Source organism: Mesoplodon bidens (assembly GCF_964165515.1).
Source record: "Mesoplodon bidens genome assembly, chromosome: 7".
Classification (NCBI taxonomy): Eukaryota; Metazoa; Chordata; class Mammalia; order Artiodactyla; family Ziphiidae; genus Mesoplodon; species Mesoplodon bidens.
Window position 1 is genome coordinate 30,546,894 of NC_138164.1, and position 144,179 is coordinate 30,691,072.

Sequence of the window (144,179 nt, forward strand, 5' to 3'; positions counted from 1 at the left end):
CCTCCAGAATTTACAAGCAACACATGCAGCTCTATATCAAAAACACAAACAACCCAATCCAGAAAGGGGCAGAAGATCTAAATAGACATTTCTCCAAAGAAGATATACAGACTGCCAACAAACACATGAAAGGATGCTCAACATCATTATTCATTAGAGTAATACAAATCAACACTACAATGTGGTATCACCTCACACCTATCAGAATGGCTACCATCAAAAAATCTACAAACAATAAGTTGTGGAGAAGGTGTGGAGAAAAGGGAACCCCCTTGCACTGTTGGTGGGAATGTAAATTGATACAGCCACTATGGAGAACAATATGGAGGTTCCTTATGTAAGTAAAAATAGAAATACTATATGACCCAACAATCCCACTACCGGGCATATACCCTGTGAAAGCCATAATTCAAAAAGAGTCATGTACCACTATGTTCATTGCAGGTCTGTTTATGATAGCCAGGACAGGGAAGCAACCTAAGTGTCCATTGACAGATGAATGGATAAAGATGTGGTACATATATACAATGGAATATTACTCAGCCATAAAATGAAATGAAATTGAGTTTTTTGTAGTGAGGTGGATGGACCTAGAGTCTGTCATACAGAGTGACATGAGTCAGAAAGAGAAAAACAAATACCATATGCTAACACATATATAATGGAATCTAAAAAAAAAAAAGGTTGTGATGAACCTAGGAGCCAGGACAGGAATAAAGACACAGATATAGAGAATGGACTTGAGGGCACAGGGAGGGGGAAGGGTAGGTTGGGACAAAGTTAGAGAGTAATATTGACACATATACACTGCCACATGTAAAATAGATAGCTAGTGGGAAGTAGCTGCATAGCACAGGGAGATCAGCTCTGTGCTTTGTGACCGAGTTTGTAAACTTATCCCACCTAGAGGGGTGGGATAGGGAAGGTGGGAGGGAGATGCTAGTGGGGGGAGATATGGGGATATATATATACATATAGCTGATTCACTTTGTTATACAGCAGAAACTAACACAACATTGTAAAGCAATTATACTCCCATATAGATGTTAAAAAAAGTGCATATGGATTATATGTATAAAAACAAATATTACAGTAATAAGTTCAGAGGAGGGTGAGAGTATCATAGCTGGATTGGTCACAGGAGACTTCATGGGAGAACTAACATTAAGTTGGAGGTTTGATGGTTGTACCTGAAGAGCAGAGCAAAAATATAGTGTAGATAGGAATTGGGCATGAACATAAGTGAAGTATGAGAAAAGCATGAAGGCAGAACAGAGTATTGCAAACTGCTTCCAGCTAAACACTCTAAATGTGTTTGGCTGGAATGGAAGATTGACACTGTAAGAGGAGAGGCAGGTGGGACTACAGATTGTTAGAATAATTCTTATTTTTTAGAAGGAAAAGTTATACTTTGCATGTAAATTTCATGTAAGTACTTTCTGGAATGTTACTTTTTTTTGAGACAATTTAAACTTATTAAGATAATCATTATGGTGGCAATAATAGTAATAATTCAGCTTAACATGTATTTAGCATATATTGTCTTACAGGCTCTGTTTTAAGTGTTTTACATGGGTGATTATCTCACATAATCCTCACAGGTGTTCCATGGGGATAGATACTATAATTATTAAGTTGATTATGAGTGTTCAGTGAAGGGATACAGGAAAGAGTGGGTTGAATACTTTTCTTCTGAAAATCTCAGAACTGCACTTGCTCTAAGAAATAGCAGCAGATTGCCTGTGCTATGAAAGATACTGAGAAGGCTTCCTGCTCAAAATTATTCCTCTCACTCAAGTGTTCAAGTGCCTGAAATCTCACTATAAGAAATTCATTATTGTTCTTTCCAGATAATGGTTTTAAATGATTGAAATGGTTTCAGATCTTTTAAAATGATTTTTTGAAATGTTAAAGTGTCTTTTAAAATTCATGCTAAACACCTTAACAAGAATGAATACATCAGTTTACTTCTATGCCTGAGATAAACCGAAATCAACACCATCAATCACTCGTGTGGGGGAGCAAACCCCAAAGGGCAATAGAAGGGGTAAATACACAAACAGCAACAACAACAAAACCACGCATGTGTGGGGTGGGGAGTAGTGGATTAATATATAAACTTCACCCAAGTTGTGAATTTTCAAGAGATAGTTACAATTTCTGGGAATTAAGCATCAATTCTCAAATCGTGTTTTTTCTTTTAGCTTATTTACTTATTTATTTATTTTTATTTTTGGCTGCATTGGGTCTTCGCTGCTGTGTGCGGGCTTTCTCTAGTTGTGGTGAGCGGGGGGCTACTCTTTATTGTGGTGTGCAGTCTTCTCATTGAGGTGGCTTCTCTTGTTGCGAAGCATGGGCTCTAAGTGTACGGGCTTCAGTAGTTGTGGCAGGCGAGCTCAGCAGTTGTGGCTAACGGGCTCTAGAGCACAGGCTCAGTAGTTGTGTTGCACGGGCTGAGTTGCTTCGCGGCATGTGGGATCTTCTCGGAACAGGGCTCATATCCGTGTCCCCTGCATTGGCAGGCGGATTCTTAACCACTGCGCCACCAGGGAAGCCCAATTCTCAAATCTTAAACCAAGGACATTTGGGTTTTCAGTATTGGGGCACCTGATAATATGTAATTAGTGTTGCTAGGCTGAGCTATTCAGTTTCTGAATTAACTACATAATACTTGTACATTGTAAAGTTGTTATATAAGACAGTATAATTTAAAAACAAAATTCTTGTTAAGTTCATGTGGGTATGAAAACATTGGAACTGAAATGTAAAATAAAAAACATTGATAAAAAGCTTACCTGCAACATCTCCAAAATAAAAAATACTCCTCAATAGATATTTTTGCCATTGTTTGAAGGGATGGAAATCTTTTTTAGAAAAATCTCTATTGACTAGAAATAGGCTATACCACAGTTGTCCTGGTAAATACAATACAGTTTTAATGGTCTCTTGTGTCATACATACAGAAAGTGTAAGAATATGGTTATATATTGCCTTTCTAGAACTTGCATATTAAATAATTTTATGGATATAAAATACGATGGAGATCCAGGAACAAATTTTGAGATCTTTTAAAAGACCAAAGTATATCTAAAGCCCATGCACTTTATTCCCAGGGGAGGCACTAAGTACCTATTTATTTGCTTTAACGTAACTCTAAAAGCTTGCTTATCTGTTTTCTGGACTCTAAATAACAAGCAGTTAAATAGAAGACATGAAGGCAATATATAGGTAAGAGTAAGTCCAGGTGATTAAAAGAAAACAAACAGGCTATAAAAACATAAACTTTGAAACTCTGCATTCACCATAAATATTAACCTGAATCTAATAATGAGAAAACAATCAGACAAATTCAGATTACAGGATATTCAACAAGATAACTGGTCTGGATTCTTTGAAAGTGTCAATGTGCATGAAAGATTGAAAAAGAGCAAAGACACTTTTCTAGGTTAAAAGACATGACAACTAACTGCAATGTATAATCCTGGGTTTGATTCTGGATCAGAGAAATAAAATCGCCACAGAAGACTTTTTTTATAGACAACTGAAGAACTCTGAATATGGAATGGGTATCAGATAATATCATATCTGATATTAAATTTCTTGGGTGTGATGATAGTATTGTGGTTATGTAGGGGAATATCTGTTCTTAGGACAAGATGTATGCTGAAGTATTTAGAGGGGAAGTATCATCATTTCTGTTATTTAGTTTTAAGCAGTTCATTAAAATGTATGTTTGTGTGTGTGTAAGTATGTCTTATCCTATCCTATTCTATGTATTTTATTCTACTCTTTCATCCATCCATCCATCCCTCTATCAGATAAATCAAGTGTGGCAAAATGTCAACAACTGGTGAATCTAAGTAAAGAGTAAAGTAACATAAAATAAAAATAGCAGACAAAAGGGCAAACAAGAATAAAATGTTCAAATCCCTGTGCAGAATATGGCAAATGAAACAGTATTGATGGAGGAGGGGTATGAAGTAATTCTGATGCCAGCTACTTAAACAGGGAGTTAATAATTCTGTGAATTTATACCATTTTCCCTGAAAAAAAAGAAGATTCCTGACCTATGTTAGTGATGTTAAAATATGGAAGAGTAACATGTTGGAGATAAAGAGACTAAGAAAGCTAAATGGTTACCACCTGTCAAAAAGAATGAAAAAGATATGAGATAAAAATGATTTCAATCCTACCAGACCCTAATCCACACCATTAACTTTTCAGTTAGTAGATACTCTAGCAACATGACACAGTGCACCAATGTGCACAAGACAGTAATTTGCTGAGTAGGTAACTTTTCCTGTTGAGTAGTAAATACAATTCATGCTCAGTCATTTGCATTTAGTAAACTGTTTTCAAATTAAGTTGAAGTGTATAGAAGAGTGATCTCAGTCACTGTAGGTATTATCTCACTTAAGTGAAGTAAGAATCATAAATATCATAAATGACAAAAAACTGTCACAATCAAAAATCAGACCCAGAAAAATTAACACTGCAAAAATTACTTAAATTGCTGAATTGGTGGAGATGAAAAATTGAGCAAAAAACACAACTAGGATGTAAAAAGTAACCATGAAAAAATACATCAGGAATCGAAGTGACCTTTGCCAAAAGTTCCATCTAAAAATCATAGCATTAAAAATGCCACACCGAAAAGGTCACTTCTAAGAAACATGTGCTCAGAGGTAAATAATAAACTGCATGAGAGCAGGGACAGCTTCTTTCTTCCTTACTATTATTCACTACTATACCCAGAGCATAGCAGAAATATGAAACATAAGTAAGACATGTATAACTTTATTTATGTAAAACCAAATAACAAGAAATGAAGTGTATTTGCATAAACTTACTTTCTCCTGTCAAGATTTCATAACTGAGGGCACATGATGAAAACCAATTGAACAAGCATCCAATTAATTCTCTAAAATAACATTTCTTTGTTGAACATTTAAATTGAGGATTGTGAGAGTACAGATAATATCTTAATTTGAGGGTGCCCTTTCCATAGACCTGAATGTCTCCTGATCACATCTGGCCAGATATGATTTTTTCCTTTTGTGATTTCCTAAGATTGTGCATCACATAGTCTTATCTTACCTTACATTACAGCTATTTGTTTATACTATGCCTTTTTGTCTTTATCCCTGTTGGACTGAAAATTCCTGAATGCAATGACTGTTTTTCATTTATATGTGTATCTCTGCAAGAATCCAGAGTCAAGGCAAAACTTAAAAAAAAAAAAATTCAAACTAGTAATGTCCAGTTTTGAAATCTGAAGACATGGAACGGATATGAGCAAGGGTACGCTCATTATCAACGTAAACTCCTTAACAATCTTCTAATTAGGCTACATATCTAAAATTATTTGAAGAGTAGTGCACTGATGCTTGTTTCTGTTCCCACGACTGATGAAATACTCTCAATGTAGAAATCTTTATATTATGATTTTTAAATGAGAGGCTATTTTGCTTGATTCTAATAAAACATCTTATAATTGAAAGTTGATTGGGGAGAAAAACTCCCTAAAAGTCAATCTCAAGAAAAATTAATATCAATACAGGATTCTTACATATAAACTCATGAAATTTCCTAAAACAAGAAAAAAAAAAGCTCTGAAAATACTTACCAAAAGTGGTATTATTTGTAAAGTACTTTTTTTTAAAATAAATTTATTTATTTTTGGCTTCATTGGGTCTTCATTACTGTGTGCTGGCTTCTACTCTTTGTTGCAGTGCGCGGGCTTCTCATTGCGGTGGCTTCTCTTGTGGAGCATGGGCTCTAAGCACACAGGTTTCAGTAGTTGTGACACGTGGGCTCAGTAGTTGTGGCTCACAGGCTCTAGAGTGCAGGCTCAGTAGTTTTGGCGCATGGGCCTAGTTGCTCCGTGGCATGTGGGATCTTCCCGGACCAGGGCTCGAACCCAGGTCCCCTGCATTGGCAGGTGGATTCTTAACCACTGCACCACCAGGGAAGCCCTGTAAAGTACTTTTTTTCTTTTTTTGGTGGTACGCGGGCCTCTCACTGTTGTGGCCTCTCCCGTTGCCGAGCACAGGCTCTGGATGCGCAGGCTCAGCGGCCATGGCTCACGGGACTAGCTGCTCCATGGCATGTGGGATCTTCCCGGACCAGGGCACGAACCCGTGTCCCCTGCATCGGTAGGCGGACTCTCAACCACTGAGCCACCAGGGAAGCCCTAAAGTACTTTTTTGATGGATGGATTTTTGCAAATGGTTTCTTGTACATCTGAAATAATTATGCCATTATATACAAATAATTTAGTTATGTATATTGAAAGAGAAGAATGACTAAAGAATCAAACATTAAATTCTGATATGTCAAAATATTCAAAATCGAGTAAGAGACTTTTTTTCCTATTGTCCCCAGAAACAGTCTTTATACTTATATTAGGTGAGGAGATAGAGTTAATTTGATTAAAAACAATTACATAAAATTTAGTTGCTAAAAAGGCATTCCTAGTACTTTGACTATGCTAAACCGATCTTTGTTCAAATGCTAGGTTATTTTTTCTTTAAATTTTTTCTTTCTTCTTTTTAAACCAAAAGTGAATTTCATTCTTGGAGCATCTCAGGAAAAGGAAGAGATGTTTATTTAGTTACTGAGGCACGAAAAAGTTTAGTAATTTGATCAGCTCTTGCCTTTTTGGGTTTTGGCTTTTGTCCATATAATAGCAAGGGTCTGGGCAAAAGAAAAAAAATTCAGGCAGAATCTTTTACATGAAGCATTTAAGATATGTGGAAACATCTAATGGAAAAAAGAACCCTCCAAAAAAACTGACTTGAGGTTTTTACTCTTCTTTTTTTTGTTGTTGCGGTATGCGGGCTTCTCACTGTTGTGGCCTCTCCCGTTGCAGAGCACAGGCTCCGGATGCGCAGGCTCAGCGGCTATGGCTCACGGGCCCATCCGCTCCGCGGCATGTGGGATCTTCCTGGACCGGGGCACGAACCCGTGTCCCCTGCATCGGCAGGCGGACTCTCAACCACTGCGCCACCAGGGAAGCCCGAGGTTTTTACTCTTTATCTTCATAATTTTACATCTCAAACTTATAGCTTTAGTTCTGTATTGCTTTGTGTTTTAGCACCCTGCCTTTTATTAATATATTATTTAAACATTTTAATTTTGAAATTAACAGTGTATATAAAACATATATGCATATTTTAATTAGAAATAATAAAGCTAATGTCTTGTGTAACCACCTAGGCTAAGACATTGGAACATTATCACCACTTCGGAGTCATCCTGGAGCTCCCTACCTCAACACTGCCCTGTGGATTGTACTCCCTTTCCTTCTCCACAGAGGTAACGCTCTAAACTGACTTTGTGTCTTTATAGGTTTAATACATATGTGTATATTCCCCAAACAACATTGTTTAGTTTTGCATGTTTCTGATTTTCCATAAATTGTATTGTACTGTCTTTATTCTCCTGTGATTTGTCTTATTTTGCTCAAAATTATATGTTATTTGGATTCATCCATGATGTTGTGTGTAGCTGTAGTTTATTCATTTTCCTTGCTGATTAGTATTCCAGCACATGAATATACTGCATTTACATATTTTTAATTTTTGGATTTTGTAACAATGATGATCTCTATATACTTATACATGTCTCCTGATACACATGTGCAGGGTTTTCTCTAGGTATGCATCTAGAAGTAAAATTGCTGGATTGTAGGGTATGTTCATGTTCAACTTATTAGGTGGTGGCAAAAAATTTCCTAAAAGATGGCCTCAGTTTACATTCCCACCAGCATTATAAGAGAGCTCTAATAGCTGTACGTCTTTGCCAACCCTTAGCATTGCCAGGTTTTTAAAGTCATGTCTTGGGACTTCTTCCCTAGCAGTCCAGTGGTTAAGACTCCATGCTTCCACTGCAGGAGACACGGGTTCAATCCCTGGTTGGAGAACTAAGATCCCACATACCACGTGGTGACCAAAAAAAAAAAAAGTCATGTATTTCTGATGTGTATATAACTATATCACATTGTTTTATTTTGCATTACTAATAATGTTGAATATCTATCAATGTTTATTGTCATTTTCATGTCCTTTTTTGTGAACTTCCTGTTCAAGTCTTCCCCCGCCCACCCACCCACATTTTTCTACTAAGTTGCCTTTTCCCTTATTGATTTGTAAGAGTTATTTTTTTAAAACATCTTTATTGGAGTATAATTGCTTTACAATGGTGTGTTAGTTTCTGCTTTATAACAAAGTGAATCAGTTATACATATACATATGTTCCCATATCTCCTCCCTCTTGCGTCTCCCTCCCACCCTCCCTATTCCACCCCTCTAGGTGGTCAAAAAGCACGGAGCTGATCTCCCTGTGCTATGCGGCTGCTTCCCACTAGCTATCTATTTTACATTTGGTAGTGTATATATGTCCATGCTACTCTCTCACTTTGTCACAGCTTACCCTTCCCCTCCTCATATCCTCAAGTCCATTCTCTAGTAGGTCTGTGTCTTTATTCCCGTCTTACCCCTAGGTTCTTCATGATCTTTTTTTTTTTTTCTTAGCTTCCATATATATGTGCTAGCACATGGTATTTGTTTTTCCTTCTGACTTACTTCACTCTGTATGACAGACTCTAGGTCCATCCACCTCACTACAAATAACTGCATTTCGTTTCTCTTTATGGCTGAGTAATATTCCATTGTATATATGTGCCACATCTTCTTTATCTATTCATGGGATGATGGACACTTAGGTTGATTCCATGTCCTGGCTATTGTAAATACAGCTGCAATGAACATTTTGGTACATGACTCTTTTTGAATTATGGCTTTCTAAGGGTATATGCCCAGTAGTGGGTTTGTTGGGTCATATGGTAGTTCTATTTGTAGATTTTAAGGAACCTCCATACTGTTCTCCATAGTGGCTGTATCAATTTACATTCCCACCAGCAGTGTAAGAGTGCTACCTTTTCTCCACACCCTCTCCAGCATTTATTGTTTCTAGATTTTTTGATGATGGCCATTCTGACTGGTGTGAGGTGACACCTTGGTGTAGTTTTGATTTGCATTTCTCTAATGATTAATGATGTTGAGCATTCTTTCATGTGTTTGTTGGCAATCTGCATATCTTCTTTGGAGAAATGTCTATTTAGGTCTTCTGCCCATTTTTGGATTGGGTTGTTTGTTTTTTTGTTATTGAGCTGCATGAGCTGCTTGTAAATTTTGGAGATTAATCCTTTGTCCGTTGCTTCATTTACAAATATTTTCTCACATTCTGAGGGTTGTCTTTTGGTCTTGTTTATGGTTTCCTTTGCTGTGAAAAAGCTTTTAAGTTTCATTAGGTTCCATTTATTCTTATTTCAATTTTTCTAGGAGATGGGTCAAAAAGGATCTTGCTGTGTTTTATGTCATAGTGTGTTCTGCCTATGTTTTCCTCTAAGAGTTTGATAGTTTCTGGCCTTACATTTACATCTTTAATCTATTTTGAGCTTATTTTTGTGTATGGTGTTCAGGAGTGTTCTAATCTCATACTTTTACATGTACCTGTCCAGTTTTCCCAGAACCACTTATTGAAGAGGCTGTCTTTTCTCCACTGTATATTTTTGCCTCCTTTATCAAAGATAAGGTGACCATATGTGTGTGGGTTTATCTCTGGGCTTTCTATCCTGTTTCATTGATCTATATTTCTGTTTTTGTGCCAGTACCATACTGCCTTGATTACTGTAGCTTTGTAGTATAGTCTGAAGTCAGGGAGCCTGATCCCTCAAGCTCCTTTTTTTTTTTTTTTTTGTAGTACACAGGCCTCTCACTGCTGTGGCCTCTCCTGTTACAGTGCACAGGCTCCAGACGCTCAGGCTCAGCGGCCATGGCTCAAGGGCCCAGCCACTGCACAGCATGTGGTATCTTCCCGGACCGGGGCATGAACCCTTGTCCCCTGCATTGGCAGGCGGACTCTCAACCACTGTGCCACCAGGGAAGCCCTCTCCCACTCCATTTTTTGTTCTCAAGATTGCTTTGGCTATTCAGGGTCTTTTGTGTTTCCATACAAATTGTGAAATTTTTGGTTCTAGTTCTATGAAAAATGCCAGTGGCAGTTTGATAGGGATTGCATTGAATCTGTAGATTGCTTTGGGTAGTAGAGTCATTTTCACAATGGTGATTCTTCCAATCCAAGAACATGGTATATCTCTCCATCTATTTGTAACATCTTTAATTTCTTTCATAAGTGTCTTATAATTTTCTGCATACAGGTCTTTTGTCTCCTTAGGTAGGTTTATTCTTAGATATTTTATTCTTTTTGTTGCAATGGTAAATGGGAGTGTTTTCTTAATCTCATTTTCAGATTTTTCATCATTAGTGTATAGGAATGCCAGAGATTTCTGTGCATTAATTTCCAAATTCATTGATTACTGTACCAAATTCATTGATTAGCTCTAGTAGTTTTCTGGTGGCATCCTTAGGATTCTCTATGTATAGTATCATGTCATCTGCAAAGAATGACAGCTTTACTTCTCCTTTTCCCATTTGGGTTCCTTTTATTTCTTCTTCTTCTCTGACTGCTGTGGCTAAAACTTCCAAAACTATATTTAATAAGAGTGGTGAGAGTGGGCAACCTTGTCTTGTTCCTGATCATAGTGGAAACGGTTTCAGTTTTTCACCATTGAGGATGATGTTGGTTGTGGGTGTGTCATATAAGGCCTTTATTATGTTGAGGAAAGTTCCCTCTATGCCTACTTTCTGCAGGGTTTTTATCATAAATGGGCGTTGAATTTTGTCACAAGCTTTCTCTGCATCTATTGAGAGGAGCATATGGTTTTTCTCCTTCAATTTGTTAATATAGTGTATCACATTGATTGATTTGCGTATATGGAAGAATCCTTGCATTCCTGGAATAAACTCCACTTGATCATGGTGTATGATCCTTTTAATGTGCTGTTGGATTCTGTGTGCTAGTGTTTGTTGAGGATTTTTGCATCTATGTTCATCAGTGATATTGGCCTGTAGTTTTCTTTCTTTGTGACATTGTTGTCTGGTTTTGGTATCAAGGTGATGGTGGCCTCGTAGAATGAGTTTAGGAGTGTTCCTCCCTCTGCTATATTTTGGAAGAGTTTGAGAAGGATAAGTGTTAGCTCTTCTCTAAATGTTTGATAGAATTTGCCTGTGAAGCCATCTGGTCCTGGGCTTTTGTTTTTTGGAAGATTTTTAATCACAGTCTTAATTTCGGTGCTTGTGATTGGTCTGTTCATATTTTCTATTTCTTCCTGGTTCAGTCTTGGCATGCTGTGCATTTCTAAGAATTTGTTCATTTCTTCCAGGTTATCCATTTTATTGGCATAGAGTTGCTTGTAGTAATCTCTCATGATCTTTTGTATTTCTGCAGTGTCAGTTGTTACTTCTCCTTTTTCATTTCTAACTCTATTGATTTGAGTCTTCTCCCTTTTTTTCTTGATGAGTCTGGCTAACGGTTTATCAATTTTGTTTATCTTCTTAAGGAACCAGCTTTTAGTTTTATTGATCTTTGCTATCGTTTCCTTCATTTCTTTTTCATTTATTTCTGATCTGATCTTTATGATTTCTTTCCTTCTGCTAACTTTGGCGTTTTTTTGTTCTTCTTTCTCTAATTGTTTTAGGTGCAAGGTTAGGTTGTTTATTTGAGATGTTTCCTGTTTCTTAAGGTAGGATTGTATTGCTATAAACTTCCCTCTTAGAACTGCTTTTGCAGCATCCCATAGCTTTTGGGTCGTCGTGTCTCCATTGTCATTTGTTTCTAGATTTTTTTTTCTTTTTTTTTTTTTTTTTTTTGTGGTACGAGGGCCTCTCAACTGTTGTGGCCTCTCCCATTGCAGAGCACAGGCTCCGGACTCGCAGGCTCAGTGGCCATGGCTCACAGGCCCAGCTGCTCTGCGGCATGTGGGATCTTCCCAGACCAGGGCATGAACGCGTGTCCCCTGCATTGGCATGCAGACTCTCAACCACTGCGCCACCAGGGAAGCCCTGTTTCTATGTATTTTTTGATTTCCTCTTTGATTTCTTCAGTGATCACTTGGTTATTAAGTAGTGTATTGTTTAGTTTCCATGTGTTTGTATTTTTTACAGATCTTTTCCTGTAGTTGATATCTAGTCTTATAGCGTTGTGGTCAGAAAAGATACTTGATACAATTTCAATTTTCTTAAATTTACCAAGGCTTGATTTGTGACCCAAGATATGATCTATCCTGGAGAATGTTCCATGAACACTTGAGAAAAATGTGTATTCTGTTGTTTTTGGATGGAATGTTCTATAAATATCAATTAAATCCATCTTGTTTAATGTATCATTTAAAGCTTGTGTTTCCTTATTTATTTCCATTTTGGATGATCTGTCCATTGGTGAAAGTGGGGTGTTAAAGTCCCCTATTATGAATGTGTTACTGTCGATTTCCCCTTTTATGGCTGTTAGTATTTGCCTTATGTATTGAGGTGCTCCTATGTTGGGTGCATAAAATATTTACAATTGTTATATCTTTTTCTTGGATCAATCCCTTGATCATTATGTAGTGTCCTTCTTTGTCTCTTGTAATAGTCTTTATTTTAAAGTGTATTTTGTCTCATATGAGAATTGCTACTCCAGCTTTCTTTTGATTTCCATTTGCATGGAATATCTTTTTCCATCCCCTTACTTTCTGTCTGTATGTGTCCCTAGGTCTGAAGTGGGTCTCTTGTAGACAGCATATATATGGGTGTTGTTTCTGTATCCATTCAGCCAGTCTGTGTGTTTTGGTGGGAGCATTTAATCCATTTACATTTAAGGTAATTATCAATATGTATGTTCCTATTCCCATTTTCTTAATTGTTTTTGGTTCGTTATTGTTGGTCTTTTCCTTCTGTTGTGTTTCTTGCCTAGAGAAGTTCCTTTAGCATTTGTTGTAAAGCTGGTTTGGTGGTGCTGAACCCTCTCAGCTTTTGCTTGTCTGTAAATGTTTTAATTTCTCCTTCAAATCTGAATGAGATCCTTGCTGGGTAGAGTAATCTTGATTGTAGGTTTTTCTGCTTTATCACTTTAAATATGTCCTGCCAGTCCCTTCTGGCTTGCAGAGTTTCTGCTGAAAGATCAGCTGTTAACCTTATGGGGATTCCATTGTGTGTTATTTGTTGTTTTTCCCTTGCTGCTTTAAATATGTTTTCTTTGTATTTAATTTTTGACAGTTTGATTAATATGTTTCTTGGCATGTTTCTCCTTGGGTTTATCCTGTATGGGAGTCTCTGTGCTTCCTGAACTTCATTAACTATTTCCTTTCCCATATTAGGGAAATTTTCAATTATAATCTCTTCAAATATTTTCTCAGTCTGTTTCTTTTTCTCTTCTTCTTCTGGGACCCCTATAATTCGAATGTTGGTGTATTTAATGTTGTCCCAGAGGTCTCTGAGACTCTCCTCAGTTCTTTTCATTCTTTTTTCTTTATTCTGCTCTTCAGTAGTTATTTCCACTGTTTTATCTTCCAGGTCACTTATCCTTTCTTCTCCTTCAGTTATTCTGCTTTTGATTTCTTCTAGAGTATTTTTAATTTCATTTATTCTGTTGTTCATCATTGCTTGTTTCCTCTTTAGTTCTTCTAGTTCCTTATTAAATGTTTCTTGCATTTTCTCTATTCTATTTCCAAGATTTTGGATCATCTTTACTATCATTATTCTGAATTCTTTTTCAGGCAGACTGCCTATTTCCTCTTCATTTGTTAGGTCTGGTGGTTTTTTTATCTTGGTCCTTCATCTACTCTGTGTTTTTCTATCTTCTCATTTTGCTTATCTTCCTGTGTTTGGGGTCTCCTTTTTGCAGGCGGCAGGTTAGTAGTTCCGGTTGTTTTTGGTGTCTGTCCCCAGTTGCTAAAGTTGGTCAGTGGGTTGTGTAGGCTTCCTGGTGGAGGGGAGTAGTGCCTGTTTTCTGGTGTATGAGGCTGGATCTTGTCTTTTTGGTGGGTAGGTCCACATCTGGTGGTGTGTTTTTGGGTGTCTGTGGCCTTATTATGATTTTAGGCAGCCTCTCTGCTAATGGGTGGGGTTGTGTTCCTGTCCTGCTAGTTGTTTGGCATAGGGTGTCCAGCACTGTAGCTTGCTGGTTGTTGAGTGAAGCTGGGTGCTGGTGTTGAGATGGAGATCTCTGGGAGATTTTCACCATGTGATATTACATGGAACTGGGAGGTCTCTTGTGGACCAGTGTCCTGAAGTTGGCTCTCCCACCTCAGAGGCACAGCAGTGACTGGAGCACCAATAGCCTTTCATCCACATGGCTCAGAATAAAAGGGAGAAAAAGTAGAAATAAAGAAAGAAGGAGGATAAAATAAAATAAAGTAAGCTAAAATAAAATAGTTATTAAAATAAAAAATAAGAAATTTTTTTTTTAAAAGTAAAAAACAATACAAACAAAAAAAATGGGCTTCCCTGTTGGCGTAGTGCTTTAGAGTCTGCCTGCCGATGCAGGGGCCACGGGTTCATGCCCCGGTCCGGGAAGATCCCACATGCCACAGAGTGGCTGGGCCCGTGAGCCATGGCCGCTGAGCCTGGGTGTCTGGAGCCTGTGCTCCGCAACGGGAGAGGCCTCAACAGTGAGAGGCCCATGTACCACCACCACCACCACAACAAAATAAAACAAACAAACAAAACAAACAAACAAACAAAACCCAGACGGACAGAACCCTAGGACAAATGGTGAAAGCCAAGCTATACAGAAGCATACACATATACACTCACAAAATGAGGAAAAGGGTAAAAAATAATATATCTTGCACTCAAAGTCCACCTCCTCAATTTGGGATGATTCGTTGTCTATTCAGTTGTTCAACCGATGCAGGTTACATCAAGTTGATTGTGGAGATTTAATCCACTGCCCCTGAGGCTGCTGGGAGAAATTTCCCTTTCTCTTCTTTGTTCGCACAGCTTCCGGGGTTCAGCTTTGGATGTGGCCGCGCCTCTGCGTGTAGGTCGCCTGAGGGCGTCTGTTCTTCTCTCGGACAGGACAGGGTTAAAGGAGCAGCTGAATCAGGGGCTCTGGCTCACTCAGGCCGGGGGCCGGGAGGGGTAGTGATGCAGGGCAAGCCTGCAGCGGCAGAGGCCGGCGTGACATTGCACTAGCCTGAAGTGCATCGTGCGTTCTCCTGGGGAAGTTGTCCCTGGATCACGGGACCCTGGCAGTGGTGGTCTGCACAGGCTCCTGGGCGGGGAGGTGTGGATAGTGACCTGTGCTCGCACACAGGCATCTTGGTGGCTGTAGCAGCAGCCTTAGCGTCTCACGCCTGTCTCTGGGGTCCGTGCTGTTAGCCATCGCTCGCGCCCGTCTCTGGAGCTCCTTTAAGCAGTGCTCTTAATCCCCTCTCCTCGCGCACCAGGAAACAAAGAGGGAAGAAAAAGTCTCTTGCCTCTTCGGCAGCTCCAGAGTTTTTCCCGGAGTCCCTCCCGGCTAGCTGTGGTGCACCGACCCTTTCAGGCTGTGTTCACGCAGCCAACCCCAGTCCTCTCCCTGTGATCCAACTGAAGCCCGAGCCTCATCAGCTCCCAGACCCTTCCCACCCCAGTGGGTGAGCAGACAAGCCTCTCGGGCTGGTGAGTGCCGTTCGGCACAGATCCTCTGTGCGGGAATCTCTCCGCTTTGCCCTCTGCACCCCTGTTACTGCGCTCTCCTCCGCGGCTCCGAAGCTTCCCCCCTCCGCCACCCTTAGTCTCCGCCCGCGAAGGGGCTTCCTAGTGTGTGGAAACCTTTCCTCCTTCACGGCTCCCTCCCACTGGAGCAGATCCCATCCCTATTCTTTTGTCTCTGTTTATTCTTTTTTCTTTTGCCCTACCCAGGTACGTGGGGAGTTTCTTGCCTTTTGGGGGGTCTGAGGTCTTCTGTCAGCGTTCAGTAGGTGTTCTGTAGGAGCTGTTCCACGTGTAGATGTATTTCTGATGTATCTGTGGGGAGGAAGATGATCTCTGTGTCTTACTCTTCCGCCATCTTCTCCCTTTCCCCCTGTAGGAGTTCTTTATATATTTTGGACAAGAGTCTTTTTCCTATGTATTATAAATATATTCTCTTATTTTGTGGCCTGTTTTCTCATTATTTTAATGATGTTTTGATATGAAGAAAAGTTTGTAATTTTAATATAGTGAAATTTATTATTTTTCTCCTCTATGGATTTTGATCCTTGTACTCTACTTAAGAAATCCTTCCTTACCCTGAGGCTAGAAAATACTTTCTTATAGTATCTCCTAAAAGCTTTATATATTTTCTTTCACATTTAATCTTTAATCACCTTGTAACTGACTTTTATGTATGTTATTTGGTAGGGGTTCAATTTAATTTCTTTCTATTTGGTATCCAACTGTTACAATATGAAGTCTCAAAATGACCCCAGAAGTTCTTCATAGTTACCTGGGACCCACGAACATGTTCTCACCTCATGTGAGAGAGGCTTTACCTAAACCCAATCAGTAGCTCCTTCTCCCAGCAAAAAAGGCTGCAATTTCTCACTTTGGAATCCCAATCACATATTTGTGAGACTGATTTATATTGTCCCACAGCTCTTAGATCCTCTGTTCTTGTATTTTCTCTCAACCTTTTTTTTTTTTCTCTTGGTGTTTCAGTTTGGAAAATTTCTCTCACCTATCCTCAAATTCATTGATTCTTTCCTCATCTCTGTTGAATCTGACAAGCCCATAGAATACATTATTCATTTCTGTTACAGTGTTCTTATTTCTCACATTTCTATTTGAGTCTTTTGTATGGTGAACTTCTGTATCTGTCCATGTTTGTAGACTCTTTCCCATGTTGTCCACGTTTTCCATAGTTATTTAAAATTACCTATCTGATAGTTCCAACATCTGGGTCATCTCCCTGTCTCAATCTGTTAATTGCTTTGTCCCTTGACAGAGTTTTTTTCCTTGCTTCTTTGTGTCTTGTAAGTTTTGATTGAATGTTGGACTTCTTGTTTAGAATAGTGGATACTGAGGTAAATAGTGTTTGTGCCTGGAAATGGGCATGTCTTTTCTGTTAGGCAACTGATGTGTGTATGTATGTGTATGTATGTGTGTGTGTATATATGTGTCTCTGTGTGTGTCTGTGTGTAGTTAATCAACTTAGGAATTGAGCTAGGTTTGGGTTTTATTGTTGCTGTGGTTACCTTCAGTATACCAATGGTTTCAAAATCCTCTAATGTTATTTTGTGCTCTGCAGGAGTCATGGAGGTTTTTTTCCTTCAATTTTCCTGTTTTACTTTCAGCTTTTGGCCTTCCTGTGTGTCTGCACAATACCACTAGATTCTCTCTATGCCCTTGCCTTTCTCCAGCTGATTTCTATTGCTTGTGTTTTGGTACTTGCTGGCCTTGTGGTCGGGGAGTTGGGGGATTTTTCTCTTGTCCTGGTCGAGGCTGTCTTAGGCATGTCCTCTCTGCCTTCTTAGTCATCCTGCTTCTCCTTCACATGGCAGTCAACTTTGCCTTGTATCTTTGGCAGGTTTTGCGCAAGACAATTTTGCATCCCTCCTCCTATAGCAGGATACCTCTAATAATCTGGGCCCATGCCTCTTTCTTGCCCCTTCTTCAGAAGTAGAAGCTTACTTCTTTTACCTTTCCCCTACCCGGAGTAAGTCTTCATTTGTGCCCTGGGGGCAATCAACGAAATTTGCTGCCTCTGTCCCAGTACTTTATGACCTTTATTCTGTAGGAGAGAAGGTTCTGAATGGGGCTTCATATCATTCCTAGAGTGGTGGCTGCTCCCCTTTTCCAAGCCTGCACCACTGAGAGAGGATTTCTCTGGTTTCCTGTTCTGCCCTCTCTTTTTCTCATGAACACACAGTGTAGGTTCATAAAGAAGAATCTGTGAGTGGTGTGAACAAGAAGAGTGTCTAGGCTCCTGGGGGTTTTATGTTCTCACAATAGTTCACATTTATCCTTGAGCAATTTTCTAAAAATGTATGCATAATTCCTAATATCAGCTGTATGGAACCTGGCATTTTTTTCTCCCATATTCAGCCACAGTTGAGCCAATTGTCATGTCATGTCTCTCCTTGGAAGTTCCTGTCTTTCCTTGGGTGTCAGCCTACTTGGTTGTGCTGGAACCTCAGCTCTCTAATGGGTTTAAGAAAACCTATACTTTTGTTGTTTCTCTGCTTTTTCTTATTCTTAGTGTGTGATTGCTATATTCCAATTTTCTACATTTTAGGCAGAAGTGAATATATACACATATACAGTAAATACACATTTATTTATATATATGCATTATATATTAATACTGTATATATGAAAATACACATATATTTTTACATTTACTATATACATTTGTATACACCATCTTATAGTATAGTATTTATATTTGTCCTTTTGTCCTATCTCTTCTATGATTATTTTTATCTCCCTTCTTGTGTTAATTTGGTTTGATTTGATTTTTTTCTTTTGCATGTCACTTTATTTCTCTAGGAGTCTGGCATTTGTATACTCTATTTCTGACTCTTTAGTTGTGATATTAGTAATTACCATAGACATGCTTCATTTATCAACATCTATATCTTTACTCAATTCCTTAATAATACAAGAATCCTAGCACACTTTAACACCACTTATGTTTTCCAACTTACGTATTATTTTTGATAGGTATTTAAATTCTGTTTTCTCTTTGAACCACATACTACTTTTAAATTACATTTATTGTTTTATACAATGTTCAAAGTTACCCTCTCAGACTGTCCATCTGAGATTACTTTTGGTTTGCTGAAATACATTCTTTAGAATTTTCTTTAGTAAGAGACTGCTGTTGACAAAACCTCTTAAAGAGTTACATCCTACAGAGACATACATGCAGAGAGGTGAAAAAAGCTTGCATGTCTTCTCCCCTCATCTGCTTAATACTGAAACTTAAGTTATGTAAGCTTCTTTTTTCTTTTTACCCCTCTCTCTGTTTCTCTGGCAGTGTAAGTCTGTATAAGACGTAGCTCTTGGGCTTCCCTGGTGGCGCAGTGGTTGAGAGTCCACCTGCCGATGCAGGGGACACGGGTTCGTGCCCCGGTCTGGGAAGATCCCACATGCCGCGGAGCAGCTGGGCCCGTGAGCCATGGCCACTGAGCCTGCGCGTCCGGAGCCTGTGCTCCGCAACGGGAGAGGCCACAACAGTGAGAGGCCCACATACCACAAAAAAAAAAAAAAAAAAAAAAGACGTAGCTCTTTGGGAGGCCCAACTTTAGGGTGGGAAAATCTTCTACGAGACTACTCATCTTAAGTAGGCCATGGATTTTGTCTTCTGTTCCCATTTTTCTGTGAGGCCTTGAAAAGCAAAGCTCAATTTCACCTATGGGTTAAATGTTCTCAAGAGAAAAGCTAGCAGCAGCACTCTCCTTATCATTCTAAGTTCTTATTTATATTTACTTCCTGGTCTTAAGAATTTCTTATATTCTTACTAGCTTATTGCTATATTTAAGATTTTTAAAGTACTTAATCCTGAATTTATGGTTGTTTTTGATGGATGGTCAGTACAGATAGCCTGTCACACTTCTGAAATGAAGTCTATTCATACATTCCCCAAAGACTGTTAAGCTTGCCAGTGAAATTGGCATCAGCATAAATGAAATGAGTACAGTATACTTGAAATAGTATGGTATATTCAAATAAATTTTTGTTATATACTTGATTCAAGTAGGTGATAATCTGGATACATTTTGTACTTTTATTTTCAATTTTTAAATTAAATTTTAAATTAAAGTTGTCTAAGTATAAAATTCAACATTTCTTACAAAAGGTGTTCTTCCATACTTACAGTGTAACCTTGCATTGAGATGATTAAGGGACTGTAGGATCTTTTGTTCTTCAGCTGATAGTGAACAGATGTTAAATTGCTGGGTTTTATTTAAAGTCAGATTTGATTTCTGTAGCTGCTTGCTATTCATGAGAGTTAGAATTTCATCCTCAGGCACTGAAGCTTTCACTAGATTTTCAGCCATCAAAAATTCAGAAGTACTGCCTGAAACTATAGAAACTTTACATTAACTATTCTTTGATCCCTTTTTGTCTTGGGATTAGCCCTTATACATACTTAACTGACATATATCTGTATGTATTCATTTCACAAACAGAAACCTAGTAAATCTTTTGTTACTTTGCATTTTATTCACCAGGATTTCTATAGCTACAATTTTCCCATCTCTAATTAAAAAAAAAGTACTCAAAATGATGGCAGTGAGTAATAATTTCTAGAGTGTTACCTGAACTAAGGAAAAAATACATTATGTATATGTAGATTATTTCTGTTTTGCTTTTGTTCATTCATTGGTAGCTCAAGGAGAAGGTGAAGTAGATTGTCTTTATAATAGTGATTATGATGAGTTATAAATAAGAGTAAGAGAAAAGGAACCTATGGAAATTTTAGAAAATTAGATGATCAACTGTACAGAATTGAAAGTCTAGAAACTGACCAAATTCAATAAAAGAACATATGATCAAAAAAGTATCAAAGACTTGAGAGAAGGGAAAGATGACTCAATAAATTAGTTTGTTGTTTATAAAATGATCAATTTGGAGTATCATTTCACATGATCTATTTAAACAAATTCCAAAGACATTAAATTTAATGAATCAAACCATTAAAATAATCTAGAGGAAAAGAAACATTTCTAATTTTCTGCATTGGGAAATTTCTTTGAGTAATGGACAAATCACTAAGAAAAGACTAAAACCATGTTTATTTAAGGTCAGACTTCCCTAATAGATTTTAAATTCTGAAGGCCAAGACTTTTGTATGTTTTGTTAATTATTGTATATCCAAAATATTTAGTTGCAGGCAGGAAATTGGCTCTCAATAATTATTTATTGAATGAAAAAGTGTAAAGTAAGTCTTCTATATGTAAAAATAAAACATAAGTGGAACAAAATGCACATACTAAGGTGGTAAAAACATTTGTAAATAACATAAGGATCAGAATCCTTGATATTTAGAGTTTGCAGAAATGATTAAGAAAATACTAAAACTCCAATATTTACAGGGAAAAAGAATATGAAGAAATAATTCATCAAAATAAATATACAGAGCTTCCCTGGTGGTGTAGTGGTTGAGAGTCCACCTGCCAATGCAGGGGACACGGGTTCGTGCCCCGGTCCGGGAAGATCCCACATGCCTCAGAGTGGCAAGGCCCATGAGACATGACCCTGAGCCTGCGCGTCTGGAGCCTGTGCTCTGCAACGGGAGAGGCCACAACAGTGAGAGGCCCACGTACCACAAAAAAAAAAAAAAAGAAAGAAAAAAATATAAACAATTAAGCCTATTATTAATAAAAGATATAATAATAAAAACTAATAATATATCATTTCTTTGTCTGTCTTATAAGTAAATAAAAGAAGTGACTCTACCTCAAGTTGGCATATACCCCAGAAGAATTTTGAATAATACTTTTTGGGAAAATACTATAGGAATATGTATAAAAACCTCTAACAATGTTTATTTCCTTTGATCCAGTACTCATTTAATACAGAGTTTCATTCAACAAATATTAATTGGGTGCCAATTAACACCAAGTACTATAATTTTAATTCTGGGAATCTAAATATGGAAATAATTGAAAAGTCTGAAAAAACAATGTAGATAGATGTTCAGTACATTATTATTTAGAATAAATAAAAAACTGGCAACAATCTAAATGTGCAGGGTGAGGAGAACTCAGGTCCCCAAATGGTCATTTAACAGTCATGTGATATGTAAGTACTTGGGAAAATATGTATAAGAACAACAAAAAGAAATCATTGGGAACAAAGCTAAGAGGAAAATATTTAAACTAAAACATACATTCTTCAATATTCGAAGTAGCCCTTGTGGTTTGTTTTGGCTCACTTGAACTTAGCTGGACACTTTGTCCAAAATTCTATAAAAATAGAATATTGAATCCGAATATAATTCCATATTTAAAATTAATGATATATTGACTTAACAGACTTTTACTTGCTGTTTATATTTTCAGCTACCTCTGTTCATATAATATATATTTTCTTTTTTTTGGAGCAGAAATCAAGAATTACAGGAATAAGACCTTTCTATGATGCCTAAAGATTAGAAAAACGTTTTATGTAGATTTTGGTAAATTTTCAGATTGCAATATTGTCTTGGACATTTGAAAGAAGGAAGTAAGTTGGGTGGCAATCATAAGTGCTAACTAAAGGAAAGGTAAAAAATTACCTTAAGGCTGGTTTATCCTTGTGAGGGTAAGTCACAATTATCGATAGTAGCCAAAAGCCTCTGATTATGGCTAATGCCAAGGACAAGTAAGTGTCTTAGGTGACAAAACTTAAAACAGAAATAGCTGCCTCGATGTTGCACAGTACTGGGAAATGAAAAATATCAGAGCACGGGCAATTAGCACTCCCATTCAATACTATGAGTGATACCAACTCTCCTTCCTTGGATATGGTCTACTTTGATTCTTTACCCCCATTCTGTTCCACTCTTAAGAACTGACTGTTTCTCTTAGATAAAATTACCTGGCTATGACTATACCTAGCTTTTGTTCAGTCTAATTTGAGGAGTAACCGATGCAGGTTTCTTCAAGAGCCCTGCTTCGATAGCTCTCATAGCCTTGCCTAAACTCCATTATAGACTTGAGACAACCTGGCCTGAGACCCTGGCACAAAGTGGCAATTGTGATTTATCTGTCTTTCACTGACCTCTTTTAGATTCTCTCCACGTAGAAGTAGTGGCTGGGAAAAAATCCATTTTGATAAAATATATTTCCTAATACAAAGTGACAGGGCCAGTGCTATAGTAACTGAATGCTTGTTTAAGCTCTTGAGTAAAAACAAAATCAAACCCAACCCAAAACCAAATATCAAAACAAAACAAGGATGAAAAAAAAATAAACTTCAAAGCTTTGTTTTGATTCAGGAACACTGACCTATTTTAAAGCTAACAAGACTTCGGTAGATGTATAAGTGGTGTGTGAGTGGAAGATGTGTATTATGTGAAAGTGGAAGTGAAGCTTCTGGAAAGAATAGAAATGGACTCTAAAGACAGCAAGATAGAATGCAAAGGAGCAAGACACAGAAGAACAGAATAAGACACAGAAAAATAAAGATGAATTTAGAAAGGGTACTAATAATGGCATTTAAAATTTAATTTGTTCAATTTTTGTTATAACAACTACACATTACTTTTAAATTTAATATACATTAATAAAAATAAAGAAAAAATAAAGATAAAATTTGTTCACTTTGTAGATTTTGAGATGTTTGATGTGGACAACATGGAAATTAAAAAGGAAGGACTTAGGCATTATTCTATTTGTAATCAGGAAGTTATGTTTGTAATTAAGTTTGTTATTAAACAGTAAAAATATATTGGTAATGAGACAACTATATTTACATAAATAAAAAACTAAATGACTTGTTTTGCTGATAAAATTAAATCACTGTTGATAATTCTTCATATCAATAATCATCTATATAAAAATCAGTAGTTTTTACAGTATACAAATAATAGGACCCTCAACCTTTGATGTGGAGTATAAATTCTTCATAAAACACTCCATTTCAAGTTCTATTAGAAAACAGAAGTGGTATTTAAGGTAGAAAGTTCAAGTGAAATGCTATTCACTTATCCATCTAGATTTTTTAATATTTGTAAATTTTATTGATTGATTGATTGATTTATGGCTGCATTGGGTCTTCATTGCTGCATGCAGGCTTTCTTTAATTGCATCGAGCTGGGGCTTCTCTTCATTGCGGTGAGTGGGCTTCCCATTGCAGTGGCTTCTCTTGTTGCACAGCATGGGATCTAGGTGTGTGGGCTTCAGTAGTTGCAGCACTCAGCCTCAGCAGTTGTGGCTCACAGGCTCTAGAGCGCAGGCTCAGTAGTTGTGGCACACGGGCTGAGTTGCTCTGCAGCATGTGGGATCTTCCCAGACCAGGGCTCGAACGCATGTCTGCTGCATTGGTAGGCAGATTCTGAACCACTGCACCAACAGGGAAGTCCCCAATTTTTTAATATTTTAAATTTAACCCTTGGATCTGCTAGACCTCCAGAAAATGTCATATTTAGGTCAAATTTACTTAGCTCTCACAGAATTACATCCACTAATTTTTAAATCAGCATTATTATGCTTTTGACCTTTATTGAAGATCTCTATTTGAAACAGCACATGAAATTCCTTATTTATTTGTTGTTGACTGTTAATAGGGATATATCTATTATGAACTTCAAGGTCCCCAATAGAGGATTCTCAATGGAAAATGTCTTTTAATACAGTATACCTCATATGAAATCATTTTTGATATCCCCTGACAACTATGCAACACCTTATTTTCCTTCTTGCCATGTCTTCCAGGAAGCTTAGATACCAACAAGATATTTAAACACATGGAACTATATTAGTCTTCATGGTAAGCATAATTGCTTCCTGTTTCCATAGTTCTAATTTACTTTTCTTTTTTTTTTCATTTTTAACGTATATTTAAATAACTGTTGTGAATAACCAGTTTATTCCCAGAGCTGAGTATAAATAATAACAAGTAAAATAATGTGATTTCCTAAAGTTAGTTTAAAATATGCATTAGTAACTGATCACTTAGGCTAACTAGAATATAGCATATTAGTACAGTGCAGTAAGCCCCTAGCATAGAGTCTGGGCTGTTTCACAATGGCTTTGAGAAGAAAAAGAAATAAAAGGAATCCAAATTGGAAAAGAAGAAGTAAAGCTGTCACTGTTTGCAGATGACATGATACTATATAGAGAGAATCCTAAAGATGCTACCAGAAAACTACTAGAGTTAATCAATGAATTTGGTAAAGTAACAGGATACAAAATTAATGCACAGAAATCTCTGGCATTCCTATACACTAATGATGAAAAATCTGAAAGTGAAACTAAGAAGACACTACCATTTATCATTGCAACAAAAAGAATAAAATAGCTAGGAATAAACCTACCTAAGGAGACAAAAGACCTGTATGCAGAAAATTATAAGACACTGATGAAAGAAATTAAAGATGATACAAATAGATGGAGAGATATACCATGATCTTGGATTGGAAGAATCAACATTGTGAAAATGACTCTACTACCCAAAACAATCTACAGATTCAATGCAATCCCTATCAAACTACCACTGGCATTTTTCACGGAATTAGAACAAAAAATTTTATAATTTGTATGGAAACACAAAAGACCCCGAATAGCCAAAGCAATCTTGAGAACGAAAAATGGAGCTGGAGGAATCAGGCTCCCTGACTTCAGACTATACTACAAAGCTACAGTAATCAAGATAGTGTGGTACTGGCACAAAACCAGAAAGATAGATCAATGGAACAGGATAGAAAGCCCAGAGATAAACCCATGCACATATGTTCACCTTATCTTTGATAAAGGAAGCAAGAATATACAGTGGAGAAAAGACAGCCTCTTCAATAAGTGGTGCTGGGAAAACTGGACAGGGACATGTAAAAGTATGAGATTAGAACACTCCTTAACACCATACACAAAAATAAACTCAAAATGGATTCGAGACCTAATGTAAGGCCAGACACTATCAAACTCTTAGAGGAAAACATAGGCAGAACACTCTATGACATAAATCATAGCAAGATCCTTTTTGACCCACTTCCTAGAGAAATGGAAATAAAAACAAAAATAAACAAATGGGACTTAATGAAACTTAAAAGCTTTTTCACAGCAAAGGAAACCATAAACAAGACCAAAAGCCAACCCTCAGAATGGGAGAAAATATTTGTAAATGAAGCAATGGACAAAGTATTAATCTCCAAAATTTACAAGCAGCTCATGTAGCTCAATATCAAAAAAACAAACAACCCTATCCAAAAATGGGCAGAAGACCTAAATAGACATTTCTCCAAAGAAGGTATACAGATTGCCAACAAACACATGAAAGAATGCTCAACATCATTAATCATTAGAGAAATGCAAATCAAAACTGCAATGAGATATCATCTCACGCTGGTCAGAATGGCCATCATCAAAAAATCTACAAATGGGCTCCCCTGGTGGTGCAGTGTTTTAGAGTCCGCCTGCCGATGCAGGGGACATGGGTTTGTGCCCCAGTCTGGGAAGATCCCACATGCTGTGGAGTGGCTAGGCCCGTGAGTCATGGCCACTGAGCCTGCGTGTCCGGAGCCTGTGCTCTGCAACGGGAGAGGCCCCAACAATGAGAGGCCCACGTACTGCAAAAACAAAAACAAAAACAAAAAAAAACCAAAAAAAATCTACAAGCAATAAATGCTGGAGCGGGTGTGGAGAAAAGGGAACCCTCTTGCATTGTTGGTGGGAATGTAAATTGATACAGCCACTATGGAGAACAGTATGGAGGTTCCTTAGAAAACTAAAAATAGAACTACCATACGACCCAGCAATCCCACTACTAGGCATATACCCTGAGAAAACCATAATTCAAAAAGAGTCATGTACCAAAATGTTCATTGCAGCTCTATTTACAACAGCCAGGACATGGAAGCAACCTAAGTGTCCATCAACAGATGAATGGATAAAGAAGATGTGGCACATATATAGAATGGAATATTACTCAGCCGTAAAAAGAAACGAAATGGAGTTATTTGTAGTGAGGTGGATGGACCTAGAGTCTGTCATACAGAGTGAAGTAAGTCAGCAAGAGAAAAACAAATACTGTATGCTAACACATATATATGGAATCTAAGGAAAAAAAAAAAGGTCATGAAGAACCTAGGGGCAAGACGGGAATAAAGACACAGACCTACTAGAGAATGGACTTGAGGATATGGGGAGGGGGAAGGGTAAGCTGTGACAAAGTGAGAGAGTGGCATGGACATATATACACTACCAAATGTAAAATAGGTAGCTAGTGGGAAGCAGCTGCATAGCACAGGGAGATCAGCTCCGTGCTTTGTGACCACCTAGAGGGGTGGGATAGGGAGGGTGAGAAAGAGGGAGATGCAAGAAGAGATATGGGAACATATGTATAGGTATAACTGATTCACTTTGTTATAAAGCAGAAACTAACAGACCATTGTAAAGCAATTATACTCCAGTAAAGTTTTTTTTTTTTTTTTGCGGTACGTGGGCCTCTCAGTTTTGTGGCCTCTCCTGTTGCAGAGCACAGGCTCCAGACGCACAGGCTCAGCGGCCATGGCTCATGGGCCCAGCCGCTACACGGCATATGGGATCTTCTCGGACCGGGGCATGAACCTGTGTCCCCTGCATCGGCAGGCGGACTCTCAACGACTGCACCACCAGGGAAGCCCCAATAAAGATGTTTAAAAAAAAAAAAAAAAGAACGGCTTCACAGCGGTTATGTTTAAGCTTAGTCTTAAGGGAGAAATAGGTCCCAAATAAAAGGATCTTTGAGTTGAAAGGAACACTTTGTTCTAAAGCACAAAGTAACAGTGACACAGAGTTTAAGATTCTTGGGGCTGAAAGATGGAAAATTCAATTAGTCTGGGACATATAATATGAATATACATGTAAGCACGCAAATGTCATGGGAATTACATGGGAGTGTGTATATGTGCTTTTGTGATATGAGTTCAGGTAGGAAAAAATAATACAAATATTTTTAGCCCTGAAATTAAGTACTGAAAGAACATGAGTGCTGTATCTAATTTTTGTTACCATAGCTAATATACATGTATATTTTCTCTACATAACTATACATATATAGCTATACACATACACTATAAGTAAATATTTATATCTATATAACAACAAAGACACAAAAGCTTTCAACTTTCAAGAAAGTTGGCTAGTAATTGAACACCTGAGCTTTTAGAGTAAGAAATAATAACATAATTCTGGCTAATGTGTTGAGCACTTGTAATTGCCCAGGCATTGTTCTAAACTATAGACACTATTATCATCACTATATTTACAGATAAAGAAATTAAGGCACAGGAGACGGTTAGTAACTTGCCCAAGGGCAAAGAGCCAGTAAAGAGCAAAGCTGGGATTTAGCTCCAAACAGTGTTTAAAATCTAGAATTCTAGCTCTTACCCTCTGTGTTAGTAACTTTCATTCTGACTTGACTGTGTCTCATAGAAAGATATTTTGCATTGTGAATTAGGATGTACACATAGTTTTGTGAAACATACTTACTCTTATATAATGCCCTCTGGTAGTTTCTATTCTAACATTCTACAATTATATTTCATTAAAAAATCCTGGTCACTACTAATTAAATCAATTTTGTAATCCACTAATGAATCATGACCAGTAGTTTAAAAAGTACTGTATTATGTTTATTCTCACCTATATGGGAATGCTAAACATGTTAAATGATATATATGCTAAATGTTATAGTTTATAGTGAGATCATTTGGGCAGTATAAAATTTTTATACTGTTTTGTATGTATTTATATGTTTTGTATGCTTGGAATTGTCTTCCCCTAAACCTTACAAAGTCTCTATCTTTCTATTTTTGAACAGCTTTAAAAATATCTTAAAAAGTGAAAATTAACTTGGCCACATGACTGCTGTATCAATAATTTTTCCCTTCCTTTAGCCCTGTTCATAAATCTTCTGGAGGCAAGATCTACCAATACTTTTGTACTTCCTTTATTTGTAGCATAATTATTTTTGATTGTTCTTTGTGTAGATGTTCAGTTTTGTGGATTATAGACTGATCCCAGGAACAGATACAAGTTTATGCTTAAAACTGTTCCATTCACATACATGCACTTAAATACTATTTACTAATTTATATAATAGCTGACAACCTTGGTATTTTTGCAAAAATAATATAGCTTGTAATGGCATCTCTGGCCAAATTTCTAGTCTCAATGAAAATTCTAAGTATGATAGTTTTACTACCAAATCTCAAAATAATGCTACTAATCTTTAGTAAAGTATTACTTTATTTTTTTTTTTGGGGGGGTACGCGGGCCTCTCACTGTTGTGGCCTCTCCCGTTGTGGAGCACAGGCTCCGGACGCACAGGCTCAGCGGCCATGGCTCATGGGCCCAGCTGCTCCGCGGCATGTGGGATCTTCCCGGACCAGGGCACGAACCCGCGATCCCTGCATCGGCAGGCGAACTCTCAACCACTGCGCCACCAGGGAAGCCCAAGTATTATATATTTTAAAATTTGCAATCTTCTTAATTATAAACTAGGGAAAATTCTGGAGACATTCACGGAATTATAGCTTTGGAAGAGATCTTAGACATTAACTAGTTCAACCTCTTACTCATAGATCTAAATCACTCAGAGGTGAACTTGAATGCTTAGTGATGGGGAGCCACTACCCCATGTGGTGCCCTCCTCAGTTGTTGTTGGTTTTAGCTCAAACACTTACTTATGTTGAGCTGAAAACATCCTTGCACTTTTTACCACTTCATTTATTTCTGTTTTCTCCTTCTTTTACATAATAAACCTTCAAACATTTGTACAGAGCTATCATGTCTCTTAGGCTTGAGCTCCTTTAATTGGTCATCAGACTGAACCCCTCCTTCCAGAGTCGTGGCTCACCCCAATTTTTTATATGCAGGCCTTAAAATATATAGCCTAAAATAATGTAGAGTATAACAGTACTTCCAAAGATCTGGTTATTATAGCCTAAAATTATATTAAGTTTTTAACAGCTACAGTAAACTTTTTTTTTTGTTTAGTTTTGTTTGAATTTTTTCTTTTCTTTAAAGAACAGTCGTCAAGATGGATATCTTTCTTCTTCTGTAAAATTAAAAGAAAAAAACCCCCAACTAAATAGATACAAGCAAAATGCAAAACAAACAAAAAACAAACAAACAAAAAAAGAACCACATTAAAATGTGTGAGTTTTGGGCTTCCCTGATGGTGCAGTGGTTGAGAGTCCGCTGCTGATGCAGGGGACACGGGTTCATGTCCCGGTCCGGGAAGATCCCACATGCCACGGAGGGGCTGGGCCCGTGATCCATGGCCGTTGAGCCTGCACGTCCAGAGCCTGTGGACTGCAATGGGAGAGGCCACAGCAGTGAGAGGCCCGCAAAAAAAAAAAAAAAAAGTGTGAGTTTTATTCACTAAGAAGAGACAAACTACAAATCACAAATTGGCAGAAAATATATGCAACACATATAAATGATGCAGAATCCTAGAGTATACAAAGAACTTTTATCAATAAGGGAAACACCTTCCCGCCCCAGAATCCAAGAGCAGACATTCCACAAAAGAGGCAATGCAAATAGTGCATAAACATATGAAAAATGCTCAGTTCATTAGTAACCAGGGCAATGCAAATTGTTATAATTAGACACCATTTCTCACCCATATGATTGAAAACATTAAAAAGTCTGATTATCGGAGTTTTGGTGAGCATGTAGTAAAGGGGACTTTCATATATTGCTCTGGAAAATAAGTTGGCATTACCTATTGAAATACACTTAACCTACTTAAAAATACACATACTCTATGACCCAGCAACATGTTTATCAGTAGATGTGCAAAACTGTTCCCAGAAGCATTATTCATAAAAGCAAGAAACTGAAAGCAGCCCAATGCCCAGTAATAGGAGAATGAAAACTTTTTGTAGAATACAGCAATTTAAATGAAATGTAATACAAAATGAATACAAATGAAGTACAGCTAAACTAATGAATAATGTATCCAAAAAATAAAAATCTATTGAAAAAAGCATCATAGATGTATATAGATGAAATGGCTCCATTTATATGAGTTACAAAACTAGGCAAAACTAAACAATATACTGTTTGAGATACATTTTACACATGGTAAAATTATAAAGAAAAGCATAGAATAATTAACACAATTCTACATAGTGTCACTTTGTAAGATAGGAAGGGGATGCAATTAAGGAGAGGCATATGAGATTTCAACAATACTAGTGATTTTCTATTTCTGAAACTGGGCATTGGGCACAGGGTTCTTTTATTATTAGTCTTTAACTTGTTCTTGTACATTATGTACATTATTTGTATGTAAGATATATTTCTCAATTGAGAAACTTTAAAAAGTATATTGAGTGCAAATACATGACTATATTATCTCTGGTAAACCAAACTTTATTAGTTTTGGTTTATCATTTCAGTTAGTAAAGATGATTTTAAATCTTCATGCCATTCTTCATTTTATTAATGACTTCCTTTGTTACCCTGTACTTTCCACAAACTGTATAGATGAACGTACTATTTTTTAAAATGTATATCACTGAAAAATCTAGTTATTCAGCGTTTTAAAAATTAAATTAATTTATATTCTCCAGCTTTATTGAAATATTGACAATATAGCAGTTTGTTTACAAGTTATACAATGTGATTAGTAGATATACATATATATTTCAAAATAATCACCACAATAAGGTTATCTCCATCTCCTCACAGAGAGAGTTTTTTTTTTTTTTTAAAACAAGCATAATAGCTAAGTAATTAAGAGAACAGATGCTAGAGAAAGAATGCCTGCATTTTAATCCTGGCTCTGCCATTTATACTAGTTATGTGATTTACACAAGTTATTAGCCCTCTCACTGCTTCAGTTTCCTCATTTATAAAATGGGGGTAATATTATTTACTCACAGAGTTATTGAGAGAATTAAATTTGTTTCCATATGTAAAGTGCTCAGAATAGTGACTGGCACACAGTAGATGCTATCTAATTTTTACCTAAAATAATTTGCTTCAGTGTCCCTGATTACATTTCTGATTCCATGAAAACTAGATTTATTCTAAGGTAAGAACACTGGAGCTGCAATACAAAATCCTGGCTTTGTTTTGAACTACCTGTCATCTTGAGCTATATAATCTCACTGTTGTGTGTGTCAATTTCCTCATCCATAAAATATGGGAGTTAAGCTCAGTTGCACCTTTGATCTTTTCTAGCAATCAAATTTTTGATTCCTTGAAGGTACTTTTAATACTTCCTAGAAAAGAAAAAAAATACATTCTTTCTGAAACCAGGTTTCAAAGTATTTGATATGCCAACATCATTTGGCTTTTTAAAAAGGTGAAGTATAACCACCTATACAAACATGCGCAAATTATAAGTATACAGGTTATGTAGACACACCCAGATTGCACAGACACCCACTGAAAAAGCTTTCCTTATAACCTATTTCCATATACCCCTAGCCATAGTTGTACCTATTCTTCAACCTGATAGAAATGGAATATAATATGCATTTTAGTGACTGGCTTCTTTTGCACAATATCATGGTGATTCATCCATGTTATTGTTTCTTAGCAGTGGCCGATTCATTTTTTATTACGGTATTTCTCTGAATGAATAAATTTCACTTTATATATTGTAGTGTTGAAGAACATTTGTGATAATTCTAGATTATGGCTATAAAGCTGCTAAAGTTTTAGAACTTTAGAAAGTTCTTGTACATGTCTTCTGTTTTACATATGAATGAATTTCTGACAAACACACACACACACACACACACACACACACACATCTCTTGGTCTGAATTCCCAGGTCAAAGGATATGCATATATTCAAATTTAGTAGACGTTGAGTTTCCAGGTGTTACACATCTTTGTTAATACTTAGTATTGTATTTTAAAAATTTTAGCTGTTCTGATAACGTGTGTGTAGTTGTATCTAATTGTTTTAATGTGAATTTTTTTGAGGACTGAAGCTGAGATCTTTCTATGTTTATTGACCATTTGGCTATCCTCCTTTATGAGAAGCTAATTCAAATATTTTGCCTTTAAAATAAATCGGTGTGATGGTCTTTTTGATGTGTCACCTGTCTACAGTCCCCAGTTATTCAATCAAACACTAATGTGTTGCTGTGAAGGTATTTTGTAGATGTTATTAAAGTCTATAATCAGTTTGCTTTAAATAAAGGGGATTATCCTAGATAATCTTTGTGTACCTGAGTCAATCAATACAAAGGCCTCAAAAGCAAGCTTTCTTGAGAGAATACAAAATTCTGCCTGTGAATGGCAGCTTTCATCTATTCCTATGAGTTCCTGCCTTTCCTCCTGGCCTGCCCTAAAAATTTCAGACTTGCCTAGATACCCCCCTCCCCCCACTCCACACACATTTATGTAAGGCAACCTATTGCACTAAATCTTAATATATCTTACTGGTTCTGTTTCTCTGGTTCAAACCTGACTGATATAATTAGGTTGTCTTTTTCTTACTGATTGTAGGAGTTCTTTATAGATTCTGGATATGAGCTCTTTGTTGGTATTATGCAGTATAACTATCTTCTTTCACTCTATAGTTTGCTTTTGTAATATCTTAATGGTGTTTTGGATGAAAAAGGTTCAATCTTCTCCTTAATGGTTAGTGCTTTTTACGTCTGTGTAAAAAATCCCTGCCCGTCCCAAAGTCATAAGCATATTCCCTATGTTATCTTCTAGAAACATTTCTTTTTCACTTTCCATATTCATATATACAGTTCACTTGGAATTGATTTTTGTGTATGGTGTGAGGTAAGGGTCATTTTACTAATTCCATATAATCATTCAATTGCCTCAGCACCATTTAATAAAAAGACAAATATTGGGCTTCCCTGGTGGCGCAGTGGTTGAGAGTCTGCCTGCCGATGCAGGGGATGTGTGTTCGTGCCCCAATCCGGGAAGATCCCACATGCTGCAGAGCGGCTGGGCCCATGAGCCATGGCCACTGAGCCTGCGTGTCCGGAGTCTGTGCTCTGCAATGGGAGAGGCCACAACAGTGAGAGGCCTGCGTACCGCAAAAAAAAAAAAAAAAAAAAAAAAAAAAGACAAATATTTTCTATCTGCTATGGAGTACCACCTTTGCCACAAATCAAGCATTCAAATATGTGGGTCTATTTCTAGACTCCATTCTATTCCATTGGTGTAAATATCCTGGTGCAGAAAGCATATTGTAGTCAGAGAGAAGGATGTAAATTAAATTACTGATATTAGAAATAAGTTATTGATGTTGACCTGGTCCAGAGTATGACAAAGGGAACGGGTACTTGAGGCAGAATGGTAGAAAATTCATTAGAGGTGAGAAAGGATTGAGAGAGATCAGGGTGTTGGATTGTTCATTCACATCAATGCTGAATCACCAGTATATTGGCAAAGACTTTTTCAATAAAGAAAGACTGTGAACCAGATGCCAAAGTCCTCTTTCAGGGGAAAAATTACTTGAGAGATCAGGAGTTGGCATAGTTGAATGATTTGGGTCTCATGGGAATAGAGTTTTACTGAGAGTTTTGCTGGAGAGTTCTGGTTATGCTAATGGAGAGCAAGATGCCCTCCACAATTGTCAACTGTGGGTACACTGAGTGTGAGAATAAAAGTGACTTGGCAAATAGGAGAGTAGAAAAAAAATGAATAAATGCTCACTGAACTATAATCCAGTATTAGCAAAGGGTTCATTTGAAATGTTTAATATTTGAATAGTTTTGAAAAAAAAGCTTGAATGACTGAACATACAAAGATGTTCAGTAATGTAATACTGAACAGATGTAATCCTGTTAGTATTAGATTTTCCAAGTATAATTACAGTATTAAGAAGTATAAACATACAAAACAGAGTGGTACTGGCACAAAAACAGACACATAGAACAATGGAACAGAATAGAGAGCCCAGAAATAAACCCATGCACTTATGGTCTATTAACCTACTTCAAAGGAGGCAAGAATGTACAATGGAGAAAAGACAGTCTCTTCCATAAGTGGCGCTGGGAAAACTGGACTGCTACATGTGAAAGAATGAAATTAGAACATTCTCTAACACTGTATACAAAAATAAAATCAAAATGGATTAAAGACCTAAATGTAAGACTGGAAACTCTTAGAAGAAAACATAGGCATAACACCCTTGACAGAAATCATTGCAATATTTTTTTGGCTTTGTCTCCTAAAGCAAAGGAAATAAGAGCAAAAATAAACAAATGGAATCTAATTAAACTTAAAAGCTTTTGCACAGCAAAGGAAACCATCAACAAAATGAAAAGACAACCTCATGAATGGGAGAAAATACTTGTAAATGATATGACCAATAAGGGGTTAATATCTAAAATATATAAGTAGCTCATACAACTCAACAGCAAAAAAACAAAAAACCCAATAAAAAAAAATAAAAAGTAAAAACAAGCAGAAGACCTGCACAAATATTTTTCCAAAGAAGACATATGGATAGCCAACAGGCATATGAAAAAATGCTCAACGTCACTTTAGAATTAGTAGAGAAATGCACATCAAAACCACAATGAGGGCTTCCCTGGTGGCGCAGTGGTTGAGAGTCCGCCTGCCGATTCAGAGGACAGGGGTTTGTGCCCCGGTCTGGGAAGATCCCACATGCCGTGGAGTGGCTGGGCCTGTGAGCCATGGCCGCTGAGCCTGCACGTCCGGAGCCTGTGCTCCGCAACGAGAGAGGCCACAACAATGAGAGGCCCGTGTACCGCAAAAACAAAACAAAACAAAAACAAACAAACAAACAAAAAACCACAATGAAGTATCACCTCACACCTGTCAGAATGCCTATCACCGAAAAGTCTACAAATAACAAATGTTGGAGAGGATGTGGAGAAAAGGGAACCCTCATACACTGTTGGTGGGAATGTAAATTGGTGCAGTCACTATGGAAAACAGCATGAAGGTTCTTCAAAAAACTAAAAATAGAACTACTTTCACTCCTCGATATATATCTGATGAAAGTGAAGACACTAATTTGAAAAGCTACTTGCACCCCAATGTTCATAGCTGCATTATTTACAATATCCAGGATATGGAAGCAATGCACAATGGAATATTACTCAGCCACAAAAAAGAATGAGATTCTGCCATTTGTAATAACATGGATGGACCTAGAGAGTATTATAATTAGTGAAATAAGCCAGAGGGAGAAAGTCAAATACTCTATGTTATCATTTATATGCAGAATCTAAAAAATAAAACAAATGAATCTATATAACAAAACAGACTCACAGATGTAGAGACAAACTAGTGGTTTGAGGGAAGAGGGAATGGGGGAGAGGTAAGACAGGGGTATGGAATTAAGAGATACAAACTACTATGTATAAAATAGATAAGCAACAAGGATATATTGTACAGCACAGGAAAATATAGCCATCATTTTCAATAACTTTAAATAAAGCATAATCTATAAAAATATTGAATCACTATGATGTACACCTGAAACTAATATATTGTAAATCAACTGTACTTCAATAAAAGCAAAACAATGAACAAAAAAATAAGTATAGACATATATAACAATTTCAATATTTCTATCTCTTTAAAAACATGGCAAAAAATGTTAAAATTCATTACATTTTCCAGTGTTCCTCATACAAAGACTCCTAAGAACTACTACCTACTTTGGTTAAATGTTAGAAAAATATTGGTGTTTTAGATTATATATATATATATATATATATATATATATTTTTTTTTTCTTTTATCAGAGAAGGAGATCATAATTTTCATATGTTGCCCTTTTATGCTTGAGCTATTGGGAAACTATATTTCCTAATATTTTCCTCATACAAAGACTCCTAAGAACTACTACCTACTTTGGTTAAATGTTAGAAAAATATTGGTGTTTTAGATTATATATATATATATATAGATATATATTTTTTTCTTTTATCAGAGAAGGAGATCATAATTTTCATATGTTGCCCTTTTATGCTTGAGCTATTGGGAAACTATATTTCCTAATATTTTTCCTGATCAGCTCAGACTCCGATATATGTTTACTTAATAATTATATTTATTACATAGTTTTAGTAGAAAAACTATGGGACTTGGAGCCATAGATATTTGAATGAAAGTACCATTTTTGCTATTTCCTAGCTCTTGACCTTGGGCAATTCTATTTCCTTCTTTGCAAAATGGGGTTTTAAAAAATACTTATTTGTCAGGGTTGCCGTGAGGTTTAAATGAGACAATAATTGTAAAGCACTTAGCACTATAACTGGCACAGAGTAGGAATTCAAAAAAGGCAACCATCATAATTTATTTACCATAATTTCCTTTAAAATATCAAATTTACATGATGCTTTCATTTTCTGAAAGGAGTGTGAAAACTGAAGTTACATTGTGAGTGGCTGGATAAAAAGAAAATGAAACCTTTAGTGAGAGAAATAATAGTTAAAAATCTAGGTTTAGATTAAGGTCTTTGCATTTAGCTTCCCATCTGCTAATCTGGCTTGTGTCCATTCAATTCAAGAAAAGACTGGGTGCCTACTAAGTGCCAGGCACTGTTAAAACCTGGGGATAAGGTGAAGAATTACAAAAATAGTCCCTTGTCCTTAAAATCTCATGGTCTAATTGAAGAAGGCTTTAAATAGTTTAAAATTAAACTAACTCCCTCATTATATCCTCTTTATATTTATTCATACCTTTGGGAGAAGAAAAGAGTTGCTTTTCTGATGTTTCCCAAGTCTTATCTATTTCTGAATAGGCAATTGATTTCTACTGGTAGGAAAATTTATGGGCCTATACTCCATTCCCTTAGAGGAAAGTAGCTTCATGAGGCGTCAACCAGCTACTAAGGGCAAAGGTATAATATAGAGAATTTATTTTAAAAAATGTTTAAAGGAATGCTATCATTTTTTCTCCATATGAAGCCCTACATACATAACAGATAAAAGTAAAGTTGCCACTCTTTTGGAAAGAGAATGAGAGGGGTAGGCACACCTATTATTAGTTTATAACAATTAAATTTAACAAACATTTTAAAGAAGAATAAAGAAAAGTATTATAATCACATTTATTCACCGATTTAGAATAATTTAAACAACATTTTTTCACTGTGCTTACTTTGACAGAAATTTTGACTGTAATATTGGGGTAATAACAGAATGATATGGGACAAGAATAAAACCACATTCTTTGTCTTCCCTCTTAAACTAACAAGAAAAGTCATGGAAAAAATGGAGGTTGGCAAAAGTTTCTAGTTTTAGTTGAGCAAAGGTTGGGTCATTCGCTTAAAAGCAATAGCTACTAGATAGACAAGGGTACAATATTAAGGGTGATAAGTTATTTCTATAAAGCTGTTATTATTTAATATTAATATCTTATAAGGTGCACATTGCCATATCTCAATGAGAAAGTTCACATGAATTTAAAAAGTTGTACTTTTTACCTATAAAAATATATAAATTTATTCTTACCAGCAGCCTTTTCATTTTGACCCAGAATACTATGCTGTATTTTCCACAAGGGAACAAATTCTTCTTTAGTAGTTTTAAGAGTCACAGAGGAATGACTTTCTTCATATGTTGGACATCTTTGGGTGTAATATAATATCCCATCTTGCTGGGCAACCATTTGATTGCCATTTGAATGATTTATTTTTGCTAAAGTTTGGCACTCAGAAGAACAATATGGTAGAGATGGCATCACAGTGACTAAGTCAGGACAAACATGAGAGTGGAAGACTACTTTCTTGATTCCACTGATTTAACTTGTGTTCTGTTGGAAGCACGTTTTGAATGAACAGTCACTTGTACTGATGTTTTGAGAATTTTCAGGCATTACAGATTAATACTGAGATACTTGTATATTTTTACCAATTCTAATATTTAATTGAGATTTAGGAGGAGGATGAGGTACAATTAATTTACCCTGAGCTTGTAAAAATGTGTTGGCTTTGCTCACAGACTGTGGTCGAATAACAGCGCCTTTTCTGTTCGTATATATAAAGTCTGATTGGACTTTAGCAGATCTTGTTCTTCTAATTACTTTTGCTCCACCCTTTTGTGGATTAGTTTTCTGAGTTTTAGAACCACCACTATTTACAGGGGATTTACTTTCCTCTTCTTTTGAGTCTGGCCAGGCTTGTTTAGCAATGTTATAACCTGAAGGTATAAAACAGTTCAAAGGCACATGGTCTATTCCAGATCCTCCTAAAGCAGTGACATTTTCAGAGATAAAATCATCCTTGGGCTTTTTCTTATCAGCAGAATTCACAGAAGAAGCAGGAATAATACTAGTTATGTTGCTGGCAGCAACACTTTTAGTTTGAATGTGGAATGGTTGAGACCACTGTTGAGTTATTCCTATTCTATTTTTCAGTGAATGATTATCTTCAACATTTTTTTCTGTATCCTCAGTTTCATCAAACCATTTCAGTTTTTTAATAGTCTTTGGAATTTCTGCACTTTTCCCTTTTTCTTTTGTTAATTCAATACTGTCTCTGATATCTGTTGCTTTTTGATTTCCTAACTTAAAGCCTTGGTTTGTAACTAGTGCCTTAAAATAATCATGTTTGTATTTAGATTCTTTCTTTAAAATACTTTTAAGAAACCTCACACCATTTCTCTCATGAATATCGCATTTCATTTTCTTGTGGTGACCAACTAAGTCACAATTAGAAATTATACTATATAATGATGTTGTTGCTTCAGCTATAAAAGCTTTTGAGTCAGAGTTGTAAGGTATACAGCCAGCTTGAAAATTATCTGAAAATAAAGACAACTCTTCCTCATTACAGTTAAAATAGCTTATCTTTTCATCTTTAATGTCTTTTATTTCCCCTAACTTATCAGAACACTGCACTGGGTCGATTTCTTTTATATGTATACTGTTTTTTGGTAAAGGCCTAGCTGATTGTGTATTCGATGGCAAAACTAAAGATGTTGCCACAGGTACAAATGAAGTGGGAACTGAAGTAGTTCTATTTTCTTGAGTCAATTCAGAATATTTCTCTTGGTCTGAAATTGTTGCCATTTCCTGGGTTGGAGAATCTGGAGTGGCCTGGGCTTTGCTGAACTTAAATGTTGGGCTCTCAGTAACTAATGGTCTCTCCCTTTTGAATGCTCCAGAAGTGGTGTCAGTTGTCCTCATAGAACTAGTTTCAGAGGTCTCTTTGCTTTTTTTATCTTTTACAAATATGGGTGGGCTATATACAAAGGCTACTAAATTGTTAGCAGTATTTGTGGCTCTTTCCACAGTTCTACTCAGAGCAGATGAATTTTGTTCTTCACCATTAAGACATTTAAGTGAAGGTAGAACATTAGATTTACTTAAAATATCTGAGAAATGTGTGACAGTCTGAGTGTTCGGATCATCTAAATTTATAAGCCAATTATTTATATATTGAGTTTTAGAGAATGACAGCTTATCTTCATCAAAGCAACTTAGATTAGTTGATTGTAGATTTGCAGATTTGAGGGAAATAGAATTCTGCTGCTGGATTGATGTGGAAGGCTCCTTATTAAGTGTTAAATATATTTCTTCACATTCCCCAGCCTCAAGACTGTCTATACTTGAGAGGGTTTCAGAATTTGTTATCTGATTAACTTCATCACAAAATTTCTGAAAGAAAAAAAAGAACATTGTTCTATAGCTTAGAAACTTTTAAGTGCCAAAATTAATGATTCAACACACCATTGTTACTGAGCCCAATTCTATTTGGCATATAAAATAGAGTAGTATGAATATAAACCGTATAGGTATATAAATAATCTATATCCCTGGAGCAGTCCTCAGAGTGAAAAAGAGGGAGCCAACAAAGACTTACAATAAAGTGTGTTTGCCTTAATTTCTTCACCTTAAAGTATTGATAATTACTTAATTATCCTAGCCATAGTTATAGCTTTAAAAATAATTTTGCTGTTGCTATTCCATTCAGAGAATAGAGTTTCTTGAAGATTTCATAACGGCATGTGAAATTCTGAAAAATACTTATTTACAAATGGTATTTTTTTCCTGAAACCTTCACTGGACTTGAACGAGGCTCCTAAAAGCTCTATGACTCTAATATGAGCTTCCTATTGTTAAGGCTACATATTTTTATAAAAGTTAATCTCATGGTGTGTATAATAAGAGTTCTCAACTCTGGCTGCATATTAGAACCACATAAGAAGCTTTGTAAAAACATGCCGGGTCCTGCTGATTGAATACTTGGATGGGGTCCAGGTACTGGTTGTATTATTATTATTTTTAAATTCCCCAGGTAACTCTAATGTGGATTTAGGATTGATTTTAATGACTCGTTTTTGGAGATTTAGCACAGTAATAATTTCTATGAATTCCTTACATGTTCTCATCACTACTTCAATGAAATTTCATGGAAATTATCCGTTTTTAATAAAATTTCATGATCACTTCAAAGTATAGTCAATGTTTAAAACTATTTCTAATTTCTCACATTTATAACATATGTTTAGAATGCATTAATCTGTATCACATATGTAGAAATAAATTCAAGAAGATTTTAAATTGTTAATCTAGTCAAGAAGTTAAACGGACTAAAAGAAAATTAGTTCCTTTAAAATTTTACACAAATTTTAGAAAATTTAAATATTTTGGTATTAAACAAAAATTTATTATTTTTCTAGCCTCCCAAATAAACTGAGAAACCAATGAAATCAGTTACAGATAAAGTATTTTAGTTTGTATAGTTCATGCTTATTGATATACTATTGTGAAATGTTTTGAAAATGATTCATAAGAGTTTGTTATTACTAGCATTTACTTCCTGCCTGTCACATCATTCAGTACTGTGATATCTTTTTAAAGAGATGGTCACTCAACCTAACTAGAACAAATCAAAGCACAGCTTCTTCAGTGCCTGTTTTTGGAATTGAGTTATATTAATTGATAATGAGGTTCCTAAAAGCTCTATGACTCTAATATGAATTTCTTTGAGATTGCAGCTAATGAGATATAGAAATCTGGGTTAGAAGGTCCTTCTAGCTGTAAGTGTGAGGTTCACGGCTTTAAGATTTCTCTTTGTCTAGGTCTGTGATGGCTTCATTTCCCAAAGCACCTCAGAAGAAGTTCAGCAACTACTGATTTCACTAAATTATACTATTTTTTCCCTCAGAATTTTTCATACACTAAACAGTGAAACATGATCAGCTTCAAGTTTAGCTTGTGTTACTGATATAAACTGTACTAGACTTAACATGCCTTGTGTTTTAGTTTTCAAATCAACTTTATTGAGATATACTTATCTACAATAAAATGCACTCATTTAAAATGTATAGTTCGATAGGTTTTGACAAATTATTTACCCATAACCATCATACTGAAATATTTTAGAACCTTCCCATCTGTTGAAATTTCTCTCATGCTTCTTTGTAGTCAATACTTACCCATTAACAACCACTAATCTGTTTTTTGTCACTATAGATCTGAGTTTTCATCTGTTATCATTTTCATTCTGCCTGAAAAATTTCTGGGAGTATTTCTTATAGTGCAGATACTGGTGTAATATAGTGGTGTGCAGCTGATGTTTGTTTGAAAATGCCTATTTTTGCCTTCATTTTAGAAGGACATTTTAGTTAGATATAGATTATAAGTTGGTCGTATTTTTTCTTTCTCAGAACTTTAAAACTATTGTTTCACTGTCTTCTGGCTTGAAATTAGTATGGTCCATCTTATCTTTGTTCACCTGCACGTAATACATCTTTTCCCCCCTCTAACTTAATCTAATTTTCATGTGCTTTTGTGAGAGGTGTGTGTGCACATGTACATGGGTGCACACTTATCCTTCTTGAAGTTTGTTGAGCTTCTTTGATTTGTGGATTTATAGTTTCATCAAGTTTGAAACATTTTCAGCCACTGTTTTCTTTAAAGATTCCCTCTCCCCTTTGTGAGATTTAAATTAAATGTATGTTAGATTTAGATATTGTCCCTCAGGTCACTAACATTTTGTTATATATTTTTTCCGTCTTTTTTCTCCCAATGCTTGAGTTTGGATGATTTCGATCCACTGATCTTTTTGTCTATAATGCCTGCTCTGTTAAGTCCATCCAGTGTAATTTTAATCTCAGATAATATGTTTTCAGATCTAGAAGTTCTATTTGGTTCTTCCAAAAATTTCATTTTCATTATGTTCATTTTTCTTTAATTCCTTGAAAATATTTAAAAAGTTATTTTAAATTCTTGCCTGATAATTCTGTTATCTCTGTCATTTATGTGTCTGATTATATTGGCTAATATTTCTCCTGGTTATAGGCCATAAAGGTTTCTGCTTTTTCACATGTCTAGTAAACTCTGATTGAGTGTTGGACGTTGTGAACATTATGCTATATGTTTAGATTTCAATCTTCTTTAAGAAAGGGTTGGGTATTTTTTTTTTTTGAAAGGTAGTTGGAATACCAGTGGAATTTTTTTAGACTTGTCCAGAGGACATGTACAGGTAAAAAGCTCATGTGATGATAGGGCTTACCTCATTTGTTTCCCTTTCTTTTCGTGATCATATCTTATACTACCTGTTCTATACTGTCTAAAAATAATTGTTTCATATTAGTTATTCAGAATTATAGTTGTTTATGGCAGGAAAGCACTTCATCATAGCCAGAAGAAGTCTTCTGCTTCGCTTTTCTAGTCTTGCCACAATTGCTTAGTTATTGGATAAATTAGGCCAAGGTTATGAATTTAATCTTGATATCAGCCTACTAAGAATCTCATAACTGTGTAATTACTCATAAAAAATAAAGTGCATGAACATTTCAGGAAATTTAGTATGAACTCCATACTCATTTGTGAGAAAAACCAAAGTAAATACCATATTAGAGTCAGAATAGAGACACCATTTCTAGCTAATTGTGCCATATTTTCATTAAGAACCTAATGTCCATATGTATTATAACTTTCAAGTTGCTTTTTATAATCCAGTCTTTAATAATGTTACTTATATTACATTATACTTTCAAATAGCTTTCATGTTTTTCAGAAAATAGCATCCATAAAGCATATTTTTCTAAATATGAGAGATGGAAAAATAAGAATAAAAGCAGAGAGAAAATGGAGTAAAAGGTTAAACAAATATTAAAAACTTATTTCACTAGTATCTGTGATGAATTTGTGCTGATTCATCCAAACATACCCTTGGCTAGTGGTCTACATTTCTTTAGTGGAGAACACTGCAAAAATGGGAGAGAATTATTGCTAGATATTAAAATATTAATAATGTATTTAGAGTTTCATACTTGCAAACTGCTTAGATGCTGATCTTCTAGGAGTTTCTGAGTTTCCTCCAGTTTAAGCTGGAATGCATCTTTGTTAGTAGTCAAGTTTGCCTTGCTGTTTTCCTTCATTTCTTTATCACAATTGATTTTGGATAGGAGATGTTTCTGATGCTTGTGATCATTTTTCGACAATGATGAAGGCAAGGAATTATCTATAACTCTGTGAACCATACATAAAAAATGTTTAGTACATTTAAATAAAGTTATCATACATATAACATATTCATATGTATGTGTGTGTGTGTGTGTGTGTGTGTGTGTCCAGATAATCACATATAAGGATATTGGAGAAATATATAGACATATTAGAATGGGAATTTCAAGGAGTCAACAGTAGAATAAAAATGTATGTGAGATTACAGTGCCAATAAAGCACTCCATCTTCATGTAAGAATATCCAATTATTCATGGCTTTGATTATTAAATCCTATTCCTCTATCTATTGCTTGGGATAGATATAGAAGTAATTCCTGTAGATGTATGGAGTTAGTCCTCAGTTCTTTAAGAGAATTCCTATCTGGATAATGATATGCTGCATACCCTTCAAGTTCTGAGTTGATGTCATGGATGGTAGGTATCCCTATAACCCTAATAGAGTTGGTTGAGATTCAAGCAGATAGAAAATAAAATTTCTTGTTAGGGTAGACAGGAATTTCCATCTAACTTTACTAGGTTTGGAAGCTTGGATTTTATTGTAAGGAGGAGGAGAGTGTACATATTTGTTTCCAGTTGTACTACAAATATAAGCATGGTTTTCATGCCACAGAGGGGGGTACCTTTATTTTTAGTGTGTTAAAGTGCCATCTGCAAATTATTAGTAGATGACATCATCTTTTAGAATTTTGCATCTTCTGGAAACTTATAGCATGTAACATTTCAATATATGTACAAAGTGAAAAGAAAAGAACAAAGGAAGAATCTTTTTTTGGGGGGTGAAGTATATCAAATAGCTGACTGCTGTTGCATTAGGGCCAGTAGTGTGAATCCCAAGGGTATTTATTCCCAATTCATTGGAATTATTCCCAGTTCAATAAGGATTCAAATGTTTTGGAAGGTGACACATGGCCACATGTGACATATAACTATCTCCAATACCTATATATATCTTTCTTTGGACAGATTGGAATAGTAAAAGTCAATGATTACTAGATTCCTGACTATCATTTTGTGACCACAGAGGGTCAAAAAAGAGCAAAAAGAGCACAAGAGCAAAAAGGTACCTAACACAAGTTCCTGAACACTAAGAATATGTTTCTCTCTCTCACTTTTAGGTTTCCTACTCTTACATATTCCTTCCCCTTCAGTCACCCCTCCCAAATGAAATATTGCTAAATCTACAAAGTATCTAATAAACTAAATTTATTTACCTTTAAAGTTGTTGTCTGTCAACTTTTTCTTCTCTATTTTTTTCTTCTCTACTCCACTTCTCCTCTCTTCTCTATTTTCAATTCGTGAGGAGGATTGAAGGAATGGATAGGAATAAAAGGAGATGGGGAGGTAGAAAGAGAGGAAGAGTGAAGCATGGGGGGAAAGGAAGAAGAAATCATAAAGGAAGAAGAAACAGGAGGAATTGGAGATGGGAAATCTAAATTTGCTGGAGACAAATACAGAAAGGGAGATGAATGCAAAGGAGAGGAAAAAAGAGGGATAAATGAAAGAGGTAAGAATGGAGAGGTAGAAGAGGAAGGTGAAGGAGAGGAAAAAACAGATGAAGAGGAAGAAAACTGTATAGAGGATGAAGAAGAGGATATGGAAGTAGAAGGAGATGAAGACAAAGAAGAGGATGGAGAATGACAGGGAGGTGGATGGGAGAAAACTGATGTAGGTGGATGATCTACAAAGGCCTGGGGCAGATTTGACAATGTTATGGTTTGTGGGACAGATTGCTGGACTGACTGAAAATGAACTAAGCTAGCAGGATGTTCAGGCAATGGAGTGATAGAAGAAAGAGTGGGGATTGGTTGATGAGGGGGATGACTGGACAAACAGGAAGGCTTCAAAACAGGGAAACCTTCCAAAGGGTTTGGGGAAACAATCAGTTGAGCTGGAAGGGAACGATGAACGAGGGCCGGCATTAGAGTGGTTGGGGTAGAACGTTATGCTGGAAGGAAATGTTTGGGTCTGAAAGTTTTGTAAAATAACTTACTCTGTGAGTCAGAATCAGGAATGACTGGTGAACCTCAGGGCAGGTGGGGTAAATAGTCAGGTGGGCCAGAAGGAATTGGGTCTGGTAGCCGAGGGAAACTGCAAGAAAAGCTGGAAGTAACTGGGGCTGGAGGGCGAGGAAGATATTTGATTGGGTAGGACAGTAATGGGGCTGGTAAGAAGTTCTTTGGAAGAGTAGAGGGGACAAATGGACAGATAGGCAGGGTATGGGGCTGGTGGGTGGGAGAAACAGTTGGATAGCTAGGACGAATTTGGGAATGGTGGGACAGCAATGGGGCTCTTAAAGAAGACAGCTGATCAGGTAAGTGGGGATCAGGTATGGAGACAGCTGGACAGGCAGGAATGGATCTGCACAGGTGGAAAAGCATTTGAACAGGAAGTAGAGAGAGCCTTATTAAGATGGTTTTTTGATTTATTGGGCTGTCTCGAGGCTTTCAATTCATATTATCTTTTGTTCTGAGGGTCCATGCATGATGTTCTTCTGATCACCCACTGTCCTCTCATGAGCTGAGAAATGTACATAGCTTACTTATTCAGGTTCCCCTTTCACATTCCTTGCTCTTAGAGTATTTTCACTTCTCAGAAGTCTGATAGTCATACAGATAATGAATATGGGCTAGAAAATCTGGTTTAAAGTACTGGTACAAAGGGCAAAGAGAGGTCAAATAGATTACTGCTCAGCTCTGGTCAGATTTCTCAGGGTAGCCTGTGGTTCAGGATCAACTGTCTCACCACAAATACATGGGTATTGGAGATAGATATCTAATAACATCATTTTAAAGTATAAAAATATGGGGAAAATATAGCTTATTTTACCCTACATCTACCAGAAGAACGGTCAAGTACATTATCTTTGTGATAAGGATTTGGTTGTGATGGAAGGCTTTTATTTTTATTAGTCATTTATTAATATTCTTATATCTCATTATTTCCTAAGTAGCTTTTATTTTCATATGGATATGTCTCTGATTTTTCTTGAGTCTTAAGCATTGAATGCCCTCCATTTATTTCATAAAATTTTTTTCTCCTTTAGATTACCACATTACAACATCTTAAATTATTTTAATCTACCACTAATATTTTCTACATTAGAACAATCATTTGTGAGTACTGATATACCTCCCCTTCTTTGGAAGCTCCCTGTTTCTTGACATTACTTTATTCTCTAACACATTTTAGGCTTATATTGTACAGAAAATGTATTTTTAATGTGACAATAGCTTATAAGTATTTGTAGTTTAATTATATTTTCAATAACAGTACATATAAATATTTCTATTAACCTAATACTTGATCTTTAATATTCCAAGCTGTCATATTTATATATAGCATTTTATAGTTTACAAAGTATTTTCACATACATGATTTAATACTGTTAGTTATCTGTGGAGAGGAGTTCAACTTTTAAATAAGTAAACAATAGTGTTCTCTCTATAAATTGTATACATTTGTTTCCAAAGACATAAAATTTATGTGGGTGTATGTATAGGTAGATATAAATATCATGAAGTCATAGTCATAATAGTGTATTACAATAATAACTGAAAACTATGTATTCTAATTTAGAATGGAGATAATTTCTCATAAAACAAAGTTGATATAATGGTCCTAGCAAGATTTGGTATAATGATAATTATGTTTGTTTGCTACAGGGAAATCAAAATTGTCTGACGCGTTATCTCTTCTAAGACTTTAAGGAAGTCTTAGAAGAGACATTGTTGAACAAAAAAGTCTATCCTTTCATTCATAATGCAAAAGAGCTTTTTTAATTGAAAATATCTGATAACAAAAAGGGTAATAATACACAGAAAAAGAAATCTAATAGTGAAGAAAACCTGTATACAAAAATGCACATTACTTCTATACTAAATGATTTGGAATTTTTTATCGCTCTAAATTCCCCTTGACCCTAACCCCCCACCCCTACTAATTGTCTGTCATCTTCCTTTTCAGAAAAAACTTTCCACACAGTACTCTAAAATTATACTGTGGTCACTGCCGCAACTTCCATTTGTTCCTTAACTTACTGCTATCTGGCTTCTACCTCTACTGCTCCAATGTACTGCTTTTGCTAGCGGCTAACTAATTGACCTAATTGCAGACCTAGACACTTCTTGACCACTATCTTTCCTGACTTTAATTCCCTTTATTTCCATATCATCATACGTTTCTGGTTATTTTCTGACTTCTCTGGTTGTTTCTTCTCAGGGTCTTTTTTGAGCTCCTCTTTCTTTGCTTGGATATGCTGGAATTTTTGAGAGTTATGTCATCTTCTTCTTTGCTTATCTATCCATACTCTGTGTGTAATATTATTTATACTGTCTGTGTGATCTTATCTGTATCTGTATGTGAGCGAAGGGTTAATAAAATCCATCCTCTGTGGACCAATTCAACTTTGGGTTAATTTTCTAACTCTGTCCCCTGGATTACTAGCAGGACTTGAACTGTGTTTCAGGCACATTGACTATGTAAAAAATAACCCTTTATTGGTAAACTGTATCTGTACCGGGACAACTGTGAATAAATCATAGATACCTGATAGGAAGCTATAGCTTTAGGTTTCCCTGAGTGTGGTAATCCTTATAACTGGACATATCTCTTGCATGGACGCTAGTCATATAGAGCCATTACAAGAAATATGGGCTTCTGTTTGGAACATGGGATTTCTAACCCAGGGTGGCTGTCTGTGCATTGTGATGTCATCATTTGTGGGAATAGGGGCACAGCAAAGATCAGCCCCTTGACTGTTTCATGGCATGCCATGAGAAGTCCTCCTGTTGAAGAATGTTGCCTATCGACATGCAATGTTTTTTGTCTTCTAATTGAGGCCAAACCTGGTCTATTGTAATCATGGGAGTTTGATTGTTTAGCTGAACCAAGACTCCCACTGGTGGGTATTGAACCATGGCTTTAACTTCATCCATTCATTGACAGCTATCATACCTATATTCATGGCCCAGACATCTTACAAATGAGAAATTGACTCCAGAATAGCCCATAAGTGTCTCAAACTCACAGTTTATCATCCTTCCAGTTACTTTCTCCCTTAAACCTCTTTGTACTGAATGGTCCTTATTTTGATAAATGGTTTCACTATCCATTAACTGACCAAACTCCATCTCCAGAGTCATCCTTAATTCCTCCCATTCACCTTTCAGTTCTTAAAAAGTTACCAAATCACACTGATTCTACCTCCTAAACAGGTCTTAAGAAGCCATTGTTTTCATTAAATAAAGTACCATTTTATCTGATTTTCCCACTTTTAGTCTTACCTTACTCTTTCTCATTCTGGCAATAGTCCTAAAATGTAAATGTTATATTCTTTCTTCAAATTTTTCAGCAATTGTTTTTAGGACAAACTCCTTAACAAGGCTTTTCATGATTTAACTCATGGTTTCCTTTCTAAACAACCTAACTGCCTACAATTTCTCACTGTACACACTAGTCAAAATGAATTACCTATGAACTTATGGTTACCAGAGGGAAGGGTGGGGTGGAGGGATAGACTTAGGATTGACAAGTATGCACTACTTTATTTAAAATAGATAACCAACAAGGACCTGCTGTATAGAACAGGGAACACTGATCAATATTCTGTAATAAGCTAAATGGGAAAATAAATTGCAAAAGAATAGATACATGTATATGTATGACTGAATCACTTTGCTGTACACCTGAAACTAACACAACAATGTTAATCAACTATGCTCCAATATAAAATAAAATAAAATAAAAACAAAAAAACCCACAAAATGAACTACCTACTTTCAGCTCCCTTAATACAACATGTCCTTTCATACTTTCATTCCTTTTCACTACTTGTTCCCTCTTTCTGGAGTTCCTTCTCAATGTCTCTGATGAATATCTTTCGCATCTATTAAACTTCAGGTCAAGTTTATATCCTCTGAGAAGTTTACATTATGCCAGTGGTGTATCTGTATTCAAACTATTTATTGACTACCTCCAACATGCATAGCACTGAGCTAAGCACCATAGGGAATATATGCATGTGTAAGATTTAGCCATTGTTCTCTACAATACTACAATCTGGTTGGGGAGACATAAGTACACATAAAAATTGAGCAACATACACAATCAGGACTTTAAAATTTATTTCTATAGCCTTGACCTCTTGTTTCATCTTAGGTCAAACTGGTTTTATACATTTCTACTTGCATATTTACTCCCTAAACTCAGAAGGCTCAAATGAATTTTAATAATATCTTGCCAAATCTGTACCTTTTCATTACATTCTTTTAAAATTTTAAAGTCACCAAATTCCCTCAATTATTGAAGACTCAAAATTTCAGGTTCTTTTGATTTTTCTGTTTTTTTTCGTTTTCATTATTCCATCATACACCAAAGTCATACTCTAGTCTTTCCATGAAATATCTTTTTCTTCTGTCTTTCTTTTCTATTTCACTACCATACCACCCTTTTAACATAAGTCCTTTTAAACTCATGGCTGGATACCTCTTGATTTTCCTGCACTGTTCTGTCCATACTCCAGTTTTTTTTTTTTTTTTTACTATCAAGGGACATTTTATTCTATATGAAACCTATCACATTACTCTTATTTTTAAAAAATTAATTTATTTTTTGTTGATCTATAATATTGTGTTAAATTCAGGTATATGGCACTTGATTCAGTATTTTTGCAGATTATGCTCCATTACAGGTTATTGTAAGATAATGGGCACAATTTCCTATGCTATACAGTATATTCTTGTTGTTTATCTATTTTATATATAGTAGTTTGTATCAATTAATCTCATATCCCTAATTTGTCCTTCCCCCCCTCCCCTCTGGCAACCGCAAGTTTGTTTCTCTATCTGTGTGTCTTTCTGTTTTGCATGTACATTCATACGTATTATTATTTAGGTTCCACATATAAGTAATATCATACAGTATTTGACTTTGTCTGCCTTATTTCATTAAGCATTGTATTCTCTAGGTCCATCCATGTTGCTGCAAATGGCAGAATTTCATTCCTTTTTATGGCTGAGTAATATTCCACCATATATATAAAACACATCTTCTTAATCCAATCATCTGGGAACCTGGGATGCTTCCATGTCTTGGCTATTGTAAACTGTGCTGCTATGAACACTGGGGTGCATATATGTTTTTGAATTAGTGACTTCATTTTTTTCCAGATATATACCCACGAGTGGAATTACTGGATCATATGGTAGTTCTATTTTTAGTTTTTTGAGGAATCTCCATACTGTTTCCCATAGTGGCTGCACCAACTTACATTCCCACCAATAGTGTACTAGGGTTCCCTTTTCTCCACATCCTCTTCAATATTTATTATTTGTATACATTTTGATGATGGCCATTCTGACAGGTGTAAGGTGATACGTCATTGTGGTTTTGATTTGCATTTCTCTACTAAGTCGAAAGTGATGTTGAGCATCTTTTCATATGCCTGTTGGCCATCTGTATGTCTTCTTTGGAAAAACATCCATTCAGGTCTTCTGTCTGTTTTTTGATTGGGTTGTTTCTTTTTGCTGTATTGAGTTGAGTTGTATGAGCTGTTTATATATTTTGGCTATTAACCCCTTATCAGTCATATTATTTACAAATATTTTCTCCGATTCAGTAGGTTGTCTTTTTGCATTGTCTATGGTTTCCTTTGTTGTGCAAAGGGTTTTATGTTTAATTAGATCCAATTTGTTTATTTTTACTCTTATTTCCTTTGCTTTAGGAGAGAGATCCAAAAAAATATTGTTATAATATACGTCAAAGAGCGTTACCTTTACATTTTCTTCTAGGAGTTTTATGGTTCCCAGTCTAACATTTAGGTCTTTAATCCATTAAGAGTTTATTTTTGCATACAGTGTTAGAGAATGTTTTAACTTCATTCTTTTACATGTAGCTGTCCAGTTTTCCCTGGACTCTGTGTCTTTTCTCCATTGTATATTCTTGCCTCCTTTGTCATTGGTTAATTGACCATAAGTGTGTGGGTTTATTTCTGGGCTCTCTGTTCTGTTCCATTAATCTATGTGGCTGTTGTTGTGCCAATACCACGTTGTTTTGATTACTGTAGCTTTGTAGTATAGTCTGAAGTCTGGGAGGGTTATGCCTCTAGCTTTGTTCTTTTTACTCAGGATTGCTTTGGCAATTCAGCATCTTTTGTGATTCTATATAAATTTTAGGATTATTTGTTCTAGTTCTATGAAAAATGTCATGGGTATTTTGATAGAGAGTGCATTAAATCTGTAGATTGCTTTGGGTAGTATGTCTATTTTAATAATATCACTCCCTCCAATCCAAGAGCATGGGATATCTTTCCATTTCTTTGGATCATCTTCAATTTCCTTTATCAGTGTTTTATAGTTTTCAGAGTACAAGTCTCTCACCTCCTTGGTAGTTTATTCCTAAATATTTTATTTTTTTTGTGTGATTATAAAACAGAATTATTTACTTTCTCTTTCTGATATTTCATTACTAGTGTATAGAAAGAGAACAGATTTCTGTATATTATTCTTGTATCCTGCAACCCTTCTGAATTCATTATTTCTAATAGTTCTTGGGTGGAGACTTTAGTGTTCTCTATAGAGAGTGTCATGTCATCTGCAAATAGTGACAGTTTTAACTCTTCGTCTTCAAATCTGCATATCTTTTATTACTTTTTCTTGTCTGATTGCTGTGGTTAGGACTTCCAATACTATGTTAAACAGAAGCAGCAAAAGTGGGCATTCTTGTCTTGTTTCTGACTTTAAAGGGAAACTTTCATTTTTCACAATTGAGTATGATTTGGCTGTGGGTTTGTCATAAATGACCTTTATTATGTTGAGATATGTTCCCTCTATACACATTTTGATGAGAGTTTTTATCATAAATATTGAATTTTGTTAAATACTTTTTCTGTATCTATTGAGACAATTGTAATTTTTATCTTTCCTTTTGTTAATGTGGTGGATCCTAGTGATTGATTTGTGTATGTGAACTACTCTTGTACCCCTGGAATAAATCCAACTTGATCATGATATATGATCTTTTTAATGTATTGTTGGATTCAGCTTGTGAATATTTTGTTGAAGATTTCTGCATCTATATTCATCAAAAATACTGGCCTGTAATTTAAATTTTTTGTAGTGTCTTTGCCTGGTTTTGGTATCACAGTAAGGGTGGCCTTGTAGAATAAATCTGGGAGTGTTCCATCCTCTTAAAGTTTTTGGAATAGTTTGATTACAACAGGTATTAGTTCTTCTTTATACATTTGATAGAATTCCCTGTGAAGCTGTCCCATCCTGGAATTTTGTTTGCTGGGAGTTTTTTTTTAATTGCAACTTTTATTTCACATCTAGTGACTGGTCTGTACAAATTGTCTGTTTCTTCTTGACTCAGTTTTGGTAAGCTGTATGTTTCTAGAAATTTGTCCATTTCTTCTAGGTTGTCCAGTTTGTTGGCATAAAACTGATCATAGGATTCTCTTATGGTTTTTTTTAACATCTTTATTGGAGTATAATTGCTTAACAATGGTGTGTTAGTTTCTGCTTTATAACAAAGTGAATCAGTTATACCTATACATATGTTCCCATATCTCTTCCCTCTTGTAGCTCCCTCCCTCCCACCCTCCCTATCTCACCCCTCTATGTGGTCACAAAGCACCGAGCTGATCTCCCTGTGCTATGCGGCTGCTTCCCACTAGTTATATATTTTATGTTTGGTAGTGTATATATGTCCATGCCACTCTCTTTGTCACAGCTTACCCTTCCCCCTCCCCATATTCTCAAGTCCATTCTCTAGTAGGTCTGTGTCTTTATTCCCATCTTGCCCTTAGGTTCTTCATGGCCTTTTTTTTTCTTTCTTAGATTCCATATATATGCATTAGCATATGGTATTTGTTTTTCTCTTGCTGACTTACTTCACTCTGTATGACAGACACTAAATCCATCCACCTCACTACAAATCACTCCATTTTGTTTCTTTTTATGCCGAGTAATATTCCATTGCATATATGTGCCACATCTTCTTTATCCATTCATCTGTTGATGGACACTTAGGTTGCTTCCATGTCCTGGCTGTTGTAAATAGAGCTGCAATGAACATTTTGGTACATGACTCTTTTTGAATTATGGTTTTCTCAGGGTATATGCCCAGTAGTGGGATTGCTGGGTCATATGGTAGTTCTATTTTTAGTTTTCTAAGGAACCTCCATACTGTTCTCCATAGTGGCTGTATCAATTTACATTCCCACCAACAATGCAAGAGGATTCCCTTTTCTCCACACCAGCTCCAGTATTTATTGTTTGTAGATTTTTTGATGATGGCCATTCAGACAGGTGTGAGATGTTATCTCATTGTAGTTTCGATTTGCATTTCTCTAATGATTAATGATGTTGAGCATTCATTCATGTGTTTGTTGGAAATCTGTATATCTTCTTTGGAGAAATGTCTATTTAGGTCTTCTGCCCATCTTTGGATAGGGTTGTTTGTTTTTTTGATATTGAGCTGCATGAGCTGCTTGTAAATTTTGGAGATTAATCCTTTGTCCATTGCTTCATTTGCAAATATTTTCTCCCATTCTGAGGGCTGGCTTTTGGTTTTGTTTATAGTTTCCTTTGCTGTGAAAAAGCTTTTAAGTTTCATTAAGTCCCATTTGTTTATTTTTGTTTTTATTTCCATTTCTCTAGGAGGTGGGTCAAAAAGGATCTTGCTGTGATTTATGTCATAGAGTGTTCTGCCTATGTTTTCCTCTAAGAGTTTGATAGTGTCTGGCCTTACATTTTGGTCTTTAACCCATTTTGAGTTTATTTTTGTGTATGGTGTTAAGGAGTGTTCTAATTTCATACTTTTACATGTACCTATACAGATTTCCCAGCACCACTTGTTGAAGAGGATGTGTTTTCTCCACTGTACATTCTTGCCTCCTTTATCAAAGATAAGGTGACCATATGTGCATGGGTTTATCTCTGGGCTTTCTATCCTGTTCCATTGATCTATATTTCCATTTTTGTGCCAGTACCATACTGTCTTGATTACTATAGCTTTGTAGTATAGTCTGAAGTCAGGGAGCCTGATTCCTCCAGCTCCTTTTTTCGTTCTCAAGATTGCTTTGGCTATTCGGAGTCTTTTGTGTTTCCATAGAGATTGAAAAATATTTTGTTCTAGTTCTGTGAAAAATGCCACTGGTAGCTTGATAGGGATTGCATTAAATCTGTGGATTGCTTTGGGTAGTAGAGTCATTTTCATAATGTTGTTTCTTCCAATCCAAGAACATGGTATATCTCTCCATCTATTTGTATCATCTTTAATTTCTTTCATCAGTGTCTTATAATTTCCTGCATACAGGTCTTTTGTCTCCTTAGGTAGGTTTATTCCTAGATATTTTATTCTTTTTGTTGCAATGGTAAATGGGAGTGTTTTCTTAATTTCACTTTCAGATTTTTCATCATTAGTGTATAGGAGTGCAAGAGATTTCTGGGCATTAATTTTGTATCCTCCTACTTTACAAAATTCATTGATTAGCTCTAGTAGTTTTCTGTTAACATCTTTAGGATTCTCAATGTATAATATCATGTCATCTGCAAACAGTGACAGCTTTACTTCTTATTTTCCAGTTTGGATTCCTTTTATTTCTTTTTCTTCTGTGATTGCTGTGGCTAAAACTTCCAAAACTATGATGAATATTAGTGGTAAAAGTGGGCAACCTTGTCTTGTTCCTGATCTTAGTGGAAATGGTTTCAGTTTTTAACCATTGAGGACTATGTTGGCTGTGGGTTTGTCATATATGACCTTTATTATGTTGAGGAAAGTTCCCTCTATGCCTACTTTCTGCAGGGTTTTTATCATAAATGTATTTTGTCAAAAGCTTTCTCTGAATTGATTGAGAAGATCATATGGCTTTTCTCCTTCAATTTGTTAATATGGTGTATCACATTGATTGATTTGCATATATTGAAGAATCCTTGCATTCCTGGAATAAACCCAACTTGATCATGGTGTATGGTCCTTTTAATGTGCTGTTGGACTCTGTTTGCTAGTATTTTGTTGAGGATTTTTGCATCTATGTTCATCAGTGATATTGGCCTGTAGTTTTCTTTCTTTGTGACATCATTGTCTGGCTTTGGTATCAGGGTGATGGTGGCTTCATAGATGAGTTTGGGAGTGTTCCCTCTGCTGTATTTTGGAAGAGTTTGAGAAGGATAGGTCTTAGCTGTTCTGTAAATGTTTGATAGAATTCACCTGTGAAGCCATCCGATCCTGGGCTTTTGTTTGTTGGAAGATTTTTAATCACAGTCTCAATTTCAGTGCTTGTCATTGGTGTCTTCATATTTTCTATTTCTTCCTGGTTCAGTGATGGAAGGTTGTGTATTTCTAAGAATTCGTCCATTTGTTCCAGGTTGTCCATTTTATTGGGATAGAGGTGCTTGTGGTAATCTCTTATGATCCTTTGTATTTCTGCAGTGTCAGTTGTTACTTCTCCTTTTTTTTTTTTTTTTTTGATGTTGGGGGTAGGAGTTTATTTATTTATTTACTTATTTTTGCTGTGTTGGGTCTTCATTTCTGTGTGAGGGCTTTCGCTAATTGTGGCAAGCGGGGGCCACTCTTCATCATGGTGCACGGGCCTCTCACTATCGCGGCCTCTCTTGTTGCGGAGCACAGGCTCCAGACGCACAGGCTCAGTAGTTGTGGCTCACGGGCCTAGCTGCTCCGCGGCATGTGGGATCTTCCCAGACCAGGGCTCGAACCCGTGTCCCCTGCATTGGCAGGCAGATTCTCAACCACTGCGCCACCAGGGAAGCCCACTTCTCCTTTTTTATTTCTAATTGTATTGATTTGAGTCTTCTCCCTTTTTTTGATGAGTCTGGCTAATGGTTTATCAATTTTGTTTATCCTCTCAAAGAACCAGCTTTTAGTTTTATTGATCTTTGCTATTGTTTCCTTCATTTCTTTCCATTTATTTCTGATCTGATCTTTATGATTTATTTCCTTCTGCTAACTTCGGGGTTTTTTGTTCTTCTTTCTCTAATTGCTTTAGATGCAAGGTTAGGTTGTTTATTTGAGACGTTTCCTGTTTCTTAAGGTAGGATTGTATTGCTCTAAACTTCCCTCTTAGAACTGCTTTTGCTGCGTACCATAGGTTTTGGGTCATCGTGTCTCCATTGTCATCTGTTTCTAGGTATTTTTTGATTTCCTCTTTGAGTTCTTCAGTGATCTCTTGGTTATTAAATAGTGCATTGATGAGCCTCCATGTTTGTATTTTTTACAGATCTTTTCCTGTAATTTATATCTAGTCTCATAGCATTGTGGTCCGAAAAGATACTTGATATGATTTCAATTTTCTTAAATTTACCAAGGCTTGATTTGTGACCCAAGGTATGATCTATCCTGGAGAATGTTCCAAGAGCACTTGAGGAGAATGTGTATTCTGTTGTTTTTGGATGGAATGTCCTATAAATATCAATTATGTCCACCTTGTTTAATGTATTATTTAAAGCTTGTGTTTCCTTATTTATTTTCATTTTGGATGATCTGTCCATTGGTGAAAGTGGGGTGTTAAAGTCCCCCAGTATGATTGTTTGACTGTCTATTTCCCCTTTTATGGCTGTTAGTATTTGCCTTATGTATTGAGGTGCTCCTATGTTGGGTTCATAAATATTCACAATTGTTATATTTTCTTTTTGGATCGATCCCTTGATCATTATGTAGTGTCCTTTGTCTCTTGTAATAGTCTTTATTTTAAAGTCTATTTTGTCTGATATGAGAATTGTTACTCCAGCTTTCTTTTGATTTCAATTTGAATGGAACATCTTTTTCCATCCCCTCACTATCAGTCTCTATGTGACCCTAGGTCTGAAGTGGGTCTCTTGTAGACAGCATATATACAGGTTTTGTTTTTGTATCCATTCAGCGAGTCTGTGTCTTTTGGTGGGAGCATTTAATCCATTTACATTTAACGTAATTATTGATAACTATGTTCCTATTCCCATTTTCTTAATTGTTTTGGGTTTGTTATTGTAGGTCTTTTCCTTCTCTTGTGTTTCCTGCCTAGAGAAGTTCCTTTAGCATTTGTTGTAAAGCTGATTTGGTGGTGCTGTGCCCTCTCAGCTTTTGCTTGTCTGTAAAGGTTTTAATTTCTGCATCAAATCTGAATGAGATCCTTGCTGGGTAGAGTAACCTTGGTTGTAGGTTTTTGTCCTTCATCACTTTAACTATGTCCTGCCACTCCATTCTGGCTTGCAGAATTTCTGCTGAAAGATCAGCTGTTAACCTTATGGGGATTCCCTTGTGTGTTATTTGTTGTGTTTCCCTTGCTGCTTTTAATATTTTTTTTGTATTTAATTGTATTGTATTTAATTTTTGACAGTTTGATTAATATATGTCTTGGCGTGTTTCTCCTTGGGTTTATCCTGTATGGGGCTCTCTATGCTTCCTGGAGTTGATTTCCTATTTCCTTTCCCATATTAGGGAAGTTTTCCACTATAATCTCTTTAAATATTTTCTCAGTCCCTTTCTTTTTCTCTTCTTCTTCTGGTACCCCTATAATTTGAATGTTGGTGCATTTAATGTCCCAGAGGTCTCTGAGACTCTCCTCAGTTCTTTTCATTCTTTTTTCTTTTTTTCTGCTCTTCAGTAGTTATTTCCACTGTTTTATCTTCCAGGTCACTTATCCATTCTTCTGCCTCAGGTATTCTGCTATGGATCCCTTCTAGAGAATTTTAAATTTAATTTATTGTGTTGTTCATCATTGTTTTCTCTTTAGTTCTTCTAGAAACTAGAAATATCTAGGCTTAAGACATTTGAAGACAAAACAATGGATGAGATCAGCTGTGGAGATTATATGCTATGACAACAGAACTAGGTTAGAACACTAAAGAACAGTAACATTTAAGGAAGTGAAAAAAAGAGAAGCCTACAGATAGGAACAGAATGGTTGATACAGGACTACATAGCGAGAGAAGGTAGATCTAAGGAAGTACAGACTTTCACTGTAGCTTTTTAAAGATATCCAGGAAAGATTTTCAGTGAGGAAAAATCCATTTCTACCATAAAGTTCCTCCTCTTACCTAAATTTATATCATTACAACTCAAAATTTTTTTTCTCTCCGTAAAACCAATATCAATATTTTAAAATGGTTTTTATGATAATTCTCATAGAAAATTACTAACATAGGCAGCATTGTAATACCAAAGACAACAAATTAAAATTCCTACTTACTCTTGAAGCAGTTTATATTGTACTCTACCTCAATTCAATGTGTGAAATTTAAATAGTAAATTCTAAAACAGAGGTAAGGAGTAACTGATGAAAAGGCCTACAAACTCAGCAACTAGAGAACTATTTAATTATTATATATTAGTAATTACACATGATAATCATAAATTACTTACCTCCCGTCTATTATTGGTCTGTGGGAAGAGGGAAGGTTTACCTCTGATTTTAAGTTGGATTTCTGAATTTGTTTGAGGGCCGCTTCTAATGGAGGAACTGGTTTTTGAAAAACTAAGGGGATAATAAAGGTCAAATAGTACAGAATCACTTCATCTTCAACACTCTCTTTATATATAATTTAATTGGTCAATGATAAAATACTACCTTAAAATTTTTGTAAATAATTTTTTAGAACAGTGTAAATATTTTAAATTTAGACACCCAATTCCCCAATAAGAAACAGTTACCTCAAAATTATCATCGCCTATTTTAAGAATATTTATTTGGAAAAATGAAACATTGAGAAATGTCCAGCCTTTTTAGTCTGGCATGCAAACTCCATGATATCTGATTTCATAGTTCCATAAACTTCTGACAAAATTTACAAATATTCTTATGAAGAAAAGGGGAAGATATAAAAACACCATTTAACATTTATTGAGCATTTACTGTTAAAGACCTTATTTTTAAGCACTGTATAAGTATTAACTAATTTAATTCTTACTAAGGGCTTTGAGGCAGATGCTACTTGAATCTCCATTTTGCACCTGAGGAAACTGAAGCATAGAGAAGCTAAGTAACTTGTTCAAGGTCATACATTATATGGACACTCACTCACACACCACTCTGCACAACCTCTAATCCAACCCTAGCTCCCATAAGTATCCACTTTCCCAAGAATTTCCATTGTGCACTTTGGTACACACTTTCCTGTTTCAGTTGAAACATAGCTTCTTTTTAAAGGATATTGCTTTTCCTTCAGCCCTCTTATGGGGAGGCACAAATAACTAAAAATAACTCAAGGTCTGAAGGTAGAGTAGGTGACTTTCTAGCTCTCCAATTACACTACCGAACTGTTTCCTCCTTTCTCCTTTAAAAAACCCATGTCCTCAGTCTTTTCCACTATTATAATGTTTGTTATTTACCTTAAAATGTTTAAGCAAAACCAGTATATTTTTATGAATGGGTTAGTTCTAACTTGAACTCTAGAGTCAAGGGGTGATTGCATAAAATACTAGTGAAAAATGCACAGTTACAAGATGGTTTGCTGGATATTCTAATCATAAAGGGCCAATCCTCTTGAGGCAGAAACTATCAAGCTTTAGATTTTGATTGTTTTTCTAATTAGCATAATCAATGTCCCAAATGGTTGCTTATTGGTAAAACTAATGGCCAGTTGCACAGCCTGATGAATGTTAAAAATGGACTTTCTTTGTTGAAATTGGAGATATTTAAGACAAGTGGTCTTTCCTAAAATATTTTAATCACTCTCTACCCTTGCATGAACAGAGAATAAGAATCTAGGGAGGTCTATACCCTATACCTTTACAGATGGTATTGAGGTTTGATCTCTGATTAGTCTTGGCTCCAGCTGTTAAACAGGAACATTTCTGATGGTCCAATACCAGAAGGCACATAAATTTTGTCTCTGGAACGTGACTGTGTAAGTCTGAGTGGACCTTTCACAGAAAGTGTAGTCGTCAGAGCACATAAAAGGACAGAGAACTGGGACTTTATTGAGCTTAGCGAACAAGTAGTATCAATTGTTTTGTGTCTGCTTTGCTAAAAAATGTTTAGTTGTGCTAGATTATAGTCTGAGACTTTGCTTTTATTAACACTCACCACTTATTGTCTATCAAATAGAACTTAAAAACTACCTTTAAAACTAAGGTAGTTTTACAAACAGTTTACAAACACCCATTACTCTTTCTTGTTGCTGTTGTCTAATGACCTTCTAGTCACTACCTCATACTCACTTATGAAAATTTAAGCTTACATTTTTTGAGTATTTATGGTGTATTCAGGCTTTATTATTTCATTTAAACCACTAGGCTCCTCCTTCCAGTTCTTTTGCTCTAATATTCTAACTCCAACAATTCTCTGACTCCAACAATTTTTCTGACCTCATTGGAACTCCCAATCCCTTTTTCGAAGCAAGGGGAAGCATCAGCTATCATGTACATCGGGTGAACCTTTGGTTTAACTCTCATAATTTGGGAATAAACTAAACCAATAGACAATTAAATAAACAGTTATTTATCATAGCTTTGTTGTTGTTCTTCACTCATGGCATTACATTTTCTTAAAATTTTAATTTTGTACAGGTAATATATTCATGTTCAGAAATCAAAAAAATAAAATACACATTTGGAAGTCTTGCTCTTATTGGTCATTTGTGTATTCTATCACTGTTTATGCGAATACAAACATACATAAGTATATATTCTATTTTAAAAAGTTGAAGTATAGTTTACAATACTATCTTAGTTTCAGGTGTACAACACAGATATTCAATATTTTTATAGACTATACTCCATTTAACATTATTAAAAAATAATGGCTATATTTCCCTGTGCTGTACAGTATATCCTTGCTTCTTGTCTATTTTATACATAGTAGTTTGTGTCTTTTAACCCAGCAGTCCCCAACCTTTTTGGCACCAGGGACTTGTTTCGTGGAAGACAATTTTTCCACAGACAGGGGTGGGGGTATGGTTCAGGCAGTAATGAGAGCGATGGGGAGTGATGGGGAGAAATGGGGAGTGGCAGATGAAGCTTCGCTCACTTGCGCACTGCTCACCTCCTGCTGTGCGGCCCTGTTCCTAACAGCCTGCAGACCAGTAGTGGTCTGTGGTCTGGGGGTTGGGGACCCCTGTTTTAACCCATACCCCTATTTGTCCCACCCTTTTCACCCTCCACACTGGTAACCACTAGTTTGTTCTTTGTATCTGTAAGGTTATTTCTGTTTTTAAATATACATTCATTTTTTAGATTTTGCATATAAGTGATAACAGAGCTTGTCTTTCTCTGACTTATTTCAATAAGGATAATACTCTATAGGTCCATCCACATTGTTGCAAATGGCAGAATTTCATTCTTTTTTGTGGCTAATATTCCATTGTATATATTTTCCCTAATTCAGTTAGAATTCTTATTACTATTGCTTTGAATTCTTTATCTGGTAAATTATTTGTGTTTCATTATTTGTTTTTTTCTCTTGCTCTTTCAATGGAGACCAATTCTTCTGTCTTCTCATTTTGCTTAACAGTCTCTGTCTCTGTGAAATTAGGTGAAACAGCTACCTATTGCTGTCTTGAAGGGGTGTCCTTATGTGGGAGCATCTCTATACAGCCTGTGTGTCCAGTGGTTTTGGTGGGAGGCCTGGATTTGACATGAACACAAGTCATGTCTTTTCTCAGGGTGTGCTGGCAGCTATCACTTTGGAAGGATGTGGGGCTGGAGAAGGAGGTGTTAGGGCCAGAGCCAGGAGTGAGCTGGGGCTTCCTCTCTGCTCAGGGACTGTCACCACCTTATTGGGGCCAGGGTCAGGTCCCAAGTTGCTGGAGCAGAAGCCCTAAGGATTGGGTCTGAGCTAGCTCTGTTCCATTTAAGTGTGAGCTTCCCCTCTCCCAGCACCAGCACTCTTGCCCCTGACGTGAGCAGTGTTGGAACAGGAGGGGCTAGTGTGATCTCTTCGTGTGTGACCAGGTGGAAGCTGCAACAGTTTGGCCACATACAGAGTTTGGGCTGCTTCTGATGCGCTGCCTGTGCAAGTGTCCATAATGGCTGCCCTCCCCCAAAGGATACCACTTTGGTTCTGAATTGCCTCTGTGTCTCATGGCTGAGCTATTTCTTTGGTTGTGGCAGCCATAGTTCCAGTGTGGACCTGTGACATGAAGTAAGCAGGGACTGAGCATTCACTTGGCTCAGGCTGCGGTGTGCTCCAGAGCAGTTTCAGGAAACCAGTCAGCCACCTGCGCAGTTTCAATCTGCCTCTCTGCCCTCTTTTGGGAGTAAGCAAGTGTGTGCGTACTCCTCCCAAGCTTGAGTACAGGCTTCCCACAGCCTTCCTGTTAGTCCCACCAGCCCTCCAGCCAGCCTAGGGGCTCATCTTCCCTGTGTTGGCACCCAGGACTGGGGCGCCCAATATGTGGCTGGGACAGAATCACTCACTCCCCAGGGAGGATTTCTGCCTGTGTAATCTCCCATTTCCTCTGAGTACCCTTCCTGGGGCACAGGTCCCAACCTGTTCGCTTCTCTTTCTTTCCTACCCTATTCCATGTGGATCTTTCTTTCAGCCTTGGTTGCACAGAAGCCTTTCTACCAGTTTCCAGTGAGAACTGTTTCACATGTAGATGTATTTTTGATGTGTTTGTTGGGGGAGGTGAATTCTATGTCCTCCTACTCCACCATCTTGATCTCCTCCCTTAATATATATTCTAATTTCCCTCTTGTCTTATGCAGAAGGTAGAATATTGTGTATACTGATATGAATCTATACAATTTGGGGGGCTTCGTTAAGAAAAAATACTGCAAAGCTACTAATATAAAATTAGATGTCGAGGCCATGACAGTGAAACTTAAACCTTATTGGCTTTATGGTAAATCTATCTCTGCTGGAGATTGTTCTGTATAAGTCCATAAAGAATTTCCCAGTTTTTTAATAGCTGCATTATATTCCATTGAGTGAATGTGTACGTCATTTGTTTTTACTAAAACTCCTCACTTTCTGTATATAGGCCCTTGGGTAGTCGGCACCCTCTCTGGGGCAAATGATACTCATGAGTGGTGAGTACTCTGAGGCATTTAATACAACTGACCACATCCACTTTCTTAAAACTACCTTTCCTTTGCCTCTTATAACAATTTTCTTTGTTTGCTTTTGTTTCCCATCCTGCTTTCTTGATAACTACTTTTCAAAATCCATTTTTAGTTTTCATTTCTCTACTTATAACAAATGCTAGTGTGCACTAAGATTCTATTTTAGGCCCTATCTTCAATCTGCGTCTATATCCAATATTTACCTTACCTTTCCACATGGCTTCCTTTACCAACTATATATCTATTCATCAGTGACTCTTAAATATAATTTCTATTCCATATCTTTTTCTTAAGTTTCAGATACATATTTCTAGTTGTTGATTTGATTTCCCTATTTGCATGAGTCATGGGAAGCTCAAAGTCAATGCATTTAAAACTTAATAAATAGTCTTTCATATCTCTAACCTGATTCTTCTTCTTTACTTGCAACCTTGATTAATATCATCATCCACCAAAATAATTAATTCATTAACTAAGTCCTTATTGAGTGCTAAAAATTTGTGAGGCTCTGAGCTAGTTCTTAGGGGCACTGTTCTCCTAGTCTTTCTTCCAGCCATCTTGATAAATTAGTAACTGAATCTATTGGTTATATCTCTTGAATATATTACCTCCTGTCTCTATATCCAGTGCAGTGCTTTAATTTAGCAGCTTAACACTTCTTGCCACAAATACTGAAATAATCTACTACTAGTCTACCTACTTTAATATGTCTCTACTTCAATACACCTTCCATGTTGTATGGATAATTATCTTTCTAACAAATCTAATTTTAGCACAGACTCTTAGTTTCCTACCTAATATCCATTTTCCCTTTGTTCCTTGGTAATACACACTATATTTTTAGGGGTGGCAATATAGCCACATTAAAAAAAAAACTATATTTTCCAGTCTCCCTTGCAGATGGAGTTGCCAATTAGATATAAGCAGATAGATGGGGGCTTCTAGGAAAACAATTTAAAGGGAGCTCAGAGGTATACCCTTCTGTCCTTTCCATTTCTTCCTTCTTCCTGTCTACAACACTGACATGATGTCTGGAGCTTCAGCCGCTACCATATGACCATGAGGGTAAAGCTATGTAAATCACATACTGAGGGCAGCTGAGCTGAGAGACAGAAGGAGTCTGTGTTCCCAGTGACTTTGCATAATCATCAAACCAGCTCCTTACTGCCAAACTGAGGACTTCACATTACACTAGAGAAAAATAAACCCTTATGATGTTTAAGATATTATTATTTTTAGCAGTGTTACTAGTTGCTCTTACTTTCAGTAAGATCTCTTATTGACCCAGTTAACTGACTTCTTTCCAGTTAAAAAACTTTAAGTGGACTGCATATTGGATAAAGATAAAATTCGTAGCATGGCATACAAAGTTCGTAGAGAATTGTTCCAACTCATTTTTCTAGCCTTATATCCATTTTTTCCCCATCATATGCTTTGGATACACTTTGTATTTGCAATATATAATTCACTTGCAAAAGCTGTTCCTTATGTCTGGGATGTTTTTAAATTGTCTCTTTGCTTGGCAAAATGCTTATTCTTCAAGATTCAAATTTTTCCAGGGATGATATCCCTCATATCCCTGCATAAGTTTAGTGTTCCTTCCTCTGTGCTCTCATATACTTTATACATTCTGCTACCATAGCAATTATATTTATTGACATTAATTGTTTATATTACTCTCATCTCCAGAATAAACTGTGAGGTCTTTAATGGTAGAGCACAATTAGATTTCTCTGTATCTCAGCATCTCAGCTTAGCCCAGGGCTGTGTACAATGCAGCACAACATATGTTTGCTGAATACATAAAGGTTCTGCTTCTCTTTTATTTTTTTTTGAAGATTTGACATTTTGTTGCTAATTCTGTGTTACTATTTAAGGCATAAAAAATGTAGATGTGATATTGAAGAATCAAACATAATCATTTAAAAATTCTGAATTGGTTTCAGTCTTAGATTGTTGGATTATGTCACTCTGTACTTTTGTTTTATTTTGCCAGTCTCTCAAATATGAATTTGAGCAAAAATGTGGACAAAATGCCAAAATGAATCTGTCATTAATTTACTAAACCTAACGACTTCCCTGCCAGTCCAGTGGTTAAGACTCCATGCTTCCACTGCAGGGGGCACGGGCTCAATCTCTGGTCAGAGAATGAAGATTTCACATGCCGTGTGGTGCAGCCAAAAAAAAAAAAAAAAAAGAAGGATATGTATGTATGTATGTATGTATGTATATATATATATATATATATATATATATATATATATATATATATAAATTTACTAAACCTAAATGCTAAATTTTCTTTTTATGTTAAACTATTTATTAAATCAGTTTTAAAAAGATAAAGCACTGTAAGCCAGTATTAAGTAGAATCAAACTTGTGTGCTTTCCAAATTTACAAATAGAGCCAACAAAATATTAATTCTCCAAATTAAACCTATATCAAATTGCAATTTTTCATTTGGTTAAAGTCCTATTATTCAAAAGGCATAGTAGTCTTTTTAGTCTGAATTTCCACTTTGTTTCTTAATTTATTTTATTGTCTACTCAAGCTGAATGTGATTATAACTTTCATTTTTTGTTTTTATATTATTCTAGAAATTAAGGCACCTGTTCTCTTCCGCTGTGAAAGAGGAATATGGGCACGCTGGAATTTTTCAGTAACTTCTTCAAACTTTTTTTTTCGTTGTTGAAGTATTTGTTCTCTGATTTTGTGTTCTCTTTCTTCTTGTTGTTTTCGTTTCTCTTCAAAAGCTCTGTATTTAAAACACAAGGTAGACAACAGAATTGACAATAAGTTTATAAAATCGCAACACAGAAAATAGTTCCAAAACAATGCATTCATTATACAAGAGTGTTTTCATATTTCAGAAGTTTAATTACTTAGAAACAACAAGTTTTAAATAAAAAAAGGCCCTTTGCTAAGAATTTAAATACCTTTGCAAATAGTAATTTCAGAACCTTATTTAGGTCTTTTGCAACTAAGAGAAGGCCTTTAATGAAGCTCTTTTTAATTTTGGGCAGGCCTGCACACACGTCCCACTTCCACTTCCTAAGCCCTGATGTGGAAAAAGTCTTTTTTAAAAAGCTACACTATTTTCTATAATGTGAAGAACTAACTCATTGGTAAAAGAATCAGTCTTGCAAATTATGGAGTAACCAGGAAAATATTGTATAGTTCTCTTTTTCTTTTAGCCAAAAGTTCAAAATTGGCAGTCATGTTGAGTCTGAACTGTGCTAAAAATCCGGACAATTTACATACAAATCTTGATTCTCAACTTCTCTTGAAAATACGAAAGATTCGGCAACCCTGGACTCTTATTCACACATGGTTATAAACACCTGCCCATAATTCTTACCATCTCTATTTTTCTCAACTTTCCTGTTTCATTTATTTCTGATTGTCCCTAGGCATTTGAGATTTTATTCAAAGAATTAATTTCAAAGAATTAATTATGTTCATAAGAATGTGTGTGTTTGAGTGATTCAATAATTATCTTCCAGATAATGAGAAAAATGAAGAAGCAAGGCTACAACTCACTGGTAGAGAAACCTCCAAGTACCTCTTTGGAATACATGAGGTTGGGAGGTGGTTGGTAAGAACTCCTTAAATTTTTCAGTGCCATAGGTTACTATTAACCATCCTTCCAAAGACCTCCACTGGCTGGAGCATTATTCTAGTTTAATAACTCAGATTTTAAGCACTATAATTCTGGGAAGTAGGGCTGTAGATCTTCAAGTGGTTCAATCTCTGTGGTAGGTACAAGGTAGTGGTGTGGTGCCACAGGTGGGAGAGGATATTTTTACTTCTCAAAACAATCTCCTTCAAGAATTCCCCCAGAATCCATCAGTGGTTACTTGAACTGGCCCTGCTGTCCCAGGAGCGCATGGAAACCTTTCACTACTAGGGAATCTACCAGTGGCTTCCAGGACCAGCCAACTGTCCTGGGAGTGTGTGGATAACCCCTCCCACTAGGAAATTTGATAGTGGGTGCCAGGACTTTCCCTGGTGTCCCAGGAGGGTTCAGATAGCTCCCTGCACTAGGAAATTCACCCAGAGGAGGGGCTGAAACCACAGCTGAGCCCCAGGGGCTATGTGACTAAGAAAGAAGAGCTGAAATCTCTCCTCGTGGCTGCACAAACTGTGGACTTACACCTCGGTTGACAGCTTCCTAAATTCAGTGTCTGCAAAACATCTGAAAGGACAAGTGCTCTTGCATCTGGGACGAGTCTGGCTTTACCAGCTGTGGGCTCTGTGGGCATGTACATGTGGGAGTAGGGCCAGACCAGAGTTTGAGCTGCCTCCATAGTTCCCACAGTGGGTCCAGGTGCATGATTACTGCAGTACTGGGACCTAACCTCAGTAGACCTGCGCTGGTGACTGGTTGAAAAGAATGTCCGAGAGTTACCAGGGCCAATTGCCAGCATAACCACAGTTAAGGTGGGACTAAGAGCAGTGCCAACAACAGATACTTTGTGACCCCACACAATGGGTGAAAGGGGACACAACAGAACACATACACAGGTGAACAGCTCTAAAGGAGGAAAACTCAGTGGCTTCTCTCCTAGTGGGAATGCTCCAATTCTGTCTACCTTGCACCACAGATCAGAATCACAGTGAAGAAACAGATCTGGGGGCCTCTACTCCAATGACTAGGGAGCAGACTCCACCCCTGATAGGGCAGTGACAACCACAGAGCAAAGGGGAGACCCTGCTCAATATCTAGGGCAGGCTCTGATCACCACAACACAAATCAAAGCCCCTATCAAAGGGATAACAGCACAAAGCCTCTGGACCAACCTCTCCCAAAGGGGCAGACACCAGAAACAAGAGGAACTACAATACTGAAGCCTGCAGAAAGGGGACCATAAACACAGTAAGTTAGACAAAATGAAATGACAGAAAAATAAGTTACAGATGAAGGAGCAAGGTAAAAATCCATAAGACCAAATAAATGAAGAGGAAATAAGTAATCTACTTGAAAAAGGATTCAGAGTAATGATAGTAAAGATGATCCAAGATCTCAGAAACAGAATGGAGGCATGGATAAAGAAGATACAAGAAAAGCTTAACAAAGAACTAGAAGAACTAAAGAACAAACAAACAGAGATGAACAAGACAATAAATGATATAAAAAATACACTAGAAGGAATCAATAGCAGAATAACTGAGGCAGAAGAATGGATAAGTGAGCTGGAAGACAGAATGGTGGAAATCTTTGCCATGGAAAAGAATAAAGAAAAATTCTTTATTCTGTTCTCAGAGACCTCTGGAACAATATTGAATGCTGTCTCAGAGACCTCTGGGACAATATTAAATGTACCAACTTTCCAACTATAGGGGTCCAGAAGAAGAAGAAAAAGAGAAAGGGCCTGAGAAAATATTTGAAGAGATCATAGTCAAAATCTTTCCTAACATGGGAAAGGAAAAAGTCACCCAAGTCCAGGAAGTGCAGAGAGTCCCATACAGGATAAACCCAAGGAGAAACATGCCGGGACACATATTAATCAAACTAACAAAAATTAAATACAAAGAAAAATATTAAACACAACAAGGAAAAGCAAAAATAAAATACAAGGGACTCTCCATAAGGTTTTCAGCTGATTTTTCAGCAAAACCTCTGCAGGCCAGAAGGGAGTGGCAGGATATATTTAAAGTGATGAAAGGCAAAACCTAAATCCAAGAATACTCTAACCAGCAAGGCTCTCATTCAGATCTGACAGAGAAATCAAAAGCTTTACAGACAAGCAAAACCTAACCAAATTCAGCACCACCAAACCAGCTTGACAACAATTGCTAAAGGAACTTCTCTAGGCAAGAAACACAAGAGAAGAGAACAAAAGTGGAAGGGAAGAAAAAAGACCTACAAAACCAAAGCCAAGTTTCAAGATGGCAGAGTAGAAGGGCATGCACTCACCTCCTTTTGCGAAAGCACCAAAATCACAACTAACTGATGACCTACCATTGACAAGAAGATGCTGGAACCCACGAAAAAAGATACCCCACATCCAAAGACAAAGGAGAGGCCACAATAAGATGGTAGGAGGGGTGCAATCATGATAAAATCAAATCCCATACCCACTGGTTGGGCGACCCACAAACTGGAGAACAATTATACCACAGAAGTTCTCCCACTGGAGTGAAGGTTCTGATCTCCATGTCAGGCTCCCCAGCCTGGGGATCTGGCAATGGGACTAGGAATCTCCAGGGAATCTGACTTTGAAGGCCAGTGGGATTTGATTGCAGGATATCTACAGGACTGGGGGAAACAGAGACTCCATTCTTGGAGGGCACACACAAAGTCTTGGACGCACCAGGGCACAGGAGAAAGGAGCAGGGACCCCATAGGAGACTGAACCAAACTTACCTGCTAGTGTTGGAGGGTCTCCTGCAGAGGCAGGGGCTGGCTGTGGCTCACTATGGGGACAAGGGCAATGCCAGCAGCAGTTTGGGAAGTACCCATCCCATTGGAATGAGCCCTCCCAGAGGCCGCCATTAGCCCCAACATACAGCCTATAGGCTCTAGGCTTGGATTGCCTCAGGCCAAACAACAGGGAGGGAACACACCACCAGCAGACAAGTGGATTAAAGTTTTACTGAGCCCTAGCCCACCAGAGCAAGACCCAGTTCTACCCACCACCAGTCCCTCCTACCAGGAAGCTTGCACAAGCATCTTAGATAGCCTCATCCACCAGAGGGCAGGAACAGAAGCAACAAGAATACAGTGCTGCAGCCTGCAGAATGAAAACCACAATCTCAGAAAGTTAGACAAAAGGAAAAGGCAGAGGATTATGCCCCAGATGAAGGAACAAGATAAAACCCCAGAAAAACAACTAAATGAAGTGGAGATAGGCCACCTTCCAGAAAAAGAATTCAGAAAAAAGATACTGAAGATGATCCAGGATCTCAGAAAAAGAATGGAAGTAAAGATTGAGAAGATGCAAAAAGATGAAGAAAATGCAAAAAATGGTGGAAATCACTGCCATGGAACAGAATAAAGAAAAAAGAATGAAAAGAAATGAAGATAGCCTAAGAGACCTCTGGGACAACATTAAACACACAAACATTTGCATTATAGGAGTCCCAGAAGGAGAAGAGAGAGAGAGAGAGGATGGGAGAAAATATTTGAAAAGACAACAGCTGAAAACTTCCCTAACATGGGATAGGAAACAGTCAACCAAGACCAGGAAGTGCAGAGACTCCCAGGCAGGATAAACCCAAGGAGGAACATGCTGAGACACATAGTAATCAAACTGAAAAAAAAATTAAAGAGAAAAAAAATATTAAAAGCAACAAGGGAAAAAGGACAAATAACATACAAGGGAACTCCCATAAAGTTATCAGATGACTTCTCAGCAGAAATTCTGCAAGCCAGAAGGGAGTGGCACAATAATTTAAAGTGATGAAAGGGAAGAACCTAAAACCAAGAACACTCTATCCATCAAAGCTCTCATTCAGATTTGATGGAGAAATCAAAAGCATTACAGACAAGCAAAAGCTAAGAGAATTCAGTCCCACCAGACCAGCTTTGCAACAAATGCTATAGGCACTCCTCTAGGTGGGAAAGAGACTAGCAGCTAAAAAAAAAATTAAAAAAAACCCTTGTACTTATATAGACTGTATATCAAAACCTCATGGAAACAGCAAACTCAAAAACTACAATAGATACACACACACAAAAGAAAAAGCAACCCAAACACAACACTAAAAATGGTCATCATCAAACCACAAGAGAAGAGAACAAAGAGGAAGGGAAGAAAAGGTACGTAAAAAAACAAACCCAAAACAATTAAGAAAATGGCAATAGAAATACACATATCAATAATTACCTTAAATGTAAATGGATTAAATGAGTCAACCAAAAGACAAAGACTGCCTGAGTGGATACAAAAATAAGACCCGTATATATGCTGTCTACAAGAGACCCACTTCAGACCTAGGAACACATACAGACTGAAAGTGAGAGGGTGGAAGATAGTATTCCATGCAAATGGAAATCAAAAGAAAACTGGAGGAGCAACACTCATATCAGACAAAATAGACTTTAAAATAAAGATTGTTGTAAGAGACAAGGAAGAACACTACATAATGATTGAGGGATCAATCCAAGAAGAAGATATAACAATTGTAAATACATATGCATCCAACATAGGAGCACCTCAGTATGTAAGGCAAAAGCTAACAGCCATAAAAGGGGAAATTGACAGTAACACAGTAATAGTGGGGGACTTTAACACCCCACTTACACCAAAGGACAGGTCATCCAGACAGAAAATTAATAAGGAAACACAAGCCTTAAATGACACATTAGACCAGATAGACTTAATTGATATTTATATGACATCCCATCTGAAAGCAGCAGAGTACATTTTCTTCTCAAGTGCACATGGAACATCCTCCAGGATAGATCACATCTTGGGTCACAAATAAAGCCTTGGTACATTTAAGAAAACTGAAAATTTGTTTTTTAAACATCTTTTTTGGAGTATAATTGCTCACAGTGTTTTGTTAGCTTTTGCTGTATAACTGTGAATCAGGTATATGCATACGTATATCCCCATTTACCCACCCTCTTGTGTCTCCCTCCCACCCTCCTTATCCCACCCCTCTAGGTTGTTGCCAAGCACCAAGGTGATCTCCCTGTGCTATGCAGCTGCTTCCCACTAGCTATCTATCTCCTTATCCCACCCCTCTAGGTTGTTGCCAAGCACCGAAGTGATCTCCCTGTGCTATGCAGCTGCTTCCCACTAGCTATCAATTTTACATTTGGTAGTGTATATGTGTCAATGTTACTCTCTCAGTTTGTCCAACTTACACTTCCCCCTCCCTGTGTCATATCAAACATCTTTTCTGAACACAACACTATGATATTAGAAATCAATTACAGAAAATAAACTGTACAAAACACAAACAAATGGAGGCTAAACAATGTGTTAATAAATAAACAATGGATCACTGAAGAAATCAAAGAGGATATAAAAAATACCAAGAAACAAATGACAATGAAAACATGACAACCCAAAGCGTATGGGATGCAGCAAAAGCAGTTCTAAGAGGGAAGTTTCTTGCAATACAGCCTACCTCAAGAAACAAGAAAAATCTCAAATAAACAACCTAATCTTACACTTGAAGCAACTAGAGAAAGAGGAACAAACAAAACCCAAAGTTAGTAGAAGGAAAGAAATCTTAAAGATCAGACTATAAATAAATGAAATAGAAACAAAGAAAACAATAGCAAAGATCAATGAAACTAAAAGATGGTTCTTTGAGAAGGTAAACAAAACTGATAAACCTTTAGCCAGAAACATGAAGGAAAAAAGGGAGAGGACTCAAATCAATAAAATTAGAAAAGAAAAAGGAGAAGTTACAACTGATACCACAGAAATACAAAGGATCATAAGAGACTACTAAAAGCAACTATATGCCAAAAAGCAAAAAAAAAAAATAAAAAACAAAAAAACAAGGACAACCTGGAAGAAATGGAAAAATTCTTAACCTTCCAAGACTGAACCAGAAAGAAATAGAAAATATAAACAGACCAATAACAAGCACTGAAATTGAAACTGTGATTAAAAATCTTCCAACAAACAAAAGCCCAGGACCAGATGGCTTCACAGGTGAATTCTATCAAACATTTAGAGAAGAGCTAACAACTATCCTTCTCAAACTCTTTCAAAATATAGCAGAGGGAGGAACATTCCCAAACTCATTCTACAATGGCACCATCACCCTGACACCAAATCCAATCAAAGACATAACCAAAAAAAATGAAAATTACAGGCAAATATCACTGATGAACATAGATGCAAAAATCCTCAACAAAATACTAGCAAACAGAATCCAACAACACATTCAAAGGATCATACACCATGATCAAGTGGGATTTATCTCAGGGATGCAAGGATTCTTCAATATACACAAATCAATCAGTGTGATACAACATATTAACAGATTGAAGAATAAAATGATAAAATCATCTCAATAGATGCAGAAAAGCTTTTGACAAAATTCAACAACCATTTATAATAAAAACTCTTCTGAAAGTGGGCATAGAGGGAACCTACCTCAACATAATAAAGGCCATATATGACAAATCCATGGCAAACATCATTCTCAATTGTGAAAAACTTAAAGCATTTCCTCTAAGATCAGTAAGAAGTCAAGGATGGCCACTCTTGCCACTATTATTCAACATAGTTTTGGAAGTTTTAGCCATGGCAATCAAAGAAGAAAAAGAAATAAAAGTAATCCAAATTGGAAAAGAAGAAGTAAAACTGTCACTGTTTGCAGATGACATGATACTAGGCATAGAAAATCCTAAAGATGCCACTAGAAAACTACTAGAGCTAATCAATGAATTTAAACTGCAAGATACAAAGTTGCAGTATACAAAATTAATACACAGAAATCTCTTGCATTCCTATACACTAACAATGAAAGATCAGAAAGAGAAATTAAGGAAACAGTCTCATTTACCATCGCAACAAAGAATAAAATACTTAGGAATAAACCTACCTAAGGAGGCAAAAGACCTGTATGCAGAAAGCTATAAGATACTGATGAAAGAAATCATAGATGACATAAACAGATGGAGAGATATACCATGTTCTTGGATTGCAAGAATCAGTATTGTGAAAATGACTATATTACCCAAAGCAATCTACAGTTTCAGTGCAATCCCTATCAAATTATCAAGAGCATTTTTCACAGAATTAGAACAAAAAAATTTACAATTTGTATGGAAACATGAAAGACCACGAATAGCCAGAGCAATCTTGAGAAAGAAAAATGGAGCTGGAGGAATCAGACTCCCCAACTTCAGACTATACTACAAAGCTACAGTAATCAAGACAGTATGGTACTGGCAGAAAAACAGAAATATAGATCAATGGAACAGGATAGAAACCACAGAGACAAGCCTATGGTAACCTAATCTATGATAAAGGAGGCAAGAATATACAATGGAGAAAAGACAGTCTCTTCAATAAGTGGTGCTGGGAAAACTGGACAGCTACATGTAAAAGAATGAAATTAGAACACTCCCTAACACCATACACAAAAATAAACTCAAAATGGATTAAAGACCTAAATATAAGGCTGGACACTATAAAACTCTTAGATGAAAACATAGGCAGAACACACTTTGACATAAATTGCAGCAAGATCTTTTTAGATCCACCTCCTAGAGTTATGAAAATAAAAACAAAAATAAACAAATGGGATCTAATTAAAATAAAAATCTTTTGCATGACAAAGGAAACCATAAACAAAATGAAAAGACAACCCTCAGAATGGGAGAAAGTATTTGCAAGGAAAATAAGTGACAAAGGAGTAATCTTCAAAATATACAAACAGCTCATGCCACTCAATATCAAAAAAACCCAAATAACCCAATCAAAAAATGAGTGGAAGTTCTAAATAGACATTTCTCCTAAGAAGATATACAGATCACCAACAAACACATGAAAAGATTCTCAACATCACTAATTATTAGAGAAATGCAAATCAAAAGTACAAAGAGGTATCACCTCACACTGGTCAGAATGACCATCATCAAAAAATCTACAAACAATAAATGCTGGGGAGGGTGTGGAGAAAAGGAAACCTCCTACACTGTTGGTGGGAATGTAAATTGACACAGCCACTATGCAGAACAGTATAGAAGTTCCTTAAAAATCTAAAAATAGAACTACCATATGACCCAGCAATCCCACTACTGGGCATATACCCTGAGAAAACCATAATTCAAAAAGAGTCATGTACCACAATTGTCATTTCAACACTACTTACAATAGCCAGGACATGGAAGCAACCTCATTGTCCATTGACAGATAGATGGATAAAGAAGATGTGGCACATATATACAATGGAATATTACTCTGCCGTAAAAAGAAATGAAACTGAGTTATTTGTAGTGAGGTGGATGGATCTAGAGTATGTCATATAGAGTGAAGCAAGTCTGAAAGAGAAAAACAAATACTGTATGCTAACACATATATATGGAATCTAAAAAAGTGGTACTGATGAACCTAGTGGTAGGGCAGGAATAAAGATGCAGATGTAGAGAATGGAATTGAGGACATGGCAGGGAAGGGGAAGCTGGGACGAAGTGACAGAGTAGCATTGACATATATACACTACCAAATGTAAAATGGATGGCTAGTGGGAAGCTTCTGCATAGCACTGGGAGATCAGCTTGATGCTTTGTGATGACCTAGAGGGGTGTGATAGGGAGGGTGGAGGGAGGCTCAAAAGGGAGAAGATGTGGGGATACATGTAGCTGATTCACTTTATTGTACAGCAGAAACTAACCCAACATTGTAAAGCAATTATACTCCAATAAAGGAAAAAAAAAAAGAATTCCCCTGGGACAAGTCAAGGAAAGCTGCATTAACAACTTTATTCAACATAGTACTGAGAGTCCTAGCCAGAGTAATTAGGCAAAAAAAAAAAAGGCACCAAATTGGAGAGGAAAAAGTAAACTTTTCTCTATTCACAGATAACATGATATGTGTAGAAAACCCTAACAATTGCACAAATACACTGTTAGAACAAATAAACAAATTCAGCAAAGTTGCAGGATACAAAATAAACACACAAAAATCATTTGTGTTTCTATACCTAATAATGAACAGTATGGAAAGGAAGTTAAGAAAAAAATTCCATTTACATTATTATCAAAAATAACAAAATATGTAAGAAAAAACTTAACCAAGGAGTGGAAAGACTTGTACACTGAAACTATAAAACATCGATGAAAGAAATTTTAAAAGACAAATAAATGGAAAGATATACCATGTTCATGGATTGGAAGACTTAATATTGCTAAGATACCAATACTATCCAAAGTGACAATTCTTATCAAAACCTCAGTGGTGTTTTTTTGCAGAAATAGAAAAATCTATCCTAAAATTCATATGAAATCTCAAGGGACTCCAAATAGCTAAAACAGTCTTGATAAAGAACAAGGGTAGAGGTCTCACACTTCCTGATTTAAAAACTTACTACAAATCTATGGTAATCAAAGCAGTGTAGTACTGGCATAAAGAGAGACACATAGATTAATGGAGTAGATTAGACAGCCCAGAAGTAAACCCTTGCTTGGTCAAATGATTTTTGACAAGGGTGCCACAACCTTGTGTCCTTGAGGAAAAGATAGTCTTTTCAGTAAATAGTATTGGGAAAACTGGATATCCATATGCAGAAGAATGAAGTTGGACCTTTATCTTACAGCATATATGAACATTAACTCAAAATAGATCAAAGACCTAAACATAAGAGCCAAAACGATAAAACTCTTAGAAGAAAACATAGGGGAAAAGCTTCACTGGATTTGGCAACAATTTCTTGGACATGACACCAAAAGCATAGGCAACAAAAGAAAAAATAAATTGGACTTTATCAAAATTAAAAATTTTATGCATCAAAGAACATTTTTAACAGTCAAAACGTAACCCACAGAATGGGAGAAAATATTTGCAAATCATATATCTGATAAGAGATTGATATCATGAATATATAAAGAACTCCTACAATTCAACAATAAAAATAACCTGGTTAAACAATGGTCAAAGGACTTGAATAAACATTTCTCCAAAGAAGATATACAAATGCCACAAAGCACATGAAAAGATGCTCAACATCACTAATCATTAGGAAAATGCAAATCAAAACCACATTGAGATACCACTGTATACCCATCAGGATGACTATTATATTTATAAAAAACACAGAAAATTACAACTGTTGATGAGGATGTGGAGAAATTGGAATCTTTATTCATTGCTGGTGGGAATGTAAAACAAGCAGCTGCTGTAGAAAATGGTACTGTGATTCCTCAAAAAATTACATTGAATTACCATGATTACACTTCTGGGAATATAACCAAAAGAAGTGAAATTAGGGGCTTAAATATATGTTCATAGCAGTATTATTATTCACTATAGCCAAAAGATGGAAGCAACTCAAGCATCCATTGACAGATGAAAGGATAATCAAAATGTAACATCCACATACAATGGAATATTGTTCAGCCTTAAAAATAAGGAAATTCTGACACATTCTACAACATGGATGAACCTTGAAGGCATTCTGCTAAGTTAAATAAGCCAGTCACAAAAGGAAAAATCTTATATAATTCTACTTATATGAGGTACCTAGAGTAGTCAAATTTACAGAGAGAGAAAATGCAGTAGTGGTTGCCAGGGGCTGGAGGAAGGGAGGGTATGGGGAGTTAGTGTTTAATAGGCACAGAGTTTCAGTTGGGGAAGAAGAAAAAGTTCTGGAGATAGATGATTGTGGTGGTTGCACAACAGTGTGAATGCACTTAATGTCACAACTATACACTTTAAAATGGTTCAACTGGTAAATTTTATGTTATGCATAATTTATCACAATAAAAAATATGCATCCCCCCAGGTCTTTGATATTGAAGATGTTTTCTCAACCTTATACAATGTACAGTGCAAGTGCACCTGTAAGCTCTTTTGTTCAACCAGATTGAAGCCCTAAGCCTCTCCATACTGAGATATAATTTATCAGCACTGTCCACTAGAAATAAAATGTAAGCTGATTATATAATTTTACATTTTCTAGTAGCCACATTAAAAAACAGGAGAATTTCAGTATTTTATTTAACTCAGTATATCCAAAATATTATTATTTCATCATGTATCAATGAAAAAATTATTGGAATATTTTATTTCTTTTTTTTTTGTACTAAGTGTTGTTTTACATTTCAGTTGAGGCTAGTCACATCTTAAGTGCTCAACGGACACATCAGACTAGCAGTTACCTTAATAGACTTTGCTGGTAGGCCGTGTGGTTTTCTGAAGAAGGAAGGGCTTTTGTAGCAGGCAAAGACTTAAGGACAAGGAAGTGAGGTTAAAAACTAGGAAGGCCTATAAACGGATTACTTTAACTTCTTAAATAATTTTCTCTTATACCTTAGGAAAACACACAGTTGTCATTTAATTTTACAAAAATTTTGTTTTTAAACAGAGTTTCCTTTAATTATTCTAACCCAGTGATTCTCAACATTTCCTTCCCTCAGGGTACTCGGGAATTTGTGGAGGAGTTTTGATTGCCACAATAATTGGGGTGGGCTACCAGATTTTAGTTCCCTAGGACAAAGAATGCTAAATGTCATATAACGCATGAGACAGTTTCATACAAAAAAGAATTATTCTACTCCCAAAACTAAAGGCCCACCCACTGGGAAATCCTTCTAGTGTGATATAACCTGAGAGTCTTGTGTGGTGGAATCCTGAGAATGGCAGACCTGCAAGATATTTACACTTCTGCTGTCACAAGTGCAGGCTGAACAGAATTATATCGAGGGGACTAGGTGCAAAACATTTTGGCAATAACCAGCAGCAGGACCCAACAAAATTGGGAATGGGGAGGGTCAGTTGATATGGAGAAATATTACTAGCTTTCACTAGGAGAACAATGAGGGTGAGAGGTAAGATAAACACCGACTTCACTACTTCTATCCCTGATTTCCACTTGGTTAGAGGAAGGACACCTTTGAGGAAAGAGGAAGGCAGAGGTTCAAGTCGCATGTGAATTTTAAGACACTTAAATTGAACAGAACTATAAAGAGAGAACTGGAAATTTAGAAAAGAAAAATAAAACATATGGCATGCCAGTTCATTTTTTATAATGCAGCCTTTGAAAAGAGATAAAGAAAACAGAGGTAATTAAATAGAGGCATTAAAGAGTATTCTACATTTGTTAGGAGGCTTGCTTGGCAGAAGCTGATAGAGTCAATTCAGAAAGTTCCAAAGATAGTCTCCAATGAACCATGATTATGTAGTCCTCTCTGCTTGAATCAGTCTGGCCCGGTGTCTCTCTTATAACCAACGGAATGTTATAGAAGCCATGCTGTGTGACATCCCAAGTGAGATTAGAAACTCTGTAGCTTCCAAGTTGTTCTTTTGGAATATTTGCTCTAGCAAAAGATAGACTCCATGTAAGAAGTTGAATGATCTTGAGATCACCATGTGGACAAGTCCAAACTAGCTAAAGGGAGAGAGAGCACATGGAGAGAAATTCCTGGCTAGCCTCCAGCTGTTCTAGCCATCCCAGTCCTAGCACAAAATATGTTACAAGAAGCCGTCTTGGATGTCTAGCTCAGTAGAAGCTTCAGATAACTCCACCCACCACCAAAATCTGAGTGCAACAGCATGAGATTCCCAAGTGAGAAGTAACCACCTGAACCAGCCAAAAAACGGAAGTGTAATAAATTGTTTTAAGCCATTAAGTTTTAGGGTTGTTTGTTTTAATAACAGGAAATGATCAGAATAACTTTAAACCAATATATTTTTTTAAAAACAGTTAACATTTATTTAGTGGGGATGGGAATAAATTTTTATTACTAAATATTCTTTACTTTCTTATTTATACTAATTATAAAGGATTTATTAGTCCATCTATTATACAAGCTTTTATGACTAGGAAAAGTTAAGAAGCATACTGGAAATTAGTGTTTTGCTAATAAAATATTCTCAGTAAACAGCACTATGTCATGAATTATTCAGTTTCAGAGTATTAGTAGTTTGCAACTGCCAACTAAGGCAGCTGTCATTTTTATGTCTCATGGCTGACAGTGTAGCATGTAATTGAACAAAACAACTTACATTTACTACTATTTTTTAAAAAAACAGAGATGTCTGTTCTAGGGATTTTTAAAATTTTGTATTTTTCTTCTAAAGCACTGTCTCTTTCACTGGTAATGAGAACGATTTATAACTATCTAGTCAGATAAGGAAGAAACCTTAGCTACAATATATTACTGATTTAGTGATGCTTCAGTGATCCTTATAGATATTTTTTTTCCTGGGAAAATGCATTGATGATCTGTCCTTTAATCCGGCTAACATGAAGCTCATTCTAGACAAAACTGTACATCTGAGAGTTGGCTTGAGAAATTCATGGCTGTCTAGATGTTGAAGGGAATTTTTAAAATAAATAAATAAACTTCCTGTGATTCAAATATGTAAAGTGGCTCAATAATATCTCATATGAGAATCATCAAATAAGACATTGAATTTTTATTTGGTATAGCAGACACAACAGCAAGGAAACAAGTTATTTGTTGTTTAGCATCTCAAAACAGGAAAAATGAATCATAACCATTTTATTGTTATTGTAAAGATAGACTATTCTGAAAAGATTCTAGTGAGCAAGGAATAATAATTGAGAATTTGTTACACATTATCCATTATTACTCTTATAAGAGAGAGAAAATATAATTGATGTTAACATTGGTTTTATATTAGTAGATACAGAATAGAAAATGTGTGAGAACCTTTTATATGTTAAACACTTAAAGGAAAATATAAACATAGTGAGGAGAGAAATGAAAGTTATTTAAAAATAAATAAATGGAAATTTTGGAGATGAAAAGTACAATATATGAAATAAAAATTTTACTTGTAGGCTTGGTGGCAGATTATGGATATCAGAAGTCAGTAAACTTAAGGACAGATTAGTTAGAAATCATCTAGTCAGAAGAACAGAACGAATGAGATGGGAAAAGAATGAGTAACAAATTTAGTGACCTGCAGGTCACTAAATAGTAAGCAGTCATTATTATGTGTATGTGGTACAATACATGTGTGATCGGAGTCCCAGATACAGAAGAGAAAGAGAATGAGGCAGAAAACGTTTGAAGAACTATGGCCTAAAATTTCCTAAATTTGGTGAAATATATTAAATTACAGATAAAATCAGCTCAGTGAACTCCTATTAAGATAAATACCAAAAACACAGACATAGGTAATTTTAGTCAAACTACTGAAAAGCAAAGATAAAAATAAAATCTTGGTCTTGATTCCCCAGCCAGGGGTCAAGCCTGGTCCCTCATGGTGGGTGGGCTGAGGCCAGGCCACTGGACTGCCAAAGAATTCCCAGTCCCAGGGAATATTAAATGATGTGAGCTCTCCCAGAGGTCCCTGTCTTTGCACCAAGACCCAGCTCCATGGAACAGCTTGCAAGTTCCAGTGCTGGACTCCTCAGCCCAAACAACCATCAGGAGAGGAACACAGTCCCACCCATTAGCAGACAGGCTGCCTATAGTTGTACTAAGCTCAAAAATACCCTAAAACAAAACCCCTGACATGGGCCTAATCACCAGAGGGACTCAGTACTGCCCACCACAGCACAGGCACTAGTTACACCTACCAGGAAGTCTACACAAGCCCCTGGACCAACATCACCCACCAGGGAGCAGACACCAGAAACAAGAGAAACCACGACCCTGTAGCCTGTGGAAAGGAGACACAAACACAGTAAGTTAGACAAAATGAGATGACAGAAAAATAGGTTACAGATGAAGGAGCAAGGTAAAAATCCACAAGACCAAATAAATGAAGAGGAAGTAGGCAATCTACCTGAAAAATAATTCAGAGTAATGATAGTAAAGATGATGCAAGATCTAGGATATAGAATACAAGCATAAATCGAGAAAATACAAGAAATGTTTAACAAGGACCTAGAAGAACTAAAGAACAAATAAACAAAGAAGAACAATACAATAATTTAAATGAAACATACACTAGAAGGAATCAATAGCAGAATAACTGAAGCAGAAGAATGGATACGTGTGCTGGAATATAGAATGGTGGAAATAACTGCCACAGAACAAAATAAAGAAAAAAGAATGAAAAGAAATGAGGGCAGTCTCAGAACTACTGGGGCAACATTAAACCTGCCAATATTTGAATTATAGGGGTCCCAGAAGAAGAAGAAAAAGAGAAAGGGACTGAGAAAATTTCTGAAGAGATTACAGTAAAAAACTTTCTTAACATGGGAAAAGAAAGAGTCACTCAGGTCCAAGAAGCTCAGAAAGTCCCATACAGGTTAAATCCAAGGAGCAACACGCCAAGACACATATTAATCAAACTAACAAAAACTAAATACAAAGAAAAAATATTAAAAGCAGCAAGGGAAATGCAACAAATAACACACAGGGGAATCCCCATAAGGTTAACAGCTGATCTTTCAGCAGAAACTCTGCAGGTCAGAAAGCAGTGGCAGGATATATTTAAAGTGATGAAAGGGAAAAACCTACAGCCAAGATTAGTCTACTTGGCAAGGATCTCATTCAGATTCTACAGAGACATCAAAAGCTTTACGGACAAGCAAAAGTTAAGAGAATTCAGCACGATCAAACCAGCTTTACAATAAATGCTAAAGGAACTTCTCTAGGCAGGAAACACAAGAGAAGGAAAAGACCTACAAAAACAAACCTAAAACAATTAAGAAAATGGGAATAGGAACATACATATTGATAATTACCTTAAATGTAAATGGATTAAATGCTCCAACCAAAAGACACAGACTGGCTGAATGGATACAAAAACTGGACCCACATATATGCTGTCTACAAGAGACCCATTTCAGACCTAGGGACACATACAGACTGAAAGTGAGGGGTTGGCAAAAGATATTCTATGCAAATGGAAATCAAAAGAAAGCTGGAGTAGCAATACTCACATCAGACAAAATAGACCTTAAAATAAAGACTGTTGCAAGAGACTAGGAAGAACCCTACATAATGATCAAGGGATCAATCCAAGAAGAAAACATAAAAATTGTAATTATATATGCACAAAACATAGGTTCTCCACAATATATAAGGCAAATGTTAACAGCCATAAAAGGGGAAACTGACAGTAACACAATAATAGTGGGAGATTTTAACACCCCACTTACAGCAATGGACAGATCATCCAGACAGAAAATTAATAAGGAAACACAAGCCTAAAATGACACATTAGACCAGATAGACTTAATTGATATTTATAGGACATTCCATCCAAAAGCAACAGAATATATTTTCTTCTCAAGTGTACATAGAAATTCTCTAGGAGGGATCATATTGTCGGTCAAAAATAAAGCTTCAGAAAATTTAAGAAAACTGAAATCATATCAAGTATCTTTTCCAACCACAATGCTATGAGACTAGAAATCAATTATAGAAAATACACTGTAAAAAATACAAACACATGGAGGCTAAACAATATGTTACTAAATAAACAATGGATCACTGAAGAAATCAAAGAGAAAATAAAAAAAAGTACCTGGAGACAAATGACAATGAAAATGCGACAATCCAAAACCTATGGGAGTCAGCAAAAGCAGTTCTAAGAGGGAAATTTATACCAATACAATCCAAGCTCAAGAAACAAGAAAAATCTCAAATAAAAACCTAACCATACAACTAAATCAATTAGAGAAAGAACAAACAGAGCCCAAAGTTAGCAGAACGAAAGAAGTCATAAAGATCAGAGTAGAAATAAATGAAATAGAGGTGAAGAAAATAGCAAAGATCAATAAAACTAAAGCTGGTTCTTTGAAAAGATAAACAAAATTGACAAACCTTTAGCCAGACTCATCAAGAAAAAAAGGGAGAGGACTCAAATCAATAAAATTAGAAATGAAAAAGGAGAAGTTACAACTGACACCACAGAAATACAAAGGATCATAAGAGACTACTACCAGCAACTATATGCCAAAACATGGTCAACCTGGAACAAATGGACAACTTCTTAGAAAGGTACAACCATCCAAGATTGAACCAGGAAGAAACAGAAAATATGAACAGACAAATCACAAGTAATGAAATTGAAACTGTGATAAAAAATCTTCCAACAATCAAAAGTTCAGGACCAGATAGCTTCACAGGTGAATTTGATCAAATGTTTAGAGAAAAGCTAACACCTATCCTTTTCAAACTCTTCCAAAAATTTGCAGAAGAAGAAACACTCCCAAACTCATTCTACGAGGTCCCCATCACCCTGATACCAAAACCAGACAGATTGGAAGAATCAATATTGTGAAAATGACTATAATACCCAAAACAATCTACAGATTCAATGCAATCCCTATCAAATTACCAATGGCATTTTTCACAGAATTAAAATAAAAAATTTTATAATTTGTATGAAAACACAGAATACCCCTAATAGCCAAAGTAATCTTGAGAAAGAAAAACAGAGCTGGAGGAATCAGGCTCCCTGACTTCACACTATACTACAAAGCTACAGCCATCAAAACAGTATGATACTGGCTCAAAAACAGAAATATAGATCAGTGGAACAGTATAGAAACCCTAGAGGTAAACCCACACACTTATGGTCACCTAATCTATGATAAAGGAGGGAAGAATATACAACAGAGAAAAAACAGTCTCTTCAATAAGTGGTGATGGGAAAACTGGACAGCTACATGTAAAAGAATGAAATTAGAACACTCCCTAACACCATACACAAAAATAAACTCCAAATGGATTAAAGACCTAAATGTAAGGCCAGATACCATAAAACTCTTAGAGGAAAACATAGGCAGAACACTTTCTGACATAAATCACAGCAAGATATTTTGACCCACTTCCTAGAGTAATGAAAAAAAAAATAAACAAATGGAACCCAATTAAAAGCTTTTGCATGACAAAGGAAACCACAAACAAAACGAAAAAACAGTCCTCAGAATGGGAGTAAATATTTGCAAATGAAGCAACTGACAAGGGATTAATTTCCAAAATATACTAACAGCTCATGCAGCTCAATTAAAAAAAATCAAAACATAGGCGGAAGATCTAACTAGACATTTCTCCAAAGAAGACATACAGATGGTTAATAAGCACGTGAAAAGATGCTCAACATCACTAATTATTAGAGAAGTGCAAGTCAAAACTACAATAAGGTATTACCTCACACCGGTCAGAATGGTCATCATCAAAAAGTCTACAATAACAAATGCTGGAGAGGGTGTGGAGAAAAGGGAACCCTCCTACATTGTTGGTGGGAATGTAAATTGGTACAGCTATTATGGAGAACAGTATGGAGGTTCCTTAAAAAACTAAAAATAGAGCTACCATACGATCCTGCAATCCCACTCCTGGACATATGTCCAGAGAAAACATAATTTGAAAAGGTATATGCACCCCAATGTTCATTGCAGCACTATTTACAATAGCCAAGACATGGAAGCAAGCTAAATATTCATCGACAAAGGAATGGATAAAGAAGATGCGGTGCAAATATACAATGGAATATTACTCAGCCATAAAAAGAATGAAATAATACAATTTGCAGCAGCATGGATGGACCTAGAGATTATCATACTAAGTGAAGTAAGCTAGACAGATAAGGACAAATATCATATATATCACTTATATGTGGAATCTTCAAAAATGGTACAAATGAACTTATTTACAAAACAGAAATAGACTCACAGACTTAGAAAACAAACTTATGTTTACCAAAGGGGAAAGGTGCAGGGAAGGGATAAATTAGGAGTTTGGATTTAACACAAACACTACTATATTTAAGACAGATAATCAACAAGGACCTACTGCATAGCACAGGGAACTCTATTCAACATTCTGTAATATCCTCTATGGGAAAAGAATCTGAGAAAGAATGAATATATGTTTATAATGGATTCACTTTGCTGTACACCTGAATCTAACACATCATTGTAGATAAACTATAATATAAAAATTAAATTTAAAAAATTTCTATATTAAACATATATTACTTGCATGATTTAAAAAATCTTACAGGTAGTTACAGAAAAATGACATATTACATATAGGGGAACAATAATATGAATGAAAGCTAATTCTCAGTGAGAAACATGAAGGTCAGAAGGCAAGAGAGTGGCATTTTTATAGTGCTCAAAGAAAATAGCTCTTAACTCAGAATTGTGTATTCAGTGCAACTATCTTTCAAAAATGAAAACAAAATAAAGTTATCTTCAGATAAATGAAAGCTGAGAGTGTTTGTTGCCAGATGTCCTTCACTACAAGAAATGCCAAAGGAAGTTCTTCAGGCTAAAGGGAAATTACACCAGATGGAAATATGGATCTCCACAAAGGAATGAAGAACACTGGAAAAATAAATTTGTGGGTAAATGGAAAAGAGTATGTTAATTCTCTCTTCTTTAACTGTTAAAAAGACGACTGATGTAAAAGAAATGACAATAATAGCACAAACGATGCCAGAGTTGGGGTGGGGTAGACAGAATTATAATGTTAAAAGATCCTCATCTTTTATGTGAAATGATCCAATATTAATGGTAAATAGTTAAGAATGAATATTGTAATTCCTAGGGGAGCCACTGAAAAAGGAAAATTGAAAAAAATTTTTTTTTACTAAGCCAAAGTAAGACAGGGAAGGAGGAAAAGACAAACAGTAGAAAAAATACAGAATTAATAGAAAACGAAGTTAAATGGTAGACATAAATCAAACCATTTCAATAATTATTAAAGGGAAATGGATGAAACACTCCATTTAAAAGGCAGAGTCTTGGTTTTGGGAGATAATTCTCTATGAATATTTCATGTTTCCACACAGTCCAGGTCGTCTGTGTGAAGGCATTTACAGCCTAGTTAAAAATGTTTGTATAAGGAGACATTCCAGGATAGTAAAGCTTAGAGAGGTCTCTCTTCCTGGAGACAACCTAGGGTAATAAAGATAGAGATCTCCCCTTGCTTACATTCCAGAGTAAAGATAGGATGCCTCTCTCTCCCTCTCTGTAGGGAAGGATGGGCAGCAGCCATGTATAAGATCAGTTTCCCAATTCTGTGGTTCCGACTCTGTAATGAACCTCACTGCATGTATAACTGCTGTTTGGCCTTCAGTACACTGCCCTTTGGGGACTGGAGGTTGGGGAACTGACACAAGATATTGCTTTGGCTACTGCTTTTCCTATGGAAACTGTCTTTGAATTAGGGGATTTATGTTTATAAAATGAAGAAATTGTATCCAGAATACATAAAAAATCTTACAAGAAGAAAATGACAACCCAATTAAAAATGAACAAAATATTAGAACAGAGACTTCACAAAACCCATACAGGAATGGCTAGTCAAGGAAGTGCAAAATAAAACCATTTAAAATCTATTATATGGCTAAAATGAAACAGATTGGGTTGGAAGGTTATAAAAGCCACTGGGGCTCATGTACATTGCTGGTGGTGTGTAAATGGTTAGCCCTTTTGTAAAATTGTTTCACAGCTTCATATATGGATAAACACACACATACCCTAAGACCCAGCAATTCTACTTTTAGGTATTTATTAGGAGAAATGAAACACATGTCCACAAAATTTTTTTCTTAATTATTGATTCTTTCATGTGAATTATCTTTCAGCCAGCAGCTTTATTAATAGTCCTAAATTGAAAAAAACATAATGTCCATCAATAGGAAAATGGATAAACAAATTATGGTATTTTCTTACAATGTAATGCCACTCAGCAATAAAGAAGAATGAACTACTGATATATGTAATGACATGGATGACTCTCAACATTAAGAAAAAGAAGCCAAAAACAAAAGTGCAAAAACAGGCAAAACGAATTCTGATGACAGAAATCAGAACAGTGGTTATTATAAAGGTAGAAATTAACTACAAGGGATTTGAGGGTATATGCAAGGGAATGATAATGACAGATCATGGAGTGAGAAGCTCAGTTTGAATAAAAGTTCAGATATGAGGCAAGGAATGAACAGAGAAAGGGTGATAGGATAAATGGACTGGGGTGTAGTCTTAGAATTGCTGAATTCAGAGTACTAGGAGGAAGTTATATGGAAAGATAGGAGGTATAGATTAGAGACTGAGATGCTTGAAATTTAGGTTTTGGAGGTGGAGGAGCAATTGGTAATAGCTGAGGTGAGGTGCCATTGACTGGGTGAAGTTCAAGAAAATAACAGGTCACCAGGTTGGATGGATGGTCTAGGCAAATATTAAAATTACAAAAACCAATCACTGGAACAGTGGTAGGGAGACAAAAAGAGCCAGGTGCTAAAACTTTCAAGGGATGACATAGAGGATCTATAAGTGGCTACAATCAGAGAGGAAGTGGTAAGCAACATAGTTTGATGGGATTTGCTTCAGAAGAACTGGGGAATTTTAAAGAAAAGAGAGAGCAATTGTTAGAAGTGATGATGAGTAGCAATAATGATTCCTTACACCTCATCCTTTATACCTATCGAATATCTACTAGTTTCTTCATACTTTCTACAATATCACCTTCTACCTTCCTCTCACATACTTTATCATAGAGAAAAACAGAGGCTATAAGCAGAGAATTTGTTATACACCTAAAAATTTACTTTTATCCATATTAACCTAAATTTGAGGTTCTAGGAACAGTTTCTAATATAACCACATCTTCAACTGCTTTAAGTCTTAATTTCATTTTGGAGGGGGTAAACATTTTCCATGTTTACTTTCTTCTGAAAGGCACTACACATGTGGGTAAGTGTTTATATAATCCCCTGGACAGGGGATACGATCAGGATTCCAGAGACTGATTCAGAAAGTTTGGGGGAAGCCTGCTGGGAAAGAAAAGTTAATTACTACACATAAGGTGACCTCTGAAAATGGCATAATAAAACAATCATTTATTACAAGTGTTACTATGGTCAGACACTGTATATGATAGGTATTTTATGTGTATTATCTTGTTTTGTCTCACAACAGTTTTCTGAGTTGAATATTTTACAGATGAAAAAACTGAGCCTTAGAAAGGTTAAATATTTTTTCAAGGTCATATAATCACTAAGTGGAAGAACTGGTAGTCTAAACTAGCCAGTCTGATTTTGCCTGGTTTTTAACCACTATACTATAAACTATGTAACAGGCTTTTTGTAATTTTTCTCTTTTCTTCCAAAGCACTTCTGTCTCCAACATCCACACGTAACAAAACTTTGTCTTCCCAAGGAACACTAAGCTTAAATTTATCATAGTATTTGCTCACTAAACTATAATTATTTATTTACTTTTCTGTATTACTTACTAGCCTCTAAGTATCATAAGAAGAACAGTGTCTGTGTCAGCACATAACATAGTGCTTGGAATATTCATTGTTGAATTAAATAATTAATTGCATATTAACTGTTTGTCTCTAAGTTCACTGAGAACAGGGACTGAAAATTTAATTTCTGGAATTCCTGGGCCTAACACAAAGCCTTGCACCTGGTAAATGTTTTAAAAATTGAATGAATGCCTGACCATATGTTAACTTCAAATAGATTGGAGCACTTTTAAAAGCAGTTACCTATTATTTTAACTTAATAATTTATCTGCTGGGGATAAGTAAAACAGATATGGTCTATGTAGTTATTTATAATCTACTGAGGCAAGCTAACAAAACCAACTAAACAAAGAATTCCTAACTGTCATAAATGCTATGAAGTAAAGAAACTTTAGTCCATGATAGGGAACCAAGGAAACTCACTTTAAATAAGGTAAACAGGGGACATTTCTCTGGAGACATGACATTTAAGCAAAAATTTTCAGAAAAAGGAGGCCAGTCATGAAAAGAATGGGAGGAGGGAAGTACGCTAGGCAGAAGAAATAGCATGCAAAGGTCCTATGCTAAGAAAAAGAAAAAAAATTAACACTTTTTCAGAAATTGAGAAAATACCACCAGTTTAGCAAAGTTTGGCAATGAGGAATGATGGATTTCCAATGCAAAGAGTGATATTTTCCTTGCTATAATCAGAAAGTCATCTTGATAGCAAATTACCATTACTATATTTTTATATTGTTCCACAGTGGCCCTGTTCTCTGGGATAAAATGTATATAGATAGTAATAATAATTTCACACAGCCCTTTCTTGGACCATAGGAAATAAAGCCTGTGATAGACTGAATCAAATTAAACCAGAGATGGAATGTGATCAAAAAGCAGACGTTTCCACTCCTAAACTAATAGGCCCAATAATAAAAAGTTTTGATAAGCAGTTGTAGTGATGATTACTGTAGTTCCTTCGTTATTCAGTTAATGACTAGTTACTGATTTTATTTTATGCTAATATGTGCCAGGCACTGTGGTAAGTGTTGTAGGAATAGAAGGATCTGGTGATAAAAAGGAGAAACATAGCTTCTCTACCATTGTAGAATTCAGAGTTGGAAGAGTATGTTGCTGCATCCCATTAACCCTGGGATTAGCCTTTTTCAGAGAAGAAACATGGTCTGTCTCGGCAACATAAAAACATTTTTTTTTGATAAATAAAAGATATATATATTAAAGGTTTACAACATGAAGTTTTGATAGATATACATACATTATGAAATGATTACAACAATCAAACTAATTAATATATCGATCACCTCTCATAGTTACTTCTTTTGTGTGTGTGGTGAGATCACTTGGGCTCTACTCTCTTAGCAAACTTCCAATATATAATACATTATTACTAACTACAGTCACTGTGAATTAGGTTTCCAGAACTTACTCATTTTGTAATTGAAAGTCTTTAGCCTTTAATCAATCTCTCTCCTTTTACCCCACACCCTCCCACCAGCCTCCGGAAACCACAATTCCACTCTGTTACTATGAAGTCAACATTTTTTTTTTTTCAGAGTCTACATTTAAGTGAAAGACCATGTAATACTTGTCTTTCTGTGTCTGGCTTATTTCACTTAGTATAATGTCCTCCAGATTCATTCATGTTGTTTCAAATGACAGGATTTCCTTTTTTTTTAAGGCTGAGTAATATTCCATGGTATATATATTCTACATTTTCTTTATCTATTCATCTATTAACAGACTTTTAGATTGTGTACTGTGAATAATGTGCCTTAGCAACTTTAAAAGGGTCTATTTAACATGTACAATTTGCCTCATGAAAGATGTAGACCACCTTGGCTCAAAGCGAGACACCTCATAAAATGATGGCCATATGCTAAACTGTTTGTTCTGGTTTCCTGGGAACTTACAACTATGGCATATAATTTTCTTCTGTTAGAAATATTCTTAAGAAGAGAGCAAATAACCACCACTGCAATAACTTTCTTTAACAATAGAACCCAAGCAGTAGTAATTAAGAGTAAATGAGGGGGAGACCTTCAAGATGGTGAAAGAGTAAGACGTGGAGATGACCTTCCTCCCAAGAAATACATCAGAAATACATCTACATTTGGAACAACTCCTACAGAACACCCACTGAACGCTGGCAGAAGACCTCAGACTTCCCAAAAGGCAAGAAATGCCCCACATACCTGGGTAGGGCAAAAGAAAAAAGAAAAAACAGAGACAAAAGAATAGGGATGGGACCTGCACTTCTGGGAGGGAGCTGTGAAGGAAGAAAAGTTTCCACACATAGGAAGGCCCTTCACTGGTGGAGATGGAGTGTGGTCGGGGGGGAAGCTTCAGAGCCACGGAGGACAGCACAGCAACAGGGGTGCAGAGGGCAAAGCGGAGAGATTCCCACCCAGAGGATCAATGCTGACCAGCACTCACCAGCCCAAGAGGCTTGTCTGCTCACCCACCGGGATGGGTGGGGGCTGGGAGCTAAGGCTCTGGCTTCAGAGTTCAGATCCCAGGGATAGGACTGGGATTGGCTGTGTGAACACAGCCTGAAGGGGGATAGTGTGCCACAGCTAGCTGGAGAGAGTCCGGGAAAAGTCTGGAACTGCCTAAGAGGCAAGAGACCATTGTTTCGGGGTGCATGAGGAGAGGGGATTCAGAGCACGTCCTAAATGAGCTCCAGAGATGGGTGCGAGCGGCGGCTATCAGCACAGACACCAGAGACGGGCATGAAATGCTAAGGCGGCTGCTGCAGCCACCAAGAAGCCTGTGTGCAAGCACAGATCACTATCCACAACTCCGCTCCCAGGAGCCTGGCAAGCCCCACCACTGCCAGGGTCCCATGAACCAAGGGCAACTTCGCTGGGAGAACACACAGCACACCTCAGGGTGTTGCAACATCACGCCGGCCTCTGCCACCACAGGCTTGCCCTGCATACTGTACCCCTCCCTCTCCCTGGCCTGAGTGAGCCAGAGCCCCTTAATAAGCTGCTCCTTTAACCCCACCCTGTCTGAGGGAAGAACAGGTGCCCCCAGGTGACCTACATGCAGTGGCGGGGCCAAATCCAAAGCTGAACCCCAGGAACTGTGCAAAAAATGAAGAGAAAGGAAAATTTCTCTCAGCAGCCTCAGGAGCAGTGGATTAAATGTCAACAATCAACTTGATGTACCCTGCATCTCTGGAATACCTGAATAGAAAACAAATCATCCGAAAATTGAGGCATTGGACTTTGGGAGCAACTGTAGACTTGGGGTTTCCTTTCTGCATCAATTTGTTTTTGGTTTTATGTTTATCTCAGTTTAGTATTTAGAGTTTATTATCATTGGTAGATTTGTTTATTGATTTGGTTGCTCTCTTCCTTTTTAAAAAAAAATATATACATATATATTTTTTCCTTTTTCTCTTTTTGTGAGTGTGTATGTGTATGCATCTTTGTGTGATTTTGTCTGTATAGCTTTGCCTTTACCATTTATCCCAAGGTTCTGTCTGTCTTTTATTACATTACTTTTTAATATTTTTAAAATTTTAATATATTTTTAAAATTTTAATAACTTTCTTTTCTTTTCTTTCTTTCTTTCTTTCTTTTTTTATCCCATTTCTTCTGGGTCTTCTTGACAGGGCCTAGGTGCTCTGGCCGGGTGTCAGGCCTATGCCTCTGAGGTGGGAGAGCCAAGTTCAGGACATTGGTCCACCAGAAACCTCCCAGTTCCACATAATACCAAGTGGCAAAAGAAGCTCTCCCAGAGATCTCTATCTCAAGGCTAAGACCCAGCTGCACTCAAAGACCAGCAAGCTACAGTGCTGGGCACCCTATGGCAAACAATTAGCAAGATAGGCACACAACACGGCCCATTAGCAGAGAGGTTGCCTAAAAGCATAACAAGTTCACAGACACACCAAAACACACCACCAGACAGTGTACTGCCCAGCAGAAAGACAAGATCTAGCCTCATTCAAAAGACACAAGCACTAGTCCCCTCCACCAGGAAGCCTACACAACCCAATGAAACAACCTTACCCACTGGGGGCAGACACCAAAAACAATGGGAACTACAAACTTTCAGCCTGCGAAAAGGAGACCCCAAATACAATAAGTTAAGCAAAATGAGAAGACAGAGAAACACACAGCAGATGAAGGAGCAAGGTAGAAACCCATCAGACCAAACAAATGAAGAGGAAATAGGCGGTCTACCTGAAAAAGAATTCAGAGTAATGATAGTAAAGATGATCCAAAATCTTGGAAAAAGAATGGAGAAAATACAAGAAACGTTTAACAAGGACCTAGAAAAACTAAAGAGTAAACAAACAATGCTTAACAACAAAATAAATGAAATTAAAAATTCTCTACAAGGAACCAATAGCACAATAACTGAGGAAGAAGAACGGATAAGTGACCAGGAAGATAAAAGAGTGGATATAACTACTGCAGAGCAGGATAAAAATAAAAGAATGAAAAGACTTGAGGACAGTCTCAGAGACCTCTGGGACAACATTAAATGCACCAACATTCGAATTATAGGGCTCCCAGAAGAAGAAGAGAAAAATAAAGGGACTGAGGGGCTTCCCTGGTGGCGCAGTGGTTGAGAGTCTGCCTGCTGGTGCAGGGGACACGGGTTTGTGCTCTGGTCCAGGAGGATCCCACATGCCGTGGAGCAGCTGGGCCTGTGAGCCATGGCCACTGAGCCTGCGCGTCCGGAGCCTGTGCTCCACAATGGGAGAGACCACAACAGTGAGAGGCCTGTGTACTGCAAAAAAATAAAAAATAAAAAAATAAATAAAGGGACTGAGAAATATTTGAAGAGATCATAGTTGAAAACTCCACTAATATGGGAAAAGAAATAGTCAATCAAGTCCAGGAAGCACAGAGAGTCCCATACAGGATAAATCCAAGGAGAAGCATGCCAAGACACATATTAATCAAAATATCAAAAATTACATACAAAGAAAAAATATTAAAAGCAGCAAGGGACAAACAACAAATAACATACAAGGGAATCCCCATCAGGTTAACAGCTGATATTTCAGCAGAAATTCTGCAAACCAGGAAGGCATGGCAGGACATATTTACAGGGATGAAAAGGAAAAACCTACAATCAAGATTACTCTACCTGGCAAGGATGTCATTCAGATTCGATGGAGAAATCAAAACCTATACAGACAAGCTAAGAGAATTCAGCACCACAAAACCAGCTTTACAACAAATTCTGAAGGAACTTCTCTAGGCAGGAAACACAGGAGAAGGAAAACACCTACAATAACAAAACCCCCATAAATTAAGAAAATAGTAATAGGAACATACATATCAATAATTACCTTAAATGTAAATGGATTAAATACTCCAACAAAAAGACATAGACTGGCTGAATGGATACAAAGACAAGACCCTTATATATGCTGTCTACAAGAGCCCCATTTCAGACCTAGGGACACATACAGAGTGAAAGTGAGAGGATGGAAAAAGATATTCCATGCAAATGGAAATCAAAAGAAAGCTGGAGTAGCAATTCTGATATCAGACAAAAAGAGACTTTAAAATAAAGACTATTACAAGAGACAAAGAAGGACACTACATAATGATCAAGGGATCAATCAAAGAAGAAGATATAACAACTGTAAATATTTATGCACTCAAAATAAGAGCACCTCAATGCACAAGGCAAATGCTAACACCCATAAAAGGGGAAATTGACAGTAACACAATCAGAGTAGGGGACTTTAACACTGCACTTTGACCAATGGACAGATCATCCAAAATCAAAATAAATAAGGAAACACAAGCTTTAAATGATACATTAAACAAGATGGACTTAATTGATATTTATAGGACATTCCATCCAAAAACAACAGAAAACACTTTCTTCTCAAGTGCTTATAGAACATTCTCCAGGTCAGATCATATCCTGGGTCACAAATCAAGCCTTGGTAAATTTAAGAAAATTGAAATCATATCAAGTGTCTTTTCTAACCACAACGCTATGAGACTAGATATCAATTATAGGAAAAAATCTGTAAAAAATACAAACACATGGAGGGTAAATGATACACTATTAAATAAGCAAGAGATCACTGAAGAAATCAAAGAGGTGATCAAAAAATACCTAGAAACAAATGACAATGAAAACATGACAACCAAAAGCCCATGGGATGCAGCAAAAGCAGTTCTAAGAGGGAAGTTTAGAGCAATACAATCCTACCTGAAGAAACCAGAAACATCTCAAATAAACCTAATCTTGCACCTAAAGCAATTAGAGAAAGAAGGATAAAAAAACCCCCCAAAGTTAGCAGAAGAAAAGAAATAATAAAGGTCAGATCAGAAATAAATGAAAAAGAAAAGAAGGAAACAAGAGCAAAGATCAATAAAATTAAAAGCTGGTTCTTTGAGAAGTTAAACAAAATTGATAAACCATTAGCCAGACTCATCAAGAAAAAAAGAGATCAGACTCAAATCAACAGAATTAGAAATGAAAAAGGAGAAGTAACAACTGAGAGTGCAGAAATGCAAAGGATCATGAGAGATTACTACAAGCAACTATATGCCAATAAAATGGACAACCTGGAAGAAATGGACAAATTCTTAGAAAAGCACAACCTTCTGAGACTGAACCAGGAAGAAATAGAAACTATAAACAGACCAATCACAAGCACTGAAGTTGAAACTGTGATTAAAATTCTTCCAACAAACAAAACTGCAGGACCAGAAGGCTTCACAGGCGAATCCTATCAAACGTTTAGAGAAGCATTCACACCCATCCTTCTCAAACTTTTCCAAAATATAGCAGAGGGAGAAACACTCTCAAACTCATTCTATGAGGTCACCATCACCCTGATACCAAAACCAGACAAAGATATCACAAAGAAAAAAACTACACGCCAATATCCCTGATGAACATAGATGCAAAAATCCTCAATAAAATACTAGCAAACGGAATCCAACAGCACATTAAAAGGATCATACACCATGATCAAGTGGGGTTTATCCCAGGAATGCAAGCATTTGTCAATATAGTCAAATCAATCAGTGTGATAAAACATATTAACAAACCAAAGGAGAAAAATCATATGGTCATCTGAATAGATGCAGAAAAAGCTTTCAACAATATTCAACACCCATTTATGAGAGAAACCCACAAGAAATTAGGCATAGAGGGAAGTTACCTCAACATAATAAAGGCCATATATGACAAACCCACAGCCAATATAGTTCTTAACGGTGAAAAACTGAAACCATTTCCTCTAAGGTCTGGAAGAAGACAAAGTGTTCCACTCTCACCACTATTATTAAACAAAGTTTTGGACGTTTTAGCCACAGCAATCATAGAAGAAAAAGAAATAAAAGGAATCCAAATTCGAACAGAAGAAGTAAAGCTGTCACTGTTTGCAGATGACATGATACTATATAGAGAGAATCCTAAAGATGCTACCAGAAAACTACTAGATCTAATCACGGAATTTGGTAAAGTAGCAGGATACGAAATTAATGCACAGAAATCTCTTGCATTCCTATACACTAATGATGAAAAATCTGAAAGTGAAATTAAGGAAACACTCCTATATACCATTGCAACAAAAAGAATAAAAAAACTAGCAATAAACCTACCTAAGGAGGTGAAAGACCTGTATGCAGAAAACTATAAGACACTCATGAAAGAAATTAAAGATGATACAAACAGATGGAGAGATATACGATGTCTTTGGATTGGAAGAATCGATATTGTAAAAATGACTACACTACCTAAAGCAATCTACATATTCAATGCAATCCCTATCAAATTACCAATGGCATTTTTTACAGAACTAGGAAAAAACATTTCACAATTTGTATGGAAACACGAAAGACCCTGAATAGCCAAAGCAATCTTGAGAAAGATAAACGGAGCTGGAGGAATCAGGCTCCCTGACTTCAGACTATACTACAAAGCTACTATAATAAAGACAGTATGGTACTGGCACAAAAACAGAAATATATCAATGGAACAGGTTAGATAGACGAGAGATAAGCTGATGCATATATGGTCGCCTTATTTTTGATAAAGGAGGCAAGAATATACAATGGAAAAAAGCCTCTTTAATAAGTGGGGCTGGGAAAACTGGACAGCTACATGTAAAAGAATGAAATTAGCATACTCCCTAACACCATACACAAAAATAAACTCAAAATGGATTACAGACCTAAATATAAGGCCACACAGTATAAAACTCTTAGAGGAAAACATAGGAAGAACACTCTATGACATAAATCACAGCAAGATCCTTTTTGACCAACCTCCTAGAGAAATGGAAATAAAAACAAAAATAAACAAATGGAAACTAATGAAACTTAAAATCTTTTGCAGAACAAAGGAAACCATAAACAAGACCAAAAGACAACTCTCAGAATGGGAGAAAATATTTGCAAATGGAGCAACTGACAAAGGATTAATCTCCAAAATTTTCAAGCAGTCATGCAGCTCAATATCAAAAAAACAAGCAACCCAATCCAAAAATGGGTGGAAGACCTAAACAGCTATTTCTCCAAAGAAGACATACAGATGGCCAATAAACACATGAAAAGATGCTAAACATCACTAATTATGAGAGAAATGCAAATGAAAAGTACAGTGAGGTATCAATTCTCACCAGTCAGAATGGCTATTATCAAAAAATCTACAAACAATAAATGCTCGAGAGAGTGTGGAGAAAAGGGAACCTCCTGCACTGTTGGTGGGAATGTAAATTGATACAGCCACTATGGAGAACAGTATGGAGGTTCCTTAGAAAACTAAAAATAGAACTACCATATGACCCAGCAATCCCACTATTGGACATATAGCCAGAGAAACCCATAATTCAAAAAGAGTTGTTTACCATAATGTTCATTGTAGTTCTATTTACAATAGCTAGGACATGGAAGCAACCTATGTGTCCATGAACAAATGAATGGATAAAGAAGAGGTGGCACATATATACAATGGAATATTACTCAGCCATTAAAATAAACGAAATTGAGTTATTTGTAGTGAGGTGGATGGACTTAGAGTCTGTCATACAGAGTGAAATAAGTCAGAAACAGAAAAACAAATACCGTATGCTAACACATATATATGGAATGTAAAAAAAAAGGTTCTCAAGAAACTAGGGACAGGACAGGAATAAAGACACAGACGTAGAGAATGGACCTGTGTACATGGGTAGGGGGAAGGGTAAACTGGGATGAAGTGAGAGAGTGGCATGGACATATATACACTACCAAATGTAAAATAGATAGCTAGTGGGAAGCAGCTGCATAGCACAGGAGGATCAGCTTGGTGCTTTGTGACCACCTAGAAGGGTGGGATAGGGAGGGAGAGAGGGAGATGCAAGAGGGAAGGGATATGGGGATATATGTATATGCATAGCTGATTCACTTTTTTATAAAGCAGAAACTAACACACAATTGTAAAGCAATTATACTCCAATAAAGATGTTTCAAAAAAAAAAGTAACTGAGGTTACAAGGGACACCATTAGAACTGGAGACCGGCCATATGTGACATATTTCTTTTTCCTATTTGGAACTATAATTCAGATTTATGTAAATATAACTTTCTAGAGATATGATCACATTTAAGTTTAAAACTCAGCACTATTTTGAGATAGATAGAAATTAAAGACATTTAAAATAGTATAAAATATCATACTTTTAAATTAAAAAATGCTATTGGAGAAATAAAGTTTTCAAAAATAAATAACGTCAACATCCTATAAGAAATAAAACAACTGAAGAATATACTGTCAGTTTTCACTGCTTGGCAAGGAAACACATATGTCTCAGAGGTTATTAATCCTGTACTTGCCAAGACTTAAAACTTATTTGAAATCCCCCAATCTATGTTGAATATCATATTTCCAACTTATTGTCTGTCACTTTGCTGGAAAAGAAAACAAATAAAAAATTAAAAATGACCCTTAACAGACTATTGGAATGGAAAATACTCAAACAACAAAGATCCATATTCTGATTTAACACAGAGAATTAGTAATGTACATACTACAAAGACAAAATATAATAGCACCTCCTTTCTCTAAAGGCTGAGGTGTCAGCCAAAATAAACATGTCAATATCAACTAACTGAAGCTCATAAATTTTAATCATAAGTGTCTCTTAGGTCCTTATTCATATGAATTCTTATTAGATTCAGTTCCAACAAAATCCTTTGTTTACTTATGTAATAATGTATTAGAAATATAAAAGAAGAAAGGTGAGGGAAGTTCTAGAAAGAGAAAGACTAACATCAAGAGGAATAAATTTGGGAGGGGAGGAGTCAGATACAGAATAGGAGGACTCGGAATTTGCCTCTCCTCACAAGTACATTAAGAATACATCTACAAATGGATCAATTCTCACAAAGCATTCTGCTGAACACTAGTGGAAGCCCCCAGACACCTAAAAGGACAAGATAAATTCCCACACAACCAGGATGGATGAAGAAAGAAAAAAACAAAAAAGGAAACAGGAAGGAACCATCACCCCTGGCAGGGAACTGAAGGTGAGGAGAGGTTCCTGCACTCACAAAAGCCCATTCATGGCAGGGAAATCAGCTGGGGCAGAAAGGGCCCTTCGGGGGATTGAAGGGAAATGCAGCAACTGGTCTGTGGAAGGTAGGACAAAGTAAGAACTGTGTGCGTGGCCCATGCTGCTGCTCTGCACACCCCAGCCTGAGTTGTGTCTCCAGGTGTGGAGGGAGGCTGGGTGCTGGAAAGTGGGGTTTGGAGAGTGGACCCAGGGAGGGGACAGTTGCTGGCTGTGAAGACACAGCCTGAAGGGACAGGAGTAAGGAACTTCACAGCCTGGAAAGTTTTCTGAAGAATCCTGGAGCACTATAGAAACAAGGCGCCATTGTTGAGTGGCATGCAAGGGGTGGGGCCGCCAGTGCAACTCCCTTCCCATCCCGCCAGCCCCCTGCCTCCATGGGCACTGGGAGGGGCACCCGTCTGAGCAGGCCCACCCGCCCCTCAAGCCAAGGTCTCTTCGGTGCACAGGCTCCAGAATCCTGAGCTCCACCACTGCCAAAGCCTCCTTTGACTGCACATGGGGCCTGTGCACGATGCCCATGCCAAAGCCTCATCCAGAATCAGCCCTGGGCACCCCAGCCTGAGACAGGAAGCCGCCAATGCTGGTGGGAGCTGAGTGCTAATGTGTGGTGTTAGAAGAGTGGATCCGGGGAGAGGACTGCTGTTGGCAGAGACAACTTGAGGAGACAGGAGTGAGGGTCTCCTTGGCTGGGAATGCTGCTAGAGGAAGCATGGTCTGCCTTGGAAATGAGGTGTCATTGTTGAGTGGTGCGCAAGGGGCAGGGTCACCATTGCAAAACCCTTCCCCACCTGTTGGCCCCTGCTTCCATGGGCACTGGGAGGGACTCCCACCAGACACATCCCAGTCTGTTGCATCTTCCTGCTGGTCTCTGCCACAAGCACTCTGCATGTGCCACAGTTATGGCCTCCTTTTCCCTCCCTGGCCTGAGCGAATAAGTGCCCCAATCAGACTGAGGGACCCAATTGCCCACTGCTTTTGCCTCTCTCTCACCTGGATGGTGAACAGAAACCTGAGGGTGGCCCACATGCAGAGGTGGGGCCAAAACCAAAGCTGAGCCCCAGGGGCTGTCTGACTAAGGAAGAGGAATGGAAATCTCTGTGCAGCTGCACAAGCTGCAGATTAAATTCACAGCTGTCTGACTAAGGAAGAGGAATGGAAATCTCTGTGCAGCTGCACAAGCTGCAGATTAAATCCCAGTGATCTGCTTGGTAAACCCTGCACCTGTGGAATATCTGAATGGACACGGAGTACTCCCACAACTTAGACTGGTCTAACTTTGGCAGCTGTGGACTTTGGGGGCAAGTGCATGTGGGATTTGGGCCAGGTCAGAGTCTGAGCTGCCCCCACAGTGCCCATGGTAGGTCCAGAAACCTAACTAGAGGTACAGGAGGGCCTCCTGGGGAGGTGGGGGTTGACTGTGGATTGCTGTCAGTGGGGGGAAAGAACACTGACAGCAAAGGACTCAGGAAAATATTATTACTAGTATTATTTTTTTCTCTCTTTTTCCTTTTGGTTTTTGTTCTGTTGTTGTTTTCTGTTTTTTAATTATATTTTATTTTTTACTTACTTTTTCTTTACTTTTTTCTTTTTTTGCTTTAATTTAAAAATTTTCTAAATATATATTTTAAAATTTTTACTTTTTGTTTTGTGATTTTTCTTGTTTTTGTTTTGGTTTTGATCATTTTTGTGTTTAATGTTTTCTTTTTTTCAGCTTGCTTTCTGTTTTTGTTCTGTTCATTGTTTTTGTTAGTTTTGTTTTTATTGTTAGTTTTGTTTTTATTGTTTGTTTTTGGGTTCTTTTGTTTGTTAGGTTGTTGTTTGGATTTCTGTTTTCTTTTTTTGCTTCCTTTCTTTCTTTCTTTCTTTCTTTCTTTCTTTCATTTTGTTTTTATCATTTGTCTTGGGTTTTGTTGGTCTTCTTTCCTTTTCTTTTTTCTGGCTGTGCCACATAGCTTGCAGGGTCATGGTTCCCTAACGAGGGTTAAGGCCTGAGACTCACGGGTAAGAGCACTGAGTCCAAGATGCTGGAATGCCAGAGAATTTCCGGTCCCAGGGAATATAAAACAATGTGAGCTTTCCTGGAGGTCTCCATCTCGACAGCAAGACCTGGCTCCACCCAACTGCCTGTAGGCACCAGTGCTGGACGCCCCACACCAAACAACCAGCAAGACAGTAACACAACCCCATCCATTAGCAGACAGGCTGCCTAAAGTTGTACTAAACTCACAGACACCACAAAACACACTACCTGATGAGGGCCTGCCAATCAGAGGGACATGACTCAGCTCCAGCCACCAGTTCAAGCACCAGTCCCTCCCAACAGGAAACCTACAAAAGCTCCTAGACCAACTTCACCCACCAGGGGGCAGACACCAGAAACAAGAGGAACTACAACACTGCAGCCTGCGGAAAGGAGACTAGAAACACAGTAAATTAGATAAAATGAGATGACAGAGAAATAGGTTATGGATGAAGGAGCAAGGTAAAAATCCACAAGACCAAATAAATGAAGAGGAAATAGGCAATTTACCTGAAAAGGATTCAGAGTAATAATAGGTAAGATGATTCAAGATCTCAGAAATAGAATGCAGGCATGGATCGAGAAGATACAAGAAATGTTTAACAAGGACCTAGAAGAACTAAAGAACAAACAAACAGTGATGAACAACACAATAACTTAAATGAAAAATACACAAGAAGAAATCAATAGCAGAATAACTGAGGCAGAAGAACAGATAAGTGAACTGGAATATAGAATGGTGGAAATAAATGCCACAGAACAGAATAAAGAAAAAAAGGATGAAAAGAAATGAGATCAGTCTCAGAGACCTCTGGAACAACATTAACCCTACCAATATTCAAATTAAAGGGGTCCCAGAAGAAGAAGTGAAAGAGAAAGGGTCTGAAAAAATATTTGAAGAGATTAAAGTGGAAAACTTCCCAAACATGGGAAAGGAAATAGTCACCCAAGTCCAAGAAGCCCAGAGAGTCCCATACAGGATAAACCCTAGGAGGAACACACCAAGACGCATATTAATCGAACTAACAAAAATTAAATACAAAGAAAAAAAATAAAAGCAGCAAAGGAAAAGCAAAAATAACATACAAGGGAATCCCCATAAGGTTATCAGCTGATTTTTCAGCAGAAACTCTACAGGCCAGAAGGGAGTGGCAGGATATATTTAAAGTGATGAAAGGGAAAACCCTACAACCAAGAACACTGTACCCAGCAAGTTTCTCATTCAGATTCTACAGGGACATCAAAAGCTTTATAGACAAGCAAAAGCTAAGAGAATTCAGCACCACCAAACAGCTTTACAACATATGCTAAAGAAACTTCGCTAGGCAGGAAACATAGGAGAAGAAAAACACCTACAAAAACAAAACAAAAACAATAAAGAAAATGGTAATAGGAACATATATATTGATAGTTACCTTAAATGTAAATGGATTAAATGCTCCAACCAAAAGACACAGACTGGTTGAATAAATACAAAAACAACACCCATATATATGCTGTCTATAAGAGATGCACTTCAGACCTGGGAAACATACAGACTGAAAGTCAGGGGATGGAAAAAGATATTCTATGCAAATGGAAATCAAAAGAAAGCTGGAGTAGCAATACTCACATCAGACAAAATAGACTTTAAAATAAAGACTGTTATAAGAGACAATGAAGGAGACTACATAAGGATAAAGGGATCAATCCAAGAAGAAGATATAACAATTGTAAATATTTATACACCCACATAGGAGTACTTCAATACATAAGGCAAATGCTAACAGCCATAAAAGAAACTGACAGTAATACAGTAATAGTGGGAGACATTAACATTCCACTCACACCAATGGAGAGATCATCCAAACAGAAAATTAATAAGGAAATACAAGCCTTAAATGACACATTAGACCAGATAGACTTAATTGATATCTATAGGACATTGCATCTGAAAGCAGCAGAATACACTTTCTCCTCAAGTGCACATGGAACATCTTCCAGGATAGGTCATATCTTGGGTCACAAATCAAGCCCTGGTAAATGGAAGAAAATCAAAATCATATAAAGCATCTTTTCTGACCACAACACAATGAGATTAGAAATCAATTACAGAAAATAGACTATAAAAACCACAAACACATGGGGGCTAAACAATATGCTACTAAATAACCAATGGATCACTGAAGAAATCAAAATGAAAATCAAAAATACCTAAAAACAAATGACGACAAAAAGATGGTGACCCAAATGCCATTGGGCTCAGCAAAAGCAGTTCTGAGAGGGAAGCTTGTAGCAATACAATCCTACCTCAAGCAACAAGAAAAATCTCAAATAAACAACCTAACCTTACACTTGAAACAACTAGAGAAAGAAGAACAAACAAAACTCAAAGTTAGTAGAAGGAAATAAATCATAAAGATCAGAGTAGAAATAAATGAAATAGAAACAAAGAAAACAATAGCAAAGACCAATGAAACTAAAAGCCAGTTCTTTGAGATGCTAAACAAAATTGATAAACCTTTAGCCAAACGCATCAAGAAAAAAAGGGAGCAGACTCAAATCAACAGAATTAGAAATGAAAAAGGAGAAGTAACAACTGACAGTGCAGAAATACAGAGGATCATGAGAGATTACTACAAGCAACTATATGCCAATAAAATGGACAACGTGGAAGAAATGGACAAATTCTTAGAAAAGCACCACTTTCTGAGAACCAGGAAGAAATAGAAACTATAAACAGACCAATCACAAGTAATGAAATTGAAACTGTGATTAAAATTTTCCAACAGACAAAAGTCCAGGACCAGATGGCTGCACAGGCAAATTCTATCAAACATTTAGAGAAGACAACTATCCTTCTCAAACTCTTCCAAAAAATTGCAGATGGAGGACCACTCCCAACCTCATTCTATGAGGCCACCATCACCCTGATACCAAAAGCTGACAAAGATATCACAAAAAAAGAAAATTACAAGCCAATATCACTGATAAAAGTAGAAGCAAAAATCCTCAATAAAATACTAGCAAATAGAATCCAACAATACATTAAAAGGATCATACACTCTGATCAAGTGGGATTTATCCCTGGGATGCAAGGATCCTTCAATATATGCAAATCAATCAATGTGATACACCATATTAACAAATAGAGGAATAAAAACCATATGATCATCTCAATAGATGCAGAGAAAGCTTTTGACAAAATTCAACACCCATTTATGATAAAAACTCTCCAGAAAATGGGCATAGAGGGAACCTACCTCAACATAATAAAGGCCATATATGACAAACCCACAGCAAACATCATTCTCAATGGTGAAAAACTGAAACCATTTCCCCTAAGTTCAGGAACAAGGCAAGGATGACCACTCTCACCACTTTTATTCAACATTGGTTTGGAAGTCCTAGCCACAACAACCAGAAAAGAAAAAGAAATAAAAGGATTCCAAATTGGAAAGAAGTAAAACTGTCACTGTTTGCAGATGACATGGTACTATGCATTGAAAATCCTAAAGATGCCTCCTGAAAACTACTAGAGCTAATCAATGAATTCGGTAAAGTTGCAGGATACAAAATTAATACACAGACATCTCTTTCATTCCTATACACTAATAACAAAAAATCAGAAATAGAAATGAAGAAAACTATCCTATTTACCGTTGCAACAAAAAGAGTAAAATACCTAGGAATAAACCTACCTAGGAGGCAAAAGACCTGTAATCAGGAAGCTATGAGATACTGATGAAAGAAATCAAAGACGACACAAACAGATGGAGAGATATACCATGTTCCTGGACTGGAAGAATCAATATTGTGAAAATGCTTATATTATCCAAAACAGTCTACAGATTCAATGCAATCCCTATCAAATTACCAATGGCATTTTACAAATAATCAGAATAAAAACTTTTACAATTTGTATGGAAATACAAAAGACCCCAAATAGCCCAAACAATCTTGAGAAAGAAAAACAGAGCTGGAGGAATCAGGCTCCTGGACTTCAGACTATACTACTAAGTCATTAAAGCAGTGTGGTACTGGCACAAAAACAGAAATATAGATCAAGGGAACAGGATGGAAAGCCCAGAGATAAACCCAGGCACCTATGGTCGCCTTATCTCTGATAAAGGAGGCAAGAATATACATTGGAGAAAAGGTGATCTCTTCTATAAGTGGTGCTGGGAAAACTGGACAACTACATGTAAAAGAATGAAATTAGAACACTCCCTAACACCAGACAAAAAAATAGACTCAAAATGGGCTAAAGACCTAAATGTAAGGCTGGACACTATAAAACTCTTAGAGGAAAACATAGGCAAAACACTTTTTGACATAAATTGCAGCAAGATCTTTTTTGACCCACTTCCTAGAGTAATGAAAATAAAAACAAAAATAAACAAATGGGATCTAATTAAACTTATTAGCTTTTCCACGGCAAAGGAAACCATAAACAAGACGAAAAGACAACCCACAGAATGGGAGAAAATATTTGTAAATGGTGCAGCTGACAAGGTATTAATCTCCAATAAACACAAACAGCTCATGAAGCTCAATGTCAGAAACAAAAAAACAAAAAAACAACCCAATCAAAAAATGGGCAGAAGACCTATACAGACATTTGTCCAAAGAAGACATACTGATGGCCAGCAAACACATGAAAAGATGCTCAACATCACTAATTATGAGAGAAATGCAAATCACAAGTCCAGTGAGGTATCACTTCTCATCAGTCAGGATAGCCATGATCAAAAAATCTACAAATAGTAAATGCTGAAGAGGGTTAGAGAAAAGGGAATCCTGTTACACTGTTGTTGGGAATGTAGATTGGTACAGCCACTATGGAGAACAGTATGGAGATTCCTTAAAAAACTAAAAACAGAGCTACAATATGACCCAGCGATCCCACTACTGGGCATACACCCAGAGAAAAACATAATTATAAAACACACATGTGCCCCAATGTTCATTGCTGCACTGTTTACAATAGCCAGGATATGGAAGCAAGTTAAGTGTCCATCAACAGAGGACTGGTTAAAGAAGATCTGGTACATATATACAATGGAATATTACTCAGCCATAAAAAAGAATGAAATTGGGTTGGTTGTAGAGTTGTGGATGGACCTAGAGACTGTCATACAGTGAAGTAAGTCAGAAAGAGAAAAACAAATATTGTATATTAACGCATATATGTGGAACCTAGAAAACTAGTATAGATGATCTTATCTGAAAAGCAGAAACAGAGACACAGATGTAGAGAAAAAACATATGGATACCAAGGGGGAAAGCGTGGGGGGGATGAATTGGGAGATTGGGATTGATTATATACAGTATTGATACTACATATAAAATAGATAACTAATGAGAACCTATTGTATAGCATAGATAACTCTACTAAATGCTCTATGGTGACCTAAATGGGAAGGAAATCCAAAAAAGAGGAGATATATGTATACATGTAGCTGATTCACTTTGCTGTACAGTAGAAACTAATACAACATTGTAAAACAACTATACTTCAATACAAATTAAATTAAAAAAATTCACCAAGCTTACCAGTTGAGGCTAGTACTGTAAACTAAATAAAGCTTAATAGCTCAAGGACAATACAGTAATATAACAGAGTAGAATATTTGATGCCCATAATAAAGATTCTAAGGCATAAAGAATAGATCAAACTGCATTTATCATAATTTGTATAAAAGATTACAGAATTATGCATTGTAATTCAGAAAGATTTATGTTAATAATGTCTATAACATTTGCATAATGGATAAGTATTCCATTTCTGACAATGCTCTTCATGCACCACACATAACTGACCTTTGACTCCTATTGACCCTACCTACTCAATCCCGACTCTACCTTCATACTCTACCTTCATACCTTCTCTGGTTTAGATCACTATAACAGCTTTCTACCTGTCTTCTTTGCCTCCAGCCTGTGCTTTCAATTCATCTTCTACCCCTCTGCTACAATGAGATAAAATATAAACATGATCATGATACTTCTCTGATTTCACTCTTTCAACAACATTTCAGAGTCCTAAGGATAGGGTTTAATTTCTTCAGATTGACACAAAAGTTATTTTATGAAATGACTCCTACCAACTCTATAGCTTCCTTTCCTGATACCCTTCCACATTTTCCTATGCCTAAATCACATAAAACTTTTGTCTTTTATTTCATAATATTAAGCTTTTTCATATATTGTCCTCCTTTATCTCTCAAGTACCCTAACTCCTGGTTATTTAATAAGACTTTACTCTTCCGGGAAGGAGTTCTTCCTTGTCCTACAGTATATGAGATGTACTTCTACAGCACCTTGTAGGTGACTCAATCATAGTATTTATTGCATAGCATTGCCATCCTTTATTACTTCACTATTAGTAAATTGAGGGCAAGAATCATGCATTTTATTTTTTTATTTATTTATTTTTTTAAAGAGCTTCAAATGCTTAGCTTTTTATTTATTCATTTATTTGTTTATTTAATTTTGGCTGTGTTGGGTCTTCGCTTCTGTGTGAGGGCTTTCTCTAGTTGTGGCCAGCGGGGGCCACTCTTCATCGCGGTGCGCGGGCCTCTCACTATCGCGGCCTCTCCTGTTGTGGAGCACAGGCTCCAGACGCGCAGGCCCAGCAGTCGTGGCTCACGGGCCTAGTTGCGCCGCGGCACGCGGGATCCTCCCAGATCAGGGCTCGAACCCGTGTCCCCTGCATTAGCAGGCAGACTCTCAACCACTGCGCCACCAGGGAAGCCCATGCATTTTATTTTTATCCTCTAGTATATGAAACCCAGTAAATGTTAGTTGAGTGAATAAATGCTGTCCTGTATGACATTTTAAATGGTCAAAGATAACTTCTAAATATACTAAATTCCTTTAATTTTCCTTTAATATATTATGAATATATTATGGATAATATACCCATGGATATTTAAACCTACTGATATCTGGATTTATTTGAATCTGTTTATATTTTTTAGCGTATACCAAACTTCTATATATGCAGGTTTGATTAATATGACTTATTGCTTAAAGTATAATTCCTTCTTATTTATTCTAAGGTACAGTCTTACTGCTTCATGGGGAACTCTAAACTCCATCATTCTCACAAATAGATAATGCAGCTACCCCATAATTCATGTTCACCAAGTAATTCATTCCGTGATTCTCTAGGTAATCTTTTTTCTGCCTATAGGATATGTAAGGAATCCTTTTTAATTATAGATTTTAGTGATTCTTCCTAAATGCTTGTCTCTCACCACTTGGTAGTGTTTCCTCTTCTCTTTATTTGGGCAGTTTTCCCCATTCTGTCCTTTCCTTTCTTATTCTGCCAGTTAGTTATATAGTTCCATAGGAGTTTTGTCTGATCATCTGAACTTTTAAGCCTACATGCTTATATTATATTGTTTTAAAATATCTGAAGCTTCCTTTTGAGTTCTTTACTTCCTAAAATTTATTTCAATTTATTTTCCTCATGAAGTCACGTTAAATCAGATTATTGACATTTCTAACGTTTAGTGATAAAATAGATTAACCAAAATTATTTTTTTCTCCCAATATGATGTTTAATAATTGGTACTCAATTACCTATGCTTGCTGATGAATAAATGCCTATTCACTAACTTATCAAAAGATAGTTCTAAAGTTGAAAATTAAAAACAATGTAGGAAGTAAGTTAATTTTCTTTATGTGTGTATATATTAAAATTACTTGGTCCACAAAGCAGCCTACTAGAAAGTTACCTGAGGATGTGATCCAGCAAACTAATGTTATATAAAAAAAAAGGGATGCTATGAGGCAAGAAACTGTGGCTCCAATCCCTGAGACCAATAAAGGGAAGTCTCAGATGCCCGTTGTGCATTAGATCTAAAAGGTAACGGGTATCTGTTGTAGCAGTACCTAGTGATGAAGGGAGGAGGACTTGGAGGGAAACAAAGGGGACTCCACTGTATGGACACTGAGTGACAGAATGGAAAACTTAAGAATGTGATAAAAACATACAAGAAAAATACTGGCAATAGAAATGCAAAAAATAATAAATAACAAGAAAATTAAAATGTGTGTGATTTTAAGTTATTAATGCAAGTAAACAAAGAGCACTTGGTGCTATGAACATCTTTTGAGTACTATTGGGGAAACAGTACTGACAATGTCAAAGTATAAATTTGTCTCTTTTTGTAGAAAAAAACAGTGTTAGGAGAATATTTCTACTTGTAGGAAAAATATTTTTTTCTAAACTCTATGATCATTATATGAATAGACACCATAAACTTAGATGAGGTTAAGCATAGATAGATAGGTCAAAAAATCCATAATGATAGACATAGTCTGAAATTCAGAAGTGCACAATTTGGTCCCCTTTTAAAAGGTGAAATATAGAAACAAAAGATTAGTGTTTTAAAATAAAGTTTTATGTGGCTTTACAAAAACAATTTTTTTTTTTACCCCTCTGTAGGGTGACAGAAAAATAAAACATAATGAAATTGTATTGGAAAATGTTCTGCCTCTTAGAATTTTAAACCAAAAATTTTCTTCTATATTTTCTACATCAGAATTCTTATGGGTGTTTGATGAGAGAAGACAGGTAGGAACTTTATGAATCAAATTCCACATATAAAGCCTGCTATCATACAGCAAGACAATTATTAGAAAATATACAATTGACAAATATTAATTTAATAATCAATAAAATAAGCTTAATGAAGAGCACTATGTGACAAATACTTGTACATGCAGTCTCAACTATTCATCTCTAATATTACCTTTTTTGCTCTATGTAACAATTCCTTGAAAAAGATTGTATTAATTCCAATCATAAATAAGAAACTGAAGCTCAAAGAGATTAAATAACTTGCTCTAACTCATGGAGCTAGGATTTAAACCTACATCTCTGATTCCAAAGCCCATGACCCTTTCAACATATGATTATTCATTTTTCTTGAACTCCTATCATGTGCCTTTTATAGGCTTCAGGAGCTGAAAGGTAGGAGAAAAACAGAAATACACAAATACACAACAAAAACAAAAACATGCTTCATTAAATACTTTCAACTATGCCAGGCAATATAGAGTTAATCTAAAGAGAATTCAGTGCCAGAAAAAATTACAGATAAACAATTTTTTATTCCCCAAATGGGATTTGCAACATATGCCCAATGATGTAGTAATAAATGATGTAATAATAAATTCTAGGGCTTTTCTACTATTCACCTATTGTAGAACTATGAACAAGGTAGCAAAAACAACAATAAAAATGGCATAACCACTCTGTATTAAAAAAATCTAATAATTCAAACACATCTTGAAAAATAGGATGGTTTGAATTTTTACTTTATTTAGTTTCCAGTTTATACTAGAAAGCATTTTTTAATGGCAATCATTTATAAAATTTTTTTATCATATTTCCACAATTATTCATACTTTCCCCATTTTTCTGACTGGATGAATGAGGATAACACATATAGAAAAATTATATATAAGTGAATAATGAATTAAAATCAAATATGTTCTATTAGAGCCTAAATGCTAATTGGTAACCTTTTATCATAAAATGTTACAAAAAATGAAGAATACTTTTTATAGTCATTTTAAGAAGTGAATATGACACTAATAAGTTCTATGACAAGAAAAGACTGCTACAGTCATGGTCAGTAAACTAGATGATACATCACTATCTATGTGCTGTGACAGAAAAACAATAAAATTTAAAAGCCACAAAAATCTTGATCATTCCTGTCATGACTTAGGTTCATAAAATGCTACAAAGTCGAGAAATGATTAATTTATGACTTTGAGTTTCTATGCTTCTAAATAAAATACAGTTACTTACTTTTTTCTCTGGTTTGACTCCACAAAATATTTACGTGCTTGATTTCGACATATTTTTTGTTGCTGCAGCAATATTTGGCGTTCTTCTTCTAAATTTTTCTCAAAATGGATTTTCATATCTCTAATGGCAGCATAAAGTTAAGGACAGTGGTTTATGTCTTTACTGGATGAGTATCAGTGCTATCTGATAAATACAATTACAGCCTCATACTAATGATGTAATGATTTTTTGTGGAACAATTAGAATGTGTACACATCAGTGTTAGTGTATGACTGGCACATGTTTTATGTAAAAACTCTTGGCTTGGTATTAGAACTGAAGATACATTTTACTTTCTTTGGGGAAAAAATTAATTACTTTTAGACATCATGAGCCCAGATAAGGAGACTACATATCTTTTCATTCATTATACAGATATTTGAGTACTTATTAACAAGTTACTATCTTAGGCATGTATATAGAAAAATGAAAGAAGGTTATATCTCATTAATAGAAAGCAGATGAATTAAACGTCTCAGTAGATCCTTTAATCCATAGCATGAAAGTCATATTCAAATATTAAAAATCAAATAGCAATATAACTGGAAAGTTTGGGAATATAGTTTACTTAGTGATTTACTCATAAGTTAACAAACAAACCATTAGGAAAACCATATACAGTAATGTTTACTCAGAATTTTGCCAGATACGGAGTATTTTAGTTATCTTAATTATCCATTCATTTGAAATTTACTGTATAAAATTAAACTTTCTTTAAATAAGTTGAATTGATATGGTTAATTGATGCCTGAGCTTATTTAGTTACACTTTAACTGGCATTATTGAATGCCTTTATCAAATTTATCACAGTATTTTTCTGTTTTTAATGATTTTGAAGTTTTAAAAAGTGGTCATTCAATTACCATTTTTAGTACTTCATCATTAGATGTAGATGCATACAAGATTGTACTGAAGTTATTTATTGCAGGGCATGCCTATTTGTCTTTTTAGAATAAACAGTGTGTTTAACTTTTCCCCCCTCAAAATAAAGGTATGAAATTCTCTTTAAGAGTTCTATTTAATCAAGGTTTTTTATATGCCATAAATATTAATGGTAAAACAGAATATAAGAAATACATTAAATAATAAATTATGCTATACATAAGTTGTTAACTCAAAATGTGTTAATTTTAGGATCCTGCAGGGCTTCAGCATCAACATAGTAAAAAAAAAAAAAAACTTATATATTTCAAAACAAGCACGTTTATTTGAACTTTTTGGTCATTTGAAACTTTGCTAATGGGAGCTTTCAATTATGTTGCTATTTAACCATTTTTATGCCATTGCTCATAATTAATTTACCTGTATTAGAAAATTTTGCACTACCTCACCATAAACAAATACACGCACTCACACACAATATTTTTACTTAAAGTTTCTTTTGAAGGATTTATAAAAATGAAACAGAAAGGGAAGCAACCTTTTTTTTTTGTTGTTAGCACAGAAACAGCTAAAGATTTAGCTTGTTCTTTTCTAATAGAGTACTTTATTAGAAGGAGTCAGACTTTAACAAGATGGCTAACTATGAAGTCACAACATGGCAGTGGAGGAAAGTGCAACTTCCTTTCAGGGTACCCAAGAGAAACATTGTGGGGGGAGAAAAGGGAGAAGTTGCTTTGGTTCAGGTGAGAAATATGCAGGACTATGATGCATGTGGAGATAATTCTCTTCTCTGTTTAACATGCTTGAAGTCTCACCACAGGAACATAAAGAAAATCACAAATGTAATGTTTGTAATAATGTTCTGACAACTATATATTGTTAGATTTAAGTAAATGTCTCTTTCTCTATATAATATACACATGTATAATATTGCCTGCCAAGTTGTAAAAAATACTGCTGCCTTTACATCTCTTAAAAGTATGGTATCCAAATTTAAAAAATATTAGGTGGCTGGTTAAACATTTATTTTTCATACAAGCTGCATTGTTAAGGTAAGATATTTCCATAAAATCACTGTTAAATACTTCCTCAAAGGAAAGTAATTTTTATATATTTAACAGTAAAAAAACCAACCAACAACAAACCCAAGAATACTACGGGCACGTAGTACATAATGATTATAATTTAAAAGCATAGCCTAATCTACCCCACCTCATCCTTATCTCTTCCTCTCCCAATTTAGTCTTTTTCTAATTGTAGCTCATTTAGGTTGTTTTAAATATGTTACCATCAATAATAACTATGAATCATATAACCCATACTCTTGTCAAGTTTATTAGAGCCATCCAGATTCTTTTTCTTCTTCTTTGTACCTCTCCACAGACTTGGCTCAGATGCTCTAAATCCCTTGCCTGGACTACTTCAGTAGTCTTCTAACTCATCTTATTACAGTACTCCTAAACTTGCCATCCTCCATTTGAACCTCCACAAAACCAGCTAAACACAAATCTTATTGGGTTTCTCATTCTTTGCTGTTCTCTAAAATCTCCCTATCACCTTCATGATGCATTATAAATTTCTTGGAATATACAGAATTTTATAATCTGGTCTGTTTTTTCAACTTCATTTTTCAACATTTCCCTGCATGATTCTGATGCCCAGCCACACTAAGATACTTATTAACAGAACAAGCCATGATGTAGTATGCCATTATCTTTTGGCACTTGCTGGCTAATTCTACTCATCCTTTCAGGGACACCTCAAGCAGTCCCTCCCCTATGAAGCTTTTTCTAACCCTTACTGGATGACTTGACACCCTCATGGGTAGGTCATATATTTCTCCTCTATATTTCTGTAACTCCAGTGCCTGGCATGGTGCTTAGAATATGGTAATGGCTTAATAAAAGATTGCTGAATGATTTCCTTGGAGAAAATTCTTACTAGGTAAACTAGGACAAAAGGCATACACATTTTTATAGCTTTTAGTGCCTCACAGACAAATTGGTTTCTAAAAGGGTTCTATAAATCTACATGTCATTAGAAATATATGAACATGAGTTTCTACACCTCATGAGCATAAGGTAGTACTTTGTTTTTAGAGAGACCGAATGGAAAGTCATGTTTTATTATGTATGTATTAGCAAAATAGAATAATACCATGTTGGGCAACTAATTTTTATTTTCCTCTTTGGTGAATTGTTAGCTCAGAGTCACTGGACATTTATCTATTGAGAACGTCATTTAAAAATCAATTTCAGTGAATTCAATAAAGATAGAATAGTGTAAATATTAACCCTCTATCATAGTTACTACAAGTATTTTCCCCAGACAATTTGTTTTATTTAATTATACAATTCCCCCTTATGCTGAAGTTTTAAATTAATGAGTTATCTTTGAGATATTTTTCACTTGAAATTGATTCTTTCTTTTCAAAAGGTAAAGTTATTATACCTTCAAACTCTGAAAAAGTTGAAGTTCTATTTTCTGTCAGTTTTCCTTTATGATTTTGTATTTATTTTTATATCTACCCTTTTTATCAGTTCAAGGATACTTTGGAATGTAGTGTAAAATATGACTCAAGATAGAGATGGTGAATTTAGACTACGCTTTTTTAGAGGTTTGACTAAGGAGACAGGAGATATTAGAACACAGTTAAAAGGGTTTGATAGTTAGTTTTAAGGATAGTTAAGACCAGAGCATGTTTACAGGCTGTAGGGAAAGAAGGCTATTTGACAAAAGTTGGAAGTAAATTGTAAGAGAGAGTTAGGATAATTTACAATCCAGGGTTACTGAGAAGAGAGATGATGAAAATAGGGCACAAGTGAATGGATTCACCTTCTACAGTAAAAGTGATATCCCATCAGTGAGCCTGGAATAAAAAGCAGGGTAGGGGATTGAGGGTGGTGATGGGAGTAAGAAGGTTTGTGTTGTTTGTTGGGAGGGACCTGAGGGAGTTCATGGCATCCACTCTCTTATGAAGTATTATAGTAAGACAGTCTACTGCGAGTGACGGGAGGTGATCAAGATCTGGCACAGAAACTAATTAAGAGGAACAAAAGAGAACCCTGTTCTTGTTCTGGTGAAGCTGGAAACCATCAAGTTGTATCGGTTTTGTGAATTTTTTCTCTGACAGCATTTTTATTGTTGAGTGAAGGGGTAGAGAAATAGGGTTGTAGTAGTTACTGGGTGGTTGAGAAAGAATAGGAGTGCAAAGAACCAAGGATGTTGGTGAGAGAATATGTGTAGATAATTAAGAATAGGGTGTAAACTGGGTAGGGAACAAAGAGAGGCAAGGTGGGAGCTAGGATAAAATGGAAGGGGAAAAGACTGGAGATATTAATGAGAAAACAAGAGGCATAGTGTGAAGGGGACATGAAAGAACTTCACTTCTTTATTCTATTCCTATTTGAATTATTTTAAGAAAGTGAAATTATAGAACTTCAGTTAATTTTAATTAGATGAACTTCATAAGGTTTTGTTCCTTGCCTTTAGAGTCAGGGAATTCTGACTTGAGTGAGAGTACTTCAACAGAAAGCTGGATGGCCTCTGAGTATTGAATTCATATTTGGAAGTCACATGTAGAAATTTTACAAGTCACTTGCTTATTTTAAGTCTGCAGTTCATTTTTTTAATTTAGTCATTAATTCAATAAATTTGCATACCTATTTTGTGCCAGATATCCAATATGAAACATTACAGATACTAAGGACATCCAAAATAATACAAAAGGTGCTTAAGTGTTTCTCTAACTAGTAACATAATGATATTCTTGATTTAGTATCATAGTCTTTTTTACATTCAAAAGAATTCCTCTATCCCAATTTAAATATATATACTAATTTTATTTATACTAGCAAATATATATATATATATATATATATACTAGCAAAAAGTATATTATATATACTTATATATACATACAGATGCATATATACACACACATACTAGCAAAAGTTGTTGGATTTTAGCAAAGCTCTGGGCATCTATTGAAATGATCATCTACAACTTTCTTAATTTTAACTATATATTTATAATTCAAGTATATTTTTAGTAATACATTTCTTTATAGGAAACCAACATAATTCTGGAATTATGTCTATTTGGTTTTGTTCATTTGAGGTACTGCTGAATTTATTTACAAATATTTCCTTTGTTGTATCAATATTCATACCTCATAAATTTAAAAACATTAAGTTTATGACCATTTCACTAATAAAAATGATGGAAAGATACACTTTGTCAATGAGCCACTTACAGTGCCTCCCTATTTTCTGATTTAGCTATAAATCAGGGTCAGTGTAATAGGAGTTCGGGGTCCAAGAAAATACAATGTCAAGGGGACAGAATCAAATCCATACAGAAAGCAATACAGTTTATTTCAGATTACTTCTTGAGCAAGGACGGTTTTGCGGAGTAGTAAGGGCAAAAGCCAAAGTGAATGGAGTTAATAAAGAATAGATGAAAAGAATTAGAAGCTGCTATTGCAGGTTAGGGTTTCTGAGAAGTTGACTGAAGAAAGAAAAGACAGAAGGGTTAAAAGCTTGAGGAAAGCATGATCAGAGGGGGGATATTTTACCATCAGTTAAGCTTTGTACATATCTGTCTTCCTCACTAGAGTTGTATCCCAAGCACCTAGTCAAAGAGCAGGCACTAAATGAAAATTGGTTGTTGACTTGCTTTTAAAAGTTCAACATCCCAGAAGTGGAAGACAATAAGGATAAGAAAATGGGGTTTAACTTGAAAAGTGAAGACACTCCATTCTTTGACAAGAATGAAGATGATTATACAGCACCATCACTACCAACCAAGTCCTTTGAGAATACAAAGGTTACACTCTAATTATCATAACATTATCTGAAGGAATAAACATGGTTTACATATTTTGAAAACAAAACTCTTTCACTCTTTCAATTTTCTACGATGCAACCAACAGCAATCTCAAAGGTGGGCTAGACCAATTCTTAGGGACAGGTCAAGAGATAATGCAGTGCAAAGCCTCCGGGTCCTTTGCTTCTCATTTTCTGTCTGTTGTCTCTCTGACAACAGCCTGGGCAGAGGATGGAAAACAAAACAAATTAACCAACTGTGTTAGGCTTTAGCAGCTCTGGTAAATAAATTAGGGAAGTGCTAGGTTAACTGTTAAAACGGACTGTTTCAGGAAGGCAAAACATTTTACCTATTTGTGGAATTCTTTTCTCCAAGCAGCATGATTAATCAGGGGGTGGATAATATGAAGTAAAGAGCATAACGGCATAACTCTAGAAGACAAAACAATCCCCATAGAACACACGGTTGATCTATTTGAAAACTCACAAAAAATTTAAACCAAAGTTGAATGGGGGTGAGATAACAAGGTAGCCAGGAAAGCGGTCCTAGCACAGGATAAAATGGTATTTCAGGTTTAAGGGGAGCAACGACAGTTACTGAAACAAATATCCGCAGTAAGATGACTAGCTAGTTTCTATCACCTTGCATCTGTGATAATGGGAGTCTAATGGGAAAAAAGATGGACCCCGCTTCCAACACCGCTACGCCGGCAGCCACAGCTGGAAGGATACAGGTAAGCGCCAGGTCGGTGACGCCCGCCGCTCAACCGAGGGCTGAGGGGGGCTCTGACGCGGATGTCCGAGGATTCAGTGCCCAGTCTTGTGACCGCGCTCCGGGCTCCGGGCCTCCCGGTCATCATCCTTCATTCACCTCAGCGCCGCCTCTCGGCTCGCCCCCGGAGCCTCCCTCATGGCAGCTCCGGCTTCCTCCTTCTCCGCCCCTCCCTGCACTCCGTCTCAGGCCCCGCGTCACTGCGGTGGGAAGGTTGGCCGCGGCAGCTCTGGTTCCCGCACACTGGCGCTCTTGGCTGTGGTGGCGACGGCAGCTGCAGCAGCGGCGACCTTGCCTAGCAATGGCAGAGGTGGCGGCCGCGACCCCAACCCCACCGCGTCCTTAGCGACGGCTACCAGGGTGTGGGGGCGGGGCTCCAGAGGCAGCCAATAGGAGGCGCGGACTCCCTCCTACTCCCCCCACCCCTCCGAGCTGACTGCGGGCGGCGGCCTGGAACCCTAGCATCCTCAGGGACGCGAGTCTTCGCAGGAATGGGGAGCTGACTTGTGCCTCGGAGCCTGACTCCGTTCTACCTCCCTTTTTATGATGATGTTCTCGTGAGGGTATTGAGAGTGATGAAAGACACTGAGACGCAAAATCTTCAGATACAGGCAAACGCCACAGTGGGGACTCTGAAATGATTGCCTCGGGGATAATTCAGGGTAGGATTTGTTGTTCACCTACCTAGTCCTGCTGTGGGGTTTGAGTTGTGTCTTTCTGGAGCATCACTATCCCCAAACACCATCTCTTTTAAAAGGCTTTGTGGAGTGGAAATTTCCTTTCTCTACATTCTCTCACCCATTCCCTGACGCTTCTGCCATTCCGTCTGCAAGTCGTCTTCCTTGCCATTTCCCTACTTATAACGTCGCATTTCAAAGGCTTTTAATGGTGCCAGCCTTGCTGCCAGATTCTGGAAATAGACCATCGGCGGCCAGGAAAGTAGTGCAGATTTAATTTAGTAATCTCCAGGGAAGATATGCCAAAAGAGATCATCATATTGAAATTGTTTCAAGCTCTTATGGAAAATTGGATTTTTTAGCCACCAGGTTTAGTGGTTTTGCAAGTAAAAATTTGAAAAAAGGCTGAAATTCTTTGTTGGAGCTCATTTTAAAAGTACATATAAATTCTGACTGTATTTCAGCCAGTTTTTTCTTTCTTTCTTTCTTTCTTTCTTTTTGTGTGGAAAAAACTCCCAGATTGGAAGCAGAATGTACAAACAGAATAAAAATCACTCGCTCACAATTCAAATGCCTCTGTCTTTGTGACTCAATTTGTTCATTTTTAGAGTTCAAATAATAAACTTTTCCAGTTGAAGCTATTTAAAGCAGAGTTTTTGCAAAGTTGGATACAATGACTCAAATTGGAAAGTGTTCTGGTGACTGAGATTCAAAAGTGCCACAAAAAATCCAGTTTTGAGTTAAAACACAAAACACATAAGCCCCCTTCAGGACCATGCCAAGAGGGTAGAATAGATAATCTTGACAAAGAAAGGCTAAATGTGTATACTGGGATGATTAGCTATCTTTGCAAATTTTTAACTGGCCTAGTCACAGGAATTTAAGTTGATTCTATTCCCACTGCTATCATCACAAGTCTGTTTCTACAGGGCCAATTTGAGAGAGAGTAAGCAAAGTAGGGCAGTGTAAAGTGCAAATAAAAGTGAGAAGGTTGTACTTACTGTTTGAAGTATTTGGTCATGGTTAGCCTTCCTGAAAGTCTAGTTTTTTCTATATTATTAGTTTGATATCTCATCACTCATAGGCACCTTGTTGCTTTGTCACATGATGTATTAGCATTAAGAAGCATAACTTGGTTTCTTAGTTGCCTACAGATGTTTACTCATATAATCATTCCTCATTCAAATGTTGCTTTACAATGATACCCAAGAAGAAAATTTAAACACAATGTTACCAACTTTTTTAAAAATTACAGATCTATTTTTTCACCTTTAAGTTATTTATTCCTTTCTTCAAAATGTTAAGCAGGTTTTTCATGTTTTATTTAAGTTGTACAGTCCTTTATTAAGTTGTATTGATTCTAAAAAAAAGGCTTTAAGATTAGATATTTGGAAAATAGAAAGATAATTTGAGACATAAGTTTTATCTCTTGGCAGGAAAGATAAGTATGATTTAAGAAATAAAAAAGCGTATTACATTAAAGTCTCTCTATTTTGTTAAAAGAGACATATGAATTAAATATAACGGTTAACTTTTCACACTTCAAAAACCATAAAATAATTCATTCTTTTATGAAGGAAATAAATATTGATCACCTACTATGTGCCAAGCACTTTCTAGGTTCTGGGATACAGTAGTGAGCAAAACCTCAAAGTCCCTATGCTCATTAAGTTTGCATTTATTTTTCTTTCCTACTAGAATATATGAGGTATTGAAAAGTGCTATGAGGAAAAATGGAGTAGTATAGAGGGATAGAGACTGATGTCAGTTCTATTTTAGATACGGTGCTCAGGGAAGGCCTCCAAGGAAGGGAAATTATGGCAGAGGTCTGAATGAAGAAAGAAGGTTGCCACTCAAATATTTGGGTGAAGAATATTATCTAGAAGCAGTGGATATTTTAAATACAAAAGGCTCTGAGGGCAGAATTTTATTTGATATGTTCAAGGAACAGCAAGAAGACCACTGTATCTAGAAAAGAGTGGGGTAGGGGAAGTGTGCTAGGACTTGAAATTGGAGCAGTGCATGGGGGATGTCCTTCTAGTGCAGTGGAGACTTATGTAGTATACAAGGCATTAATATAAAATCCAGCTTCCAGTGAAGGGAAAGCCATTGGAGACTTTGGAGTAGGAGAGTAAGATCTAATTTAATCTTTCAAAAGGATCACTCTAGTGGCTATGGAGAAACTAGGCTACAGTCGATAAGGCTAGAAACAATGAGACTAGATTGAACGTTGTTATGGTAGGCTGGGTGAGAGATTATGGCGGCTTGGACTAGGATGGTAGTAATAGAGGCGGCAAGAAGTCTTCCAGATTTTAAACTTGAACCAGTAAGATGTGTTGATGCATGGTTGTAGCAAGTGAGTGGAATTTTTTAAAAAGGAGTCAAATGTGACTCTCAGATTTGGAGCTGGAACCAACTGCATAAAGGGTATTGCCATTTCCTAAAATGGGGAGCAGTAGGTTGAGGGTGGGAGAAGGAATAAGATTTAGGTTTCAGATATGTTAAATGTGAGATGCCTATTAGACACCCAACTTCATTAACATGGTTTCAGAAATTGTTAATGATGTTCTATTTACAAAAGAAAATATAATAACAAATTTATGGTTACAAAACATGTTCACATAATTTATCTAATTTGGATACTGTTATAAATAACATAGTGAATTATGTGAGGCAGCGTGTGATGGATAATTTCTTGAGCTTTCACTTTCATCTTGGCTGAGGATATTTTTTCTTCTGCTGAAGTATTTTCTGCTGAGGCTATTACTTTTTCTACTGAAGTATTTTCTTGCTCAAGTAAGAATTTCCTGAATTTGTCTCTGGGCAAGCTGTGAAAGAACAAAGTATATTTACGTCTGGCTGATTTAAAATTGCTAAAGTTCTGCCATCTTCTTTTCAATTTTATGAGACGTCAACTAGAAATTTAAGATTAAAGATACATACTCATCTAGTTCTAATATAGATTTTAAAGGTCATCAATATTGCCGGCAATGTTAGAACTGTGTTATAGAACAAGTCAAATAATAATGATGATAATAAAAAAAATTATACCACCTAACACTTGAGTACTTGTCATGTCTCTTGCACTGTGCTAAGTGCTTACATATATTAAATAACTGAATCCACACAGCAATCCTCATTCTACAAAGAAAGTAAGCTATAGTGATATTAGGTAATTTTGCCCAAGTTTCCAGAGCAAGGGAGTGGTGAGTCAAGATTCACCCAGACATTCTGGTACCAGAGCCAGCACTCCCAACGCCTCCATGCTGCCTCACTGGAGAAACTGAGAAATTTTCAGTAGAATAAGAGATAAGAGTGTTTGCATTTAAATAGTGCATGGTGAGGATGTAAAGTCAGAAAATAGATAATTTGTTTAAGATATTACTTCATTAATTGATATCCTAGTGCCTATACCATACCAGTCACTATGCAAGTACCATAAAAACTATGATCTCTGTCCTGTTGTTCTTGGGCTAGGAAAGGAAATGGAGAAAATAATACCTTGAATAGGAAGCAAGACTCAGGAAAACCTTAATTTTAGGATAGTGAAGACTTAGGCACGTTTAAGTGGTGAAAAACAGGAGCCATTATCATGGAGAATTTGAAAATTCATCACAGACATTGATCTATCAACTTTCAGAGAGTGGTAATTTTCAATAACAATAGTCCCCTTAATAGTCACAATTTTTAAAGTTTTAACACTATTGATGTAAAACATATAAATCAATTAGAGTCCTAGAAATTTGGCATTATGTGGTTAATGTGACCATCACTGATAGCTAAATTCAGTTGCAAACATATTTTAAGTCTGAATTATCTGTTCTGGGTGTCCACACTGATTAAATTTCTACTAAGTATTTTGTAGAAATAGTTCCAATATAATATTCTTCCCTCTACATCACTCATTTCTACTTTCTTACTATTTTTATGCAAACTGGTTCGCAATTATACAGTTACACCTTATCAAAGGCATTTTTTCTAAGGGCAGAAAAACAAAATCTGACATAAAAACTAGATGATGCTATAAATTCTTGCTTACTTACTTGATTTAGCTACCTAGCTGGCTGACTACTGCCTGTATTCCAAAAGCGTGGATTTACAATGCAGGCATGTAGTGATAAAAAAGGATTTGTATAACTTAAAATGACTGGATCTCTAGAGGCTACCTTGTTTCTCATATGAAGGTGTTTCAAACGAGGGCATGGAAACTAGTAAGTACTGGCTTCTGTTTTTGTTGTACACCTTCCAGAAATTTTTGACTGAAGACTCTGTGTACTAGAGTTCTTTCCACACAGAGCTGACTGATATTTGAAGAAAATTTTCATTTCTCCAACCAAGAAAAATATGATTTATCTTTTCCAAGCTTCACTCTTGTTATTAAATCTATGTATTTTTACTTGTGGAGAAGTTATACAAGGTAACTGTGTGCATCATTCTACGGTAAGAATTTCAACAATATTATTTCAGCTAAGAAAGCATGATTATATAGTTTTCAAGATATATATTATATGTTTGAAAAGATTAATTACAGTACTCAATATAATTTATGGGAAAATTAAAGTGTTTATTTAGAAATGCTGAGACTTATGCTTAAATAATATTACTTTTAAGCTTAGGAAACCATAAACTGAAGATTGACTCTTAATACATTTCTTGTGAAAACTTGTTAAAGAAATTGCAGGCCTTGGTTAAAAACTAGCCAACAACTTTCCAGTTAACTTTAGTAATGAAATATCTGGTAGGTAGTAAAAAAAATCACTTTGCTTAAAATAAACTATTCTATAAACTTTCATACTTCAAATATAGTCTTGTGACTGGTTACCTAGGAAATGTTAAAATTTAAAATTAGAAAATTTTATTCAAAACAATGTCAGAGTGATTGATAGCTAAGATAGTGTATGCAATACTATGAGTAGATTGTGATTTGAATCTCTATACATTTAAATGTTGGCTTATAATTTTTAAATGTTATAAAATGTAATTACCACTGTATCAATACTAAATTCCAAAGTTGAAGCAAGAATAAATTCTAAAAAACCTACAGAAATATTAATAACAATTCTCTATACTAAAAATTTAAGAATCTTATTTAGATCTAAAAAATATAGTTGTAACCTAAGTTTTTGAAAACATCTACTATGTCAATTATTATAGGAGTTTAGGGGAAAGAGCAAAAAGTTAAAAGTAGATCTATGTAACAAAATGTAAGCATCTTTTTGGGCAAATATCTTTTATATTGTGATTAGCTCTTTACCTTTCTCTCAATATCCAGGTCAAAGAGGACAAAGCTTGTTATTATTTTCTTTAAATTACAGAGTTATTTTAAATCACATAAAATCTACCAAAGGATGTTTTAACATTAAAAAAACCAGTAGTGTGCCAACACGAATAGATACCTTTGGAATGACATCTGTAATTGGCTTTCTTTCTTTTTTCTTTTTGAATAGTAGTTAGTACTTTTTAATCTCCTACCCCATCTTGCACCTTTCTCCTTCCTTCTCCCCACTAGTAATCACAGGTTTGTAGTTGGTTGTTGGCTTTTTATTTTAATTTAAGTTAAATTTAATTTTTTAAAAATTTATTTTATTGAAGTGTAGTTGATTTACAATGTTGTGTTAATTTCTGCTGTATAGCAAAGTGATTCAGTTATACATATGTAACTGAATATATATATCTTTTTTCATATTCTTTTCCATTATGGTTTATTACAGGATATTGAATATAGTTCCCTGTGCTACACAGTAGGACCTTGTTGTTTATCCATTCTATATATAAGGTTACTGGCTTTTTAAAATGATATCTGTTGTTGATTTTGCAAGCAAAATTCCATGCTTTTTTTCTGTTATCACTGCTACCTTTTATTTTTTTATCTTTTAATATTTTTAACTTTTTATTTTATATTGGAGTATAGCCAATTAACAATGTTGTGATAGTTTCAGTTGCACAGCAACGTGACTCAGCCATACATGTACATGTATCCATTCTCCCTCAGACTTCCCTCCCATCCAGGCTGCCACATAACATTGAACAGAGTTCTCTGTGCTATACAGTAGGTCCTTGTTGGTTATCCTTTTTAAATATTCAGTGGTACCTTTTAAATCTATGCACACTTTACATTTCAAAACTGTAAATACTTTAGCTTATACAAAAGCGACAATTTTCTTGCACATTTCCCCCAAACCACGATTCCTAATAACTAGTGGCAGAAAGTGTTTTTGGCATAGAAATGTTGTAGGCATCTCAGGGAACCTTCTTAGTACCCATTCAAAGAACTTCAAATTGCACAATTTCTGGAAGAGGGATGGTCAGAACTATATCGCACATGGAAATGTGTAAAAGTTAAAGGTCAAGGCCATAGAGCCACCACACTAGAATGTGAACCCTAAATGATTCCTTTGGAATTGGAGAAGAAAAAAGGAGAGCAGAAATAATGAATTAACATATATTTATTGTTCATACTTAGAATTTACCCATAAGGTTTATTTGTGGAAGTTTGAACTAACCAGTTAATTATGTTTTTTTCTAATGATCATCCTTGTATATGTCCTGAAATCTCATCTTTTTTTCTACACTCTTCTTATTTATGACATATTAGGTAATATAACATATTTCATATATTTTTTCTTATTTCTATTTTTTTTATATAAAGGATTCTCCAGTAGTTAACATTGTAGAAGATGAATCTAATGCAAAAGATGAAAGTAAAAGTAATGCTACTGTTTATAAAGAAGATTGTGAGGAATCATGTGATGTTAAAACTAAAATTACACGAGAAGAAAAACATTTCATGTGTAGTAAGTATTAAAAATAACCACAATTATACAGGTATATGATTTATTATTTCTAGGGTAGAGATGGAAAAATATACCTTAGCATTTTTGTGGGTCATTTTATATATATCCTGATCATCCGAGGCCAGGAGTTTTATGTGTTTGGCACATAGTAGGTGCTTTGGTAAATGAATAAATCCTTCTTCTATATAATATGGCCCAGTGACACCAACTAGCCACAGAGGGAAGGGGCGAGCCAGAACGCACTGATAGTATCAATTCGCCTAGCACTATTTTCTTACTTCCGTCTGAACAAATGGCAAATTTCACCTGAGTTTTGAGAAGAAATTCACTAATATTGAGTAAATACTACAATAGATATAATACAAATTCACAGCGAATTTATGTAGCAAAGCATAAAATTAAAAAGTTTTAAAATCTCCATTTTTGTTTAAAACTATTAGCAGTGCAGTAATTTTCATGATCTATTTATATGTACATAGGTGGTGAAATGAGACAGGGAATCAGAAAGGGAGGAGGTTCTGATCCAGTTCTTATAGGACTGTAACTCCTAGGTCAGAAAGTATAAAAAGCTCACATTATTGTGTTTAATTCTATGTGTAACACAGGTATCTCAGGCTTCTCAAACCTATGAGTGTGGCTTTAGATCCATTAAGACAGATGTCTAAATCCAGGGAGTATCTAATAGAAAGTGAGAGACTGAAAGTAAAAATGAGAGATGAAGCTGGGTGAGGTAGATTTTAAAATATCACGAATTATTAATGTGATTCTACTGCTAGAGTAAAAGTTAGGAACATAAAAATAAATAATTTTTAAAAGAATAAGGTATGCCATAATGTGTGACTCCTTTTGTTGTAAAGGACATCATCAGTATAACTGAATAAACTTGGATAAAATCTGAGAAGTACATGGTAGTCAATGTTTATTTCCTGATTTTTATGGCTGTGTTGGGGAGAATGTCTTTGGTGTAAGAAAAGCACACTGAATTATCCAGGGGCATCATGGTGGCATGCTCAAAAGAATTAAGAAAAAGTTCTTCATACTGTTCTTGAAACTATTCTATAAGTAAGATTGTTTTAAAATAAAACAAAAATACATAGTAAAAGTTTAACCAGAAACCAACCAGCTAAAACTTTTGACTAAGATTTATTATGGGTATATATGTATGTGTGTTTGTAATTTGTTTATATAAAAACATAGCATTAATAGAAAAAATTTAAAGAAAGATTTACTTTTAAAATTAACTTACATGATATGGAATTATTGCTTTTTACTTTCTTATGTAGTAAGAACTGATGAGTCTTGGACCTCCTGCTTCTGTACCTCTCATCTTATAAAGTGAGAATTGATATTCAGAATGTTGTCTCTCATTTATATCAGATTACATTATTTGGGGGTAATCTAAATTATTAGGAAGCATACTTTCATTGCGAGGTATTGAAATAATTGTTTTCTTGGATAATCCTGAGTTAAACAAAAAAGTACTAACTAGAATATGCAATTCTATGTATTAGATTGAGCTTTATTGTTACATATTTATCCAAAATCATTTTGTAATTATTTTCACTGTAATTGTTTTCTATAACAAAATAATATTTAACAAACACATTTTGTTATGATTTAAGGAAATTTGCAAAATTCTATTGTTTCTTATACACGAAGTACCAAAAAACTACTAAGAAATATGATGGATGAGCAGCAAGCTTCCTTGGATTATTTATCTAATCAGGTATGGATTTTTTAGAATTGTGTTGTTATTGTATGTGTACATTGATATACTTAGCTAGAGGTATAACTGTTTAATTTTTTAATACATTAAAGTCCATACATCGGTTTAGTGCCTACTATGTTAGAGACACCATAGTAAGCCTCAGGCAAACAGAAAGCAATAACAACAAAAAAAGATCTTGCACTTAAAGCTTATACAGTCTAAGAGAGCAGAAAAATGTATTGAAAATGTTGTGATTGCTGTCAGAAAGATGCACCAAAGAAATTCAATATCTGAGCTATGAGAAGTGTTCCCAGATGACAGAGATTATGAACTGAATCATGAAAGATGGATAAATGCTTCAAAGGTCACAAATGTGGGGTAAGAAGAGTAGGACCTTCCATTCTGGGGAACTGCTTGAAGTGGTGCAGGGGTGGAGTGGCTGGTGAGGTTGAGGTGTATAAGGAAAACTGACTTAAAGAAATAGGAGCTAACTCATGCCACACCAAGGAGTCATCGAAGTGTCTGAGCAGGGAAATGTGATGATTAGATTGACAGCTAGTGAGGAGGATGACTTGAGGAAGAGCAGAGGGAGGAGACAGGGAGATCAGATAAGAAACTACAGCAAAGGAGCAGGAAAGATACAAAGAACAGATCTGCAAGAGCAGTCAAATGCAGAACTGGGCAGATGAAAGCAATGTGTAGGAGGAAAACAGTACTCAATTTAATGATTGCTATTTAGTAATGCCTTTCTTTACTGCTTAGAGCAGTAAGGAGTTCAAAAGAAAAATGGGCATTATATATATTTCAAAGCTGGATTTATAAGAGGCTTAGATATATCACTTATAAAATTCAGCTAAGAGAGTTTTGTTCAAGTATAAATTTGCTTAAATGTATGCATGTGTGTTTAGGTTAATGAGCTCATGAATCGAGTTCTCCTTTTGACTACAGAAGTTTTTAGAAAACAGCTGGATACTTTTCCTCACAGACCAGTTCAGTCACATGGTGAGAACTCTGGTATTTCACCCTTTTCATACTTGTCTTTTATTGCTTAAAAATTTCCTGGACAGGTTGGTGCATTTAGAACTTTTGTTTAAAAAATACAGCTCATTATCATCTAACAGACTGGAGGAGTAATACCTGACAAATTTCAACCCAGACAATGTGTACTTTCCTGAATTGGGAAGCTTTTCTGACCATTTGAAAGCTATGGCTGTATACAGATATTATGAATCTGTTGAAAATAGCATAGTTTTATGTAACTGAATTCAGGCTCTCCTTTTACATTTTAATATTAATAATCAATCTTCAGTTAGAAGAAAAGAAGGTCTCAGAGTTCCTCCCACCTGTAAAAAGTATTTTTAACATGCTTGAGATGTTTCAAATTGGGACATAAAATTTGAAAAGAAAAAGAAACTTAAGATAAAAGAAACTGGAATTCAGCATAGTTTATACTAAAACACTGTATAGTAATTCCTAAAGTCATGGGTTTCTAAGAAAAGTGCCCTATATATCTTACAGTTGTGAATTAATAACAAAAAGTTCCAAGCAAGTAAATATTTATTGACTGCCTAGTGAATGATCTTTCTTTTTTCTTTACAAAGAGAAGGAAATAAACTGTTAATGAGAATCACCTATGTGTCAGGTACTATGACAGGCACTTTCACATGTTGTTTTTTGTTATTCTATTATATCTCATTTATTTCCCATAAGTGTAGGTAGTGTAACATGGTGGTTATGAGCAAGGACTCTGGTGTCAGATCACCTGTCTTCAAATCCCTCATCCACTGTTTCCTTGATATCAGTTTCCTCATCAGTAAACAGATAGTACCTACCTCATATGGTTCTTATGAGGATTAAATGAATAAATACACCAAAAGCTCCTAAAATATTGCTTGATGCATAGTATAAGTGTTCACTATGATGATGATCATCATCAGATAAGCAATATGGAGCCCAGAAACATCTGAATAACCTGTTCATATTTATTTGGATGGTGATGGCAAAGCAGATATTCCAACTCAGATTAGTCCTACATTGTAAACTTCTATTATCATATCTCTGAACATAAAGTTATTATGAAAATGTCTCTTAGCAATTCAGAAGAAAGGCAACAAATCTAACTCTTCTAGAAGTGAAGGGGAAAGCAAACAATTTTTTATAGCTAACTTTTTGTAGATGACATTTTCTGCATATTTACTGTGCGCTAGGCACTGTGCTAAGTGCTTTATATTGATATAATGTCTTACTATGTAAATCGTCAGAATAACACTATGAAGTAGATAGTATTATTATTATAACAATATTGCACATGAAGAAAATTAGTTAAGTAACTTAGTTAATGGTTCTGGCAAGTAAATAGTAGAACTAGGAATCTAACCCAAGCTTCTGGCTCTGAAGTATCAGGCTTTCATGTGTTTGTTCTCTTGGTAACTGATGCTGTAAGGGTTGAATTTGTTTTATCACATTTATAAAAGATAACACAAAGTAAAGTAAACTATAGTATCACATCTACATACATATCTACATAAGATATAACACAAAGAGTAAACTATAATATCATATCTACATAGTATATTTACAATCCCCTAGAAAGGGTAGTGCTTAAGAGAAGGTGATTATAGACTGCTACAGTTCTAGCTATTGTCAACAGATCAGGCTCCAGCCTCAGCATCAGTTTTTCTGGTGAAGAAAGTGATTTCCCCCTCCTCTCCCTTTGCCTGTTTGTAATGGTGGGCCCCAAAACACCAGAATCTCTGAAATTTCAAATAGTGGAGAAAGGATGTGTCAATAGTAATTAATCTACTTATTCCTTTGGATTTTCTCCTCCTCATTCACACAGATTTCTGTTACATATTATGTTCCCAAAACAAGCCTAGATTTCTGAAAGGGCATTATTTATTGGACAAGAGGATGTATAATCATAAAATATATTAAATAAATGTTGGTACCAAATGGAATACTAATCAATAACAGTGAGTTAGTTATTAGTGAAGGTTTATTGCAGCATAACTTATTCAATCCCAGTTCCTCCACCTATCTATCTAGTTTCTTCTTATTTCTAAAGTTGAGATAATTTTTCATTTTCAAAAAGTTAAAATCATCATCATTACTGAATATTTTAATAATAATAATTTCAGATATCACTGTCAATTCTCTGTTATAAAATGATTGTCTTAAATGTATATGTGGAAATATCCTAAATAACTAATTTTACTTTTCTAGGTTTAGATTGTACTGATATTAAGGATACCATTGGTTCTGTCACTAAAACACCAAGTGGTTTGTATATAATCCACCCAGAAGGATCTAGTTACCCATTTGAGGTAAAGTTTTCCCTTATTATATGGAATAGGATAAGCATCTAATTTATTTAAATAATATTGGAATTTTAATTGTTTTAATATTTTATTTTTTCTTAAAAAATTTAAAATAAATCAGTATAAGTTCCAGTTTCAAAATTTTCATTTTCTGGAATTCTTTGCCCAAACCACAAACCAATAAAAGAACTAGAGGGTCTTTCACTTTTCTATTTGAGTGTTCATAGTTACACTCTTTAAAGTAAATCCATTTGGTGCAAGATCTTATATTATCCTTACAGTAGGCAGAACTATGCAAAATAAATACTTACTTGCTTGAATTAGCTTATGGATATTAAAAAATAATTGTGTGTTTTGCCTTGGGGCTTGCTAAAAATACTTTAGTTTCTCTTCCTATACTTGGTTATACTTTCTTTGGATGACAAGTGATTTTTTGTGATTGTATAAGAAATTAATAATTAACAAAATCCTTTCACTGAATTGTGAGACAGATTGAGAAGCTGATCCATTTCTCAAATCAGATAAAATAAATTACTCATATTTATCCTTAGTAGTTCTATACCATGATTTCTAGAAGAAATTTCTACTAGAAATTATGTTATTAAAATTATGTATAATATTACTATATTACATATAGTATATATAATATATAAAAATTATATATATATAATTTTCTGGTTACTTTTTTGTGCATAAGAAATTTATAATACCAATATCATTCCTTATTGATAGTCTTTATTAAAATATTTTTTTTATACCAGTTTCTCGTCTCAGAGTTACTAACATTTCTTGACATCTATTGACAGGATGCCAAAAATTGGGAATTAAGTGAGAAATAATTTTAAATTACCTAAATTACTTCACCTACAGATTCAAAAATGGACCTGAACAGATGTGGAAAGGGAAGGCTTCTAATATTGTGAAGAGTGGGATGCATAATTACCTCTTTTGTGGGAAAGTGTTGGTTCCCTAACTTCCTCCACACTGCCTTTTTCTGTCTGTGTGTGGGAAGTTTCTGATGGGGAGGATTGCTCTGATTTTCTCGCTGTGTCACTTCTATGGGTTCCCTATGGTTGTCCTCTTAGAGACATTTAACAGAGCACCACAGATGCACCTATGAGTGCCTGCTGAGATGGGGCACAAATCGTGCCTTTCTGTCTGAAAATCCCAGTCTGAACACAGGCCTTCCAGGCTTTTGGAGGAAAAAAGCAATCAAAGACAGGCACACAGGCACATTTAACACTGTTTTTGAAAAATCAGTGTTTTAATTAAAAGGAAAAGTTAATTTATAAAGAAATACATCACTCTGCCATATCAGATTGGTACAGTTATTACTCAACTAAAAAATATTTATGGAGATGAAGAATAAGAGGTTAACCTTAAAATGCTCCAAATACATATGTTAAAAAAATGACTGATACAGGGACCACAATTAGGTTTGTTTTATAATAAACAGTAGTATTTCTAGAGATTTAAAAAAAATCTGAATACATTAATGACATACAGTTGCATTGAAACTTTCAGTGGAAGTATCTTCTCTTTCTCTAGGCTTTAAGGGTGAAGTATGAGTTTTATATCAAAGAATGAAAATAATATTATGTTATTTTTGTCTTTTCTGGGTTTATTTTAGGTAATGTGTGACATGGATTACAGAGGAGGTGGATGGACTGTGATACAGAAAAGGATCGATGGGATAATTGACTTCCAAAGGTTATGGTGCGACTATCTGGATGGATTTGGTGACCTTTTAGGTCAAATTTTATTTATTTCTCCTCTTTTTTCTTCTTTTTGATAATATGCCAATGGACTCTGTCTCTATTGGTCAAATAGTTAGTAAAAATAGCAAATCCTTGTGAATATAAAAATATGACAAATTACCCTCTGGTTATATGCCAAATTACTTAAAATAAATAGGTCTTCAGTTGGGATATGAAAATCTTTATTTTTAGTTGAAATGTGATTTGAGTGAAAATTCTAAATTGTGTTATTTATTAAGTATTGACTATGTTCCCAGCAGAATTCTGGCAGATACTCAATAACTATTTGTAGAATGAAAACCTGAATGAGCAAGGACCTTGAAATTCTTGAGATTTGTGCTGTGTCTACACAAGCAAATGAAATAGAGAATTGAGGTCCATGGCTGTAGGAATTCAAATTATGTAAACGTCAGTAAAAATCACTGTGCTCAAAACTTGGAAAATGTAAACCCCAGGTGAACTGTAAAATCTGTTCACGTTATTACCAAATGGCAGCATCAACTTTTGCTGGTGAATAGAAGCACCAGTATTTCTGAACCCTGCAGAATTTTACATCAATTGGAACATTTGCAGGTGACTTTGATCATTTTCATGCTATTATTTTAAGTTACTGTTGTTATAATTTAGAGTCTTTAAGATCCCATAATATGTCATCCAAGGATTTAATAAGTGGTGGTGTTTGTCCTACTGCTAAAAACCCTACAGCGTGCCAATGATGTTAGAAGGGACATGAAATGTAATAAAATGTCATAAGTAAGGCCAAATAGCTGCCATGCTATGGAATGCAGTTGAAATACTTGTGTTTTCTCAACATTACCTCCAATTTTCCAGTAAGAGCTGCCTTCTGAATTGAGCTGTCATAGATCTGCAGGCTCTAAGTTGTTATCTTTCTTACTTAATGCTTATTTCCATGGGAAAATTATCTGAGTTTTGACAAAAAATGTCTTCAGGAAGGTATACTTCACATAAGCAGACTGCTTTGTACTTGGCCTATTTAAAAAAATAAACTTGGGATTAAAGAAAATGTATTGTTCTGTTAAATCTGAGGTTGGGGTAGAGGGGAAAGATGGCAAGGACACTTAAATTGTAGTGTCAGACTGTGAGAAACTAAGAAGGCTCACCTTCCTTCTTGTACTTCTTTTTTACTTCCTATGCTCCCTTTCTTCCAGTATTTCTTCAGAATACTTTTCAGTTCTAAGTGGGTATGTAGCTAAAATGCCCCTGTAAGGCCTGGAGAGTGACTTAGTATCTTAGCTATAGTTTTAAGATTTGAATGCTGTCACATTGTCCCCCAACTCTTGATGTTTGTTTTGACTAGATCCTTACTTCCTTCAGTAATTTCATGATTCAAGCAGAGGGATATACTTCAGAGCAGGAGTGTCCACATTTAGGTTATGCCACAGTAGGTAGAGGGAGGTAGAAAGCCATTGGCTAGAACATGCAAGAAGAATGCAGTCTGAATTAGGGAGCTCAATAATCCATCTTGGATCTATAATCATCGTGGAAATATTGACCCTTAACCTGGGTATGCTCAAGTGTCTCTACCTTATGTCTTCATTCATAGGTAACTGATGAGCTTCATTTTAACAAAGAAATATTTGTTCACAAAACATTATTCTCAAAGACAGAAAAAATAATTTCTACTGAGAATTTTCAGAAAATATTTCTTTAGGAGTTGCTGATTTGGAGGTTAAACCTCTTATATTTACTGGTACACATCATTTTGTTACCTGCCAAAATATTTGAACTCATTTTTTGTTGACAGCCCTTAAGGTAAAACTTGACTTTTAACGTGATCTTTAAATGAATTTTTGAATTTAATTTGGGGAGATAAAAAAATGAAACAGAGACTAGTTATCCCAAGTCTAGTAAAGTAGAAGTGGGAAGATACACATATATATATGTTTTGGTAAATTAGGCAAACACTGATAATTTGAACCAGGGCAATCTAGTCTCTCAAATAATTTATGTGTGCCATCTTGGAGTTATTGAAACACTAAACAAAACCAAACACTTAATAACAAAAAGTCATTCTAACTTGTATTAAAATATATTTAAAAAAGCATTTTTTTTTAAACAGGTGAATTTTGGCTAGGGCTGAAAAAGATTTTTTACATAGTGAATCAGAAGAATACCAGTTTTATGCTGTATGTGGCACTGGAATCTGAAGATGACACATTCGCTTATGCATCATATGATAATTTTTGGCTAGAGGATGAAACAAGATTTTTTAAAATGCACTTAGGACGATATTCGGGAAATGCTGGTAAGTTTTTTATTCCTAAAATTATCCAAAAGATTTACATATAGCTGATTCAATATTAGATGAAGATAAAAGTAATGCATTTCTTTTGTTATATCACACATAACTGAAAACAGAATAGATTAGGAATGAGAAAACTGGCTAAGTCTTGAGTTTTTAAACTCTGCTATGATGGTTGCATCACCACGTGATTTTGAAGTGCTTTATACACTTTAAAACAATTTTGCCATATGTAATCACAATTGATTCTTTAGAAAGCTAATCTGTGGGGCAGGCTGGGAATGCATTATTTACATTTTCATGTACTGAGAGGCTGGTGTTTAGAAGTCATAGAATGTAGAGCTGATCTTCACTCTTCTCACTCTGCAGGTGAAGAAACCTGAAAGATTAAGTGACTTGTCCAAGAGTCCCAGCTCATCACATCTGAGCAAGGGCAAGGACCCAGGTTGATAGAACAACTAGTTTAGTGAGGTCTTTTCTTTGTCTTTTTGTTTTTTAGCTATATCTTGGTACATCTACTCATTTCCAAATAAGTTAAATTTTTAGAACTTCAAAATACTTGATATTAAATTCATATTTTGATGCTGATATTTTAAACTTGAGTTAATACTAAATTCAGCTCTCCTGTTCATTGCTCATCACGGTACTTGTTCATTAGGTATGTTTAGTGTTAGAAATCCAAAAATGAATGAGTTATGTTCCCAGTTCTTTAACTGATCACAATATGGAGGGGGAGATTAAATAAAACTGAAAACACAGAATACTGATAGAGCTTTGGGGACTAAAGAGAAAGAGAGAATGATTCCAATGGATTGCATCCAGAGAAGGGTAGTTTTCAACAAAGAATTAATGTTAGAGTCAACCTGGGATGCTTTTTGAAAGTACATACTCATGCAGAATCTGATTCAGTAAGTTTGGGCCAAGGTATCTGTATTCACTAGATGGATATGTTGGCATCCTTATAGTTGAGAATCACTGACCTGTACTTGGAGGAATGGATAGGCTTTTGGCAAATGAATGTTGGCAAACAGAGCAGCTTGAGTCCAGGCACACAGGGAGGAAAATTACTGGGCAGGAGAAGTTGTCTGGTGTGGATGGAATCTCTGATATCTGAGGGGGTTTAGACTTAGGATATTAAGTAAAAGTCTGAAATTTAAATATTGACATATAGGGACAATTTTAAGGAGTTATATAATTTTTGAGGCTTCATCTCTAAATGAGTAAAGAACTATCTAAATATGGAACATACAATGTTAGGAAAAGTTTATGTGGGATTTCTCTAGAAGATGACTAGGATCTAATTAGAGGATACAATTTATAATGGCAAGAATTTTTTTCATTTTGGAAGCCTCAAATTTTGTCATGCCTTATTCTGCCTTTTCCCAATAAAGTTGTTAAGTAACTTTCAAATGTTGATCACATAATATAATCAAAATAAAGAAAAAGATGTCAAGATAATGTAAAGATAGCAGTATAGTTAATTATGATCAGGTATTTGGTAGAGGTGAGCAAGACCTTCGACTTTGAGCTCAGAGCAAAAATAGAAATATGAAATTTGAACATTTGAGAAGCACAGTTGTTCCATGAGGACACATTGTCCTGGTTCTAAAACTTGAGAGACATTTCTCTGGGTTCTTAGCGAAAACAAAGTGTCATGTTTTCTAATTACACTTGGACAGAAAATGTAACAGTGAGTTTTTTTTTTTGTTTTTTTTTTTTTTTTTCTTTTTGCGGTATGCGGGCCTCTCACTGCTGTGGCCTCTCCCGCTGCGGAGCACAGGCTCCGGACGCGCAGGCCCAGAGGCCATGGCTCACGGGCCCAGCCGCTCCGCGGCATATGGGATCCTCCCAGACCGGGGCACGAACCCGCATCCCCTGCATCGGCAGGCGGACTCTCAACCACTGCGCCACCAGGGAGGCCCTAACAGTGAGTTTTAATGGACCATTTCTTTAAAAACTAGACCTATGCATTATATTTTTAGAGTAAATTATTAAACATAATCCATTGAGGAGCTCATATAATGTATGAGCCTTCTGATGGTTGGACTTAACCAGGGAGAGTATCTATGGAGGGATCATATAATTTAGGCAATGTTCCATAAGTGTTGTCGTTCTCATTTGAACTTCTGAAAGGTTTTGCACCATGTGGTATTGAAAATGATATTCTCCCTGCAAATATGTGCAATTTTGGCATTTTGTTCCTATGAAGCACATGGTCAGAGACAGGGCTGGGGTACAGGGTAGGCCACTACCATTAGTGAAGTTCTCCAGGTTCCTCAAAGACATCTCAAAAGATGCCAAACATTTGGAACATAATGAAACAAATGTGGGTTTTGAATTCTTCAAAGATTTTACATAGCTTCACTTTTACTTAGTGTTTCAAACATATTAGCAAATTTTATCTATAAGTGAAATTTAAGTACAATGGGACTAATTAGAATCTTTTATTTATATGGTTTAAAAGAAACAAACAAACATGTATTCTACCCCTGCTACTTAGTTAGCCAGGTTGCCTTGGCCAAGATACTTAATCTTTGAAGATTACTGTGACTATCAGGGCTACCATACATAGCATGTCCAATGTAAGTCTTTAAAATATGGTGGTGTTTTAACTACTATCCAATTAGTATGCATATCATGTGGAGAGCCATGAAGAAAAGGCATACCTCAGTGGTATAGCTGATTTTTTTCTTGAGGGCATTGGGCATTTAATATAAACTTGGTGGCCACTAAATAAAATCAAACAACTTTTGCAGTTATAAATTTGTTCCTTAAAGGTAGAGGTTTCACCTTCATCCATACTTCTCTATCTAAAGTGATGTAAAATGGTACTGGTATAAAAATTTATGTGTAAATTATTTTCTTTGCCTAAATTACCAATTACCATATTATTCTTCCCCAAAGTATGACAGGTTTATACACCATATTTTTGACCTAAATTATCTGCTTCTGTCTACACAGCCAAGCTTCCATTTTGTGATTTGTGATGTTATATCAAATGTCCACTTATTCATGTTTACATATTCTGAGCCTATTTATATGAAATAATTGGAATGACAAAATTGTAGAAATGGAGAGCACATTACCCCTTGTTACCAGGGGTAAGGGATGGGATTTAGTTTTTAAAGCATACGAAGGAAACTATCATTCAATTTATACAGCTATTGTTTGGTCCTTTCATACAATTATGTAATGATTTAATAGTTTTCAATTTATTAACTGATAATATGCAAAGTTTTCCTAGGCCATCACAGACCACCATAATTTGATCCAACAAATGTCTACTTAAACATGCCTATCATGTTGAGGAATTTATTAACAGATTTTGGCATATTGCACCCGGAGGAGAGATTTTAATATAATACCTAGTAAAATATTATTTAAACCTTAGTTCTGAGATGTAACGCTTTTGCATAATGAGTTGGTAAAGGTTGATTAAAATTACAAAAACTGCCTTTCAATTTCATCATTAAAAAAAATCTATTTTACCTAGGTGATGCATTCCGGGGTTTCAGAAAAGAAGATAATCAAAATGCAATGCCTTTTAGCACATCAGATGTTGATAATGATGGATGTCGCCCTGTATGCTTCATCAATGGTCATTCTGTGAAGAGCTGCAGCCACCTCAGTAACAATACCGGCTGGTGGTTCAACCAGTGTGGTCTCGCAAATCTGAATGGCATTCATTACTTCCCTGGAAAATTGCTTTCAACTGGAATTCGATGGGGCACATGGACCAAAAACAACTCACCAATAAAGATTAAATCTGTTTCAATGAAAATTAGAAGAATTTACAATCCATATTTTAAGTAATCTCATTTTAAATTGTAATGAGTGTTCCACAGTTATTTTTGATAATATATAAACAATTTTACATAGTTTCTCTTTTTACAGAGTGTTTCAAGCATATTAGCCAAAATTTAACCATAGGTGACATCTAGGTATTATGAGTCTGAATAGAAATCTTTAATTTTGTAGAGCTTTATAAAGGAAAACATGGTTCAATGTATGCTTTTACTACTAATTATATTAACAATATATAATAAAATTTGTTTTGAGTGTATTGCAACCTGTCTACCTGGAGTCTGTTGTCCTTTTAAAGAATTTTCCCTTTTCTTCAAAACATATAAACCATAGTGCATTATTAGGAAAATTAAAGAAAGTGTTATATTTATTTCTATATTTATTTGAAATGGCTAAATATATAATCTACAGATAAATTCTATTGAAGGCAATTACAAGGAATAATTTTGTGCAGATTAATATATAAACTTCACATAGTTTAAAAACCTTACTATTTCCAGGTGATTCCATAATATTTTACAGGTAATAAGAGTTTGCTGCAAAAATAAAGTCCTTCTTGTTTTCCTATTTTATTGTGGTAATAACTTCATTCTTATTTGTAATGAACTTACTATACATTTGCATACTGATCAGTTGCATTCTAAAACACATTTATATCCTAACTCTTTTTAAGGCAGTAGGAATGGTATGAGCTTTAAGTGAAGGAGAAAGAACAATGAATCAGTGGTCTAGAGGTGGCTCTAGGAGCACGCTTTTTTTAGGAAGTTGCAAGGAGTTGGAGTGGTAAGGCTTCTATGGGAAAACACAGCAAGGAATGTGCTAGACCATATTCAGTTAATTAAGAAAATTAGGGTTGAACAGAAAAGGACTTTGTCCAGAGTTAGGGTTATACAATGGGTAGAAGTAGCTGAAAAGTGAGGTGGGAGGAGGTCTGAATTAAAAATACATATGAGGCTATAGAGATCACATTGAGTTATCTGAGTACAGCAGAGGGCTTAGTTTGATCAGAACATAGAACCTGATCTGAGTTCAGGTATGGGCAAAAATGACATGGTCACCTTTCAAGATTGCTTCCACTTTGATCTCCTCACCAAGCAGTGAATAAACCGTGTACAGAATATAGACGAGATACAGTTGCAAATGGTTGAGCATGGTTCCCCATGGCTTCCCATCCATCTCATAGAGGCGCAGTTGAGGTTCTCTGTCTTGACAGTGGGGTAAGATGTCTACTAGGTTGCAGGAGCAGAGAACTGTAGGTTCACTGCCTGGAATGATATGAGTACCAGAAACAAATTTATATACAATTAAGGAAATAATTTTGCTACTCAGCAAGCTACGTTTAATGTGTGGATTCTGGACCTTGAAATTCTTGGTCCTATACAGGGGAATCTCCTTTATTGTACTGCAAGGTCTAGGGGCTTCACATTGTTGCCCTACCATAAAGGTTATGGAGATAATGAGGGTAAAAGCAGAATGGGAATAAATGTTGGGATGTTAAGGGAATGACAGACCCAGACAAAAGCAAGGAATTTTAATTTCTCTGGGTTTGGGAATAAGAAGATGTATTTGACTTTGAATGGCTAAGAGACAATGGCCCCCAGGATGCCTTATGAGAAGGTGTGAAAGTACTAAGAGGTCTCAACCCCCAATGCAAAGGAGAAGCTGTATTCTGGTTAATAATCCTGAGCTTCAGACTTCCAGAAATGAAGTGACCTTAACCTTGGGAGAAGTTATGGTATCAAGACAATGGTTCCTTTTTTACTCTCTATTATCCCAACACCATGCCCACATCTCTTAGAAATAAGCATAAAAGATTGGAATATCATACCCACGGTCTGCATGACATCATTGTAGATTCTTCAGAATCTGAGGACTTCTCTGGATAAATGGTCCCATTTAAAAATACAAATAATTTATTATTTTGTCAACTTAATTATCAGTAAAATTGAAACTGTGTCCAGTTAAAAATCAAAATGAAACTATACAGATCCAAAAGCTTCTCTCTATACCAGCATATATTAGTTATAAATAAAAAGGTTAATAATATTCATAATAGATTTGAGAGCTATAGAAGTAGGCTAATAATCTATTTAAAAATAATTATAAAACGTTACCAAGAAACATAAATGACTCTAAATAGCAGCACAATCATGTTCTTTGAATAGAGGACTTGGTGCAAATATCCCCAGATGTATGAATGGAGTAGTGGGTTTGAGAACCAAAGCAGTTTGGAGTTGCAAGAACAATATGTGAGGAGGACTTAGGTCATGCCAAGGAGATCACTGACACACTGCTTCACTGACATATATGAAATAGTGTTTATAGGGAAAAAATGTACAGGCTGGAAGGTAGGTGAGCCTACTTATGCTAATGAATAGTGCATTCTGGGAGGGCATTTTTGTAACAGTACAGTTTCATGGTTGAGAAAGTGGCTTTGTTTGAAAGGGAGAGCTCACTCACTCAGCGGCTGGTACCAGCTTGTTCTTCCCATTGAGCCATTGCAGATCCTCTGAGCCTGTTCCTTCATACCAACGGGAGGGAGACTATTTGGATCTGTCACCAAAGTAATCCATAAATTTAACATAAGGACACCATGACTTGTCAGTATGATTTTTTTTACTTGAGAAAATTTGAAGCGCTTCTGGAAGTGCAAAGAATGAGAACAGATAATGTTTGAAAAAGAATTGATATTGTAAATATATTAGTTTTTAAAAACTACTATGGGACAACTTACCACAAACTTAGTGACTTTAGATTAAATGACACTCATTTACCAGCTCACTGTTCTGCTCAGGGTATTATGATGCTCAAATCAAGATGTCATCCAGGCTGAGCTCTCCTCTGGGTTCAGGAACCTCTTCCAAACTCATTGGTTGTTGGTAGAATTTATTTCCCTGTGGTTGTAGGATTGAGGCCCCAATTGTCCATCTAGTTGTGAGCTGGGACCACTCTCAGCTCATAGAGGCTGCCTGTGGTTCCTTGCCGATGTGCAGTTTATAGGGTGGATATTTGTTTTCTTCCAAGGCAGCCAGAACAGCTCTCTAACTTCCTACTCTGCAGCCAGCTAGACCATCCACAGAAAGCTCGCTGCTTTAAAAAGAGCTCATGTGATTGGGTCAGACGCACCTGAATAATCTTATCTTCAGGTTAACTGACTTGAGACTTTAATTATGTCTGCAAAATCTTTTTGAAGCCGTACATAAATTAGTGTTTAATTGAATAACTAGAAGAAGGTATATGTAAAAAAGAGTCTGGGAATCTTGGGGCCATCTTAGAACTCTGCCCACTGCATTAAAGTAACAAAATAATTATTATGAGGAAAGCAGAAAGGTCAGTAGAGTACGAATTCTACAATTATTAAAAAATATATAATGTAGTATACAAGAAAAGTAGAGTTTTATATTAGTGGGGGAGGAGACAGATTGAAAAATGGCAAAGAGGGAAAATTACTAAGAATTTGAAAATAAAAAGGAACATCTAATTGTACAAAAATTGATTACAGATTCATTAAACACATTAAAAAGCCCAAATTATTGGATAAATATTAGGCAAATGTAACAGTAAATCTTCTTTTATTTTATTTTATTTTATTTGTTTATTAGTTTCTGCTTTATAACAAAGTGAATTAGTCATACATATACATCTGTTCCCACATCCCTTCCCTCTTGCGTCTCCCTCCCTCTCATGTAAATCTTTTATTTCAAAGGCATAAATAGTTAAAAAAATATCTTTATAGGAGTATAATTGCTTTACAATGTTGTGTCAGTTTCTGCTTTATAACAAAGTGAATCCGGTATACATATACATATAGCCCCACATGCCCTCCCTCTTGTGTCTCCCTCCCACCCTCCCTATCCCACCACTCTGGGTGGTCACAAAGCTCTGAGATGATCTCCCTGGGCAATGTGGCTGATTCCCACTAGCTATCTATTTTATATTTGGTAGTATATACAAGTCCATGTCACTCTCTCACTTCGTCCCAGCTTAACCTTCCCCCTCCCCATGTCCTCAAGTCCATTCTCTACATCTGCATCTTTATTTCTGCCCTGTCCCTAGGTCCTACAGAATTTTTTTTTGATACCATATATATGTGTTAGCATAAGGAATTTGTTTTTCTCTTTCTGACTTACTTTGCTCTGTAGGAGACCGTAGGTCCATCCACCTCACTACAAATAACTCAATTTTGTTTCTTTTCATGGCTGAGTAATATTCCATTGTATATATGTGCCACATCTTCTTTATCCATTCATCTGTCGATGGACACTTAGGTTGCCTCCATGTCCTGGCTACTGTAAGTAGAGCTGCAATGAACATTGTGGTACATGACTCCTTTTTTGAATTATGGTTTTCGCAGCCCAGTAGTGAGACTGCTGGGTCATATGGTAGTTCTATTTTTAGTTTTTTAAGGAACCTCCATACTGTTCTCCATAGTGGCTGTATCAATTTACATTCCCACCAACAGTGCAAGAGGATTCCCTTTTCTCCACACCCCTTCCAGCATTTATTGTTTGTAGAATTTTTGATGATGGCCATTCTGACTGGTGTGAGGTGATACCTCACTGTAGTTTTGATTTGCATTCTCTAATGATTAGTGATGTTGTGCATCCTTTCAAGTGTTTGTTGGCAATCTGTATATCTTCTTTGGGGAAATGTCTGTTTAGGTCTTCTGCCCATTTTTGGATTGGGTTGTTTGTGTTTTTGATATTGAGCTGCATGTGTTGCTTGTAAATTTTGGAGATTAATCCTTTGTCAGTTGCTCCAATTGCAAATATTTTCTCCCAATCTGAGGGTTCTCTTTTCATCTTCTTTATGGTTTTCTTTGCTGTGCAAAAGCTTTTAAGTTTCATTAGGTACTATTTGTTTATTTTTGTTTTTATTTCCATTTCTCTAGGAGGTGGGTCAAAAAGGATCTTGCTGTGATCTATATCATAGAGTATTCTGCCTAAATTTTCCTCTAAGAGTTTTATAGTGTCTAACCTTACATTTAGATCTTTTATCCATTGTGAGTTTACTTTTGTGTATGGTGTTAGGGAGTGTTCTAATTTCATTCTTTCAAATGTAGCTGTCCAGTTTTCCCAGCACAACTTATTGAAGAGATTGTCTTTTCTCCACTGTATATTCTTGCCTCCTTTATCAAAGATAAGGTGACCATATGTGTATGGGTTTATCTCTGGGCTTTCTATCCTCTTCCATTGATC

The 144,179-nt window shown here is 36.0% G+C and overlaps 2 protein-coding genes across 2 annotated transcripts; one reads left to right on the forward strand and one right to left on the reverse strand.

The window, feature by feature from the left end:
- Positions 1-6,193: 6,193 nt before the first annotated feature.
- Positions 6,194-118,749, reverse strand: CEP126 (centrosomal protein 126; the record flags this gene model as incomplete). The annotated part of the gene is given in 13 exon segments (XM_081240665.1): positions 6,194-6,243; positions 19,726-19,935; positions 21,745-21,820; positions 37,035-37,057; positions 37,963-38,216; positions 38,218-38,290; positions 38,293-38,332; positions 38,336-40,108; positions 43,735-43,933; positions 59,287-59,398; positions 66,538-66,683; positions 112,143-112,262; positions 118,622-118,749. Coding segments are annotated over 13 exon segments (3,204 nt in total).
- A 4,933-nt stretch (positions 118,750-123,682) lies between these two features.
- On the forward strand, positions 123,683-139,294 carry ANGPTL5 (angiopoietin like 5; the record flags this gene model as incomplete). Its single annotated transcript, XM_081239582.1, has 8 exons — positions 123,683-123,778; positions 125,988-126,132; positions 127,755-127,858; positions 128,749-128,842; positions 131,063-131,163; positions 132,788-132,908; positions 134,995-135,180; positions 138,671-139,294. 8 exons carry the CDS (start codon positions 123,683-123,685, stop codon positions 138,988-138,990), a joined length of 1,167 nt encoding a protein of 388 aa, XP_081095708.1. The 3' UTR covers positions 138,991-139,294.
- Between the last annotated feature and the right edge of the window lie 4,885 nt (positions 139,295-144,179).